Here is a 124,426-nt window from a genome sequence, read left to right on the forward strand (position 1 = left end):
ATAATGTACAAATAATTAACTTTTAATATCAATACTTTTCACACATTACAAATAAAAAATATCATAGGTTTTATGTGTTTTAGGGATTGAATTCAAATAAAATATTAACATTACTGCACAAACTTCTTCTGAATACGATGTCTACTTCATAAATATTTTTGAAAAGTATGGAAAAAATATGGTTCAGATCACTCAAACCATATATGAAAATCTAAGAGTCCTTGTATGGTCACCGGTATAGTCTGGATTTCTTCTACTGAAAAAGTTTGGTACCCTCACAAAAAAATCTTACTGAAGTCTTAAGTTTGTTTTTGAGATAATCAAAATTAAAATTTGGCACAGAACTTGTTCAGATATTTAGCTTTTATTTTTAGAGGTTTTAGAGTTGAACATGTTTTGTAAAATCATATATATATATATATATATATGTATATATATATATATATATATATATATATGTATATATATATATATATGTATATATGTATATATATATATATATATATATATATATATATATATATATATATATATAAATCATTATATATATATAAATCATTATATATATATATAAATCATTATATATATATATAAATCATTATATATATATATATATATATATATATGTATATATATATTAAATGTTCATAAACTTCTATACATTTTTTAAACTTTACTTTAACAACTTTTTTTTTTTTATGTCTACAATAATATGTGAAGTGTTTCCTTTAAACTTAAATCTGTGCTCTGAAGTATTCAAGATTTTTAACAATTTAAGTTGGAAAACTTTTTCACAAACTTTGAAAATAAAAAGTTGATAAACTCAGCAAGACACTGGCACTTCAGTACTAGAGTTGAAGAGCTCTGACACACAACACAGATGTGTTTTGTATTTTGGGTCTGTACAGTAGTCTGAATTGCTGCCTATCTGGGTCAAATTGACCCACAAACAATAAGATTGTATAAAATTTCTGTATGCACATTTCACAACAAATCAATGTGTTGACACTGCTTTCTTTTACCTAAGAAAATACTGGGTAATATAAGGTATCTACATGGGTTTACGTTAGGTTTATAGGTAGGGTTCACATTTTTACTCTGAGCTATACATATATAATAATTACTGTAATAAAATATTTTAAATGAAGTATAGTGTCACAACACAAAACGTCAACTACCCACGTACAGAGACACAATCAAGCATGTTTTAATTATTTTATTAATCTGAGACTAATCACAGGGGAAGGTTAAGAATACCTGAACGCATACACAATGTTTGCAACACATCATACCATAGTTCAAGACATTGTGTCAAATCCAGTATGAGGCATCAGCCTCCATTACAACTGAACCTGCACAGTGCTCTGCTGTCCTCTAATCCTCAGCATCCGGCACAGACGGTATAATTGGTTTTTGTAACAAAATGCATGTCTGCAGACACAGGCGAGACAGCTCTACTGTGCTTTGTGCAGTATATCCATCTTCCTGTGGGGAGGGGCTTAAATCTAAATCAATGTGCCATCCTCCATAACAAAAACCAAAAATAAAAGGCATACTTTCCCACCCCCCTTTTAGAGAGAAGATTTCAGAACCTCAAAGACCTTCAGGGCAGACTCGATGCAGCCGTCGAAATTGGAGTGTGTGAAGCCATCCCCCCCACACACCAGCAAAGGCTGAGAGAGCAGTGTCATCTGCCCTGGGCAATCAGCCACCGATCTGGTCACCTAATTAGAGAACAACAAAATTGAGTGATTGGACGTCCAATAACTGATGCAACCTCATTTTTAGTCTGATATTGAGCTCTTAACCTTTAGTGTCCTAAAAAAAATGTGAGTGTGTGCGTGTGTGTTTGTGTGTGTGTGTATGCAAATGAATGCACACTGAAAGTATTGTGCTCATAAGCCTATGTGGAACATTTCTGTGGGTGATGCATACATAACACTCGATATGTATATTGGACTGTTTATTTCATGTTATTGATACTCAGGGAGGCAAAACACAAGAACCAAGCACCAAAGCAGCTTTATGTAGGCTATATACTTACAAACATACAGTACAGTCCAAAAGTTTGGAACCACTAAGATTTTTAATGTTTTTAAAAGAAGTTTCGTCTGCTCACCAAGGCTACATTTATTTAATTAAAAATACAGTAAAAAAAAGTAATATTGTGAAATATTATTACAATTTAAAATAACTGTGTACTATTTAAATATATTTGACAAAGTAATTTATTCCTGTGATGCAAAGCTGAATTTTCAGCATCGTTACTCCAGTCTTCAGTGTCACATGATCCTTCAGAAATCATTCTAATATGCTGATTTGCTGCTCAATAAACATTTAAGATTATTTTCAATGTTGAAAACAGTTGTGTACTTTTTTCCCATTATTCCTTGATGAATAGAAAGTTCAAAAGAACAGCATTTATCTGAAATACAAAGCTTCTGTAGCATTATACATTACCATTCAAAAGTTTGGGGTCAGTAAGAATTTTTATTTTTATTTTTTTTAAAAGAAATTAAAGAAATGAATACTTTTATTCAGCAAGGATGCATTAAATCAATCAAAAGTGGCAGTAAAGACATTTATAATGTTACAAAAGATTAGATTTCAGATAAACACTGTTCTTTTGAACTTTCTATTCATCAAATAATCCTGAAAAAAATACTGTACACAAATATTTTGTACAATTGTACACATTAAATGTTTCATGAGCAGCAGATCAGCATATTAGAATGATTTCTGAAGGATCATGTGACACTGAAGACTGGAGTAATGATGCTGAAAATTCAGCTTTGCATCACAGGAATAAATTACTTTGTGAAATATATTCAAATAGAAATAGTTATTTTAAATTGTAATAATATTTCACAATATTACGGTTTTTACTGTATTTTTTATTAAATGTAGCGTGTAAATGTGGTGAGCAGACAAAACTTCTTTTTAAAACATTAAAAATCTTAGTGGTTCCAAACTTTTGGACTGTACTGTACATAACATGTAAATATATTCCTTAAGACTTAAGATAATTTAAATTAATGCTAAACTAACCATCTTACAGTCTCTGTAAACAACTGTAATTAAATGAATGTACTGAAGCAAGTGATTATTGGAAGTATGTACATTCATTTCTTGAGAACTCAATCAGCAAAGTGTTTACACAAAGGCTTCTCTCTCTTATCTTTTTCTCATTTACAACAGAAATATTACTATATATCTGGATGGTGACTATGAGGGTGGAGTCAATTGTAATGTTTTGAATAACCTCAACAGATCACAGATATCAACGGTTGGATTGCGAGCGTGGAGTCTGTCTGAGTGTATGACAGTACTAAAATACAGCATGTTTCTGAATGCTGCCTAACAGACCTGTTTGACAACTGAATGTGGCACATGGAAAATGTAAAACTGCTTATAGCAAAAAGTGTTTAGTTGGACAAAGTCTTCATTTATAAGTTGCTTATTCAATATCAGGAAAACCACATTGTGGTTTATGGTGTCCAGGCTTCAAAGACAGTGGAAAGTATTGCCTCTGGCTTGCTTACTAGTTGGGGACACTTAATATTCAGCAATATTACGGATTTGACTGTACTGACACTATTGGATGAGAACTCAACTTAGCTGGATGATGAAATCACTTTTCTGCAGAGCTGCTTTATAGCTGAATTTAACTCATTTCATTATTGATGTGCTTTACACAGTTTTTGAACCAAAATGAATCAACACTGAAATGATTTCAACTGAATAATGACTGTTTACTATTGTCTTTTTAGAGCTGCTTTACAGCAGAATTGGATTCTGTTTGCATCATTGAATCATTATTTTACTGTTTAACACTGTAAAGCTGCTTTGAAACAATCTGTTTTGTATAAAGCACTATATAAATAAAGGTGACTTGACTTGAATTATTGTGGAGATACTTTTTTGCCTGAAGTGGAAAGTTTCACTTACTTATTCATAAGACACAATACGAGAGGATGGTGGACAGACTGTACATCCATATTTGATGCAGACAGTAAATGCATCTAAAGAAGGTTGCGCCTCAGGTTTTTTGAGCCAAATTATATTTTTTACATTTTATAATTAGTTTCAACAATTATTGTACTGTGCAAAATTAACAGTCATCACCTTTTGGTAAATTTTGCGTTTTGAAGTTCAAATATGTCATTTAGCTCATGTGATTTAGTTAGAACCAAGGAGTTTTTGCATGTGGCTGATAGGGTGAATCTTTCAAAATGTTACAAAATATTAATTTGTCAACATAACACAATCAAGTTTTAGAAACTAATTACAACCCAAATTCAGGAAATGTTGGGACGTTTTTTTAGATTTGAATAAAATGAAAACTAAAAGACTGTCAAATCACATGAGCCAATATTTTATTCACAATAGAACACAGATAACATAGCAAATGTTTAAACTGAGAAATTTTACACTTTTATCCACTAAGTGAGCTCATTTTAAATTTGATGCCTCCTACCGGTCTCAAAAAAGTTGGCATGGGGGCAACAAATGGGTGAAAAAGCAAGAAATTTTTTAATGTTTCAGCTGGGAGAACATCTAGCAACTAATTAAGTTAATTGATTTCAGGTCTGTAACATGATTAGCTTTAAAAGGGATGTCTTAGAAAGGCAGAGTCTCTCAGAATTACAGATGGGCAGAGCTGTGAAAGTGTGCAAAAAGATTGTGGAATACTTTAAAAACAATGTTCCTCAACGTCAAATTGCAAAGGTTTTGCAAATCTCATCATCCAGTGCATAACATCATCAAAAGATTCAGAGAAACTGGAGAAATCTCTGTGCATAAGGGACAAGGCCGAAGACCTTTATTTGGATGGCCGTGGTCTTCGGTCCCTCCGACGACACTGCATCACTCATTGGCATGATTGTGTCAATGACATTACTAAATGGGCCCAGGAATACTTCCAGAAACCACTGTCGGTAAACACAAACCGCCGTGGCATCTGCAGATGCCAACTAAAGTGCTATCATGCAAAAAGGAAGCCATATGTGAACATGGTCTAGAAGAGGCCTCATGTCCTGTGGGCCAAGGCTCATTTAAAATGGACTGTTTCAAAGTGGAAAAGTGTTCTATGGTTAGACGAGTCCAAATTTGACATTCTTGTTTGAAATCACAGACGCCGTTTCCTCCGGGCTAAAGAGGAGGGAGACCTTCCAGCGTGTTATCAACATTCAGTTCAAAAGCCAGCATCCCTGATGGTATGGGGGTGCATAAATACATATGGTATGGGCAGCTTTCATGTTTTGGAAGGCACTATGAATGCTAAAAGGTATATAAAGATTTTAGAGCAACATACGCTCCCCTCTAGACGATGTCTATTTCAGGCAAGGCCTTGTGTATTTCAGCAGGACAATGCAAAACCACATACTGCAGCTATCACAACAACATGGCTTTGTCGTAGAAGAGTCCGGGTGCTGAATTGGCCTGCCTGCAGTCCAGATCTTTCACCTATAGAGAAAATTATGTCAAAGACGACCATGAACTCTTCAGCAGCTGGAAACCTGTATCAGGGAAGAATGGGACCAAATTCCAAAACTCCATAAACTCATAACCTCGATGTTTTGAAAAGAAGAGGAGATGCTACACCATGGTAAACATGCCCCCATCTCAACTATGAGCTCATTTTGTGCATAAAATTGTAAAATTTCACAGTTTAAACATTAATGTAATCTATGTTCTATTGTGAATAAAATATTGGCACATGTGATTTGAAAGTCTTTTAGTTTTCATTTTATTCAAATTTAAAAAACGTCCCAACATTTTCGGAATTCGGGCTGTAGATATGTATTACATATCCATTTAAATATCAGGTTTTAGTGAACATGGCTTTTGCCGATTGGCCAAACTCAGCATTTGTTAAGGTATCTGTGACACAAAGGCTGCACGTTTCTTTGAAGGACTACAGAGAAAGCAGTTTGATCACTGGCAGTTGAGTACAGTTGCAATTTTCATTTCACTTCAGTTGCCTGGTTCATTATAAAAATGATTATTCTATATTACAAAACTAGTTATTAGGGATTTTGAATGGTGTGGTACTCACTATCGAATGAGAGGACCGGAGTAGAGGACTGAATAAAACTCATTCACACAGTAACTGGAATTTAAAACTCTGATGAAATAGGATCTGTAAACTGTTGGACAGATGCAACACTCTCAGTGTTGTGCACCATAATATAGTATACATATTCTCTTTGTTCTCTGACTGTTATGCACTTTTAATTGTGGAGCAAGGCTTGCCTGTGACTCCATGTTGCTTTTCATTAGAGGTCTTATTTATTTATTTATTTTTGAATTTTAAAAAATTGCAGTATTGGTTTTGGACATAAAAAAGTGGTATCAAGCCATCCCTACTGGTTGTGCTGCAGATTTGTTTCCTCATAATGAAGATTCTTATAAGAGATGGGGGAGGGAAAACGCTGTTAATATATTTGGTTAAATATAGAGCTTTTAATAGCAGTGGAGGCGCCTTCATTGGGTCAACCAGAGTCAAGAATAGACTTAATGGTAAAATGAGGAGAATTTGGATGATACTCACTGTCTCTGTGGCTTGTGGGTTCTAAAGAGCAAATGGTATGTGTGACCTGCGCATAACCCAGGTTATAACTAGAAAAACAAAGTTTTTCAAAGCCCTACTTTAAAATAATAATTAAAAAAACTTTAAAAAGCTTTACTATGGAGTCAAATTAATGCCTTAAAGTTTTGCACAAAAATAAAGTTTTGCAAAACAAACAAACAAACAAAAAAAGAATTGAGCAATAAAAAAATGTTTTGCAAACAAAAATAAAGAATTGCAAAGGAAAAATAAAGTATTGAGCGGAAAAAAATAAGTTTTGCAAACAAAAATAATAAATTGCAAAATAAAATAAAGTAGCCTAGTGCAAAAATAAAAATATAATCAATTACAAAAATCAATGACAGCTGTAATCCTATTTTATCTTTGCCACATATTTTTCATGCTCAAACCTACTAAATCATTTGCAATGCTCATTTTATTCTGCGATTCAGTCAAGCGTGCGCTCACGATACAGGTTTTCCTTTGCGCTGCACTTTTCTGTGCGGTTCTCTTTATGGCACTGGTTTGACGTGGGGGTGGAGTCAAGAAACGGGGGCACGCCTCCGCGAAATGCATTGTAGGGGAACGTAATCGGTGATTCTTTGACATGGTTAAAAATAATGAATGGTTTGTTTTTGTTGGTTTGTTTAGCATATGTTGTCGCCGATTACGACCCCCTCCAATGCATTTCTTATAGTAATATGACCCGTTGCGTTCTGTCTCACTGCCTGTATGCATTTTTGTGTCCTTCAACATTAGTTTTTTGGGGTCGACAGCTTATAAAAACTTATTTCTGGGTTTTTTGCTTGTTAGCTGTACACCTGGTCACACAGCAGCTTTTAGGCATTGTTCTGTTTTTTGTAATGAGTCAGAAAAGACAAGAAGGCAGCCTGGAGAGGGTTGGATTGTTTTTCCCCCGGTGGGCGTGGTTTTCAGATTATAATAAATGCGCTCTGCTTCTATGCTTGATCTGTTCTGTTCCGATCTGCGTCTCCTGCCGATGACGTGTTTCGCGGGGGCGTGCTACCATGTCTTGACTCCACCCCCACGTCAAAACAGTGCCATAAAGAGAACCGCACAGAAAAGTGCAGCGCAAAGGAAAGCCGGTATCGTGAGCGCACGCTTGACTGAAACGCAGAATAAAATGAGCGTTGCAAATTATTTAGTATGGTTTGAGCATGAAAAATATGTGGCAAAGATAAAATAGGATTACAGCTGTCATTGATTTTTGTAATTAATTGTATCTTTATTTTATCTTGCAATTTATTATTTTTGTTTGCAATACTTATTTTTTTCTGCTCAATACTTTATTTTTCCTTTGCAATTCTTTATTTTTGTTTGCAAAACATTTTTTTATTGCTCAATTCTTTTTTTTGTTTTGCAAAACTTTATTTTTGTGCAAAACTTTAAGGCATTAATTTGACTCCATGCTTTACAAAGTTTTTGAAAGTTAAGCCTTTGAAATTTAGTTTTAGAAAGTTAACGATAGACAGATGGATAGATGGATGGATAGATAGATTAGATTATTGTCTCAGGACAATATTCAAAACTCTAAACTGACTACAGAGAAATGTTTTGTGGCTGCTCTGTATACGTTGGGTGTGCTGTAACTGTATAGTTTTTACATATTAATATTTACAGAGGATAGACAAGTTACACTGCAAACTAAATATCTGGGTTGAACTTCTTTATAAACTGCCTCTGTGGTTCATTAAAATGATGTATGTATTCTACAGTCAGCAGTAAATGATACAGGTCCTCACTGTAAATCTGACCCACGTTTGCAGATAAGTCCAAAAGAGCCACAGCGAGAATGGCGTCTCTGCACAATGTTTAAATGTAGAAATGCAGCATGTAAATGACTACTGAGAGTAAACACATTCCCTGTACGGCCCATTACAAAGGCTTCAGCCGGCCCCAACCCTCCGCCAGATAAACATCAAGGTGCAATGCACTAGAGCCAAGGAAATAGTGTCCATTTCCTGGGGCTTTCACTAGGCATCTTACATAGCGAGCGCTATCATCATTCTGTCCAAACTCCCCCTCCCCTCTTGAATCTTTAAATGGTAATCTGTGTGTAAATCAATTGATAAACGTTTGGCCTGAAACATGGCCAAGAACAAATTGTTTGGTTTATTTCAGAGGTAAGCTGATGTAAGTAGGGCTGAACTCCTTAACCTCCTTAATTCTGCTGCACCCCACGTTCCTGTACATTCAGACATTGCAGTTCCAGTACGCTGGAACTTTGGTACATAACACTGCAGGGCCTATTGCAACAATCTCCTTTAGTGATAGTTTACCTAAAAATATACAGGTTTGGAACACCATGAAGGACAGAAAATGGTGACAGAAATGTAATTTTTTCACCCAAAAATGAAAATTCTGTCATTAATTACTCACCCTCATGTCGTTCCAAACCACTAACACATTCGTTTATCTTCGGAACACCTTCTGTGTAGGCTGGTAATGGAGGGACAGAAAGCTCTCAGATTTCATTAAAAAGATCTTTATTTGTGTTCCAAAGATGAATGAATGTCTGACGGATTTGGAACGACATGAGGGTAAGTAATTAATGACAGACTTTTCATTTTTGTGTGAACTAACCCTTTAAGAAAACCACTATTAGTTACTATTACAGCAGAATATTATAATTATAAGAGAATTACAAGTATTTTCTCAAGTGAAGGGGTTTGTTGCAACAAGTTGCAGAACTTTAACCAGCATTTGTCACATACTGTATACCATTAAGTTTTGAAATAGTCATGCCAACTTTTTTATAGCAGTGACCTAAAAATGGGTTGTACGACTGTTCTGAATGCTAAATGCAAACATATGCTAAATGTGTAATCATCCATTTATGATAGGAAAATAAATAAGCTCAACAAATTTAAAAGGGAGAAGAAAAGGTTTGACAGCCCTAAATCCTACACATGTAATTTTATTATTTTAAATGGAATATAATGGTACAGCTAGACCCAAACAGATGGTTTAATGACTGAGGTGGTGTGCGCATTATCCACCATGCCTTTTAATTATGAATTTAAGTTATGCATTATTAAGCACAACAAAAGAAATGCACAAATGTTCTATGCAAAAAACAACGTACCGCCTGTTGCAAAAAGCAGTCTACATTTACAGTAGATTGAAAGTCATGACTCTTGAAGAGTCTTTCCAGCCATTAGAGTCTGGAGGAGTCAATGACTTTGACATGTGGTGAGTGCGAATGTGTGCTGCTGGTTTATGCTCAGCAAACTGTGATGTGGCAAATGACTGTAAGACCGACTCCTGCTCCATGCCCTCTGTGTGTTTGACTGGGAACTGGCACGTGCACAGGTGTGTGCATGTGTGTGCGTACGTGTGTGAGTAAGCGTTGTGTTCCCGGCCGTACAGTCTAAACGGGCCTTGGCCCACTCTCTGGCACTCAGCGAGCTCAGCGCTCCCACACAGATGTTCTATGTCCTCTGACCTCAAACTGAGGCCCAATGCTGCGTGTCACAGAGGAGCTGAGAGTGTGGGGGCTTCGACAGAGAATGTCTGTGTGTGTGTGTGAGAGAGAATGCAACTGTGCGAGAAAGGGCGCAGTCCCACACAGTGTGTGAATGCATAAAGTACTACTGTAAGATTGTGTGTGTGTGTGTGTGTGTGTGTGTGTGCCAAGTGAGTGGGGGGAAAGTATGGATTTCTATGTGTGTGAATCTACCAAGACTCTTCTGAAAAAGTTACACTAGTTTTTTCTTAAACTTTATTTTGTCTGTTTTCCAGTAAAAATATAAATTTTTTTATTCATCATCCATTTCTAATTTTTTAGAGAAGCAAAATTGCAAAAGATAATCAAACTGAGAATGTGTCTTAAATTTGTTTCTCTGATCAAAATTTAGTGAGGTTCATGCGTAAAGAACTATATGTCAAAGGTATAAGAAAAATAAGTCTTAATATCTGAAAAGAAGTCTTAATATCTTATGCATTTTTGCTTCTCAAGTTAATCTTGTTTTAAGGATATTAAGATATTTTTACTGGAAAAAAGACAAAAATAACTATAAAGAAGATTTTCTTCATTCAATAGTGTGGTTTGAAGAAGCCATCAGCCTGGCTTTATTAAAAATGATTGTCTTTTGCTGTATAGCAGGGAGGCTTTTATTAGTAGCACTTGCCTGGATAAGTCGAAATATCTCCGTTTCACTCTTGCTATATATGATTACACAGATTACAGTGGATCCTTACTAAAGAAAAACTATTTTTCTCCAGAAAATTCAAAATGTAGGGAATCATAAAATAACTAAAAGAAATGAAATAAAATAAAAATGAAATCTAAAAATAATGAACTATATATGAATTATAAAGGACTGACCCATGATGGGATGGAACGATATAAATTACTACATAATGTTTTGTTATGGCACTGCCTTCAGTGCCCTAGTTTAAGATACTATCAAACTCTCTGATGTCAAAGTTTACAGTGAATTCTGTTTCAGACCAAATAATTGTCAAGTATGAAAACAGTCTAACACTCATAACAATCCACATTATTACTTGCACTACCATTCAAAAGTTTTTAAAAGAACAGTTGTGAAATATTATTAGAATTTTTTTTTAATAGATTTTAAATATATATTAATATATTTGGTGCTCAAGAAACACTTCTTATGAATTATTATCAAAGCTAAAAACACATTCTTAATATTTTTGTGAAAACCATGATATATATTTTTTCAGGATTCTTTGATGAAAAGAAAGTTCAAAACAACAGCATTTATTTGTATCATTAAAAATGCCTGTCACTGCCTGCTGAATAAACGTAATTATATGGTCATTGGAAGATAAGTTTTTTAAAAGTGAAAAAAACAAACAAAACAAAAACATAAATGGAGATATAATTAATTTTGAAGTTTTATTAAGTGTTAACAATAAAATTATGTGATTTTTATAATCAATTAACACTACTAAGATTTCGGTTTTACCAAATGACACTTCTGGTTATACCGAATGACAATATTTTCAAACGATGCTAACAAGCTGATATCTAGCTAGCTAGACATGCATAGGAGCAAGTAAAAACATTATTTTTTCAAATTGTTAAAAGAGTTACTTTGCTTCACGACCATGTGGTCCTTTGCAGGTGTCTGAATAATGTCACATCGTGTCACATGATATTGACTGCATGACTTGATCCAAAACGGTCCCTTCATATTGGTTACTCTGAATGACATCAGTGCAATTCATTTCTCTGGACATTCTCTCTCATAACAAAGCAACAACTTCTACAAAAAAATTGTAATACCATTTTGCACTATGTTGATATATGATGTTATAAAATCATGCCAGAATAAAAAATAAATACACTGATTACATTTTAAGATATTTTAATCACGAATGAATGGTTGTACTGGCCTTTGGATGGTAAAACTGAATGACCTTTTGACACTTCAAAATCTTTAAAATACCTTTATATGTAGCAAAATATATTTAAAACCTTTTGGATTCACTAAAAGAGATCTAGTTGTACTACCTTACATACTTTGGATGTCATATATTTGTTTTTATTATTATTAAGGCTTTTGGACAAGTTTTCACACACAGACTAATGTCGTCTCACCTGTGAGTACCTCCACTTCTGACACTTGATGCTGTCTGATTCAGGAAGCTCTGGCATCAACTTTTTCAACTCTTCAAGGATGATGGGCTGTACCACATTGTTTTCCTCCTCTAGGTGCTGGATGCCAAAGGGCACACTGGTGTGGACCACCACAGAAGGTCCGCAGTTCTTCAATGCTGCCAATGATACACAGGTAATCAGGCTTACATGTGGCTGCTTATGAAGTCATGAAGTACCTAATTCACAGATCCTACATGTGCTACAGAGAGAGGAGGACTGAGAAAAGTTAAATAATGAATTTTTAAACAGGAAGAAATGATGGTGAGATAAACAAGAAAGACAGCAGAAGAAAAGCGACGATACAGGCTGAAAATGCCACAAATGAGGGAAAAAAAAAAATTTAAAATTCAAAACATATCAACTGGAATGTGTGTGATGCAAGTGATTTAAAGAGACAGTGCACCAAAAACAGAGCATTCAGTCACCCTAAAGTGTTAGTTCACACAAAAATAATAATTCTGTCATTAATTAATTAGTCACATGATTTCAGTAAATGTTATGCCATAAATGTTTTGAAATTTCAATGGTTCACGTGACTTTGGCAGTGTGATACACGCTCCGAACCAATGATTCAAAACAAAAGATTTGTAAAGCTTTGAAGCTTCATGAAGCAGTGTTTTGAAATCACCCATCACTAGATATTGTTGAATAAAGTAATTATTTTATTTTTTTGCCGCACAAAAAGTATTCTCGTCGCTTCATAACATTACGGTTGAACCACTGTAGTCACATGAACAATTTTAAATATGTCTTTAGTACCTTTCTGGGCATTTGAAAGTGTAAATGAACTTGCTGTCAATGGAGGCCTTCACTGAGCCATCAGATTTGATCAAAAATCTGTTCTGAAGATGAACGAAGGTCTTAAGGGTGTGGAACGACATGAGGATTAATAACATGAGGTTATTAATGACAGAATTTTCATTTTTGGGTGAACTAACCCTTTTAACTCACCCTCATGTCATTTCAATCATCTATGGCTTTCGTTCTTCTGCGTAAAACAAAAGAATGAAAGTCAGTGGGGAATAAACATCACTGGATGACATGAACAAGAAACACTGACACACTTTTCACTATATCTTTTTGTGTTCATACAGGTTTGGAGTAACATGAGGGTAGGTAAATGATGGCAAAAGTTTAATTTTTGGGTGAATTATCTCTTTAACAAGCCAAGCTAGCTGTTGCATATTCGCTGTGAATATAACATGACTAACTTTATTTGTCAGTCATAACAGGTTAGCGTGAGTAGTGTTAAGTAAGAGTATCCAGCCTTCTCTTTTCCAGATGATGGTTTCCCAGTGATATCATCTATGGGCACACCAAACCCCATGATCTAATGCTTTACAGGCCAAACTCATCGGCAGAGACGCGACCCATGACTGAGAACAGGCCTGATTTATCAGCCTTGCACATAGTGTAGTCATTTCTCTAATGACGCTGTTTTAAAACACATATTTAATATGATTGGAGGAAATCATGCTTTATTGGGCTCCATAAACATGGGGCTGTGTTTGAGCAGCTGGAGTGATTTGGCCCAATGATGGAGATGCTGAAAGCCACTGTTGATCAATGCTTGAGGAACGAGGGCTGGGTCTGAATAAGACCGCAGAGACTAGCTAAAGCTTAATATTAAAGCCTCTGGCAGATTCACACGGTAACAGATAGATTTTATGATCACCTGTGAGGAGGGGCTTTATACTTCAGTAAGATCTATTCTGTTCAGTGAAGTTTTATGGACCAGCAGAGAATGATGAGCCATTTAAATTATGACCATTGGCATAGTATGTTGGCATAAATGAGGACAAGGTCAAGCAAATCACATCCACATGCTATACCCATGCTCGATCCTTAAATAATATTGTGCTAATAAATAAATCAAGTATGCCTAAAAATATAGTTGTGGGTAAAATGCCTTGAGGAATAACAAATGATTAGTTTATGACTAATAGCATCCAAACAAAGTACAGGGCTTTTTACACTACACTTAAAGGGATAGTTCACCCAAAAATGAAAATTCTGTCATCATTTACTCGCCCTCAAGTTGTTCCAAACCTGTATGAATTTCTTTGTTCTGTTGAACACTGTTGAAGAATGCTTGTAACCAGGCTGCTTTGGGGCACCATTGACTTCCATAGTAGGGAAAATAAAAGACCCACATTCTTCAAAATAATCTTCCTTTGTTTTCAACAGAATTTTCTTTTTTGGGTGAAGTATCCCTTTAAGTGTAGTGTAAAAAGCCCTGTACTTTGTTTGGATGCTATTAGTCATAAACTAATCTTCATTTGTTATTCCTTATGATGCATCTTATGATGCATCTTACTCATGGTGATCACTTTTCATAATCAAGTATATTAATTTAAAACATAACATATGACTATTTAAACATAAATATGAAACTACATTTTCTTTAATGGTTACCAACACGTAGAGTACAGAGAAATTTCATGTTGTGAGGAAGAGCAGATCATGAGTCACGAGTCGGATCAAGAATAATTTATTCTTAGACTTATATTTAATATTGGGGGCATTCAAGTTATTTGACATATTTAAATGTTTTTTTAAAGTAACGCAATAGTTACTTTCCCTGGTAATTAGTTACTTTTATAATGATTTAACTCAGTTACTAACTCTGTTACTATTTGTGAGAAGTAACAAGTAACTATAACTAATTACTTTTTTAAAGTAACGTGCCCAACACTGGATCTTCGGGACCTTAGAAGGCACTGCATCACATACAGGAATGCTACTGTAATGGAAATCACAACATGGGCTCAGGAATACTTCCAGAAAACGGTGAACGGTGAACACAATCCACCGTGCCATTCGTCGTTGCCGGCTAAAACTCTATAGGTCAAAAAAGAAGCCATATCTAAACATGATCCAGAGGTGCAGGCGTTTTCTCTTGGCCAAGGCTCATTTAAAATGGACTCTGGCAAAGTGGAAAACTGTTCTGTGATCAGACGAATCAAAATTTGAAGTTCTTTTTGGAAAACTGGGACGCCATGTCATCCAGACTAAAGAGGACAAGGACAACCCAAGTTGTTATCAGTGCTCAGTTCAGAAGCCTGCATCTCTGATGGTATGGGGTTGCATGAGTGCATGTGGCATGGGCAGCTTACACATCTGGAAAGGCACCATCAATGCTGAAAGGTATATCCAAGGTCTAGAACAACATATGCTCCCATCCAGTCGTCTCCTCTTTCAGGGAAGACCTTGCATTTTCCAACATGACAATGCCAGACCACATACTGCATCAATTACAACATCATGGCTGCGTAGAAGAAGGATTCGGGTACTGAAATGGCCAGCCTGCAGTCCAGAAATTTCACCCATAGAAAACATTTGGCGCATCATAAAGAGGAAGATGCGACAAAGAAGACCTAAGACAGTTGAGCAACTAGAAGGCTGTATTAGACAAGAATGGGACAACATTCCTATTCCTAAACTTGAGCAACTTGTCTCCTCAGTCCCCAGACGTTTGCAGACTGCAATAAAAAGAAGAGGGGATGCCACACAGTGGTAAACATGGCCTTGTCCCAACTTTTTTGAGATGTGTTGATACCATGAAATTTAAAATCAACTTATTTTCTCTTAAAATGCTAAATTTTCTCAGTTTAAACATTTTATATGTCATCTATGTTGTATTCTGAATAAAATATTAAAATTCACATCATTGTATTCTGTTTTTATTCACAATTTGCACAGTGTCCCAACTTTTTTGGAATCGGGTTTGTACATTCTTGTCCAAAATTCCAAGTCATAAAATACCAGATTGTGCCCTTACTGTATATACCTGCATGTTTGCACTACCATTCAAAAATTCAGGCTCGGTAAAAAAAAATTCTCTGTTTTTGAAAAGTTTCTTATGCTCACAGAAGCTCCATTTACTTGATCAAAAATACAGTAAACATTGTGAATACTGACAGTAATATTGTGAAACATTATTATTACAATATAAAATAAATGTTTTCTATTTTAATAGATTTTAAAATTACATTTATTCCTGTGATGGTAAAGCAGAATTTTCAACCGCCTTTAGTCTTCAGTGTCACATGATCCTTTAGAAATCATTGATCAGCAAATCAGCATATTATAATGATTTCTGAAATATGCTGATTTGCTGATCAAGAAACATTTATTATTATTAATGTTGAAAGCAGTTGTGCTGCTTAATATTTTTGTGGAAACTGAAAAATATAAAGTTAAAAGAAACAGCTTTTATTTTAATAGAATTGTTTTGTTAACAATGTAGAAGTGTTTACTGTCACTTTTGATCAATTTAGTGCATTTTTCTCAGTAAGTTTTTTTTTGCAGAAAAAAAACCTTACAGACCTCAAATTTTTAAACAGTTTTACAGACTAATTATTTAAAATAAATTTAATTTAATTTATGCATTAAATTTTTATCATTTTATTACTGCTCAGCGTAAATGAGTAAACCCCCTTTGAAAAGTAACATTTTAAACAATATCTCAATGAACACAAAAACAATTTCCAAAATGTTGACAAGACTAAGTTTAATAACATGAAAGTAAGGTTAACAATATAACTTAGATTACACATTTTTCAGTCTTCCTCAAATTAGGGTGATGCAAAAATGAGTACATCCCACAACAAGAACGTCACGGTTATGTATATAACCTTAGTTCCCTGAATAAGGAACGAGATGCTGCGTAAATCGTTATGGGAATGACTCTGCGTGATGTCGTCGTGAAGCACGTATGCAATCTGTCCAATCAGGAGACGGAACGTCATAGGCGGGTGATGTCACTGACCAGGAACCATAAAGCCAGCCTGGACATGCTGTCATTCAGCTTCTCAAAGTCTGAAGCAAGTTGCTTTCGGGCATGCAGGGAGTATGGCAAGGATACGCAGCATCTTGTTCCCTATTCAGGGAACTAAGGTTATATACATAACCGAGACAATCCCTTTCAACGGAACTCGCGCTGCGTAAATCACTATGGGAACGCCATACCAACGCGTGTGAGGCCGAGGCACACAGTTCATAGTAGCACTTGAGCTCCTGGAGTGGAGCCGAGGTCTAGTTCATAGAACTTAACAAAAATGTGCAGTGAGGACCAGCCTACCGCATCACAAATGTCATTAAGGGAATCCCCTGAAATAAAAGCCTTGGAGGCAGCCATACTCCTAGTTGAGTGAGCCCGGACAGCCAATGGTGAAGGCTGTCCAACCGACTCATAAGCAAGTGAGATAGCCTCAACCACCCACTTGCTCATTCTCTGCTTAGATGCTGGTAGACCTTTCCTAGGTGCACCAAAGCATACAAATAGCTGTTCAGCTTTTCTCCACATGGCAGCTCTGTGGACATACGCATCCAATGCCCGTACTGGACATAGCAGATTAAGCTTTTCCTGGTCCGATGACGTAAATGGAGGAGGACAGAAGGCCTGCAGTACTATAGCTCTCGCAGTATTAGTGAGAACCTTAGGAACATATCCAGGCTTAGGATGTAAAAACGCCTTCACATTGCCCGGCGCAAATTCCAAGCACGATGGAGCAACCGACAGGGCTTGAATGTCCCCAATTCTTTTGAGAGACGAGATGATAAGGAGAAACACTGTCTTTAGTGTTAGAAATTTCTCTGCCACCTCTTCAATGGGCTCGAAGTGGGCCATAGATAGGCCCTGTAAAACAATGGCCAAATCCCATGTCGGAACTCTCGTGCGTACTGCAGGTCTAAGCCTCAAAGTGCCACAAAGGAAAAGTGTAATGAGCGGGTGTCTCCCCAAAGATACCCTACTTAAAGGAGCGTGGTAAGCAGCTAAGGCCGCCACGTACACCTTCAGCATGGAGGGGGATAACCCTGCAGAAAATCTATCCTGTAGGAACTCCAGCACCGCGCTAACCGGGCAGTTAACTGGATCCCACTGATGATTTTCACACCAAGAAGTGAATAATTTCCACTTCAGGGTGTAAAGTTTCCTCGTGGACGGAGCTCTGGACTGGAGTATGGTCTCAACAACCTCAGTTGAGAGACTGAAATCTATGAGACGTGCCCTATGAGAGGCCACGCCCACAGGTTCCATAACTCCAGGCGGGGATGCAGTATTAGACCGCCCGCCTGAGAGAGAAGGTCCTCCCTGATCGGAATCTCCATCGGAGACCCGTCGAGGAGAGAGACCAGGTCCGAGAACTATACTCGGCCGGCCAGTACGGGGCTACTAATAAGAGACGGGCCCCGTCCCGGCGAACTCTCTCCAGAACTCCTGGGAGAAGAGTGATCGGGGGAAATGCGTACAGCGGTAGCCTCGGCCACGGCTGTACCGTAGCATCCAGCCTAAGAGGTGCTGGGTTTGTCATTGAGAACCACAGTGAACAGTGAGTCGTCTCTCGAGACGCAAACAGATCCACTTGGGCTTCGCCGTAGTTCTCCCATAGGAGCTTCACCACATCCGGATGAAGTCTCCATTCCCCGGGCCTCGGCCCCTGCCTCGACAGGATGTCTGTTCCCACATTCAGGTACCCTGGGATATATACTGCTCTGAGGGACAGCAGTTTCCCTTGGGACCACAGGAGAATCTGATTCGCCAGCTTGTAGAGCGGGCGTGATCTCAGACCCCCCTGGTGATTTATATATGAGACTACCGATGTGTTGTCTGATCGAACTAACACATGAGATCTGGGAGGAATTATCTCAGTGCTAGAAATACCGCCATCATTTCTAGACAATTTATGTGCCATGCGAGATGATGGTCCTGCCACAGACCCCATGTTGAGCGACCACTCATGATCGCCCCCCAGCCCGTGAGGGATGCATCTGTCGTTAGCGTGACGCGATGACTGAGAGCCCCCAGCACAGGTCCCTGGGATAGAAACCAAGGTTGCTTCCATATGTTCAGAGCATGTAATCAGCGCTGTGTGACTTTGATCATACGAAATAAATTCCCCCTCTGTGAGAACCCCTTGGTTTTGAGCCACCACTGCAGTGGTCTCATGTTCAGCAGGCCAAAAGGTATCACGTTGGACGCTGCTGCCATCAGACCTAACAGTCTCTGAAACTGTTTCACAGTGAGTGACTGGCCTAGCTTTATGTCCGAGACGGTATTGAGGATTGATGTTATTCGAGCCGGAGATAAACGGGCTCTCATAATCACTGAGTCCCATACCACGCCTAGATAAGTGGTTCTCTGAGCTGGAGAAAGGACACTTTTCTTCGCGTTTAGTCTCAACCCCAACTTTCTCATGTGAGCGAGAACAACATCTCGATGTTGAACCGCCATCTGCTCTGATTGAGCGAGAATCAACCAATCGTCTATGTAGTTCAGAATGCGGATGCCCTGCATACGCAAAGGCGTCAGAGCCACGTCTACACATTTGGTGAAAGTGGGGGGTGACAGCGCTAGGCCAAAGGGGAGAACTCGATATTGGTATGCTTCGCCCCCGAAAGCAAACCTCAGGAATTCTCTGTGATGCGGGAGGATTGATACATGGAAGTATGCGTCCTTTAGATCTATCGTCACAAACCAGTCCTCGGATCTGATTTGTGACACAACATGCTTTATTTTAAGCATTTTGAACTTGAGCCTTGCTACAGTTCGATTTAATTGTCGCAGATCTAAAATTGGATGCAATCCCCCATCTTTCTTTGGCACAATGAAGTAACGGCTGTAATAGCCTGATTCCCTGCTGGGAGGAGGGACCCTTTCTATAGCCTCCTTTCGCAAGAGTATCTGCACTTCCTGTGCCAGCAGCAGAGCCTGCTCGGGGTTTACCACCGTGGTTAAAACCCCGTTGAATCGGGGTGGGCGTGTTCTGAACTGAATCGCATACCCCTCTTTTATAGTTTGCAGGACCCACTGAGATACTTTTGACAGATTTTTCCACTCCGACAAAAAATCTACTAAGGGAACCAGCCTCTCAAGGCTGGCCTCTGGTGGAACATGAGCAGCCAGCACAGTGCCCTGAAGCGGCGGACCGGCAGGGAACAACTGGCGTGGCTGCAGAGAGAGCGCGCCACCCTCGGGTGACATGCAGGGAACTACTGCGCCCCGGCATTGCGGCGGGGTTAGCAGAGTGTCCTCCTGAGGGCACCGAAGACACACAGGCACCGTATAATGAGGTGGACACTGTCTGCCTCCGGAGGGGATCGCCCTCAGAATCCTGACTGACCTGGCGTCAGGATTTCTTAGACGAAGCCCTCTTAGCAGTAATGACAGCCCTCAGATCCGTCTTACCCTTCGAGGACTTCGCCTGCGAGCGCTGTCCCTTCTCCCAGCTCCTCGGAGGGGGAGTACGGGTAGCAACACTCTGCTTCTGGTGTTGTCTGTGCTCCCTGAGGTCCGAAAACGCGCCGATGCGTTTTGCAGGATTTTTTTTCACATTGCAGCAAAACAGACTTAAAATACTCTGTCATTTCTTGTCATAGAGACATAAGTAACATATCAATTGAAACTATAGAACGTATTCTTTTATTTGTGTACACTCAGAGTAAAAACACAATGTTGTGCTTTTTGTAAAACAAAGAAAACTAACATGATGCGTGATCTCTCCTCTCCCTCTGAACGAAGTCCAATCTGATAGTTCTCAGAAAATGAACTGTAACTTATGAATACTAATGACAAAAAAAATGACACTTATGTCTAAAGAAACATTGAAATGTCAGGTTTTAAATCGTGCAAGTCAAATCGAAAACAAACATTCTGTGTTTATGTAATCTGTATGAAAAGAGAGCAATGTCAGAAGTCCGAGATTCAGCTTATTACCCGCTAATGCGGCCATGCCCATGGAGCCAGCGCTATTCAGAGGCAATACTTGTATGCATTGTCTCAATCATGTATTTATTGTCTTGAAAAGTGTTTATTTGGATGTTAAAGCCATGGTTAGCGATCTCTAGAAGACATGCTGTTAGTTCCTAGTTCCTTTTCTTCTTTATATGAATTTGTGGCCTAAAGGTGTACAGAGCACCCTCCGACTGCAAGTATGAATTGAAAACACAGTATCCAGCACTCATACTGATGACAATAAATATTACTTCTCAGTATAGAAAATTGACATATATACATATATACATATATATATATGAATCCATCAATATTTCTCCAAATGTGCATGCTTTTAAGCTAAAAGCCTATATGAAATGCCATAGAGGTAACATAATTGTTCAGACACTTTGCATCACAGAAATACATTATATTTTAAAGAATATAATAGAATACCATTATTTTAAATTGTAATAATATTTCACAGTATTGCTGTTTATGATGAGCTGAGACATTATTACAGAGGGTTGTTTTTTCACAGCCTACCTGACTGAAATGCCTCATTAATATGCAAGTCATTGCAGGTCATTATTATGTGATTCTTTTGTCTTCTCAGGTGTAAATGGCCCATTATTCATGATGATTCACGCCTCCACACATATGGTGTTTCTTGACAAAAAGTCTTACAAAAACTAAATCAATATATTGTTTTATATGAAGGAGTAGGCAGCATAATTTTTACATAACTCTGAAGCAAAAACTCTAGTCTACAACCTCCAATACCCAGAAGTCTTGTGAACACAGATTTAATATACTTTTTTTTTTGCCTTATTTCAGTGACTTAAGTTTTTTGTTTTTTTAATAACCACGCATAAACATTATTCCTTCAAAAATACAAACATGTACATACATGTTCCTCACATATTGTAGCCTAGTTTGTGCTGAATACAGTGTAATGACACTTTTGTCATTTATACGTTTATGAACAACTGAAAAAAGCACAAATGTCAGGGCATGTCAAAGCTTCTCTAAGCCCCAAATCAGCCTCAGACTCCAGAGGGTTAATCTCCGTGAGATTAAGCCATAAGTGCCGCTTCGTGGCCACAAGGGCTGCCATAGAACAGCCCACTGACTTGGCCGTCTCCTTAGTAGCACGGAGAGCGAGATCGGCAGTGAGACGCAACTCTTGGATGACATCCGCCCCCACTTCGTCACTTTCCCTCAAATCTTTCAGCAGGTCAGCTTGGTATGCTTGCATGATGGACATGGTGTGCAAGCATGCAGCATCCTGACTTGCTGCCGAGTACTCTTTGCCCACTAGTGCTGAAGTGGTCTTGAGTGGCTTAGTGGGCAATGTCGGGGCTTTAATGGACGATGCCCCCTGCGGAGAGAGATGGCTCGCAAGCGTCTCCTCCGCTCTAGGCAATGCACCATACCCATGTCTCCTCATCACTGCCACATGCTGTACACCGAGGTTTGAGGTGTGTAGACACGGGTAGATACCGTTCTCTTCTACGACCTCAAAACCTCAGTGTGGAGGTCGGGAAAAAACGGTAATGCCCGATGTGGAGGCTGAGCAGACCTGGATGGCAAGAAGCGTTCATCGAGCTTGCTTCTCACAGTCTGCTCTTGCTTTCCGGCTGGCCAATCGATGTTCAACTTGGCAACAGCACGAGAAAGCACCTCCATGAGCTCCTCGCTCGCGGAAGACTGAAGTGGCGAATCTTCAGATTCTCCCGTTGCCACACTAACAACATCTAGCTCCTCAGAACTAGACGCCATTAACATGACTGTATCCACCGGAGCGGAAGAAACCGCAATTCATGCTTCCTGCCTCCGAATGGATACACTACCGGACGCAGCAGGTGAGGGCAGAGATAAGGCATGGCCCATCTCTAACCCCTCTGCTACATCCATCTGCGAACCCCAGGACATAAGGCGGCGTCCTGCCTCAGCAGAAGCAGGACCCGAGCCCTGGGGAGCCCGAGCCCTCTCCTCGAAGAGAGGCCAGCGAGAGCGCAGCGTTCTCAGTGGTAGCTGCTCACAATGCACGCAGGCAGCCCCCTCGAGAGGTGCCTGGGCATGCTGCACTCCCATACAAACAACACACATTTCATGCGAGTCCCTGCGAACAAGGGTGCACACACTTCCTGAAATGTTGTTCGCTCGCCATAGTAACACAACTCGTGTAAGACAGACAACAGTAAATAGGACAGACAGATCACACGTAGCGCTTGCTGAAGACACAGAAGCTGAATGACAGCGTGTCGGGGCTGGCTTTATGGTTCCTGGTCAGTGACGTCACCCGCCTATGATGTTCCGTCTCCTGATTGGACAGATTGCATACGTGCTTCACGACGACATCACGCAGAGGCGTTTCCATAGCGATTTAAGCAGCGCGAGCTCCCTTGAAAAGGAACTACTACATCTTGTAATTGGTGCTGTCATTAAAAATCATTGAGGCCATACAAAGTCTTCTAGGCATGGAAAGTTGGCGACGTTTTGCAACATCTATCTTTTTCCATTCTTTAAGAATGACCTCTTTTAGAGACTGGATGCTGGATGGAGAGTGATGCTCAACTTTCCTTCTTCAGAATTTCCCATAGGTGTTCGACTGGGTTCAGATCAGGAGCCACTGAATCACTTTTACCCTGTTCTTCTTCAGAAATCCAAGAGTGGCCTTCGATGTGTGTTTAGGATCATTGTCATGTTGAAAAGTGCACGACGACCAAGGGCACGGAGTGATGGTAGCATCTTCTCTTTCAGTATAGAGCAGTACATCTGTGAATTCATGATGCCACCAATGAAATGCAGCTTTTTGTACCACTTTTGCTACAGTATTCTGACTGATAAGTAAAGCTTTGCTGATCTTCTTGTAGTCTTCAACTTTCTGGTGTAAAGAAATTATTTTCTTTCTCAGGTCTTGTGACATTTCTCTGCCATTGCTGACAGCATGAAATGGGAAGGGGTTTTAACACCCTTTTATAGTCAACTGTCTGCTGGAGACCTGTGTAATGAATAATTAGACTCACCTGTGGTTGAATTCTTGTTAAATTAGACATTTGTAGTCTAAAATTTAGATTTGCTCCAGAGATTTTCAGTGGGGTGTACTCATTTTTGCATCACCCTAATTTGAGTAAAACTGAAAATTATATTATATAATAGTTATATTATTAACCTTACTTTCATGTTATAAGTTAAACAAATGTTACATAAAACTTAGTCTTGTCAACATTTTGGAAACTGTTTTTGTGTTCATTGAGATATTGTTTATAATTGTTACTTTTCAAAGGGTGTGTACTCATTTATGCTGAGCACTGTATGTCAATACCAATTTATTCATAACTCATTTATTTTTGTTTGACTTACAGCATGTTTACTTAATTAGGCTTTTGATTGTGATTAAATGGCTAAATAGTTTAATTTTGTTAATTTATTTCTTAAACTATTTAAATACAAATATGAAAAAAGCAATAAATTAGAGAACAAAAAACCATGAGAAAAAGCTGTTTGAGGATGTAGGAAAAGGTTTCAGATATTAGCTGCAATGCTGGCATGGTTCAAGCAAGGGAAAGAGGAAGTCGTTTTTTTTAGTGGTATTCACTTGCTTATGTAAGAGTTTACAAGCATTTTAGCTAAACCTAAAAGAGATCACCACATAACTTTCTCGTTTCACTTCAAATCAGCCAAATTTATGGATGGAAGGATTAATTTCACAATTATGGAAAATTGTTTTTGTAAAAAGAACTTAGTATCTGAAGTGATAATAGCTGAAATTATTGTTCTAACCAGTCAAGGTTGACTTTGGCTGACCAGCATGAATATCAGAACAGGACTGAAACACAGAGACATGGTCATTTTCCGTTTGCAGAGCAGTCAGACTATATACGTGTTTGGCGCAGTGCCAGGCAGAGAGGAGGGGAAAAGGAGAAGCAGAGGGTAAGAGAGAGAGACCTTCCTTTACAAAAAATAGTTTGAGTGTTTATTTGTAAGTGTGCATGTGCCAGAATGTGACTGTGCACGAGAGAGAGAGGTCATGAAGCGTGGGTAGAGGGCTGGCATTGTGCCCGCTGGTTGAGTCACTTATTTCTTGGTGGGGGCAGAGCTTGTCACAAAGTTCACAGGGTGAATAGGAAACTAACTAGAGAAAATAACTTACATATGAATTACATGTACAGTAATTTTTTCCCCTCATAAAAAAAAAAAAAAAAAAAAAAAAATTATATATATATATTTCTACATACTTTTGATAAATACAGTATGTTTACAGTCCATGAGATGAACATTCCTCAGCCATTTCAGTAGACTAATTGTCACGATTCCTGTCACTTCCCGGACTTCAATTCCCATAATCCAGTCACATGCACACATTCCACACCAATTATCAATCGCCACATACAGCTGAAGCACATTATCTGGACTATTTAAGACTCACTCACACACACCACAAAGTCATGTTAACCTGTGTTGCAATTCTGAGCGTTACTATATTGTCTAAGGCTGGACGAATAATCGAAAAGTAACCGAAACCGAAATTCAGAACCTCTAACCGATGTAATTTTCCCATATCGGTTATTTCATTTTTTTAATCCTGTTAATACTTCCCTCTTAAAATCATACTACCAAAAAAAAAAAAAAAAAAAAACATTACCGCGTGTGTAGCCACATGACTCTGCCAGTCAGTGGCATAATAACACGGAGGTGAACGCGAGCAGTGAGCCTTGCGTCTTCACTAAACTTTGTCAGTTGTATTTGTTTTAAGGTTTGCCAGTTTGGAAATTCAAGCGATTTTAGACGATTGGATGTATATTATTACCGTGCTCGTGCAGCTGCATTGTGGCACAAACACTCATACAAACAGTGGCTGCGCAAAACGTGAAGATTGCACACACAGAGAGGAACACATAAACTAGTTGTCAGCGCTGTGCTGTGATTTATCACTAAAGTAGCTTAGATACTCAAATTATAGCAAATATTTTTCTACTTTTGAAAGTCACAATTAATAGACGGTATGACTAATTCACACACGTAATCGCTCGTACTGGTAAGTCACTGTGCTAATTTATCTGTATCTGATTTACAACGAGCAGAAACCTGTAAGAAATGTTACGAACCATTGATAAAATAACTGCTGATATATGATGTCAGATCGCTCTTTCAATAGTTAAAAATATCCCACCTTTAATAGTCAATCATATTTACAGTACAAACCTTGTCAGTGAACTATGAGGACAAAAAAACAAACAAAAAAACAACAACCCAGAAACAAGAACAAAATAATTGTTCATTAATCGTAATCGAGGTAAAATGTTCAATTAATCAAGGTTTTGATTTTAGGCCATAATCGTCCAGCCCTAATATTGTCTGCCTGTCTGCCTGTTACCGATCCTGTCTGTTTACCCATTTACGATTCTCTGCCACCTGCCTTTGGACTGTTTATTGTTACCTGGACCTGTGAATGATATCTGCCTGCCCTGATCTACTGCCTGTATACTGACCACGATTCTGCCTGTCCCTTGTTATACCTGTCTGCTCTTGTTTGACCCTGCCTGTACGACCACGCTCTTTTATGATAAAAGCTTGCAATTGGATCCCTGCCTGAGTCCCGCTTCGTTACACTAATAAAAGCATATTTTACACAGAGTGGGTCACCTCATGAGGGGGCGCCATGTTGAGAGCATCAGCTGAACACAACTAACTAATCTTGGTAAACCCTTCGCTTGTGGAATGAATGAATCATGTCTGACTGCGATTATTTCTACAATTACTGAAGTGTGTCATTTTTCATGATAAATATTTCCTGACACAACAACACTGGCTTAATTCACTAAGTAATTCAATCATCTTCATGGCATTCGTAACCTGTATGACATTTTTCTTATACTGAATGTTGTAGGATAAAAACTCTTTTCCCTCAGTATTATGGATTTGGGACTTTCATGCTTCAAAAAAGAACGGAAAAGAAATGTATCTTAAAAGTAGGTCATATGATTAGCCCTAGTTGTTCTTGAGAGTTCATGTGAAGTAGTGATATTTGATTCATGAACAAATCTGATGGGTCAAATCTTTTCAATGAATACAATTCACAAAACCAACAAATCTGACTGATCTGGTTCTCGAGTTCAACTCAATGACTTGCAGCAGCTCACTAGAAGTAAATATGCATTTGGACTGTTCTTCACAACACAATTTTGATTATTTGACTATTTGATTTCAAAAGACTCTGAATAGCATGTTGTATGGACCACATTTATGATACCTTTATGGTGCTTTAGCATCCTTTTCGAAGCTTGAAAGCCTCAGTTCCCATGGGTACTAAATCACAATGAAAAGAGAAACAGGCAAAATCCTCCTTTTGTCTGCCACAGATGAACATGAGGGTGAGTAAAAATAACACAATTTTCATTATTGATTGGACTATTCCTACAATTTCCTCCCTTAATTACATGCATAATGTTTTAATTAGATAATTAATCACATCCAAAGAGCATTAACGTCCATAATGCCCACATCCAGACACATTAGTATTAACTACAGTGATCCCAGTCCCATCTGAATCAGTACATGAAATGACAGACATCCCATAATTCTAACTTAAATGTCCTTTAGAAAATGAATCCTGTCTGAACAGTCCTTTTCCATTGGCATTCTGGTAGCAAGTTTCATACTTCATATGTAATCAAATTCATATCAATTATGAACCAGTTCTGTTTTTGGGAAACCATCATCCAGCCCTGATTTACCTCATTCCACATTTACTGAACGGCATAAATGGGTTTCTCGCCAGACGCTCAGGAACACAGTAATAGCTTATCATTAGCGGCCTGCCAAAAAGTTTTCAAAGAGAGCTTGGGGTGCTCTGTGAGATCAGACTCAGACCTACTTTACTGGAACTACAAGCAAAACACATTACAGAAATGAAAATGAAGATTAAAGCATGGCCGCGTGAAGGCTGAGGAGGCTGGAAGGAGTGCGCCGGCCTAAAAGAACAGCGCAGCAGAATGCAAAATTTAACAGCTCCCCTAATTATGATGTTGCCCTCGGAAACACTGGAGTGGATGAAAGGTGACAGGTGTAGAGGCTGTTTTCACAAGACTATTTCCACTGGGCTACTGCAGATACGCGGTCATGAACTTACAGGCTTTGTGAGGAAAAACTCACAAACACAATCACATGCAAATTCTTCATAAACAAAAGCTTTTTTAGTCATGCACACTCAAAAAACATATAGAAGACACACACACACAAGACATCTAAAATATGAGCTCTGTGCCAAAACCTAGTGAGATGCCTCGCTGTCTGTGGTCCACATAGACAAAACAAAAAACAAAACCAACTATTAAAATTCACTGCTCTAAAACAGTCTTACACAAATACACAGGCAGTGACAAAAATGAGTTTTTCATTCCATTTCGCCTCGGGCTTATCATCTGTTGACTTTTTCAGCAGCTCCATGTTTTAATTACTTAAAGGGTTAGCTCACCAAAAAATTAAAATTACGTCATTAATTACACACCCTCATGTCGTTCCACACCCGCAAGACCTTCATTCATCTTCGGAACACAAATTAAGATATTTTTGGTAAAATCCGATGGCTCAGTGAGGCCTGCATTGACAGCAAAATAATTAACACTTTGAAGTGCCCAGAAAGCTACTAAAGACATATTTAAAACAGTTCATGTGACTTCAGTGGTTCAACCTTAATGTTACGAAGCAATGAGAATACTTTTTGTGCGTCAAAACAACAAAATAACGACTTTATTCAACAATAACAATAACAATATCTGATGGGCGATTTCAAAACACTGCTTCATGAAGCTTCGAAGCTTTACGTATTTTTTGTTTTGAATCAGTCACGTGAGTCACGTGAACCACTGAAATTTTGAAACGTTTTGAATCACTTCGAAGCCTCGTTTACTGAAATCACATGACTTTGGCAGTTATTTTGGTTTTTATTTGGCGCACAAAAAGTATTTTCGGCACTTCATAACATTAAGGTTGAACCAATGTAGTCACATGAACTGTTTAAAATTCTGGGCATTTGATTGTGTTAATTATCTTGCTGTCAATGGAGGATGCACTGAGCAATTGGATTTTATCAAAAATATCTTAATTTGTGTTCAGAAGATGAATGAAGATCTTACGGGTGTGGAACAACATGAGGGTGAGTAATAAATGACAGAATTTTCATTTTTGGGTGAACTAACCCTTTAAAACAGTGGTCTCAAACTCAATTACTGGAGGGCCACAGCTCTGCACAGTTTTGCTCCAACCCTAATCAAACACACCTGATCCAGCTAATCAAGGTCTTCAGGATTACTAGAAACTTCCAAGCAGGTGTGAACTGGAGCTTGTTGGAACTAAACTGTGCAGAGCTGTGGCCCTCCAGGAATTGAGTTTGAGACAACTGCTTTAAAAGGTGTGATATGACCAAATCCTTAACATGACAATTTTCAATTTTAACCAAAAACCACGATATAAGTAATTTTCAGTAATTTAAAGTTTTTTTTCAATCCAAGGATCAACATTCTTTGACATCCGGCTATCATTTAAAGGGATAGTTCATGCAAAAATGAAAATTTTGTCATCACTTACTCACCCTAAAGTTATTCCAAAACTGTATGAGTTTTTTTTTTCTTCTGCTGAACACAAAAGAAGATTTTTTAAAGAATGTTGATAATCAAACAGTTGACTGTAGCCATCGACTTCTATAGGAGAATAAAATACTATGGAAGTCAATGGCTACCGTCAACTGTCTAGTTACCAACATTCTTCAAAATATCTTCTTTTGTGTTCAGCAGAAGAAAGAAACTCATACAGGTTTAGAACAACATGAGGGTGAGTAAATAATGACAAAATTTTCATTTTTGGGCAAACTATGCCTTTAAGACAACCGAATTGCATTTTCATTGATGCTTTCTGATAACTCTTACTTACAACAAAACCAACCATTGTGTAAATCCCCTAATTACTTTATCCTGACGAATGCCAGATAATCAGACCTTACAGACTTTATCAGACATTTCACCTGTGACATCAAATCATATTTTCATCAACACTTTTTGACAATCGCTTACTCTTGCTTTGAACAAAACCAACCAACCGACCATTTAAATATCTTAATAGAACAATATCAACCAAAATTTGCCTTTGAACATGTGCCCAAGTCATAACATTACAAATACAATATAGCTAGATCTAAAAAATGTATCATCATTTTATATTGTAATATATAGTAAAGCACTAAGGCCTAATAGACATAACAGTAGATTCAGTAAAGCTGCTTTGAAACAATGTCTATGGTGAAAAGTGCTATTAAATTTGACTTGCTAATAAATTTGAAAAGTTGTCAAGGCAGACAAACTCAGTGATGTAATTTGAAGAAAACAGAAAAGGATTTGAAGAAAACACAGAAAAGGACAGACACTGACAGGAACAGGGTGGAAAGGAAGGGAAGGGTATTAGAAATATCTTTAGGGCTGTCAACCAAAATATGAAAATAAAAAACAAAAATGTGTCACCATCGAAACAGTGTTGTTTTTGTTACTGTCTGAAACTGATTATGACCATGACCATGTGTGAAAGTCAATGGGCATCAGTTTGGATTTCGAAAAATAAATCGCATTTAAAAACCAAATCAGATTTGTGTGCAGTGTGAACAAAGATTTTGTGTGAAACACAGTGAGAGAAAGAAACAGAAAATGCAGAGAAACAGAACGAAACGTCAGAGCGGGAGTTTGAGATGAGAGGAGGAAAATATGAAGGCACTGACCTAAATTGCGCTTTTTATCATCTATGGCGATGAAGCGAATGCAGGGATTATTGGAGACGTACTTGGCCGCCCAAGGGACGTCGATTCGTGCGTCGGCTTTGTAGAAGAGTCCAAGTGCGTAGCGGGAAGAGTAGCTGACAGCCTCCAGCTTCTTCCTCTGATTCTCCCCCATCACTGCACAGACACACACAAACACAACAGCACAGGATGAAGCCTCTGGGCTAAGTTATTTTGTTCACTTCAGACAGACGCCAGAGTTGGTGCCTGTGAAGAACGGGCCTGTAGCATTCATAAAGTACAGATCAAATGGGAGAAACACTGTGCCGTCAACTCACAGAGCTTCTATAGCACCAAGTCTGATAACACACCTGGGTTAGTGTGACAAGAGCTTGGAGATAGATGTGTGGTTGATGCATAGGGCCTATAAAACACAACCAACAAACCCCTTTTTGCAGATGAGATGAGCCGTGTGGAGGTTGAAATGGACGGTGAGTGACACTTTAATGAGAATGCGGTGCATGGACTGATTCGCTTGTGCATGTGGGGCTCTTTTTTAGAAAAATGCTGTACTTGTTTCCTGTCTGGAACATCTGTTATTTATTGGAAACAAGCAGTCACACTAAGGCCTGCTTTAGTTATTTAGGGCCCACAGGTACTGAGTGTAGTGGAGGTCAAAGGTTAGCCCTTGTGGAATCAAATGCATATTTCTACTCAAAGACACCCCTGTTTCCAGTAAGGAAGAAAGCATTTCACGGATATCCGACATAAAGACCTGATCAACATTAGTCTATCTGAGCAGTATCTTTCCCTCCTGAAGCAACAAACAGATGTTTAGTGAAAAGTGATGAACAGAATGCTAACACATCATTTTCACTTTACAAATGTGTGATTCAATTCCAAAGGGCAGTGTCAGTGTCAACAAGCTCGGACACCCCTCAGTGGCCCTAGTAAATCCGTATGCTGTTTAAAGACCTCATGAAATCAGTTTCCTTTCCTGTGTTGATGTAATTCCTATTGAAACAGGAAGTTTAGGTGGGTCATATCAAGTGGGCTGGCCTTTTTTTTAAAAAAAGAAAAGAAAAAAGACATAAGTCAGATGTTTTGATTTTTCTTTTAAATGATTCCAGTTCCCTAACGGTTCAATTAACAAATTTATATTCATTAAAAAGCATATTATTTGACATATATTTAATCATGAAATATATTTAATTAATGTTACATCAAGATTAATTAATTGATTAGTTATTTTATTGCACAGCTGTAAGCTGTATGTTTTTGATTGTGTCTGTATCACTGAAAGAATACAGATGCGAGAACCGATTTGAACGTCGCTTGATTCCAGTATTTTTTCCACTATTTAAATGGTTCTTAATTCAGACAAAAATCTGTGCACAACAGGATGAGTCAGCAATTTTTTGCGCTCTGTTTTCCAAGAAGAGAAAGGAAATATAGCAGACCTCAAAATTTTTAAAGTTGACCAATTATACCCAATATCAAAGTCTTGATTTTGTTTTTGGGGTCTACTAGAATAGGTTTTCATGCTTGATTTTTCAAAGAAAAAAAACAAACATTACTTTTCACATATTTTACATTGTTGCAGCACCTCTCTTCCCAGTCTGCTAGTAACGCTCTGTTTACCCTCACGAAAAACTAGTATACTTCAAGTTCATTTGATCAAGTATACTAAGGTAATGTTCAAGTAAATGTTTTAAGTATACTTTATGTAGTAAGTATACTAGTATCAATGTACTAGGAGTAAACTTGTAAGCGTACTATTTTAATACCGCTTGGGACTAAATTGGCCCAAATGAAGTATACGTTTAAGTGTACAGTAGTAAACTAAGTACACAACTAGTTCACAGCTACGTTTCTCATTTGTACTGCATCTGTACTACAAGTGAACTTATAAGTACACTAGTAGTTTACTATTTTGATACTAGTAGTACCTACATTTTTAGTATATGAAAGTACACTTCGAAATATACTCTCAGTAAACTACTAGTTTAATAAGTATACTTGTAAGTTTTGTTTAAGTGAACATGACATCACACTTATAGTTTACATTTTTTTTTTTCATTTTAATTATAGTTCTATATTCCTATTTAGGTATTTTAACTCTTTTCTTTTTAACTCTTTCCATTTTAAAAATATTTTATTCTAGCTTCATAAATCCTTTTTATCAACACTTAAAAGTGGGTAGGTTTCATTTCTTTAAAAAAGGAAACATTTTAAACAAAAATCTGAGAAAGTTGCATTTTTGTCAAAGACTATGTCTGGATGGGATTCAGAATGATGATCAAAAACAGGTGGAGTAGATCCATAAACAACCCCCAAAGCTTCATAGTCCTCATTCATGGTGGGCAGTTTTGATTTATATGCTGTTTGATGATTTATTTTACATTTGCGTGAGTAATGTTCTATCACTTGTTTCAGCTTCTTCTTCCCCTGCATTTTGATCTGAAGATTCTGTACTCTTTCAGAAGATGCGTAACAGCGCCCCCTATCGTATATTCAGATACTCAGAATTAGGAATATATCTGTTTTCTTCATAAATCAATATTTTCAAACAATGTACTTTTATACTATACTTTTATAAATATACTTTCAAATATATAGGCCAAATATACTTAGAATTTTCTGTCAGTATAAGCCAACTATTTCTTATGGATTAGTTCACTTTCAAAAAAAAAATTACTGATAATTTACTCACCTCCATGTCATCCAAGATGTCCATGTCCTTCTTTCTTCAGTCGAAAAGAAATTAAGATTTTTGATGAAAACATTCCACACAGTAAAAAATAAAAAGTTGAGAAAACTTAAAAGTTTAAGTCAACAAACTTCAGCAGATTTTTGTTTTCTCAACTTGTTTTTGTAGGAGATTTTTGAGTTCTCAACTTTTTGTTGTATAAACTGAATAAAACTAGTTGAGAAAACACAAAAACCTGCAGAATTTTGTTGCCCTAAACTTTTAAGTTTTCTCAACTTTTTATTTTTTACAGTGAGATTATTCTCCTTATAGTGGACTTCAACTGACCAGACCGCCTTCTGTATTCTTCAAAAAGCTTACGCTGTATGTCCTACACATTCCCTATTCAACTTATGGAACAAACACAGTTCCGAACGCAGTTTCTCAACCAGTTCCGTTTTTATAGGGAATAGGGAAGGTGTAGGATGGAAGTCGGTCTGGCGGAAGCCCTTGCGAGGCAATGATTGCTTGTTTATAAAGCATATACATTTAATTTTGTTTTTTTTTAGAAAATGACCGATCATGTCGCTAGATAAGACCCTTATTCCTCGTCTTGTATCGTTTAAAACCCTTTGAAGCTGCACTGAAACTGTAATTTTGACCTTCAACCGATTGAGGCCAATTGAAGTCCACTATAAGGAGAATAATCCTGGAATGTTTTCATGAAAACACTTAATTTCTTTTTGACTAAAGAAAGAAGGACATGGACATGGATGACATGGGGGTGAGTAAATTATCAGGAAATTTTTATATGAAAGTGAACTAATCCTTTTTAAGTGCAATTTTAAGTATATTTCTCAGAAGTACATAAAGTATATTTCTGAGAAGTCTATAAAAAGTAGACTGAAAGTATACTTATTTTTAGTTAAAAAGAAGTATACTAATAGCACACCTGAATAAACTTCTTTTTCGTAAAGGTACTTCTGGTCTCTATGAAGCACCTCCTTTTACAAAAAAGTACAATGTGCTCTGATTGGTCACCTGGAACAGTATCGTGATTAATCAACCACTGCGAGCTTGCTTGGGAAATGTCAAACCCCTTACCACAACCACGATTTTCTGCACACTACAACCGCAATTCAACCAGGCCTCACCCCCTTTTTTTCCGTATACTTTGGGTGGGAATTTTTTAAATAAGGAATATTGTGACATGTACATTCCTGGAAGAAAACACAAGGCTACAATTGAGGTGATTCAATTGCCTTTGAAATGGCCTTTTTCAAGCTCAAACAGCAACATTGCACTCAAGAAAGATAAAAATGTAAAAAAGCATAATAGGACCCCTTTAAAAGATTTAAAAGAACATTCATTCCAAAAGTTAAAATGGAACTGGCACTGGTGTCATCCCAAAATTCAAGCTGCTCTTGTTTTCGCGATGGGGTCAACAGATGAAAATTGCTTTCTTTCTGGTTTCACGTCTCGCCGAAAGACAGTGATGCCAAACAAACCCCTCCAAACACCGTTAACCACTGTTGTAATTTTGTTGTCACAAGAAACGCTTCACCAACTGTTAGTTTTATTAGGAAGCAACCAACTGACGATGATGGAATATGACAATAGAGGTGAAGCAGTCACATGACTGTCCCCGGACATGTCCCTTTTATCATTGTCTATGTCATTGCGGAACATCTGGGTAAGATTAGGAGCATGTAAATGTGCCCCTTGGTACAGAGACAATCTTCTGCAGCATCTGAGCGTGTAAAGCACAGGGATAATGCAAACCTTGTCAGCTGAATCCATAAAGAGGCTTTCTTTTTCTCATGGTAATGGAATCTGGTTACAGAACACACCATTGTTAATCGGCATAAAAGATCTCGACGCGGGGTTATCTAATACAGATATGAGAACGCTTTTTACCGCATTAACCCATTTAAGTTGTCAGAAAACACTTTCCCTAGAGCTGGACAATGAGTGCAGATGCACATTAATGAATCATCTCCTTTCAAAAGGCTATGACTTCCATTTCAAGTAAAACGAGACCACCTATTTGGTGGTCTGAATGACTTCAGCTTAGCCACAACTATAGAGATGTTTTTAGAGCTGGGCATTGAAAAAAGAAAAGCACAGGCTAAGTTTTTTCTGGCTGCTATGCTAAGTAAAGCTCTGAGTCATGGTGTAAAGTGTATACTGCCCTACATTACCCCCAATCCCTTCCTGCCCGCTCAGGTTGGCAGCGCAATTACCTCTGACAGGTTTGGACTGTGACTTCTAGATTTCAGCTTAATCACTTGCACAAAGTTCATAAACCAGCTGAACTAAGAAAAAGATCAAAGCAAAGAATCTACATACTGCTTTCTACTTAGGTTAAACTGATGATATTTAATAGACATAGTATTTATTTTTATATAATTATTTTTTCAAATGATATTATCAACATAACAATAACAATAAAAAGATCGGGCAACCAGGGTGTGACTGAGAGCCATGGGAACGGAGCGAGGCCGGTGGCGTGGGTGTTAATGAGAGTCACCTGCACGCCACACTGGTCTCGAGTCCCACAGAGGAGCTCCCGAAGGATAAAAGGAGTGACGACAGTGAAGGATAAGACAGGACCAGGCCTGGGCTTTATGTTGCTGTTTTATTACGTTTATATAAGGCAGTCGTCCATGAGGGCCTGCCGGTTTACTTTTGTTTTGTATTGTTTGATTATTTTGTGATTAAAGATACATTCTAATGTTTGCCAGTTCTTGCCTTCTTCTTCCCATATCTTCGAACCTTGTTACAAAAGATAAATTGAAAAATTTGACCCCCCATTGCTTTAATGACTGACATTCAATGGAAGCAAGAAAATATGGCCTTTATTCACAAGATCTATGTCAAAAATTGCTTAAATTTGATTAATGACCAAAAATAGCTTCTTTTTTTTTAATACAGGCGCATGCCTATTTCCTCTCTAGCTAAAGTCTAGCTTTAGCTAGACTTAAGATTAATTATATATCCACCTGCACAAATGTTCACCTGCTGGAATATTCTCTCTTTTTCCTCTCCCAGTTGTCCTCAACCTATTGAGAGACAATGTATGCTTTTTTTTACTTAAGTAATAAATTATTCACTAAAATGTGCAGTTTTAGGGTTTCCACTTCTTTATTAAAGATGAATATCCTTTGTCCGCTCACTCTGATGGTTTGCTTTCTTAATGATAAATAATGGCACTAATGTGCAACGAGAGTACTAGTGAGCAGTTCAGTAAAAATTTCCTCTTAGTTTAGACCAGAGGGATTTGATTTCATTACACACATCTGTGATCTTTAGCCTCCTTCCCTGACACATCCTCCGGTCGAAAGACTAACAAATCCACATGAGCACAAATCTACGCGAACAGTCAAGCTCTTTCAATATCCTGAAGGAAAAAAAACAGTTGCTCTGTAAGTGAGCCCTGCATAGCCTCAATGTGAGACATACCTTACACGAAACCACACTCACTTACTGGGCCAAATAAACACACGCACCTGATGTCCTCTTCCTCTTCAGACACTTGTCACCACTTTAGAGTCTGCTTTACGTCTGTCTGGACCTTATAAATCTCCAATCTGTGTGAGTAGGGCAGAGCGGAGGGGCTTCTGACAGCTGTGCTGTATGTGCAGGACCAGCCTCACACAGGCTACATTCACAAAGTCAGTGTTTGGCAACTGTATTTACAGAAACTGAATCTGAAACTGTCCTGTTCATACAACAGCTTACAGGAGCAGCTCAAATACTGTCTAAATGGATGAATAACCAAGTCAAGCTGCATTTATACTCCTGTGCAACTTTACTGACATATGAAGAGATGTACTTACATTAAAATTCTTGTTGATACAATAATTTTTTTCATGCTATGAGCTGATAAATGGTTGATTATTTTAAAGGTGTCGTGGAATGTCTTTTTAAAAGATGTAATATAAGTCTAAGGTGTCCCCTAAATGTGTCTGTGAAGTTTCAGCTCAAAATACCCCATAGATTTTTTTTATTAATTTTTATAACTGCCTATTTTGGGGCATCATTAAATATGAGCTGATTTAGGCTGCGGCCCCTTTAAATGCTCACGCTCCCCGCCCACAGAGCTCGCACTTGCCTTAAACAGTGCATAAACAAAGTCCACACAGCTAATATAACCCTCAAAATGGATCTTTACAAAGTGTTCGTCATGCAACATGTCTAATCGTGCAAGTATGGTATTTATTTGGATGTTTACATTTGATTCTGAATGAGTTTGATGGTGCTCCGCGGCTAAAGCTAACATTATTGGAGAGATTTATAAAGAATGAAGTTGTGTTTATGAATTATACAGACTGCAAGTGTTTAAAAAATTAAAATAACGACAGTCTTGTCTCCGTGAATACAGTAAGAAACGATGGTAACTTTAACCACATTTGACAGTACATTAGCAACATGCTAACGAAACATTTAGAAAGACAATTTACAAATATCATAAAAATATCATGATATCATGGATCATGTCAGTTATTATTGCTCCATCTGCCATTTTTTGCTGTTGTCCTTGCTTGCTTACCTAATCTGATGATTCAGCTGTGCACATCCAGACATCCTGCCCTTGTCTAATGCTTGAACATGAGCTGGCATATGCAAATATTGGTGGCGTACATATTAATGATCCGGACTGTTATGTAACAGTTGGTGTTATGTTGAGATTCGTCTGTTTGTCGAAGGTCTTTTAAACAAATGAGATTTATATAAGAAGGAGGAAACAATGGAGTTTGAGACTCACTGTATGTCACTCTTGTTATTTAAGTATGCCAAGATAAATTCAATTTTTAATTCTAGGGCACCTTTAATAAAAATGGATGAAAAACCATATTTATATGTCACTTTAGCTATAGAAAATAGAAAATGGTTGTCATGTTCATTAACCAAATTTGTGTACGAACAAATACATTTGGCACTCCAAATGCCGAAGTGACGAATTCTGAAACTAGACTTTGGGGTGGTAAGATTCCTTTTAATGTTTTTGAAAGACCAGCAAGGCTGCATGTATTCGATCATATACAAAATTAATCATATATATTGAAATATATTACAAATTAAAATAATGACTTTGAATTTTAATATATTATAAAATGTAATTTATTTCTGTAATGACTAAGCTGAATTTTCAGCAGCCAGTCTTCAGGGTCACATGATCCTTCAGAATCTTTCTAATATGCTGATTTATTGCTCAAGAAAACATCTGAAAACAGTTGTGCTTTTTTCAAGATTCTTTGTTGAACAGTAAGTTCAAAAGAACAGCATTTTTTGAATTATATCAATTTAATGCATCCTTGCAGAATGAAAATAGCATTTTTTAAAGAAAGTCCAAATGACCCCAAAATTTTTAAAAGTATTGTATACAAAATTAAGAAAGAAAAATAGGTCATTGCTAACCGCCACCTTTCCGTCACACATATGCAGCACTTTTGACTGCACACTTAAGAGACAAAAGCCTGGATTTCAAGCTACTACCAGCACATACCAAAGCATCATAAGCTGACTGCAAATTAGCAGTCACCTGATTGTGAGCGTTTCCCTCCTCTAACCTGAAAAAGCAAACTGTATGCAGCTCTATGGCAGGAACCCGAGGCTAGTCATTGACACGTGTTTGGCTGTGAGAGTGACTACATTAGTATCTGTGAGCGTGTGTGCATGCAGCTCTGGGACGAGAAGGTTAACATTTTCCAGTTGGCCGCTTGGAGGCATGTGTTGAACCCTGCACTTGTGGCCCCTGGATCTTTGATGTGGGAGTGGGTGAAACGTTCATGAAACACAGCATGTTGACAGAGCGATCCTTAATCAATACAGTGAGTCCTACTATATGTGTCTGCAAAGTGACTGCACTTACATATAGTCACTAACAAACTTTTAACTAAAAAATGACAACATATCATGTCAGGAGCAGGTTAAGACATCTAACATTTCCTTTAATCTAGAACTTAAATGCAGAAGTTGTGTAGTACCAAAGATCTGGTGGTCTCATGCTAAAGCATGAGATATGAGGCTTCCTTCTAAAGCTTCCTCTCATAAGCACGTGAATGTGTGTGTGTGTAACTGTGTGTTCGGATAAGGGGGTGGAGAATTACTGAGCTACGGGGTGATTAGAAAAGTAAGGACCCAAGGGAACCTGTAGGAGTGAATCTGGCTCAAGCCCAGGTAGTTATTCACATCTGCATTACATCTATACACACACACACACACACACACACACACACACACACACACACACACACACACACACACACACACACACACACACACACACACACACACACACACACACACACACACACACACACACACACACACACACACACACACACACACACACACACACACACACACACACACACACATATCCAGAGAGGAAGATCTCAACTTGAATAGGTGTTTAGCCTTATCATTTAGCCTTAAATACAGAATGTTTACAGTTATGAGAATATTCAGAAACATATTTTAAATAAATACATGAATTCATTCCTACTGACACACAAACAGGCTATGACTTAAAACCTAGTGTGCTTTCCAAAGATGCAGTATTTTATAGTGTTTACGGTGCACTACCAATTCGTGGACTGTTCCAAAAGCTAGGCAGCATGACAATACGACCTTCTAAGATACCTTATTTTTGCCAAATCCTAAAGCAGCGCTAAATGTATTTTACATAGAGAAGACAATCCAAAAATTCTCAGTAAAAAAGCAATCCAAGATGGTGGACAATGCAAGACAAATATAATTACAAAATATAAATTAAATATACATTTTCATCATTAATATTCAGTTAGCAATGATTAATAAATTCTTTAGAATTATTCAATCATAGTTAATGTTAATTTCAACATGTACTAATACATTATTAAAATCTAAAATTCTGTTAGTATTATTTAATAGATCTGAGCTAACACAAACTAACAATAAACATAACAATAAATATATTTTTATTAAATCCGTACCTCACTGCTGGAAAAATTGGCTTTCAATAAAACTTGTCTGCATATACAGTAGAAAGGGAATAAATAAATAAATAATTCAGTGCTACCTGACTAGTGAAAACTTCATCTTCCCTTTTGCCAAATACCACCTTGCTTTGGTAGGAAATACTTCTTAGCAAACTTTTAGTCATAATGGTGTCGAATTGTATTGTTCCCAGGTGCAAGAATTCAAAGATTAAATATTTAGAGGGAGTGAGTTGCTTTTGGTTTACAGTGAAGGATCCAGAGGTTGTAGACAGTAGCTAGACAGGCTGCAATAAATTGTAAATAAGGAGAGAATGCGCAAACGAAAATCTGAAAAAACTCCATGTTTGTAGTTAACATTTCAAAGTGGATGACCATGAACATCGTGTTTTAGGCCAAACAGAGGGGAAAAATTTAAAGGATTGGCCGTTCTGTCAGTTCCACCCAACCCCCCGAAGCAGAACGCTGTTGTGTACTGGTAAGAAAGCTGTTGCCATTGTGTTCCATTTTTACCATAATGCTGTTTGAGAAGACATATACAATATACAAGACATATACATATACAATACAATTTTCAGTGATAAACCTACCCTTAAACTGTTCTGTTAAAGGATTAGTTCACCCCAAAAAAAATTGAAATAAAATTATGTCATTAATGTCTCACCCTCATGTCGTTCCAAACCCGTAAGACCTCCGTTCATCTTCGGAACACAGTTTAAGATATTTTAGATTTAGTCCGAGAGCTTTCTGTCCCTCCATTGAAAATGTATGTACGGTAGACTGTCCATGTCCAGAAAGGTAATAAAAACATCATCAAAGTAGTCCATGTGACATCAGTGGGTTAGTTAGAAGTTTTTGAAGCATCGAAAATATATTTTGGTCCAAAAATAACAAAAACTACGACTTTATTCAGCTTTGTATTCTCTTCCGGGTCTGTTGTCAATCCGGGTTCACGACTCCGCAGTGACGCTGCTGACGTAAGACGCTGCTGACGTGTTATCTGGTGCGCCCGAGCTTCGTCTACAGTCTGAGGGAGATGCATGCTGTATTTAAGCTATTCTACATTGTTTGTATTTTGGTATTGCTATATTTTTTAAAATGGTGCGTAAGTGTGCAAGTGTGCGGATGTCCTAATCGCCAAAAACAACGACGTAAAAGTGCATTACCAACGCCAACAGATGAAAGGATTCAATGGAATCAATTCAATGGAAAGGATTCCGGAAGAGAATACAATGCTGAATAAAGCCGTAGTTTTTGTTATTTTTGGACCAAAATGTATTTTTGATGCTTCAAAAACTTCTAACTAACCCACTGATGTCACATGGACTACTTTGATGATGTTTTTATTACCTTTCTGGACATGGACAGTCTACCGTACATACATTTTCAATGGAGGAACAGAAAGCTCTCGGACTAAATCTAAAATATCTTAAACTTTGTCCCGAAGATGAACGGAGGTCTTACGGGTTTGGAACGACATTAGGGTGAGTCATTAATGACATAATTTTCATTTTTGGGTGAACTAACCCTTTAATAACCCTCTGTCGATCTGATTGTGTGTGGGCGGGGATACAAAAATGCAAAAGCACATGAAAGCCCTGGAGCTGTCATAAATCTTTTGCTGACAAATAAATATGAATTTCTCAGTCCAGGTAACACGGAGAATGAATAAACTTTGTGCATTTACATATACTACTGACACTGTAACAACACAAATAAACAATAATGTTACAATTTAACTAAAAAGAAAGATTAATACATATTGTAACACATTCATTGCAGATGAGAATGACAGATTTTTTATGACACAAAGTTGCTACCTATGTAGAAAGTTTCAAATCAGTCACTCATGAGATTCCATTTCACAATGCTCTCTTAGATGGCTGCCTCTGTAGGCTGTAGACAGCAAGACCGCTCACTGAGTTCTGAGCAATTCTTTTTTTTTAATCCTTCTTATATCAAGAAGCTTCTATTTTAGAACAAGGAAATGTGCCATTTTCAAATCAGTTTGTGTTGATATAATTAGCAATAGTTAACATAACAATGAGGCTCATGAAAAGTGCTATTTGCATGTAAGCATTTGGGATGTGATTTCATGCGGCGCTGTGTGTCATTTGCTGGGCTGGTTACACATCATAAATGCTGCTTAACTTGAAAATATAAATCCAGTGTTATTTTGCGACAAGCTCTCTGGTTCACAGGCAATCAATGAGGGGTAAAAGGCAGAAGGTGATGAATTATTATACAAGGGCATTTTCTAACAAAACAAAGTGCATATTTTGGCTACTAATGTGTCATTTCCAAGCACACAAAGTCAGCTGGGACAGTTCCAGCAGTGGTCATGAAATACGTGTGAATATTCCCTAAAGGAATGGGTCTTGGGGATCAAGTTTTTCTTCTCAATGATTGACCTAATTGGAGACATCAGTGCAGGGTGTCAGGGGATGTGATATAAACCTCTTTTAGGAGGTGTGACTGTCCCATGGTCAAGTAGACTTATAAGGACATGGCATTCAGTGCAGGGGAAGTGTTTCCAAAAGGGACCTTTGTGAAAAATAAGGGGTCTACTCTGCAACGGTTTTAAAGGTGCAGTTCGCACCAAAATTCATACTGTGCATGGGACCTTCAAAGTTAACGCTTCAAAAACCACACAAAGAGAGCATGATGGTAAGCCATACAAACACAGTTGTTTAACATTACCGTTGTGTACGCTTTGTGTGGTTTCTGAAGCATCGACTTTGGAGGTCCTTTACACTTGCATTATATGGACTCACACAAATTGATTATTTTTCTAAAAAATCTTTTGTTTGTGTTTGTATGAAGAAAGAAAGTCATATGCATCTGGAACGGCATGAGGGTGAGTAAATGATGAGAGAATTTCCATTTTGGGGAGGAGTATACCTTTAATTCACCCTCAGGTTGTTCCAAACCTGTATGTCTTTTTTTCCTATGTAGAGCAGTAAAAGAGAAAAATTTGGAAGAATTAAATATCTCATGCACATAATAATAATAATGATAATAATAAAAAAACAGTATACAGGTAAGTAAACCATGAAAAATGTTGCATTATTGTGTGAACTGTTGTTTTTTTAGCAGAATAAAACAAAAAGCCCAAAATAAAAAAACAAACATTAAACTTAAATTCTTTATTTAGTATCAAAATAGCCATCTTCGACAACGCAACAATGTGGACTGTGTACAGATTTGGCCAAATGACATACTGGATTTATTCAAACTTAAATACTGAATGAAATAAAACGCCACATTCAGCATACAAAGAAATTCAAAACAAGTTTATTTTTGAATTTGGGTGGTCATTTTTTCACGTTGGCATTGTTTGATTGTTTGAGGCAACATTGTTGCAAGCGCACCAACTCCCAAGCATTCATCATTGTTCCCTAGAAGGGCTGGCCTTTGCTGCTTCCCTCTGGGACGCCACACAGCAGCACAGCATACTGGAAGGCTACACAACGTGCACAAGAGACCTGAACCATTTCCCAATTTATGATCTCTCAGCCTTTTAAAGGTTGATTTAATATTTGCCTGAGAGGTTCTGGAAAGCTTCCCAAAAATAAAAAGGACGAGAGAGAAAAAAAACAAAACAAAGCAAAACAAAAAAGGGAGTCGAGTGTTGTTTATCTAACATTTAATGCACTTGTTGGTGAACTGTGTCCAAAAATAAGAAGTATTTATTAGTCTGGATGAAGCAGAGGGGGCCTGACACTGTTCAGCTTTAAAGGGGTTTTGAACAGGAGCAAGAGGTCCATCATTAGCCGTAGCGCCTAATGGACCACGTTTCAACATGCATTTGCTCAAATGTCATGTGATTGGGATGATGTACAGCACGTTGGGAGGGAAGAGACCCGAATTGCTTTTCCAATTGCTCACCGAGAGCCAGGTTACATAGCCAGGTTATATTTGAGTCACTTGAAAAAACAAGGCCAATGAGATGTGCGCCTTGTGCCAAGGCAGGCTGAAGCTAGCGCTGCCAAACCACCTGAATGTGAAAGCACTTTATCTCATGTACGCAATTAAAGCAGTGAAGGCCAGCGGCATTATAGATGCCTCCAAGTTGTCTGAAAACATTTAGTATCCAAACACTGATAAATCACCACTCTTATTTGCCATGTGATTTCATTAAAGGTGACTCATAAATAGGCCTCCATGTAGGCTGGATTCACTTAAATGCTGATTCTATGAATGCCCTTCAAGTCTTAGCCTGAAAAGAACTTCAAATGATGGCATTTTTGGTTTTGAATGCGGCAAAGTCTTTAACACATGCTCAATCTTTTCATATGTCTGCCAAATGTGATTAAATGTGCAAAGAACTGTAGTGTGCGCTGTAATTCATCCACAACAAGATGTTCTTGAGAATGTTCTCCATGTATTAAAGAAGCTTAGATACACATTAGAGATAATGGCCCTCACTATAAAACATATCCAGGTTTTCTTCTACAGCACTGGCCCAGAACTCTGAGGAATCTGTGGGCCAACTACAGATCATCCATAAACCGCAGGCTTTGGCCGATGCTATAAATGAAAACTTCTCAGCTCTTTATATCCGGAGTTTGAGCCCTGGCCGCAAGAGAGACGGATGTGCCTCCACAGCTGCAGGCCACTTTAAAGCGGCACAGGTTTTCAGGGATGTTTATTAATGTTTTTTGCTGGAGGGACTGGAGGGAATAATGGACACTTTTGTGTAGCCAGGTAAATGAAGACGAAACCTCTCTGATGTCAGCTGAAATATCTGCTAGATAAACAAGGCGACTGCCAACACGACTGAGCGGTTTGTTTCATAGATAGCTCGAGTGTAATTTGGGACCAAACAGAGACATTTAGGGCAGCTACCTGAGGGCTTCGGCACTGACGTCAAGCCACATGTTATTTTAAGCAGTGGGTCAAAGGTGAACCATTTCTTTTTACAGAATATTTTGCCCCAACATGGCGAGCCGAAATCCATGTTATAGCGTAAAAGTCTGTTTTTAACTAATGGACAATGCTAAAAGCCTTCATCATAAATGTGTATAGAGTGTCTGGCGCTGCAGTGGACTTTCAGTGATGTGGTATAGGAAATCAATATGTCCCATTTCTAACTCCAGACTCATTCAGGGAGCAAATAAAAGCTGCTTTAGTGTGGCAACGCAATCAATTTGGTTATCTAAATTATAGTAAATTACTTCAAGAGTGCTACAACGCTTTACGGATGTCTAAAATCTAAAATCCATCCAGGCTCATTGGAAAAACATGCCTGTGGCGACCTGTCGGCAAAATTATATTACGTTGCTTCTTGCATGTTTTGCAAGACTTTCAATGTGAAATGTAAAGTGAGTGGATCTGCAACATTTTATTAAAGGGTTAGTTCACCCAAAAATGAAATTTCTGCCATTAAGTACTCATGCTCATGTCGTTCCAAACCTGTAAGACCTTCGTTCATCTTCAGAACACAAATTAAGATATTTTTGATTGAATACAAGATTTTTTTTTAATCTCCCATAGAAAGCAACGAAATTACCACATTCAAGGTTCAGAAAAGTAGTAAAGACATAGTTAAAATAGTCATCATGACTACAGTGGTTTAACCTTAATGTTATGAAGCAACAAGTATACATTTTGTGCGCAAAAAAACAAAAATAATGACTTTATTCAACAATTTCTTCTCTACCCTGTCATTCTCCAATGCAGTTTACGTTGAAGACACAATGTAGAGCTTCTGTGTTCCATGTCAGAACTCAGTATTAGCCAGCTCCTGGGTCAGTATCACATGCATACATCGTGGTGCTCACGTAAACAGCGTAGGCCAATAATGAGCCGGCGTTCTGATGTAGAACATGGAAGCTCAGCAAATTTTGTCGCTTTATAACATCAAGGTTGTAGTCATGTTTACTATTTTAACAATGTCTTTACTACTTTTCTGGATCGTGAATGTGGTAATTTCATTGCTTTCTATGGGAGATAAAAAAACACTCGGATTCCATCAAAAATATCTTAATTTGTTTTCCGAAGATGAACAAAGGTCTTGCAGGTTTGGGATGACATGAGGGTGAGTAATTAATTACAGAAATTTCATAAAGTCCTTCTGAAACGAAGCAATGTGTTTGTGTAAAAAAAATATCCATATTTAACAAGTTATGAAGTAAAGTATCTAGCTTCCGCCAGACCGCTTTCCGTATTCAACTTACGAAGAAAGTGTTAACTGGCTTCGCATCAGTTAAGATTATTGGGAAGGTGTAGGGTGTAGCATAAGCTTTTTGAACTGCAAGAGTTTTACACTTTCTTCTTACTTTTCTTCTAGATATTTTACTTCTTTACTTGTTAAATATGGATTTATTTATTTTTTACACAAACGCCCATCAGGGTGGATGGATGTGGATGGAAGCACTTTCTTCAGCTCATACTCGTGACCCCTGTTCACTGTCATTACAAAGCTTGGATGCAAGTTTTGAAGAAATGACCCTCCCCCTTTTCATAGAATGAAAAGAAACAAAAAAGTAACACTTGCATAAGTGTCCTTGCAACACCATATTTTTGGTTAATTTATGTAAAATAGTGTTAAACTATCCAAACACATAGATCCAACATAGACTTACATTACAACAGAACAAAAGCTGACAAACAAAAGTTGGTCAGCAAGTAACCTTTTAAGGTGGGTCTTGGAGAAGGGTGTACAAAGAGCTTTACAAAAACATCATAACAATGTGGTACTATGAGCTTCCTCAAATGTATGACTAACCAGTGTAAAACACACATTCTTCCTGTATTTAAAAAAACCAAAAAAAAAAAACATTTCGTATCGCACAGAACAAGCTCTATTTTAAAAGGGCAGACAGTTCTTTTTTTGTGCAGTATAGCTGAAGTTAAATTGGGAGCGCATGATGAAACAGACGAAGCAGAGAACTGACATGCAAATGTGCAAGAGCCGCCATTACTCATAAAAGATCATTTCAGTTTTAAGATGGCTTGGCAAGAGAACTGCTATTAGAAGCACGACTTAGCCAGAGCTGTTCCCGGCCTTGTCAAAAGAAGCTCTTTCTCTGCATCACAAATTCCTCTTAATTTAGAGGGCAATTCACTGCTCATTCATCTTCTGTTCTAATCCAAATACAGATCATGGCACTACCCAAAAATGGCATTTGCTCTTGGCACACCAGGGGTGAGATTATCTCAAGCCTCTGAAGTCACAATGAGGCTCTTCAGGCAGCAGAGGATTTTACACTCACAACTCTGAGGTTTGGCCTCAATTTCTCACATGCTTGACTATGGTATCTTCTTTTCTGGGTGTGCCTCTAATTTTAGTTTTGTGCACCTTACATCTTCCTCTTTTTATGCACAGTTTCCTGAATGAGGTTATGAAGAGACGTTGAAATGTATGCAAAGAATGTGTTTCTGCAACAAACAAGTATGAGGCATGTTATGGTTGATATCCTTAAACAAGACCCGTTCTCTGTTGGATATTCACTTAAAAAAGAAATATCAGTGTATTAATTAAAAAGGTATTTAAATATAACAAATAGCAGTAAATTATAATACAATTAATAACTCATTCTTTAAATTGTTGCATTGGCCTGTTGTTTTTCTTAATTTATTAGCTTTTTTTTTAATCTCTCTTTTTTAAAATCAATTTTTAAACAATGAAGACATGTCCCTTTGATGCATGATGACCCACAACATTAGCATAAATGTAAATGGATGAACAAATTCAATTTGTAAATACTTTATAAAAATGCAATTAATTTTTTTAAATGCAAATTTATAGATACATTATTTATCATCACAATTAATAATTTAACAAATACTTTTAAATATGAATTAAACAAGCTGTTTTAAATGTCAATTTATGACATTTATTTCTTTTGTCGATTTCTATTTCTTTTTAATACAATGATTTCTTCATTTTATTTTGAAGTGGCACTCCTATTCTGAATTTTGAATAAAAGACATATTCATCTAAATTAACTACAAAGGTGAATACTTTAATACAGCACTTGAATTTATTCAAAATTGACATGATCTGTCAAATCAATTTAATTTCAATGTCAAAAGGTGACTCACAGAACAGAGGTACCACACCAAGTGTCAACAACAAACCGCAAGATCCTTTGACAGGGTTAAGCGACCCAATTATAAAGAGAGAGAGTGATGAGAAAAAAAAAACCCTATGCCTCCATTGTTTGGTCTCCTGAGTGCCTTTGAGAGAACTGTGGAGAGAGGAGGACTAAGTATCCATTTAGCGCACAACACCCAGACAGTGCAGGGGAAATAAGCATGCCTTTCTGTCAGGAGTCAGAACAAGAGATTACATCATACCAGACTTGAAAGCAGCAGACCCAGACAGCCACTCGATGAGAGACAAAAAGAGAATCTCTAACCAAGAGGAGGATGATGTAACTTGACACATTTATTGTATTCCGAGCACGGGACGGAGCTCGAGGTAATTGCTAGCCAAACAAAAAAGCTCAGATATTTATGTTTGGTGGAGGGGAACAAAAGAAGCACCGTTTTAAGTTTAATGATGCATCCTGTCATGCCTTTTATCATATCTGCTGATTAACAACCGCCCTTTAAATTCAGCTCTAAAACAAGGAAATAATCAGCATGCTACCTATCTCGCACAGCCAGGCCCCAAATCAAATAATGCAGCCAGGAAGACTGATTACCACATGAGAGAGCGAGCCTGCCAAAAATAGAGCTTTAATTTCATTAGAAATGAAGAATCATGTTTCTCAACATCAGCAGAGTTTCAAGGCCGTCAGGGGATCCAGGCCGTGTGTTACTGCCGGCCACATAGAGGTTAGCTGCAAAAATGCCCTATTTCAGCACAATGACGTAATCACTTATAGCACAAAGGCTTGCTAAGTTTGGGGCACCCTGACAGACCTGTACGCGGGCCGGACAGGAAGTAAAAGCACATAATAGGAAAGGGTGTGGGCACGCCATCACTCATTGAGAGTAATGGAACGAGCAATTGAGTCAATGGCTTCTATATGCAGACATCAATATTGCTTTTGTCATCCTTAAATATCAAGCCGCAGTTTGCATAAATGCATCTGTAAGTGGTCCATAAACTGCCATTGAGTGAATCAGGAGTTATGATTCACAGCTTTAGTCTAATATAAAGAGGTTAGAAGTGGTCATTCAGCACTTGGAAGGGGGATGTAAATTTAGCACTTCCTAGATTAGAGGAAGTGTGACTTTAAAATTAAACTGCTGCTTGGAATCACAAAGAAAATCCTGAAGTTTGTGCATATGGCGTAAAAAATAAATAAAAATAAAATAATATTTAAAACAAATACTTTCACAGAAATGTGCACAGGGAATACATCACCGTTCAAAAGTTTTCAGCATGTGAGATTTGTTTTTGAAAGAAACAATGTGTTCAATGTGTTGACGTAATTTCCGCTGAAACAGGAAACAGGGTGGGAAATATTGAACAGCTCCTCCCCTTTTTTAAAATAGCCAATAGCCAATTGAGCTCAGTAAAACCGCAGTTTCCTCCTAATCTCTAACCATTTCTCCTCCTATCCTCCTTCATATCGCTTTAAAATATAGCATTCAAAAATAGTACTCATTTGACCCCTAAAGCCCGGTTCGTTTGACTAGTGTGTGATCGCTCTGTACTAGTGGTTCAACGGATCACAAAACTCACGGTTCGGATCATATCACGGTTATTAAGTCACGGATCGGATCGTTTTTCGGATCAGCACAAAAAAAGAAAAACTGGAGGATGGGGTGTAACTTTGCATTTATTACTTAGCCCACTTTAACTACACTGATACCACAGCAGAAACTACTAGCCTAACTAATACATTATTAAAGGCAAGTGAACAGACTGTAAAACGAACAAATACTGTACACCAATTACAAACATAAATAAATACAACATAAAGTTACAAATAAGTATAAGGTCTAACTGTAGTATTAATTTTCGTGTACAGAAATGTAATAACTAAATGTAAAATGACACTGTTCACTGTATAAATTTAATATGGATTAATCTTTGTTAAAGCTGTGTTTTGTTGTTTGATTTGTATGACAGACAACAGCAGGTATTATATTATATTTAAAGGTTGCTGTCACTTTAAGAGTAAGACCCCATACATGTACACATCCGATAGATAAACATCCAAATTCTCACCTCATTCACTTAAGACATAACTGAATGTGTTTACGACAATACTTGCCGAGAGGGGTATTTTGACTGACATAATGCGTGTATGTGTCCATCCAAGTGCATTGAGGACGCGAAAGAGAAATCAATTTGGAATTCACAAGCTATCTGAAACACACTTCTCTCTCTCTCTCTCCCTGTGTGTGTGTGTGCACAAGCCTTGTATGTATGTGCATCTGGGTGTGCGATACCGAATTAAATCCTCTTTTGCCTCTTCTAGCGCTGGAATGGTTTTATATCTATTTAATGTGTGAACTAGCAAGACTAAACACGTGCAAATAATAACCTTTCACTCTATTGTGGTTAAACTTGCAATTGATCCGCGAATCGCATGCGTTCCGAACCATGGGCCTTGGTCTGTACGGATCACGGATCAACAACGATCCGTTTACAGTGGCAAGAACAAGTATGTGAACCCCTTGCAGAATCTGTGAAAATGAGAATTATTTTAATAAAATAAGAGGGATAATACAAAATGCATGTTATTTTTTATTTAGTACTGTCCTGAATAAGATATTTTACATAAAAGATGTTTGCATTTAGTTCACAAGACAAAACAAATAGCTGAATTTATTAAAATAACGCCATTCATAAGTATGTGAACCATTGATTCTTAATACTGTGTGGTTACCTGGATGATCCACGACTGTTTTTTTGTTTTGTGATGGTTGTTCATGAGTTTCTTGTTTGTTCTGAGCAGTAAAACTGAGCTCTGTTCTTCAGAAAATCCTCCAGGTCCTGCAGATTCATCAGTTTTAAAGCAGTTTTGCATATTTGAACCCTTTCCAGCAGTGGCTGTATGATTTTGAGATCTTTTCACACTGAGGACAATTGAGGGACTCAAACACAACCATTAAAAAAGGTTCAAACATTCACTGATGCTCCAGAAGGAAACACGATGCATTAAGAGCTGGGGGGTGAAAACATTTGAATTCAAAAATCAAGGTAAATTGTACTTAATTTTTCTGCCGGGAAACATGCAAGTATCTTCTGTTGCTTCCAAAGGGCAGTACTAAATGGAAAAACAATGATATTTAAACAAAATAAGAAAAATTGTGACATCCTCATCCTGTTCAAAAGTTTTCACACCCCGACTCTTAATGCATTGTGTTTCGTTTTGGAGCATCAGTGAATGTTTGAACCTTTTTTAATACTTGAGTTTGAGTCCCTCCGTTGTCCTCAGTATGAAAAGATGGATCTCAAAATCACACAGTCGCTGCTGTAAAGGGTTCAAATATGCAAAAATGCTTGAAAACTGATGAATCTGCAGGACCAGGAGGATTTTCTGAAGAACAGAGCTCAGTTTAACTGCTCAGGACAAACAAGAGACTCATGAACAACCATCACAAAACAAAAAACAGTCATAGATCATCCAGGTAACCACACAGTATTGAGAATCAATGGTTCACATACTTATGAATGGGGTTATTTTAATAAATTCAGCTATTGAATTGTTTTGTGAACTAAATTTAAAAATCTTTTACGTAAAATGTCTTACTCAGGACAGTACTAAACAAAAAATAACATGCATTTTGTATTATCTCTCTTATTTCATTAAAATTATTCACATTTTCACAGATTCTGAAAATGGTTCACATACTTTTTTTGCCACTGTAACCACTACTCTGTACCGTGCCCAGGTGCAGTTTGCTTAACCGCCCCTGGCCCGCTTGGAAGAGGTAGGCCAGAGCAAAAATATGTATCAATGAAGTATGTACTTTCATGAAGTAAACTTTCATTAAAAGCCTTCCTTCTACCGGAAAAAATAGTCCCTGACCGTGAACAGCAACAGAAGTTACATTATTACGGCATTAGATGGCGGCAAAGACTGTTTTATGAGTGTGTCAGTCAGTAGCGAAGACTTTTACATTGAAAATACTGAATTGTTGTGAACACGGAACAAGACGCAACCGACAAATGCTTTGACTAGCGCTGTTAGTCATGGGAAAACCTCTTAACTGTTAAAAGGACAAGTTAAATACATCAGACATTTAAACTGAATGCAGGTAATAAACTCGCTCAACTGATCTCACAATACTCTTCTGGTTTTACATAATACAGTAAGCTTCGATGAACAACATCAACTGAGAACAAACAGTTTACTTTGCTAAGAGTGGTTGCTAAGGGTGTTGTGTAGTGATACACAGAACCGTTGATTGAAGCGGTCATAGCAGTGTTTTATCGTGACTAAAACAGCTATTGACCAATCAGAATCAAGGACAGGAACTAACCATTTTAAAATAAAATATATCTCATATTCAAACTAAAGGCCAAAAAACTTTTGATTTCATGGCGACATTAAGGCTGCATTTATTTGATCAAAAATACAGTAAAATCATAAATATTGTCAAATATAATTTAAATTTAAAGTTATTCCTGTGAATAAAGAAAAGTTGAATTTTCAGCAGCCATTTCTCCAGTCTTCAGTGTCACATTACAGAAATCATTCTAATATGCTGATTTATTGTCAATGTTGAAAACAGTTGTGCTGCTAGTAAAACATTTTTTCAGGATTTTTGATGAATAGAAAGAACAGCATTAACTTGAAATAGAAATCTTTTATAACATTATAAATGTCTTTATTGTCAATTTCGATCAATTTAATGCATCCTTGATGAATAGAAGTATTAATTTCTTTCAAAAAAAAAAAAAAAAAAAAAAAATCTTACTGACGTCAGACTTTTGAACAGTAGTGTATATAATAAAAAAAAAAAAACAATACGGTTCGGGAAGCATTTACTTGATGTTTTAGACCGGTAAAAGAGCAGAACATCTCAACCGTTTTTGTATGGCACTGGGTCAACTTCCTCTTTAGGGTCTTCTCTGTCTTTAACCACAAAAGCAGAAATGGTTCTGCATAGGCTTAAGCAAGCTTGCCAAAGTGGAAGTGATTTCTGATTCTAATTTTGAAATGTACTTATTCAGCCTCTTACTGTGTCGCTGTAGAACAGGCCCAACCACCTGTTATAGATTACATCCTCTGATGCACAGGAAGAGCCAGACCCAGTGTTTTATGTTCAAAAATGCACTCTCCACAGTTTGCGTCAGGGTGTGTGTATGTGTGTGGCATGTGTCCTAGGCTAAAAAACTTCCCTGAAGTGACTGTGGTGTTACTATTGAGGAAATCAGAAGTCTGAGAGCACTCAAACATGTTATGTCACTCTAATTCAGCGCTTGCAAAAGCTGCATTCCACTCTCTCATGTTAATTTCTGACAGCTGGTGGAGCATGTCAGTGACAGCGGAATGCTAGAATGAAAGAATTAAGGAAGAAAGTGTTGCAGAACACAATGAAAAACATCCAAAATTTAAGGAGGGGAATTTCTGGCCAAGAAGCAAGCAGAAACTGTAAGGAAGTCGGGTGCAACGGAACGCACTAGAGTTGGCAAAGCACCTCTGGCCCAAACGTATGTTCCATAACCCCAGTCAAACCACTAACCCGAAATCTTCAGTAATATATTAGAGGAAACAAATCAGAGTCAAGTCCAGAGAGGGCTCTGATCCACATCAGGCACGCCACAGACCAGCAGCACGCATAGGGTTCATTCATCTTTTGCAAATGATACACGCTTATATTTCCTCCTCATTTCCCCAGCACATGGAAAGCCACTGGGAAAGCTAAAGTCCACTGAATGGAAGGGCAGGGCTGTAAGGACGTGACTGTCACTGCATTCAGGTTAAAAGAAATATGGCTGCTCTGGATTTCATTGGTTTCTATGGCTATTCTGTTTTAATATAACCGCACACAAACTACAAGCGGATGTGATGAACTTCAAGATGTAGGTCATCTTAAATTGTGCTCATTTTGCACTTTACAAACATGAAAGAATCAACTTCTGCAAATCCTATATGTAAAAAATGATTTGGGTCTGCATTATACCGCAAAACATATAAAAACCTTGCTGAAACCCGAGAGTACACAACATTAATGTGGAATATGAACCATGTGAATCATTATACATGTTGCAAATTTAATTTTTACTTTATAATCAGACCTTGATATAAAACAAAATGAAACTTACAATGATAACTTGCAATAAATATCAGTAAGTCAATGATAAAAAAAAAAAAAAAAAACAGTATGTCTAAAAGTAAAGCCTATTTTTTTTTTTCTGAATGTCAGTTTATTTTATCAACTGCAGATCCTTTTTTAGGCATTTTGGCTTTTCTTTTTGGATTTTTTTTTATTTTTTTATGAGATTTGTGATACATATAATCTGACAAAGTAGGGTAGAAATTTACAAATTTTGGAGTAATGAAAGTATGAAAGTAAAATAAAAAACATATTCTTAGAGTTATGGTTGCTTACAACAACCTTTAAGCGTCAAAAAAAAAAAAAAAAGGCATTAAAACAATTCCAATCATTTTGCTTTTGCATTGATAATTATTTTCACACAAATTAGACCTAAAAAATTGAGGTCAGACACTTCTGTGGAATCATGCTGTGATAAAGCAGGAAGTGCGAGGCATTCATTTTTTTTTCTTTTTTTCAGCATGCAGCTCAAATCTGTGAAAATTATTTCCAGACTGCATCTCTGCAAGTGCCAGTGGCTCATACCTGCCTGCTGCCCCCAACTGTCCAGCAGACGCCACTACAAATAGAACCACTAACACGGTGACATCATGGCACAGGACAATGAAGACAAAAAACATATTTTATCTGTGTTAGTACCATCATTTTTGAGCATATCGAGACTTGTCCCAAACCATTCTAGTTGTACATACACTACCGTTTAAAAGTTTGGGGTTGGTACGATTTATTTTTTATGTTTTTAAAAGTCTTTTATGCTCAGCAAGGCTCAAAGGATTAAGAATACAGTAAAATAATAATATTACAATATTATTACATTTTTTCTGGTTTAACATATTTAAAATGTACTTTATTCCAGTGATGGCAAAGCTGAATTTTCAGCAGCAATTACTCTTCACACAAACCTTCAGAAATCATTCTTATATGTTGATTTGGTGCACAAGAAACATTTCTTATTATCAAAATCGTTGAAAACCGTTGTGCTACTTAATATTTTCATGGAAACTGTGATACATTTTTCAGGATTATTTGATGAATAGAAAGTTAAATAGAAGTAGAACAGCATCTATTTGAAACAGAATTATTTTGTAACATTATAAATGTCTTTATTGTCAGTTTAAATCAATTTAAAATGATAGTTCACCCAAAAATGAAAATTCTGTAATTATTTACACACCCTCAAGTTGTTCCAAACAGTATCAATTTCTTTCTTCTGCTGAACACAAAAGAAGATATTGTGAAATACACTTGAAATGGAATGACTTGAGGTCAAGTAAGTGATAACTGACTTTTCATTTTTGGGTCAACTATCCCTTTAACATTCCTTGCTGAATAAAAGGATTAATTTCTTTCAAAAAAAAAAAAAAAAAAAAAAGATTTTAATGATAGCGTAGGCCTATATGATGTGGCATATGTTTAAACATAAGCACCACAATTATGTGGACAATTTAAACAAATTGCCCTGGACAATCAGCTCAGTCATAATTCAGTCCCAAAGGCACCATAACTACATCTAAAATTATGAAGAAACCAAATATAAGAACTGCACCTATGCTAGATGATTCATTTACTTTAAAATTATGAATACAAACCAAAGAATACAGATTCAGCTGGGTCACAAAACGTTACAAAATCTCCAACTGAATATGATAATATGTTCTAGGAAAACAAAGATATATGCAGAAGAGGAAAAAAAAATTACAAATGAAAAACATAGCCTACTAAAAATGAAAGATCAGAAGGGTTTCAGGAATTTCAAGAAATGGCAGTAATGTGTCTCCCAGGAGCAGTGTTTTTCTGAACACATGGGTTTTCTCACAGTAAAACCAGTCCTGACACAAAACAGAATAACACTTAAAAGAGCACAAAAAGCCATGTCTTGTTGAAGTGGCTTTAAAATAACTATGATTTGACAGAGAAGCAGTTAAATGAGAGCCTACATTGACTGGAGCCTGCCAGAGAATAAATCAACTCAATCTCTGTGGAAAAAAATCTCACCTCCAAATCTAAATGGGTATTTAAGAAAAAAACTGGCCAATTATTTGTGCATGATTTTTTTTGCTTTTTGCACGATCTTAATGGCCTCTTACAGTTTCAACCCTCTTCTAAATTGCATTCGGTTATGGAGTCCTGCGCAACTGCACTGTGACATTGATCACATGGCCTCCATCTCCATCCAGACCACTTCAGATTAATTTTTTCAGCTGCTCCAGTGCAGCCGTTTCATAGCGTATCAACAGCGTAGAGACCCATCCGCCTCTGCCCTACTTCTGCCGCTCAGTGCGTGACACCCCAACCATTTAAAGCGCTGTTTTTCGCTAGCGACTCCTCCACCATTTTCAGCTGTCTCATTCCATTTTTCATTCATCCCTTAATTTGCGATGCAGCTCTTTTTCTGAGCCTGTGACTTTCTCCTCGCACTCTGCATTATTCACAGTTTCTCAGAAGCTCCAACACCCAGAAGACCTAGACCTGACTCTTCCATTTCCATATTTTTACTTAAGGACTTATGTTTTACCATTTCAAACACGTCATACTGAGAATACCAATTTGGACATTGATGCAAGACCTGCAGTCATGAGGCAGCTGGAAAACAGTTTAAGATGGAGATATGGGGTCTCTGAAGCCCACCAGCCCAGGGCAAGACTGAATGGATGTAACGGAGAGGTGGACCTGTGACTTTGAAAGCAGATCTGAGAATACTGAACATACAATCTGGCTATTGTTTATTTAAACCCTCTGACTACAGTGGAAAGATGTTTAAAGTGCTCCTATTATGCTATTTTAAAGGTTCCTAATTTTGTTTTAGCGGTCTCCTACAATAGGTTTACATGCATCCAAGGTAAAAAAAAATACAAATAAATAAATAAAAAAACTCATAATATAAAATTTTCTCATAATATACATTGCACATCATCTCATTTCTCAAAGAGTCTGAAAACGGTTTGTTCTAAGATTCAGTCTCTCTAAACCCCTCCTTTCTGAGAGCCTGCTCTGCTCTGATTGGTCAGATGGCCCAGTCTGTTGTGATTGGTATACTGTTTACAGCGCATGTCGGAAATGAAACTTCTATTACCATGTCCGAATTTCAGCTCCAGAGGATTCCTCAGCACTTGAGGCACAGTTATACGAAACGATATGTAACAGAAAGTAACAGAAATTGCTGACGACTCATTTCGGCAGTTCAGAATCGATTCTTTCTTTTAGGAGACAATAACTTTATTTCTTGTGCACTTTGATCTCTAAAACTTTGCATACATTTCACAAACAGCTATATTATACACTGCATAAAAAGTTAACATTAAGAAAAAGCAAAATAGGGGCACTTTTTAAAAAACATTTTTGATGGGACAGTCTACCAAAAATTAAAATTCATTTACATTTAAAATTCTGTCATTTACTCACCATCATGTCATTCCAAACCTGTGACATACTTTTTTTCTGCAAAACACAGAGATACACAGAAATATTTTGAAGAATCAATTTGAATCACAACTGTTTGGTCACCAACATTCTTCAAAATATCTTCTTCCACAGAAGAAATAAAAGTCATACAGGTTTGGAACAACATGAGGGCGCAATATTGCGGAATAAGTCCCGCCTTCTAAATAAGAGCCAGTCACCGATTGGAAAGTCATCGCGTCACTGCAGCTGCTGTTAAAAGCTTTGGTTCCTATAGAAACAGTCAGACGTGCACTTCCTATAGAAACGCGTGCTTAGGACTGCGCATGCTCATTAGCTTGATCCAGCCTGAAAAATGCTGTTCTTTGTCATGATTCGAAAATTTAGAAACAAAATTTATGAGACAATTATTGTCAGATTTCACTAGTGATTTCAAATATGAAATTTAATCGAAAGCTTGGTGAACAGCTTCGGAGAATTTGATGTTTCCCCATTCTGAGATATAGGACCTAAACTTGCATGCCCGAGAAGTGTTTCAAAGATGGCTGCCGAGTGAAATGACTTGTCTTAAAGGGACTTTGATGTAAACCACCATATGAGATAACCTTTGACCCTAACATAGTTGTTTGTTTGTGTGTGTATGTGTTTTTTATTATTATCATAATTTGTGACAAGACATGAAAAAATGTCAAGTCTTTTGGGGTACCTCTACCTTTATATTTTATTCCAGATTTATGCAATAAAACAAAACAAAACAAAACAAATTCCTTAGAATACAATATGAGAAATAGTTTTATTATTATTGCTTTTTTTTGTGGTAATTTAGTTTCTATAACTAAAAATACATCTGTCCACTGCAGTTCACAGCATGCATTAAAGGGAATATTTGTTTATTAGGAATTTCCATTCAGCTCTACTGTCACTATTTCTAAAATGAAATAAAATAATAAAATGATGCAACTTCACTGGGATAATTTTGAACAAAAAAGATGGCAGACAGCAAAACCAAAAGTCATATTTCAATTTTAAGGCCAAAGTGTGTCTGTGTTTGCGGTGGTGTTGTAATGTACTCACAAGATCCCACGTCTCCTTGAAGCTGAAGTATTTGAGGTACTGGCATGGTTAAAACCACAACGTCAAACTGCTGTGATGCTCCCCCTTTGCGACACACTTCCCAGCCAGCGTCCTTCCGGTGAATGTGAGTGACGTGTCGGTCATAGAGCACCTCTGCTCCTGCTTGAGTGCAGAGGGGCACAGTTGGCAATGTTGCACATAGCAAAAGAAGAAAAAAGGAGAGAGAAACATGGAAATAAAGAATTCCAAAGAAAGTCAAGCAGAAGATTATGTATCATAGAGTGGTCAAGATTTGGTTTATAGCACATGCAAATAGTTCTAGAAACAAGAGCAATGGTGGAAAGAAACTGGGGTGTAATGATATACAATGTCACAATTTGATACAATTCACGATACTGAACTCACAATACAATATTATTGCAATACTGTAAGCCAAAAGAAAGATTTTTTATTGTTCCTTCTAAGACATATGGTAAAAATGTACTGTTGATTAAAATGCTACATTTGGCATTACATCAGGGGTGGACTTGGTCCTGGTCCCGAATGCACAGGGCAATGGTGACACCAGAATAAAATAATTACTGATTCTGAAGCTTAAAATACAGAATTATGGTAGACACATATGCATGCACTCTGTAACTGACTACAAATAATTAAAATAATGTAGGCCCCTTTTTACTGGTAAAAGCAGACATTTGGCATTATCAGGACCCACAAATAGTCCCCCATTGCATTATTATATTATTACTGTCACTGAAACTCTGTACACTATAATTTTTTGTCATGCAGTACACGCATGCTTTGATTGCATGCAGCCATTTGATCAATAAGGATATACTGTTATACCCCTAAAAGAAACCCAACTCCAGCATGGAAAATACATCTTATGTGAATTAGCACACCATTTTCCCCAAAGGGCTTAAGGTCACAGAAAAAGTGGACAACAGTATATAAAATCAACATCAGGAAAATGTTGATAAATAGTGTGCACATACGCACAATTCACTTTTGATGTAAATCCCTTACTGTTTTGCTGATCTTTGAATAACTGTGTTGTTTCTCAGTGTTGCTACACAAAAGCAGTTCCATCTGACTGCTGCTTTTTGTTCACATGCAAAATAACAAAACATCCTGAACTGTTTCTAAAGACTCAGTCATATTATTGACTAAGAGCCGTGATCTTTGAGTTCATAAATCAGCTTTCATGGTCTGGCCAAATTCTTCGGCGCTCTCTCTCTAGGAAATCAGACATTTTCTCTAGAAAGGTAACGTTTAGATGGAACAACAGCTGGATGACTCGGGTCTTGCTGACCCAAAAATAAATTTCTGGCAGCACATTTCTGTCATTAAACAGCTGATGAAAAACAGCTGCTTTATGAACAGCGATAAAATCGGTTATTAAATCTGTCTTGCTTCTCTGACTGTGTAAATACATAAAAAGCATTTCTGTGTGAAATTGCCCTGATGGAAAAAAACTTTTACGCTACAGCGAATGTTGTTTTTTGCTATTTTAATACATGTTTTAAATGAAATGTAGATATTTACATTATAATCACTCAAACATTTTTGACGAAAAAAAGTTTGCAGGCTTAGTTTGCAAAAGTCTCTTATGCTTGCCATGGCTGCATTAATTTTATTAAAAGCAGAGTAAAAACAGTAATACTGTGACTTATTGTTTCAATTTAAAATAATTGTTTTCTATTTTAATATATTTTAAAATCTTGAATAAAAAAGCTGAATTTTCAGCAGCCATTACTTCAGTCTTCAGTGTCACATGGTCCTTCAGAAATCATTCTGACATGCTGATTTACTTCTTAAGAAACATTTCTTATTATTATTAGTGTTGAAAACAGTTGTGATGCTTAATATCTTTGTGGAAACTGATATATTTTTACCAGGATTCTTTGATGAATAAAGTTCAAAAGAACAGCATTTTATTTAAAACAGAAATATGTTGTAACATTATAATTATCTTTACAGTCACTTTTGATTAATTTAATGAATCCTTGCTGAATAAATGTATAATAAAAAAAAAAAAAGACCCTAAAACAAATGGTAGTGAATATCAGCAAGAAAAAGAAATCAGAAAATAAATTATAGAAAATAAGTTGAACCTGAATTCAAATGACCTACCTGACTCTTTGAGGTAGTGTTTGACAATGGATGAGACCCCATGGGGCGTTACATAGTTCACAATTCCTTCTTCCTTAGACATCATGCCTTCAACAGGAGCAACAAGAGGTTTTAAAATGTCTTGTGCTAAGAGTTCTTCATAAAAACTAAAAATACAAGAAAATGCATTAGTCACAAGTGGCAAATACACCATACAGATCAGATTTAGTACTGAGATGTAGCCCACCTGCTGTGAATACGAGCGTAGTATTTTGTGGCACTTATGTATTGAGCACCAAGATCAACCGTGCATGAAGGATTGTTTGGACTCCTGCTTGTGGACATTCTCCCCCCTATAAAATTAAATAGCATCAGGTCCAATGTGAAACACGAAATGCTGTTTTTAAGCTTTAGAGTTAAAAAATAGCAACAACAAAACAAAACATTTCAATGCAACCAGTGATGATTCGGCATTAATAATAAGAAATAAGAAATAAGACATCAAACTTTTACAATTATTGTAATTACTGTAATGTGAAAGTATAATATTATCACTTTTTAATAAACCCTTTGAATTTCTAAGGCCTCTAAATTATCAACATGATCAAAACTGCTGAAAAGCCTGTTATACACAATCTTCTACAAGCCTACTACAAAGCCCCTAAAGGGACACGGAGATGGAAAATATATTAGATGGGAGGGAAAAAATACAGTATATTTGAGTATTTTACTTTGTCATCGGTTATTCAATTGTTTAAATAATTGTCACAAATTTTTTTTAAATAAAATAGTTGAATTAGTATTTCACATTATACATTTAAAAACATAAAAAAAAATTAATAAGAATAATATCAAAAGTCATTTACACATTCTGTTAACGTTTACCCAGAGGATGCATCTTTCCCTAGTAGTGGGGAAAGATTGCCTTTTTGAATAATTTCACATTTTGCGCAATGACAACAAAGTTAGAAACTGGCAGATGCATCGTCATTATGTACATGCTAAACTTAGGTCTATAGCTAAATTTAAAAGTAAATGCACATTGTTACTTCTTTTATTGTTTAATTGTTTTATACAACTGTTGCATTTTAACTATTCTGTTCCATTAACATCTTAATTAATCACATTCTAATCATTGTTATTTGACGATATTTGAAGTGGAAGTGTCCTGTCAATCAAATTACAAAGTTCAAGAGGGACCTCCTGGTGGTCATCGACGAGCACTGAAGTACATTATTGAGCACTTGCTCATTCTGTCCTGTCAGGCGAAGAGTCAGTAGGAATCTGACGTCTAAAACTTTCGTATAATAAAGTTTAAGTTACTTTATATCTGCTCATTTTCTGCTCACCTTCCTCCCTTATAGAGCAGCAGGTCACCTAGAGCACCTTTTTGACTTATGTTTAACCCATAATGAGTGACATTTGCTGCACATACCACCAATCCAATGATTTATACACGAGACATTCACCGCTCGATCAAGTGTTTCATATTAGTATATAAAACAAGCATTCTCTATGTAAAAACAGATAAGAAGATGCTAACCTGCACCCCGAGATTTGTCCCACACTACAATATTAACCTTGTTTGGCAGCTCCTTCCGCAGCAGAAAGGCACATATACTGCCTGTAAGTCCAGCACCAACTATTAGAACTCGAGACATATTATAGAAAATGTAAATTAAGCAGCTGCTCAAGGTAAAATAGCAAAGCGATCTTGCTAGTTTCAAGAGCTCACACGATCTGGCATACTGTCCCTTTAAGAATTATGAAAGGCTGAAGTGTTTTTTGTTGGCCAACTAAAACATTTCCTTTGTTTGTTTAATGTTTGACTGATAAGCACAACATATCCAAACTTATTAAATTATAATAAAACGTTATATGCCTTTTTTGCAGGTACATTTAAGAGTACGCACTCAAATGTAGTTTTGATGTCTTAATTGGATTTAGAGTATTTTTTTAAAACAATTATCGTAGTCGAGAACACGGCTTAACTGACCACTGTAAAGCACAATTTATACATTTTTTTGTCTTATTATCTAAAAAGACAGTTTTTAAAGTGTGTAATGACGACGTCAATTTGACACATTTACACAATAATGGAGGAGTACTTAATCAAGGAGAAAGCAGCTAATGCGTGTATGTATGAAGCTTCTTTCTTCAGGAAGGGGGCTGATTGATTAAAGGCGTTCAAGAACAGTGATCAGGTCATGATGTCATTGTCAGCTGATGTTAAAGCGTTTTTTTTTCATCGCTATCAGTTCTGACGCTCCACGCGTTTGTTTTCAGTGTGCTGCTATGGAGAGCTCAACCGAAGTTGGGTGAGTTTCTTTTCGTTATTCAATGCTTAGGACCATTTTATAAACACTGCTCATGAGATCATTGGTCATGATCAGCTTAAAATAAACATTTATTTATGTTCTGCAAAGAATTAATTGGAAGAGTGCAGGTTACACAATGAGTTAGCATTGAACGAAAATACTGTACGATGAAGTGTGTGAAGCTACTATGTAATTACAACGATGTAAACGTTTTGTTTGCACTGACTGACTTCTCATATATTTGTAACACAATAAGGTCCGGTTTCACAGACAAGACTTAAATTAAGCCACGATTTAGTTCAATTAGGACATGTAAGGACCTTTTATAAACGTTATTGATGTGCATCTTGAGACAAAAAAAGTTGCTTTCAATTCAGACAGCTCAAACATGCATTTTAGTCTGGGATTGCTTAAGCCTTGTCTGTGAAACCGTGCAAAGTTTTGTTATTTAAGAAGCACTGGCTTGGCTACTTGTCATTAAAACCACTCAGATGTGCAAACTGAACTGCTTTCACTTTGTGAAAATGCAGAATTGTAAAACTAAATTTTAAACTCTAATATGCGTAATTAAAATGGGTAATTAAATTATATATTTTTTTTGTGGCAGAAATGTGTAAATAATAATAAAAAAAAACATAATTTTCCAAACACTTTTTTGTATTTGTTTTTAAATCAAACTGTTCTTATATAATAAAGTAAAGTGATGTTCAGCAATGTTTGCTTTGGCAGCTTGTATTGTCTGAACAAACCCTATGGAACAAACTAGAATTTAGCTACATTGACTTTTTTTATGTATTGCTTACCTTTCAGTCACGTGACACATGTTGTGTAACACTAATGTATTGATGGCTGCTGAAGCTTAGCTTTTTAACATTGGTTTACATTAGTGTGTCTTGTGAGACCCTGTATGTTAATTCACTGTTTGTAAATGTTCAACAGAAAGAAGATGTCATGGCTGGTCTTGTCACTGGTATTGCTTACACTTGGGCTGGTTCAGTGCAGGCCGCCTTTTCAGGACGAGGCAGGACTGGATCCTGAAGTCAATATGAACATTGTAAGTGACCAATATAACATACTTGCAATTTGTGAAAAATTCATTCTTGTGAATTAGTAAAACATGCTTATTGCTTATGCGAATTAGTAAGCCATGGTAACAAATTGTAAATTTGTTGGCCAGAATATACTTTTTTTCCCCCATATGTCATGTGTGGGGCTTCGTAATATAGTGAGAATATGAAGCTCACACTCAAGGAGGAAAAAAAGTTTAGATGTTATTTATATGGCCAAAAATTTTTTGCAATATTGATAGCATGTAATATAACTCAATGAGATATTTATAACAGTATAACAGACTTACAAAAAATGCATAGAAATATCCGTTGTCACTCTGTATCTCCCAATAATACTACCAATAGTCTTAGTAAGATGGTATTTAAATGATTTTTTTTTTAAAAATAGGAATGGATAAAGAAGTAAACCTACACTACATAAGGATTATGGTGGCAAACTGGTCTTGTATGACAGAGTTTATGGTGCTTCTCAGCACACATCTGTTTTCCTAACTCAGCTGACCTTTTGAATGTCATGTCATATACGCCTGTTGTGAACTTTGCACTAGATTTGGAATATTATTTCCAGTTCTCTGTTTTGACACATGCTCTAAAGAGAAGTGGATTCATTAGTTGACCATTTCTATAACAAACTACATTTTCCACATTTCTTTGTGGCTCGCCCATACGCAAATGTAATATATGTACATATATGAAATATATGCTCATATAGAGTAAAAACATACACTGCCCTCCAAAAGTTTGGAGACACCCTAGAAAAGTGGGGTTTTGGACAATATTGGCATGAATCTTTTTTAATTTGTGATAATTTTACACTGATAAGGGACAACACAAACTACGAAAACATATTATTACATAAACAGTTTATACATAGAAAAAAGCTTACATTTTCGATTCATCAAAATATCCACCATTAGCAGCTATCTGACCTAAACTGGTTTCTAATTGGTTCATTGTATTCTAAAATTAATTGGCTATCAATTGTTGAAGCTATTAAGGTGTGCTGACCCAAACATCTTTTACAAACCTGGGCCAAGTTTAAACCAGTAACCAGGCATCACAGCTGGCAAAGGGGCATATCTGACTTTGACATGTATATATTGCAATTATTATGTAATCAAAATGAAAATTATTATTGGTGGTCTTCAATGATAATGTCAAGTTACTGTAATGTATTTGCACCAAAAAATGATAAGGATTTATGCTGATATTGTCCAAAACCACACTTTGCCAGGGGTGTTTCCAAACTTTTGGAGGGCAGTGTATATGTACATATATGCACAGCTATATATAAAAACTTGTTAGAAATTGGAACACTTTCATATATTGACATATAAATGTATCAAATATAAATATATAGGTTACGTATGTTTAATACATATTTTGACATGTATGTCTCATGAATCTCGTAACCCCAAAACTGAACACTGAACCGAAACCGTACTAGACCAGGATCCGCACACCATGCTCCGTTTACAAAGCAAGTCACTATGATGGAAGAACACACAGTCCGAGCAAACTCCTAACTGCACACTCGCACAAAGACAAGACAATAGGGCCTTGTTTCATAGACAGGGCTTAGATTGAGCCTGGATTAGGCCTTAGTTCAATCAGGACATTTAAGTAGCTTTTTTATGTGGCTTAGAAAGTCACTCTCACTCTTAACTAGTTGCTTATTAGCATGCATATTACTAGGATATTGGCTAGTTATTAGTACTTAAAAAGCACATATTAATGCTTTATTCTGCATGACCATATCCCTTAGTTCAACCCAATACCTGAACTTAACAGCTACCTTACTAACTATTAATAAGCAGTAACGAAGAGTTTATTGAGACATAAGTCATAGATAATAGTTAGTAAAGAGTGAGAACTTGACCCTGATCTAAAGTGTGACCAAAAACATTACTGGTGTGCATCTGGACACAAAACAATGGCATTGACATATTTTAAGATATGTCAGTGCAAGTTGCTTTCAGCTCAAACATGCATTTTAGTCTGGGACTAGGCTTAAGCTTTGTGAAATTGGGGGTAGGAGTGTCAGAGATCTGTCACCAAACCAAGAATAAAACCCGACCGAAGTGACGGAACCCTGACAACTTACAGTATATGTAAAATACTTGTTCATATGTCTGTCTCATAAATGTTCTTTTATATTATGTATTTGTATATCGCATATTATGTAAAATTATACAAATATCTTAAACATATGGTTTTATATATTTGTTACATATCTTTTAATACAAGTTATGTATACCTACAGTGTTGCAGTGCAATGCACATGGCCAGGGACTGGACGGGGGCTAAAATTCTGCCCTGGACAAATCCGGCCCATGAGTTCCCCCATGCTGGGCCTTAAATTGAAATAAATAAATAGATTAATTAAATAGGACAGAAACAAATAATGATAGATGTTATTTAATTTACCGCAAATGCAGTTAACAAACTTAATATTGCGTTTTATCACTAAGAAATGTAGTAAAGCACTGATTTTGAGCTGTCCACCTTATTCCTGACGAGCCTACTGCGTTTTGAATTATGGGTGTCAGTTCCGGTTTGGGGAACTTCCATTCAAAAAGACTGAAACGAATCATTTCAAATCATAAGGTTGCCCTACAAATAAAGCTTATCTCTCAGTTACTGAATGAGTTGTCAATTTTCCTTCATGCTTTATTTTCAGACATCATGAGAATATTGTAATGCTTGGTATTTTAATGCTACATGACATTTTACAACAAGAATATCTATGGCAAGAGCTCTTTTCAGTTGCTGCATTCTTTTCCTCATAATTATTTTCTTTTTTTTTTTGCATTCCGCTGTAATAGTATGAAACAGGACAACAAATACTGCACATTTGTGGTCTTTTCTCGCAATTTAATTTACGATCAATCCCATTAATAGTTCGCTGGAATGCACAAAGAATTTGTCTTTTTTCTCCTCAAATCCTCACATCTCAAATCCTCATGTGGGGTTTGTTTACTCAGGTAAATACAATTTACTATCTGTCAAAATGACGGAAAACACTTTGAAATGGTATCACGCAACACTGAAGTTAATGTGCTTTTGGGGTTATTCATGGTCTGCTGAAAGTACCTTATTGATGCTTTTGCACTTTTAAATGTCCTTTGAATGTTAGGTGGTTGAAGGGTGAATAGAATAATGTACATAAAATCTCATTGTACCCAGTTTAAAAAAAAAATGTATTAATGTGTTCATAGAGCGACCCTTTCACGGGTTACACTCATAATTTGTGCAAAGCGTCATGGGGCGTAGGAATAAGGTGGATAGGATGCCATAAAGTAAATTTACTGCTATAAAATTGTCATCATTTACTTACTTCGAAAACAACATCCATAAAAGTTATATTCCCTAATATTTAATGTAAGTAATATTAGCCACAATTTTAATAAATATATTTCTGCCAAAACACCATATTTCTACCGTGTAAGTAGCTGCAAGGTAATCCTTTTACAGAAAAATGTGATAGTTTTGAAAAAGAATACAAGTTAAAATGAAATGTGGACAGTGTAGACTTCAGTGTGAATTCAAGATGTAATATGAGTCTCTAGCGTGCCCAGAATGTGTCTGTGAAGTCTCAGCTCGAAATACCTCACAGATTATTTATTATAGCTTGTCAAATTTGCCCCTATTTGAGTGTGAGCAAAAACATGCCATTTTTGTGTGTGTCCCTTTAAATGCAATGCTCCTCCCAGCCCCCTTTCCAGAAGAGGGCGGAGCTTTAACAGCTCATGCTTCGGAATCTCACACGCAGTCAGTAATGGTGTTCAGCCTTACATTGTTCAAACCGGAATTGGACACTGATGGAAAGACTCAGGAAGAAGTTATAATTTATAGAATGCATCTGGACATTTCTGAAATTTATGTAGTTGCTGTGGAGTTGATTCAACTCATCGACTACATGCCGTCATGTTAATCCTTTGTGCAAATCCAGCATTGAATTGAACCCCCATTTGTGCCACGGCATGGCAACAACACTCTACTACAACAACTCTTCCTCTTCTCTAAAGCAGCCCAACATGGCCTCACCCCCTTTGTTGCGTGTTCTCCTGGGCAGGGTTTATGTAAATTTTAGAGCTAGTGATGTCACTAACATGGGAAGAAGCTCATTGTAATCCCTACCATCCATTTGTTGTAGTCCTTAAACAGAGAATTCTTTAAAAAAAAAAAATCTCCCTTAGCATTGAACTTCGACTGTTGTAACTTTGCAGACATTGTTTATGCTCTAACAGCAACATTACATACTAACTAAAGTTAAAAAAAACTAAATCATAATCAACCACCCCTTTAAATAAACTTGTTGTTCACATATATGGCCCTAACATCCAGTACCATAAAATTAATGTAGGATGTATATATGTGGTAATAATACATTGCCTTATATGACAACATGACAACAGCATTCGTGATATAGGGTCATATACATTATATCAGATATATTACATTTCTGTATGGGTCTTGAAGGCAGAGCACAATGTCATTTTATCACATTTGTAAAAGTGTATATCTTGGTTCATAAGTGTTTCATAAGTGTGTGAAAATGGGAAGTAAAACTTTATTCACCAGTTAAACAAATTATTATTATTTTTTTTTTCACATTTGAGATTAGACAGCTTTATGTAATATCTTTTCCCACAGACTCTGAAGGGAAATTGTACTCTCAGTGACATGTATGCACTTTCATGTGTGGTTAGATATGAAACAAGACTTCTTGGTTTAAATAATGATATCTCATAATCATTGTTAGTTAATTTGCACAGGTCAGAAATCCATTTGCTGATAAGTCATTTGTTGGTTTTAATACAATAACTGGGTTTTATACTCTGTGTTTCACATACTTGCTTTCACAAGGAGATAATTGAGCCTTAAAAATGTGTCACTTGGGCTACTTAAAGGAATAGTTTAAAAAATCAAAATTCTGGCAATTATTTTTAATTCGAACATGATAGTAGAATTTAAATACTCTTAATGCAGTTCTTTTCAGTTTGTAGTGACCATGTCTGTCAAGATCCATAAAGGACAAAAAGACAATTCATAATTTGTACACCATATGTCATCTAAAGCCATACAATAGCCATACAAATATAATTTTGTGTTCCAAGGAAAACATAAAAGCATTAGGATAACATTGGGTAACATTCTATCCATTGACTGTTGATAATAATAATAATAATAAAAAAAAAAAAGATGTTAGTGTGTAATCAAACAAAATAACACACTAATATCAGTGGTGTAAAGTATTTGAGTAAATGTAATTTGTTAAGTAAAGGTGCAATGTGTAAAATTTGTGAGGATCTATTGACAGAAATGCAGTTTAATATACATAACTATGTTTTCAGTGGTGTATAAAGACCTTACATATTGAACCGTTATGTTTTTGTTACCTTAGCCATTTCTATCTACATACAGCACGGGTCCCCTTACATGTTTAGACACCATTATGAGCCGGCATGTTTCTACAGCAGCCCTAAACGGACAAACACTCTACAGAGCGCGTTTAGTCACTATGTTGTCCTTCTTCTAAATTGTTTGTGTTTTTAGAGGTAGCTTACATCATCACTACGTTGAATACGCACAAAGAAGTAGTAGTAGTAGTAGTAGTCGTCTGGTTTATTAGAAGCAGAGACTGTTTGTTTGAAGTAAGAAGAAACCTCATTGCTTGACTGGCTAACGTTCTCTCTGCTGTCTCAGATGACGACATCTTTGTCTTGTGTTGGCCAGATGGCCACCGTAGCTTCTCTGTTTTGCTTCAAAAAGGAGGGGTGAGTTGCCGTTGGTTGCAGTCTGCAACCTCACTGCTAGATGCCGCTAAAAACTACACACTGCACCTTTAAGTAACTTTTTGGCTACTTTGTAGTTTTACTTAGTTTCAAAGATATGAGCAACTTTTAGTCTCTACTTTACTACATTTTTGTATATATATTTGTATATATAATTTGTATATATGTACTCTTTACTCCAATACATTTTTGATGATTAATGCAGTTACTCAGATACAATGGCTGCGTCCGAAAACCTAGGTAGCTGTCTTGCTGCCTCGCTGTCTTCTAAGAGAATGATTTGTACGGCAGCGTTTGTACATAAAGGTACCTCACGAAACTGATTTCGGACAGACTTCTGAGGCAGCGTAACAGTTTAATGATCTACAGAAATATAGCGCGAGCTTTGGTGAGAACTAAACAAATATTTAATTACTACAATAGTAATTTCTCGATAGAAATGATATCAAAATTGAATATGTTGGTCAAAATCGTACATTTATACACAAACTGAGCAGCAAATGCAACTTTTGGACGCCATCTTTATTTTTCGAGCTCAACAGTCACAGAATGGAAAGCACAGGATTGTGGGATATCAAAGGCAGCTAAGGATAAATCTATGCTTCCTTCAAAAATCGATCAGATGAAGGTATCTCAGGAAACAGGAAGTAAGGCTAACATTGGATTCGGACGTGCCTTGATGCCTTCCTACCTTGAAATGTGTCCTCAGAAGGCAGCATTTTACAGTTTTCGGACGCAGCCAATTTTTCATGGCACCTAACTTTTTCTGCAGCAGTTTATTTCTGCTACAAAAGAAGTTATATCGCCATCTACAGGACATTGAAGGTATAATATCTTGTTTGTTGTGCTCTTGCTCACCCAAGCTTGTCAACATGGCTACTCTACTCGAATTCAACTGTATTAGCAGGTAGTTGCTAAATCACATGTGTTTAATATTTGAGATGAGGACATGGCTGCAGCTGAAACCATTACGTCCAGTGCTAGTAGGCTTAAACTATTTAATTTTATTTAACTCTATTTATCTATTATATTGAAGACACCTTTTTAAGGATATTGGTTTACTTATGCCCTTTTTGAGCACTTGAGCATAACTGAGACTTGAGCATTTGTAGATGTTTAATAGGCTGTTTTGTCGACTTTGATTTATTGCAGTTTTTTTCTAGGTGTTCAGTTTAATTTTGATTTTAGAAAATAAACATGTCACTCTTCTCACATATTAACTGTTTCTTGTTTTTCACTGGCATGTCTCTTAGGTGTTGAGGACTAGTGCATTTTTGAGTCTACATTCAGTACGAGTAAAATACTTAATTACTGTTAAAATTGTATACTCTAACACTCTTACTCGAGTCATATTGGAATTGGTGACATGTAACTTGTAATGGAGTCATTTTCGCTGTAAGGTATCTGTACTTTAACTCAAGGCTTCTATGGCTTTTAGGTACTCTTTATACCTTTGACCAATATACTGAAGATACTTCAAACGATTTTGAGCTCAGTTATATTTGCTCTTGATTTCAAGGAAAATTACATTCTTTATAATGACTCTTTCATTCTGCAGAAGTACACTAAATATTTCTTGTTTCCAACACTCATGAAAAGAGGACGAACACCCCATCACAGACACAGAGTGAGAGAAAGAAGCACAACCTCCAGCGCTTACCCTCCCCTTAATGTGTGTTGAGCCAGCAGTGGGTTTATCCTTAAGTGGCCTAAAGTAGAATGAGCAGACAGAAGACCCAGGGGGAGTGGGAAATTGCAGAGCCTTTAATTATGCATGGGGAGATTGCATGGCAGGCCTGGAACCAACAAGCTCACACAGTTTCTTTTGAAGTCTCTGATTATAATTTATCTCATATCTGGAGGAGGAGGAGGAGCAGTTTGACTCCATACAGCTGAAATAATTGTGCTCTTGAAAAGACAAATGGCTAAACTAAGAATTTAAGCTGAACTGGTGTTTTCTTTTTTCATTACATTTAAAAATACTGCCATGCTGATGACATTTATTGTAGATCTTGGCAAAGAAGAAATGTAGCTATTCTTAAAAAATACTTAGGTTTATTTTTCTTCTTCAAATGCATGATATTATATTGCTTTCATCAGAACAGAACAATGCTTGTGCTGTTTTGAAGTGTTGTATTGTCTAAAGAAATAATGACTCACTGAAAATGTTTGCTGTTCTATATAATTGCCTTTATCTTATCGGTGTGTTTCCATTGATTTCTCCATGCTGCCATGCTTCGTATGGACTTTGCCCATGTTCACCACTGTGTTTGTCTCTTGTAGAGTGAGATCATCAGACACTGGGGCTACCCAGCTGAAGAATTTGAAGTGGTCACTGAGGATGGGTACATACTGAGCATCAACCGAATCCCACATGGGGTCAAAAACAAGGATGGACAAGGTAAAGGTTTAAGTTGGGTAGCCAAAATATTTCAATGAGCCCATTCATGCTTTTGTATGGCCTGTGTTAGCATGAATTATTAAAGATGGGAGCTTGCTGTCTTCACTGACATGGCCATCTGAAAGAGGAATCTCTGTAAGATGATATCTAAATTCTCGCCTTTCACAGATTCACTGTGCAGCCATTATTCAATTCAAGTTTATTTGTATAGCACTTTTCACAACGCATATTGTTTCAAAGCAGCTTAACAGCAAATGCTTGTTTTAATGTTACAATTTAGGTGAGTGTATCAAAATAATGTCCACATGGCATTAATATACTACTTTAATACATGATATGTGGTTAGTTAACTTCGTGTATTCAGTTAAGCTAATGCAACAAATGTGTTAGGCAGCAATTACAACTTGTGCTAGTTACAATATAAGGTATTACAATATTAGGATAGTAGTAAATTGTAAAGTAGTAAATTGTCAGTGTCGCTCGAAAACTGGATCCAAAAATACACACTGAAATATATGAAATACACACTGTCACATGAACACACTGGGTGAGATGTTCACATCTGAACCATAACATCTTAACATCCCGTGGTCTGTAATAGTCACATAGCAATTTAAAGAGGGGAAAGAAGTGGTTTTTAGATGAGTCAGTCTCATTTGGAGAAGGACCTCCTCCTGTAACACACTCATATAATGCAACCCACACATGATGTCTTCATAGGGTTTTCTTCTCATGAATATCCAGATCTCATGAACTCTCATGATGCTGTGGGTCCTGTTTCACAAATGTAACACATTTACCAGTGTTATTTAATTATTAGTGTTTTTAAAGATTTACTTTAAGTGAAAAAAAAAATAAAAAATGTAAAAAAATAAATAAATTAACTGATTAGGTTACACAAAACTACACACAAATCTATAATATATAAAAATAGTAACTAAAACTGTTTTAAAAAAAGAAAAAATGAATTAATAAAACTATTAATAAAAAATAAAAACGTTCCATTTTTTTTAAATATAATTTAATATCCATTTTTTTAGGAGTGTGTTTATGGGAATTTTTGACCATTCTTCTAGAAGCGCATTTGTGAGGTCAGGCAGTGAAGTTGGCGAGAAGGCCTGGCTCACAGTCTCCGCTCTAATTCATCCCAAACGTGTTCTATTGGGTTGAGGTCAGGACTCTGCAGGCCAGCCAAGATCCTCCACACCAAACTCGCTCATCCATGTCTTTGTGGACCTTGCTTTGTTCACTGGTGCACAGTTATGTTGGAACAGGAAGGGGCCATCCCCAAACTGTTCCCACAAAGTTGGGAGCATGAAATTTTCCAAAATGTCTTGGTATGCTGAAGCATTAAGAGTTCCTTTCACTGGAACATAGGGCCCAAGCCCAACCCCTGAAAAACAACCCCACACCGTAATCCCCCTCCACCAAACTTTACACTTGGCACAATGCAGTCAGGCAAGTGCCGTTCTCCTGGCAACTGCCAAACCCAGACTCATCCATCGGATTGCCAGACAGATAAGTGTGATTCGTCACTTCAGAGAACACGTCTCCACTGCTCTAGAGTCCAGTGGCGGCGTGCTTTACACCACTGCATCCAACGCTTTGCATTGCACTTAGTGATGTAAGGCTTGGATGCAGCTTCTCGGCCATGGAAACCCATTCCATGAAGCTCTCGACGCATTGTTTTTGAGCTAAACTGAAGGCCACATGAAGTTTGGAGGTCTGTAGCTATTGAGTATTGAAGTTGGCGACTTCTGCGCACTGTGCGCCTCAGCATGCGCTGGCCCTGCCACTTTGTGGTTGAGTTGCGGTTGTTCAAATTGCTTCCTCTTTGTTATGATACCACTAACAGCTGACTGTGGAATATTTAGTAGTGAGGAAATTTCACGAATGGACTTACTGCACAGGTGGCAACCTATCACGGTACCACACTTAAATTCACTGAGCTCCTCAGAGTGACCCATTCTTTCACAAATGTTTGTAGAAGCAGTCTGCATGCCTAGGGTCTTGATTTTATACACCTTTGGCCATGGAAGTGACTGGAACCCCTGAATTCAGTGATTTGGAGGGGTGTTCCAATACTTTTGGCAATATAGTGTGTGTATATATATATATATATATAATATATATATATATATATATATATATATATATATATATATATATATATATATATATATATATATATATAATGTTTAAACATTAGATGTTTTTATTTTTATTAATATTTTTATAATTTAATTGTATTTTTTTTAACATTTACCAGTGTTAATTGTTACTTAAAGATTTACTTTAAGTGGATATATATATATATATATATATATATATATATATATATATATATATATATATATATATATATATATATATATATATATATATAATCATAACATGACAATAATGTTCAGCTTACCTTGATCAGCAAGTATTGTAAGTATTGTAATAGGTGCATCACTAGAATAAATCAATGCCAGGTATGATGTCATCAGCTGTAAAACAAAGGAATCTCTGTGAAGATACAGCAGGCTGAAATCAGTTCAGTTCAGATCAGTGTTACTGTGGTGTTAATGTTCTATTCACTATTCAATAGTTCTTCTGGAATCAGTATTCAGTTTGATATTTAGCGCTCCCCATATTTCATTAATGAGCAGAGAGATCTCTAAAGCTCATGCTCTCACACTAATCTCGCCAGGGACACCACTGGAGCGGAAAACCAATTCAACAGCCATACATCAGCTTCCACTCTCCCTTGCTGTGCTAACACAATGTCTCATGTTATTCTAAATGAGAATACATTTCCCCAACACAAATCCCTCTGATGGAGGATTTGAGGGCCTTTGAGAAACTTTGGCCTTCTGCATCTTTGCTTTTCACTCATTGTATTATTTTAAGTGTGTTGTTGGCTATATTCTCGTGTTTGACCTTCAGAATAAAACTGGCTTATGCAAATGAATGTGTGGAAATGTGTTTGGTACATTTATAACCATACTTAATCAGGAAGCCTGAGAATTATGAAGACCAAGACAAACCCCATGTGCCGTTTTTGTTTTATGGTGACCTTAAGGCTGTGTGTGTTTGTGTGCACTGGAAGCTAGTAAATGTTAATAATGAATTCTGATATGTGATAAATAAGTAAAGCGCCATCAAGCTGTTTGTTTCAGTGGATGGCTGGTGCTGAGTGCTGTGACGTTGGGTGTGATAAGCACAGAAGCTCTGAGGTGGCATACGGGAGATGCAACTCATTTCCTGCTGTCCCAATTCTCCATGTCACATGGGACACTAGCGGCTCGAAAGAAGAACACCAGGGAATGACAATATTTTTTAGCCCCAAATGAAGTTTCATAAAGACAGTCTCACCTGAGAAACTAATAATTACACACTCTTTTTTTCTTCGGATCTATTAATCAGTTCAATAATACATTAAAAATGAATTCATGCACACAATGACTTCTGTGATAGGAGTATTTTTAATTTCTGAATAATTTTTTTATTTTTTATTTTTTTTTACAGTCAATGATAAAATTGTCCTAATATAATAATGGGGTAAAAAATGACCTTTTTGTGAACTTTGTGAAATGAAAATCTTAAAGGGTTAGTTAACCCAAAAATTAAATCCCTGTCATTATTTACAAACTCTCATGTTGTTCCAAACCCGTAAGACCTTCTTTCATCTTCAGAACACAAATTAAGATATTTTTGATGAAATCCAAAAGGTTTTTTCATCCCAGATAGAAAGCAATGCAATTACCATCATTCAAGGTTCAGAAAAGTAGTAAAGACATTGTTATAATAGTCAATGTGACTACAGTGGTTCAAGAATACTTTTTGTAAAACAAAAATAACGACTTTATTCAACAATTTCTTCTCTACCCTGTCAGTCTCCTACACAGTTGAAACAGTGCAGCTCTTCTGTGTCTGTGTCCGAACACCGGCTCAGCATTGGCCGACATTGTTCACGTGAACACTGCGACGCATGCATGTGATGCTGATGCAGGAGCTGGCCAATACTGAGCTGGCGTTCGGACGTAAACACGGAAGCGCTGCACTGATTCAACGTCATAGGAGACTGACAGGTTAGAGAAGAAATTGTTGAATGAAGTCGTTATTTTTGTTTTGTTTTGTTTTGTTTTGTTTTTGTGCACAAAAAAGTATTCTCATTGCTTCATAACATTAAGGTTGAACCACTTTAGTCACATGGACTATTTTAACAATGTCTCTAATACTTTTCTGGACCTTGAATGACAGTAATTACGTTGCATTCGATTGGAGAATAAAAAAAACTCTTGGATTTCATCAAAAATATCTTATTTTGTGTTCCGAAGATGAAAGGTTTTACGGGTTTGGAACGACACAAGGGACCTCATGATTATCAGACAATTTAACTTTTTTTTATGACAAGGCAAGGTTAGTTGTAAAATGTTATGCATTAATAATGAATGATATTTGTAAAACATAATTAAAAATAGAATAATGATATGTGTACACTCACGTATTGAAATTGTAAGGAAAATATGTAATTATTTTTTACTTGAGTCATTGAAATTAAACTTTTCTTTAAAATTGTATTAAAACTATGTGAAACAACATTAAAAGATTAATATGTGAGGTTTAAAGCACTGATTTCCTTCCTTTGAACTTCATTTCCCATAAACCCTATCGTGACTCAGTATGCAATAGCTCATCTGGGATTATTCTGCAGTTATGTAAAATGTAAAGTCTCCGCACTATTGCTAAAGTCTTGCACTGTGAGTTGCAGGGTTTAAGGGGGTAGAAGGAATGACTGGTATGAAGTCAAACAATGCTATCAGCCCAAGGTCTGTTTGTGCTAATAAGAGGACCAGCTCACTTCCTGTTTCTGACAGATATTCATGATAAAGGTCCCAAAAAAAAAAAAAAAAGAAAAAAGAAAAAAGGATGGCATTATCAGTACACAGCTAATGCACATACTCCCTCTGCTGGCTAAATGTGTAATCTCTAAATAATATGCGTATGTGTATATTTGATTATATTAACATCCACTTAAAGGTTTTGTGACTTATTTTGGACTCCCAATTCATGTTTATGACAGAAGCCAAGCCTGTAGTGTTCCTCCAACACGGTCTCCTCGCTGCTGGAAGTAACTGGGTGACAAACCTGCCCAACAATAGCCTGGGTTTCGTCCTAGCCGACGCTGGATTTGACGTGTGGATAGGCAACAGTCGTGGGAACACCTGGTCCAGAAAGCATGTCAGCCTTGACCCTAAACAGAAAGAATACTGGCAGTTCAGGTACATTTTTATGAAAGTGGTGTGTAATATTCTACATGTTTACACACTTCCCCAACGAATTACACTTTTTAAGACATTTAAATATACATTTGAAAATTCACTTTCATTGTTCAAATGTTCAGAAGTCAAACTGTCACTATGTCATGATAATAATATTTCTATATTGTAATTGGTCATATTTCACACATACACTACTATTGAAACGTTTGAGGTCAGTAAGATTTTTAATGTTTTTGAAAGAAGTCTCCTATCATCAAAGCTTTGTTTGATCAAAATACAATCAAAACATTCATATTCTGAAATATTATTACAATTTGAATTTTTTAATATATTTTTTAATATATTTTAAATTCAATTTAATCCTATAATGGCAAAGCTGAATTTTCTGCAGCCATTAATCCAGTCTTCGTAAATCCTTCCAATATTCTGAGTTCAAGAATCAAGATTCATTTCTTATTATCATCATTGTTGAAAACCGTTGTGCTGCTTAATATTTTTGTGGAAAGCACCATAATACTTTTCTTTAGGATTCTTTGATGAATATAAAGTTCAAAAGAACTGCATTTATTTGAAATCTTTTGTAACATTATACGGTCTTTATTGTCGCTTTTGAACAGAAGTGAATATTTGCATATTTTTGCAAATTCTTATTTAAGCGTTTATTACCTCGTTTAAACTCACAATTCTTGTGTGCAAAGCATGAAATCTGGTCTTACCTCAAATTGGAACATTATTCTTTTTCTTGCCTTGCAACCTTTGGTATTCCCTTCAGGAAATGCAAATCTAGTTTTTATTTTGGGAATTGTATCATTCAGAATCCCAAACTCAAAATCTGTTTTTCTCTCTGTGTTGTTTATTTGTGTGTGTATGTGTGTGGAGCAGTCATGATGAATTGGCTAAGAAGGATCTTCCTGCAGTGATAAACTTCATTACAAAAGCCACTGGCCAGGAGCAAATGTTTTATGTGGGCCATTCCCAGGGAACCACTATAGGTATCACCTACTCTATAAGCATTCCAGAATGATTAATTATTTTGAAATGTGGAAATGTGAACCAGGGTTGCTATTCATCCAATCACTGGTCTAAAAAATAAGATGTGCTGTGCAATTATGCATCCTCTTGCAATGACAGTAGGCAAATGCTGAATGTGTTATCATGTGGAAACATCTCACAGGTCACAGCTGCTTACAGTACCTCACACTTTTGCTATGCATGACATGTGATTCCATGCCTTTTATATTTTATTTATTTCTTCTTTCGCTGTTGCTGAATAATTTCTTCACTCTCTTGCTTCACAGGATTCATGGCTTTCTCTACAATGCCAGAGCTGGCCAGCAAAATCAAGATGTTCTTTGCCCTGGCTCCTGTCGCCACAGTGGGGTTGACTAAAAGCCCCATGACCAAATTGTCTGTTATTCCAGAGTTTCTCATTTGGGTGAGGAGTTTATTTAAAACGCTATATTGTAGCTCTGTAGCAAACAGCCCTATTGCCAACTGAGGTGGCTGCCTTCTAAAGCAGCCTTATAACTGCCATGAAGCCTCATAAGTCACTGATTTGGAACACTCTACATAGGTAGCAATATCCTCAAATGAAATCAATAAAATGATGTTAGAATTTTGCTAAGCTCACAGCATGATACAATACAGAAATAAATTAAAAATGCATGGCACGCACAAATATTAGATAAAATGGTGAATTTTTTTGAATTATTGATCATTTTCAGTATTAAATGAATTATAAGTTTGTTTATAATCAACATTTCTTCTTTTTTCCCCTTTTTTGTGTATTTTGTGTAGGTTTGGAGAGCATATAACTTACATTTTTAGTATTTTTTATAGATTCAGGGAAATTTAATTGTACTTAAAATAAATATTAAGTATTTGTTTCAGATTTTTCTTGAAATAAATGTAAAATTGCAGAAATCAGTAGTCATTCAAAGTGTTTTCCTTACAATTAAGGACCTTAAGTATATGAGGGTTAAAGTGAGTATACCTATTTTTGTTTATCAATAGTATTTGTACAGACAAAAAAAAAAAAAAAGTAATTTAGAACCTTTTTACTTGATCTCCTTTATAGTTAAACATATACAAAGGAAATGCTGGAATTAACTCATAAGGCATATACAGGCATGGTGATATTTTAACAGCTCATATCAGCATATTCATTTTGTGTATGTTTTTTTTTTTTTTACATTTGCAGGATCTCTTCGGAAGAAAAGACTTCCTGCCTCAGAATGACTTGATTAAGTTTTTTGCCACTGAATTCTGCAGCAAAAAGCCTTTGAGTGTGCTGTGTGGAAACATCTTTTTTCTACTCTGTGGTTTTGATGAGAAGAACCTGAACATGGTATAACGCTCTTAAGCGTTAATTAAATTATGATCTTTTATCTCTGTGGATTTTGGAATGTTCCTTAATGTGTTTGTCTCTATCTTTCAGACCAGAACACCTGTGTACACGACACACTGCCCAGCAGGAACCTCAGTCCAGAACATGGTTCATTGGGCTCAGGTAAAAAAAACAACAACAACTCTGTGACATGTTCATGTGACTTACTAAATATCCCTTTCCATCTGCAATACATTTTAATACATCCCCACATTATTTCCTCAAAATGAGTGAAAATACAAACACCAGAGGTTGTGACGGTTCATTCATCAGTCTCATTGTACAATATTAGTGTGTAATAGAGTAAAGAGGCACTGAGGTGTCACAATAGTTGCTTTTGGATAAGTCGCATTTGACATTTTTCAGGACCTGCTGGATCACATTGCCCTGAATGTGTTCTCAGATGCAATCATATATTTGTTTTTTTTTTGCTTTTTATTTCCTCTAAGTTTTTACTATTTTTATTTAACTCTGGAAATTCCCCCAAAAATTGTTTCTGTGCAATAAAATATATCCAATAATCTATTTTGAATAATAGGCATAGAATAATAATAGAATAAAGATATTTATGTCCCGTTTGGGTTGATTCATTACTACTGTTTGGGAAGCTTTAAGTGGATAGCTAGGACTCCAGCATGAACACACATCAATGCCTTTCTAAATATTGCAAAAGTCTGAGTGATAAAAACTGGATAAAAGTGTCTGCTATATGCTTAAATGTAATGTAAATGATTCCAATGAGATAGTAGTTATCTATCTATCTATCCACCTCTTGGTGATTCTATGGCTATCTCTTGCCATCAACGCCATATGCAGTTTTCTTGGCAATGATTTTTCCGGGGTAGTTTGCCAGGTTTTTCCCAACCCTCACATCCTCACACACACATTCACACCTACGGACAATTTAGCATCTCCAGTTCACCTATACTGCATGTTTTTGGATTGTGGGAGAAACCACAACCCACACAGACACAGGGAGAACATGCAAACTCTGATTCATAGTAGCAAATACTTAAGATAATAAAGATGCACACACACCTTTCTCTGTATGTTTTAGGGCTGGTTCACACTGCCCCACTAAACACCCACATCTTAAAAAATGTAAAGATTTCTTAACCTGAAGAAAAAAAAAACATGAAGATGAAGACACTCTCAAACATATAAGTACCCTCTACTTCCTTTGTAGTTTAACCTGATTTGTAATACGTTTCTTGTGTTCTTTGTACAGGCTGTGAAATCCAGTAAGCTTATGGCATATGATTATGGAAAAGCAGGAAATATGGTGCATTATAATCAGGTAATGGTAAAGAGTGAAGACTAAAGTATTTCCCAAAAATGAAAATTATGAATTACCCTCATGTTTTTACATTTCTTTCTTCTGTTGAACACCCACACAAAAAAAGACTTTTTGAAGAATGTTGGTAGCTAAACAGTTCAGGATTTGTAACCAAAACTGTTTTGGGTAATACATTTAGCACACCTATTCTGGGCATTTTGAAAATACTTTAGACTCTTATGTGACTCAAATGTGTCTCGTTTTCTCTGTCACTCGGACAGAGTACTAAGTCAGTAGTAAAACCGACCCGTGTCTGAAGTGTAAATGTTTCTTCTTGCTTCTCCCCCCCAGTCAACCCCTCCTCTGTACAATGTGAAGGACATGACTGTACCTACAGCTTTGTGGTCTGGTGGACAGGACACTCTGGCAGATCCTCAGGATGTGGCTCTACTGCTCACACAGATACCTAATTTGAAATACCACCGCAACATTGAGCACTGGGAACACCTGGATTTCATCTGGGGCTTGGACGCCCCACAAGAGATGTACAGCAAAATGATTGAAATTATGAGGGAGTATGTGTGAAGAGATATTTTGATTGAGCAGCAGGTTTTATCAGCAATTTGTTTTTACCATGCTTTGAGCTTAAAGCGATAGTTCACATCAGTAACCAAACAATTGATGCGACCCCATTGACTTCCATGGTATTTTTTCCATACTATGGAAGTCAATGTGGTCCACCAACTGTTTGCTTACCAAAGTTCTTCAAGATATCATCTTTTGTGTTCAGCAGAAGAAAGAAATTCATACAGGTATCAAACAACTTGAGGATGAGTAAATGATGGCAGAATTTATTTTTGGGTGAACTATCCCTTTAAGCTTATGCTTTTCTACCTCTGTTTATTCATGCTTTAAGCAGATGAACCATTTGTTTGAGGTGCTGGCAACCCAATCTGCAATCACCAATGCATATTTGAAATTACAAACTGATTAATGCCTTTAGCATCACCTAAAGATTGAGTTTTACACTCATAATCAGGTGTTGCCTTTTAATGAATTTTAAAGGACATGCACTTGTTTAATGTTTTTCACTTTTTCATTTTTCTTTTACTAACCACTACAACTTACTATACTGTAACATTTCATGACATGTCTTATGTAATGGATTTTGTAAATCAAAATAAAAACCCAATAAACATACATTGATGCAGAAGATGTGTGTATACAGAAAAAATAAAACAAAAAAAACCTTCTTACTAAAGGAAGTTTTATTTTTTAAACCAACAAATATGGCACAAACCAAATCCATATTATGACTCACAGTGATAAAAACAAAACACATTAAAACAACCTGAATATACAGTACATTACATTATCAATATACAATATATAAGAAACTTTTACTCATTACTTAACAAAACAGGAAATCCAATATGTTTAAATAGAAATTAGTATGGCAACATCTTTCTGAGAAATGTTTATAACAAAGTGTAACAACTGTGATGCAAAAAGTATACAAATTGTGATAATTGGTGCAAACCCAATCTAAACTCAGCTGGTGAATTGTAAAGGACCACACTGCTGCTGCACATGAAACAAGTCTCTGTTCTCTAATGTCCTCCATTAATACTCAATTTGATTTCATTAACATTGTAACAATTTTGTGGAATTTTAGTCTCTTTGCAATATCAAGGGGAGTTTCATGATTCTGCGAGGGAGACAGAAACAAAATGTTAATCTATTAATATAGAGTCAAACAATGTGTATATACAAGTATATAATCAACACATCATTTTAACCACTTCAGACTAAAGCCAGTGAGAGTGAAAAAAGTACAATGCTGGTTTCACATCACAGAACAAGTTTCAGATCCTGTCAGTCTCAGCAAATTTAATTTCGAGAACACAGTTTGATCTGGTAACATTTAACACTCACCAAGTTCTTGACATTAAACTATTTAAGAGAATGTTTTTGCTGCTAAACACAGTACAAAACCACTATGGCACCCGTCACTATATTATTTATCTAGATAAGAGTTCCAGCATATTAAAAAAAAAAAATTACTGTAATATCAAGACAATATACATTTGTGGCCAGAATTATTTGCCCCTTTCATAAATATGATCAAAGATGACTCTAAAAATAAATCTGCATTGTTTATCCTTTTGATCTTTAATTTATAAAATTAGCAAAAATCTAACCTTTCATTGAAGGAAAAGAATTGAAAGTGGGAGAAAAATAACAACATTGAGAAATATATGTTTTTCTCCAAAACACATTGCCCATAATTATTAGCACCCTTTAATTCAATACTTTTTGCAACCTCCTTTTGCCAAGAGAACAGCTCTGAGTCTTCATCTGTAACGCCTGATGATTTTGGAGAACACCTGACAAGAGATCAGAGACCATTTCTTCAAACAGAATCTCTCCAGATCCTTCAGATTCCCAGTTCCATGTTGGTGCTTCTTCTCTTCAGTTCACTTCACTCATTTTCTTTAGGGTTCAGGTCAGAGAACTGGGATGGCCATGTCAGAAGCTTCATTTTGTGCTCAGTGACACATTTTTGTGCTGGTTTTGGTGTTTGTTTTGTATCATTGTCCCGACGGATGATCCAACCATAGCCCATTATAAGATTTCTAGCAGAAGTGGTCAGGTTTTGATTTTTTATCTGTTGGTATTTGATAGAATCCATGATACGATATATCTGAACAAAATGTCCAGGACTTCCAGCAGAAAAATAGGCCCACAGCATTAAAGATCCAGCAGTATATTTAACCGTGGGCATGGGGCACTTTTTATCCATGTGTGCACCAAAACCATCTGGTGGGTTTGCTGCCAAGAAGCTCTTGTTTTAGTTTCATCTGACCATAGAAGCCGGTCCCGTTTTAAGTTCCAGTCGTGTCTGACAACTGAATATACTGGAGATTGTTTCTGGATGAGAGCAGAGGATTTTTCTTGAAACCCTCCCGAACAACTTATGGGGATGTAGGTGCTTTTGATAAAATTTTTTTTTAGGCTTTCTGAGATTCAAGACTCAACTAATCTCTGCAATTCTCCAGCTGTGATCCTTGGAGAGTCTTTGGCCACTTAAACATTCCTCCTCACTGCGCATTAGGATGATTTAGACACATGTCCTCTTCCAGGCAGATTTGTAACATCTTTAGTTAATTGAAACTTCTCAATTATTGCCCTGATAGTGGAAATGGGGATTTTCAATGCTTCAGCTATTTTCTTACAGCCACTTTCTATTTTGTGAAGCCCAACAATCTTTTGCTGCACATCAGAACTATATTCTTTGGTTTTACTCGTGATGAATGATTACGGGAATTTGGCCTTTGTGTTTCCTCATGTTTATACTCCCGCAGAACAGGAAGTCATGGCTGGACAATTTCATGTTCATGATCACCCCGGTGAGCTAAAAAAAATTAAATATGAATGGGAATAGACTTCTGAGATATTTTACTCATAAAAAATTCTAGGGGTGCTAATAATTGTGGGCAACGTGTTTTGGAGAAAAACATTTATTTCTTAATGTTATTTTCCCCCCACTTTCAATTCTTTTCCTTCAATGAAAGGTTAGATTTTTGCTAATTTTATGAATTAAAGATCAAAAGGATAAACAATGCAGATTTATTTTTAGAGTCATCTTTGATCATATTTATGAAGGGGGCTAATAATTCTGGCCACAACTGTAATTACTAATTCCTCTATTACAGTCCATGTTCAAATAACTGCCAAAAACTAAATAACTTACTTTGTTCTGTATAGAAACATCTGCATTTTTCTGCAATAACAATGGAACAATCCTTTGACTTTTTCTTTGGCATGCATAGTGAAGTCCAGTGTTCCCCTTCTAAAAAGATGCAAAGATACACAGATTATACAGTGAACATCCTTTTTTCATGGGTTATGTCTACACAAATTGCCCAATTTCTCACTTAACATTCTTGCCTGAAAAATAAAAAATAAAAGTGTTATACTTACATAGTCTACAGCATTTACATCCACCTTAGTGGCCAAAAGAAACTCCATCAATTTCACATTTTTTCTTTGCTTTTCTTCCTTTTGAGAGAGAACAGGTGCAATGCTTTAATATGGTACAATTACACACATTTAGGTCAGTGACAATTAAAGTCAGATCGCATGTGTGATGGGCAAGAACGCCATAAAACACCACAAAACACTTTCTAACCCCATACATGAATTTCAAGGAAATACTCACTCACTCAGCATGCTAAGATTAATTTTCAATTACAAATTTAGCTACTACAGCCATTTTCTTCTTTTTCCAGACAGTAACTTAATAATAGCTTACCATTATAAGATAACCAATTAACAAGATAGGCATTAAGATGGCAATCATCAGGTAGTCCAGGAAGGAGAATGTTCTTCTCGTAGCATAGTGCAAACAAGTTCTTTCTTTCTAAAGGATGAACACACACATACATATGTTTAAACAAAACAAGCAAGCTGACTACACAAACAATCAATAAAATATACCACAAGGAGATTCTGCGAAACATGCATTAAAGTGAATCAAGTGCACAAGGGACTCATTCATAACAATACAGTGGGAGCATTATGATAGTCAGGGTACAAACAACTCTTTTCAGTCTCCTTGCTAATGTAATACCTTATTCCTAATGGACACATTTGCTTTGTAATCTAGAAGGTATTTGACACTCCTGAGGTTTCCCTGTCTACAGGCGGCTATAATCGGTGTGTCTCCCGTTCCTTCATCTTGAACATTTACATTTCTGGCATCGGCTGAGATCAGTTCTTTCAACTTGTGGACGTCATCATCATAAGCTGCCTGACACATGGGCTGTGGAAAGAAAGCAGCACAAAATATGATTACAAATGTACATTAATCAGTTAATTATCTTATATCTTGTGAATTTAATGAGTGTAAGATGACTTGATAGAGATATGGAAGACCAAAACAGGTCTGGTGACATCCCAATCATGACAGATAACTTAACACATAAACACACACCCTTTCCAAACACAAAATGACAGATAAATTAACAAAGGTTAGGTTTTTATTTACATAAACACTGCACACAAAGGTCTTAGACCAGTAATGAATTTTCCTTTTCATGCTTAAGTAAACTGTTTTATTTTATGTCTTTTAAGGTGTAAAGGAGAAGTAGAAGTTTAAGCAACACTAATGAAAATGCCAACTGAAGTGCCAAAGCACGACATTGATTTCAACATAGACATCTCTTAAAAACAAAACCGTTAAGTCAAAAAAAAAAAAAAACGTTAAGAAAAGATAATAAGTATGACTCAATTTTCACTCAGTAGAAAAACATTAGGTTGACACGGAATTGAGGTATGAAGAACAAAACTCATTAAGTTGTTAGACATTAAATCGCCTTAATTTAGAATAACACGACCAGACGCTTACCATAATGACCAGTTAAGTTACATGAGCCAAGCCAGTTAATTTCTAAAGACATGAAGATCAAGACAATTTTCAAAGAGGCGTAAAACTGCCCACGTTACTCACCTCTGAGTACAAGATCCCCATTTGGTTTCCTCTTGTCACTAAAAGGAAACGAAACTTGTGAATCCTTAATCCGAACTCTGAAGTTATAAAACTAACAGCCCTTTGCTAACTTGTTTGCTTAATACCTGTGGGAACAGTGTAAAACAGCGCTTCAGATAAGGGTGTGGTCATTTAATGATGACGCATACGTAATGACGCAATCAGTGTCGTCAGGTATTGAGGTGTGTAGCCCTTCATCCCGTTCATTGCGATACACTCATTTCCTCTCAAAATCATCCTATGGTCTGGCCACTTTAATAAAACCGCTTCCTACGTAAGTGGTTTAAATAAATGTAAAAAGCAAAAAATTAAACAAATACATTTTATATAAAATATTAAAAAAAATTATATATATATATATATATATATATATATATATATATATATATATATGAAGAGTTTGGTTCCAAAACTCTATAAACCCATTTTGATTAATTTGAGTAAAAATGTGTTTTCTTTACCAAGAAAGTGGCAAAATCTAGATTTAGATTTTCAAAGGATTATTATAAAAACGTATTATTTTTTCCCCAAAATTCAATAAATCCATGACACTTTTTTTTTTTTTTTTTTTTCAAAATGCAATTAATCCATCAATATAAAAGTTATTTTTCATATTGAAAATACACAACAAAGTAAGTTGATTCACATAAATGACAGCCTCTGAACTTTGTCAGTACTAATCTTATATGCAGGCATTTGACTAAAAATACATTCAGTCGGCGCTCCCAAAATGAATTCAACGAGTCATCTTGTTAATGTTATAAATGAATTATGTCTCCGTTTGTCATTACCGATTAAAGAGTATCTAGCGCCACCGCACGGTTAAAATAAACACATTTGCAGAGTACATTGGAATTGATTGCAACTACCCAGGGGTGTCGCTATACTGGCGTGACATATCGGCCCTGTCCCAAATGGCACACTCCGGACTTGTGGACTTCCTCAGAGTCCACACTTTGGTGACGTCATGTAGTGCAGACCTATAGGGCCCTTGGCGCGAGTCCACGAGGGCGCATTGAGAGGTATTTTTGGGACAGACTCGATCGTCACGCCGTAAATAACGGTCTGGTTGTTTTTTGACAGGAACTGCAGGTTCGGGGAATATGCTGCCTATTGTTGTTGTTGTTTTTACCATTTTACCTCTCCATACAGAGCCAAATAAACTGAAAGATCATCTCATCAGTCCCTTTATTAGATAAATATCACAAATATCTTATATATAATATTTAGCATTGACAACAGGTTTCTTTTGTTTTGCAACATATCTCCATGTCAACTACACAGCCTGCTTTTGCTTAATATATACATGCTTATTTAAATAATGTATACAGTTGTAAAAATACATAATGTTCCATTTGAACTAAGATTACAATTTTAACACATAATAAACATGTGCGTGAGTTTCAGATGATTTTACAGGTTTAAATATAAATACTAGGTTTACATATAACTCAGTAAAGCCCTGCAATTCGGTTCTATTTATTTAATGAATCGTAATGCGATCGTATTATTAAACGTGCTATTATTATGTTTGAGATATCAACCACTGGTGACCATAATGTTTGTATAAACTGTAGGTAACAACTGGTAAAATGTACACCTAGGTCATAAAAACCGTAATAATACCTACACTTAAATATTTTCTTCTCATCCATGTCATCAATCTCCTCCAATCCGTTGTCTGATTGGCATTTTGCAAGGATTCCTCGGTAGTTAAAGTGCGCGGAGCCTGCATCTAAGAAGACCGCTTCAAGGGTACAAAGGAGGCGCTGCTGAGCACACTTCAAAGCGTTAAAATGCTGAATGGGACGGCCTACGGACTCGTAGACTCGGCGAGCACGCGCAATTTAAGTCCACATGAAGTACGACATTTGGGACAGGGCCTTCCTTGTCTGACAGTGCAGATTTTGACAATCATGTTGTTGTTGCTTTCAGATGTTTATGCCAGAGCAATGCCAGATTCGAGAATTAATCATTCTTGGTCAAACGGCTTTTAAAAACTGTTCATGATTCAGTTTTGGGGACCGTGACAGAAGTTTGATGTTGTCGTGGAACAAGCAACAGCAGGTGCTCCATATTTCCTCCTCCCGAGTGCCTCATCTTCTTAATCTCCTCACGTAACGTTAAATGCTTACATTTCGATGGCTTACGTTTCTTCCCCACCGCAAAAACCACCACAGATTCATCAATGTCGTCAAAATTATTAATTTTTCTGTTTTTGTTGATCACAAAGTACAAAGTAGATAAGGAAAACTAGGAAGCCGTGTGTATTCAGACAAAGACTATAGAATAACTCGGACTTTGATTCAGAGCGCCGCCATTACTGTTTACAGTGCGTGGAATGGTGCGCTGTGATTGGTTGAGCGGATATATCGCATTCTGCAGAGAAGGGAGACTGGCGTTTGTCGCGTTTTGGAAAGAGGAAAAAAACATGACAGAATAAACACGAGTCACGACGGATATCGCATTTTGCGCAAAATTATTAAATGACTTGTCAATACCGACCAGATACAATACTGATATTGGTGGAAAAAATGTTTATCGCGTTTTGGAACCTAACTCTTCATTTATAATGGCCTTGTCATTTCACTCAAAATAAATAAATAAATTAATTAATTTTAACAAATTAAAATGCAGTTTACAGTTTCTCTCCTGTTTTTAGCCTACTCGTCATATTGCATCTAGGCCTATATAGTTTCCAATCTCTTTGCGAGAACCACAATTTATCAAAGGAATCTGATTAGTACATTTTAAGGTCAGATAGATAGATAGATAGATAGATAGATAGATAGATAGATAGATAGATAGATAGATAGATAGATAGATAGATAGATAGATGATTTTCAAACAATATTGCTTTCAGCCCGTCAACACCAGCAGAAATAACTGATAGAGCAGTGCTTAACCAACTGTTATTACACTTTTTTTATCAAAATGGGCCCTGATAGTTTAGAGGTGTAATGTTTATTATTTTAACAGATATTTACTTTGTCTAATGCATTTCAGATCCTGAGAAGAATTTGGTGATTTAAAGGAGTTGTGCCCCATCTGGTGGATAAAAACACAATACATGTCACAATTTATTTTTGTGGCGTAACATTTGACAAAATAAAATTGTCCCATCATTGATCACACTCTCTGTATAATGTAAATAAATGATCATGAACTTCAATGGGTCAATGCTTGAAAATAATAATAATAATTTAATGTCTAATGCATCTGTCACTCTGTTTACATAAGCTTGTACATGTCGTGATATGCATAGATTACCTTTACATTCGTCCAGTCATTCCCACCCCCTAGATGTCACATTGGTTGCTGCTCAAAGTGAACTGTACATCCTTTGGGCATCATAGAAGAATCTCGAGAATCCGGATGTTGTCTAGATAGGCGGCTCGTGAGGTTTTGAAACACAGCCAGTGAAGCACAGCTGCTACAGCGGCATTCATCTGACTCGCAGAGCTCCGGGCGAACCATCTGACATCGCAGGGTTATTCGCTTTGAAAGACAGCAATCAGCCATTTTAGCCCTGGGCGTATATCCATGCCAAAAGAACAAAGCTTCCATGAGGCACAAAGGCAAAAGACCTAGAGTTTTAGACAATAATAAAAACCTGCTCTTTATAAACGCGAGTTGCCTGTTTTCGCGCTGAATTCTAGCATGTGCCACATGTGACGATTATAGGAATGTGGAGCATGGGATCACAACAGCCATTCACCTACAGGTGAGGATTTTATTGTATTTATACATTAATTTTTGGTGCTACTAAATTAGACCTATGATTGTTACTGTTTTTTGTTTAAATGAAATTGCTACAATCTTGTCAGGTGGGAAATATATCACTGACAAAATCAATGTCATTGGTATATTTGATATATGTGATTATAATGATTATATATAGGCTATGCTGTGGTTTATCATCTTAACATTATTGATTTTGTCTTGGAGGAGCTCCAGGTTTGAGCACATTAGAGTTTGATCATATAAAATGCATTTGTATCTTAACTTTTTAGTGATGGAGAACAGCGGAAGTTACTTGAAGACATGTTGTGATTTAGAGAATATTAGAAAGTAGAATTACAGTTACGTTAGTGTAATATTACTTATACCTACAGTTCTCACTGTTTAAATGATGCATTTAATAACAAATAAGACTTATTCAAGTGCTAGTCAGGGATGAGTTCTTCTTGAACTTTGACATCATACATTTCAGACATTATAGCAACTGATAGCTAAACAAACCTAGAACATAGTCATCATGTTTATAATCGAATTGGTAGGTATTTTGTGTGTTTAGGTGAGATAAAGTCATAGGGATTGTATTTTAATACCTAATACAAACACGTTTGCAGATGTAGACTGTGGTTTGATTTACCTGGCTCTTAAAATATGTTGAAAAACTGCTCATCCCTCCTTGAACATGTTTGTGTTTTAACTGTATAATCTCTGTTTAGACTTCAACAGAAGACAATAATAAACTAGCATTTTGAAGGTTTATTATTTGAAGGGCTATTATTTCAAACATATATATGAAGACTTCAGATGCAAAAGCCTCTAAGAGGCATCTGAAATTTTCTTATAAAATTTGCATTTTTATCAAGCTTGTATGTATATGTTCAGTTATTTCACTTTAATGGCAATGAAAAGGACCTATTATTTGCCATTAAAGTGAAATTACTGAACCTAAACATTCAAGCTTGATAAAAATGCTAATTTTAAAAAAAAATTTCAGACAGCACTTAGAGGCATCTGAAGTCTTCATATATATATATATATATATTGTTTTGTGACACTTAAAATCCCTTTGCTAGGATTGTTAAAGAAGTAAGTAACCAGACAGGTGCTGATTCATTACATAATACTGAATCATCATTAGCTTTCTTTGATGAGTAAATGTGAAATTGCTCTTTAAGAAGTTAAAAAAAAAATGTTGAACATTAATAAACACCCCATATATTATTTTTCATATTATCTTGCTAATCAAATGCAATTTTACATTATGCAAGGCCCTGATTATCAGAGATTGCTCAGTGTTAAATCTGTCACATCTCCTGCGCTCTTATTTTAACAGTGCATCTAGTTTAAGTTGCCATGGTAGCATTAATCCTAATATTTTCTTCTGTGGTGGTGATACTTTTTCCATTTGTTAATTCGCAAAAGGATGGCACTGTGACTGCACTCTCAGCTTTCAAAGAGTATAGGAGAGAGAAGCAGTCCAATATCTACCTATCTTTGTGCTAAGTGAAAAAGCACACTGAGGATTTTTTTCACAGCTGAAGATATCCATGAGTCACCATATTTTGCTGCATGGTAACAAGCTGTCATAGCAACTGTAGCACAGATTCTGGAACGAATAACCGTGTTATTTGGACAGAGATGCTGAAGTATATTCGATAATCTCCATGGAAATGCACAGGGCACAGTAACCGTGTTAATAGATTAGGAAGAATACGTTAGGGATTCTAAGGCAAGGAGTTGTAGCCAAAGCCAGTGTTGAGTAACTGAAAACAAAAAGACTCCGTCTGTATTGACCCAGTGTCCCTTCAATCTGATGCCAGATATGATGTTTCTTGCTCCTCAGCTTGGAATCATCTTGGGAGATGACAGATGGATGCATAGGAAGGATCGAAGTCTGCAAAGCAACGTCGTAAACTCACCATGGACCAGGGCTTCAGTTTCAGCACACTGGTGAGTGGCGTTGAGGGAGGAGGAGGGTGGTGGGGGACAGCTGATATTACTCGGAGGTGGGTCGCAGGGACAGAATGGCTTCCTCTGACTCACTCCCATTAGTATTCCCATTGCAGCTGCTCCGTCATTCAGATCCCTCCATCCTGGAGTGGGCGAGATGGAAGAACGGATGTAGCCCCCTTCACACTTTGCTTCCCCTCTTCATGAATGCATTATCAAAATAGTCTTCTTATTCTGGCCACCTAGAATCCTCTTCTCCAACAATAGTGCAGAGACTTTTAATTTGGCTCTCCACCAGCATTCGCAGATTTTTGTGTGCGTATTGCATACTGTTCAAAAGTCAAGCAAGCTGTCATGTCCAACAAGTCTAACAGCTCGGCAGGCCCTTATTGGTGTCCATCGGTGTCCTGCTGCATGTTGATTAGACGCCCACTCTTTTCAGTCACCCTAAAACAGAGGCTCTGTTTAGTCATTAGCATGGGAGCTGGAAGCGAACTCAGCGTGGGTGTTGCCGTGTGTTCCGGTTTGCGCAAGCTGGGTGATGAACAGAGCTTATGTTGTGTGTATCGGAGGCCTGTGATGTCTTTGGGACTAAATTCCCTGTGCCGCTGGCGTACTGGGACCGATGCTACTGTAGTTCAGTTTGTCTATCTAGAGCAATGTTACTTGGCAGAGCTATAAAGTGGCTCACCAGACACTTTCTAAATGTCAGAAATCTAGAAAGATGAGCAGGGGGGGAAATTCGGCATACAAAATAAGCTAAAAAAGTATTAAATGGAGGGCATTGTCCAAAATGACATCACTATATGTGTCTGTAATAGTAGTTCGTAGCTGATAAACAGCTTGTCTGTTACGTCACCATGTACTCATGATTCGCATGTCCTCTCCGTTTACAGAAGAAGTTAGCAGCCGAGCCGGATCACACTGACGTCACTCTGCCGGCGGTGGAACGTGTACGGGCCCTCAGCAAAATGGGCTATAACATAGAAATAAATGAAGACATCGCCCCGAGACGCTACTTCCGCTCTGGTGTGGAGATGGAACGTATGGCAGCTGTTTATCTAGAGGAGGGCAGTCTGGAGAATGCCTTTGTCCTCTACAATAAGTTCATCACGTATGTTTACATTTAAATTATTATTATTTTTTATTTATTTTTCTTATTTCTATCAATGCATTCTCCAAACCGATTGTCCTATGTCAATAGAACAGGGATGCTGGAACCTAACCCACCGTCTCTGGCCTTTCTGTTTTGTTGTTTTTTTGTTTTGTTTTCTCAGCTGTATCTGTAATTTCATTCTTCTGTCATAATATGCATTATGTAATTCACGGCCATCAATCCTCAGCTCTATTTTCCTATTTCACTCCTGCGCAGTTTATTTGTTGAGAAACTCCCCAGTCACAGGGATTATCAGCAGTGCAACGTCCCTGAGAAGCAAGTGATAATGAAGGTAAGCCCCTGGCATGTTACTCACAGGAACTGATGGAGCCCTGTGGCGCTCAGCCCACTGTAAATCTGATTAGCATCATGCTCAATTACCTTGGCCTAGTCAGGCTCCCAACTGCTCACATGGTGGGTTTGCCTTGTGTTGGCACATGCTCTGCTTTCATTTCAACATGGTGACATGAAAATGACCTCCGTCAAAAGGTTGCTCCTAGTCACCTGTTTTAAATATTGTTTAAAGGTGCCCTAGATTCAAAAATGGAATTGACCTTGACATAGTTAAATAACAAGAGTTCAGTACATGGAAAAGACATACAGTGAGTCTCAAACTCCATTGTTTCCTCCTTCTTATATAAATCTAATTTGTTTAAAAGACCTCTGAAGAACAGGCGAATCTCAATATAACACCGACTGTTGCGTAACAGTCGGGTGTACGCCCCCAATATTTGCATATGCCAGCCCATGTTCCCAACATTATGAAAGGCATTAGACAAGGGCAGCCAGTATTAACGTCTGGATGAAAGGCATTAGACAAGGGCAGAACGTCTGGATGTGCACAGCTGAATCAACAGACTAGGTAAGCAAGCAAGGACAATAGCAAAAAATGGCAGATGGAGCAATAATAACTGACATGATAACATGATATTTTTAGTGATATTTGTAAATAGTCTTTCTAAATGTTTCGTTAGCATGTTACTAATGTACTGTTAAATGTGGTTAAAGTTACCATTGTTTCTTACTGTATTCACGGAGACAAGAGCCATCGCTATTTTCATTTTTAAACACTTGCAGTCTGTATAATGCATTAACACAACTTCATTCTTTATAAATCTCTCCAACAGTGTAGCATTAGCCGTTAGCCACAGAGCATAGCCTCAAACTCATGCAGAATCAATGTAAACATCAAAATAAACACTGTACTTACGCAATTAGACATGCTGCATGACGAACACTTTGTAAAGATCCATTTTGAGGGTTATATTAGCTGTTTGAACTTTTTTTTAATGTTTTTTATGGCAAGTGGGAGCTCTTGGGGCATGGAGCATGGGATTTAAAGGGCCACACACCCTAAATTGGCTCATTCCTAATTATGCCCCAAAATAGGCAGTTAAAAAAATTAATTAAAAAAAATCTATGGGGTATTTTGAGCTGAAACTTCACAGACACATTCAGGGGACAACTTAGACTTATATTACATCTTTTTAAAAAAAGTTCTAGGGCACCTTAAAAGACAAATTTCTATTTAAAGTTTTTTTTTTATTATTATTATTTTTATGGATGGGATGTTCAAATGCATTTTCTCTCTTTTGTTTGGTGCCTGATGGGCCCCTTATGTTCACTTGTCAGTTCACTAGAATATTTAAAAACTTCATAAAATGGCTTGATGAATAGTTTTCTTGTTTGACAATGTATTTCCTATTGAAAAAGGATGTTAAGATGGGCCATATCTAAGAACTTGTTTCAAACCAATACCCTGAAGTTTGTCAAAACCATTAACCATGATTTGCTACTTTCAGTTGTCTCTTGCAAGTGGTATTGCTAAAGAGGCATTCATGCTCTAGAGGTCTTTATTAAACCAAAATGTTTAGTGCAGCATGAGTCATCAATGTATTTGATTTGTTTTTGTAGCAAAATTGTCTAACTTTTGCTAAATATCTGCAAAAAAGGTGTTTGTGTCCACTAGCATATAAATAGCTTATTGTAGCAGACAGTCGAGCCACAAAAATGTTCATTTCTTTAACCTAATGATCTTAGTGTTTCGTAATGGTCCTTAAATCCAAAAAAAGATGAGTAATTAAAGCGTCTCTATTCCCAGCTTTAGAAAAATCATTATGTCCCTGAAAGCTTTAGCTAGCACATATTGATCTGGTACTTGCTGTCTGTAACATAACCCTTAATGTTTGTTCCATTATCTGTTCATTATGTTCAGAAATTACAGGAGGTTGCTTTTCCACGAAAGGACCAATTGAAGAGACTTCTCCATGAGAAATACAGCAAAGAACACAGTGAATATCTGAAGAGTCAGGTACATTAGACTGAGCACTTTTAGCACTGCTTATTAAATGCCTGTTAATCAAATTTCAGATTCACTTGATTATCGTGGATAATGATTAAGATTCACTTCATTATTGTGCAGTCTCAAGCCATGGCTGTTGACATGTGTGGTGAACGGCTGCAGAAGATGTCTTTGTTGGAGGAAGAACGGCAACGTGTGGCACAGCTCAGGAAGATGCAAATCGAGTCCGAACAGTTTCGCTACTTCGAGGACCAACTGCGTAGACAGGAGCTGGCCAGTCGCAGGGATGAGGCTGTCCCCAAAGTGCCTGAACAAACTGATGGGTCCTGCTTATCCCAGACCCCGAGAAACCATGTACGCCTTGACCCCAATCGTAACAAACCAGCGACCCCCATCCCCAAACCGGCAGCCACTTTAGCAGCTGTACAGAGTGAGTGACCTCATTTAGCTCGTATTTGCTTGATATTCATTTTAGTGATTTATTACTCTGCTCTCTCATTAGTCAGCTGTGGTATTTTTATTTTGTATTGACTGTTAAACTGCATATTAGACCACTGCTCCATTTATGTTCTTATATAATCAAAGAATTCATGTTCATTTATTTACACTACTATTTGGTGTCAGTATGATTGTTTTAATGTTTTTGAAAGAACTCTCACAACTCTGCATTTATTTGATCGAAAATGCAGCGCAAACTAATATTATGAAATACTATTGCAATTAAAAAAAAATTTCTGTTTGAATATGATTAATTTATTCTTATGATGCAAAACTGAATTTTCAGAAGCAAATACACTACTCTTCAGTGTCACATGATCCTTCAAAAAATGTTCTGATTCGGTGCTGAATATTTTTGGGAATATCGTGATCTCCAAGACCGCAACCTTTTTAAATCTATAAATAATGTTTAAATGTATAAATAGAACGTTTAAAGAACAGAATTTATTTGAAATAGAAATATTTTGTATAAATATCTTTGTCACTTTTGATCCATTTCATGCATCCTTGCTTAAACCATTAAATTCTTAAAAAAAAAAAAAAAAATAGTGTGTATTCATTCATCAATAAACTGGATATTGTACAGTTAGACAGTCATTAATGCAAAATAAACCACTTCAGGATGATACAAAGTTTATTTTGCAATAATGGCTCTCACTGAACATGAATAATTACTTGTGTTATAAGCAGTACTACAGTTTGTTTCTATGTGTTTCTAGATCAGCGTGTGGAAGGCCTGAGGCGGGTTTTAATCCCACGAGACCTGACTTACAGGTTCCTTATGCTGGCTGACAGTAACACGGCGAGAGGAATTGAGACATGTGGCGTTCTCTGTGGAAAACTGGTAAGGCCTTAGCTGGATCAAACCTCCTCTCTGTAGGTGTGAGATTCTTTTGTTCCAGCCCTTTTTTCCAGCTGTGACTAAAGCTGAATTTCCTGAATTATGATGATCCTTTGAAGTGAGCGTGAATATAGTTTGGGGAGTGAATGATGACAGAATTTTCATTTTGAACTATAACTTTAATTGTCAATTGTAATTTTTTTCTTTGGCTTTGGAAATAGGAGCTTAGGTGTTGCACAATCTGAGTAAATACTAGGTGTGGATGTGGACTTCCTCATACTTTCACCACACATGCAATAGTGTCACTATTTATGGCCATTACAGTATTTCAGTGTATTATTTACGAACCACCTGCAATCCATCTTCAGTGGTGTGAAAAAGTGTTTGCCCCCTTCCTGATTTTTTAAATTTTTTTTGCATGTTTATCTCACTTTAATGTTTCATATCATCAAACAAATTTTTATATATTAATCAAAAATAACACAAGTAAACACAACATGCAGTTTTTAAAGTTTTATTATGAAGGGGGAAAAAATCCAAACACACATGGACCTGTGTGAAAAAGTGCTTGCCCCCCCATTAAAACATAACTTAACTGTGGTTTATCACACCTGAATTCAGTTTCTCTAGCCACACCCAGGCCTGATTACTGCCACACCTGTTCGCAATCAAGAAATCACTTAAATAGGACTTGCCTGACAAAGTGAAGCAGACCAAAAGATCCTCAAAAGCTACACATCATGTTGAGATCCAAAGTAATTCAGGAACAAGAGAAAGAAAGTAATTGAGATCTATCAGTCTGGAAAAGGTTATAAAGCCATTTCTAAGGCTTTGGGACTCCAGCGAACCACAGTGAAAGCCAGTATCCACAAATGGCGAAAACATGGAACAGTGGTGAACCTTCCCAGGAGTGGCCGGCCGACCAAAATTACCCCAAGAGTGCAGCGACGACTCATCCAAGAGGTCACAAAAGACCCCACAACAACATCCAAAGAACTGCAGGCCTCACTTGCCTCAGTTAAGGTCAGTGTTCATGACTCCACCATAAGAAAGAGACTCGGCAAAAATGGCCTGCATGGCAGAGTTCTAAGACGAAAACCACTGCTGAGCAAAAATAACATAAAGGCTCGTCTCAGCTTTGCCAGAAAACATCTTGATAATCCCCAAGACTTTTGGGAAAATACTCTGTGGACTGATGAGACAAGAGTTGAACTTTTTGGAAGGTGTGTGTCCCAATACATCTGACTTAAAAGTAACACAGCATTTCAGAAAAAGAACATCATACCACCAGTAAAATATGGTGGTGGTAGTGCGATGGTCCGGAGCTGTTTTTCTGCTTCAGGACCTGGAAGATTTGCTGTGGTAAATGGAACCATGAATTCTGCTGTCTACCAAAAAAGGACAATGTCCAGCCATCTGTTCGTGACCTCAAGCTGAAGCAAACTTGGTTTCTGCTGCAGGACAATGATCCAAAACACACCAGCAAGTCCACCTCTAAATGGCTGAAGAAAAACAAAATGAAGAATTTGGAGTGGCCTAGTCAAAGTCCTGACCTCAATCCTATTGAGATGCTGTGGCTTGACCTTTAAAAAGGCATTTCATGCTCAAACGCGCCAATGTGGCTGAATTACAACAATTCTGCAGATGAGTGGGCCAAAATTCCTCCACAGCGCCGTAACAGACTCATTGGAAGTTATCGCAAACGCTTGATTGCAGTTGTTGCTGCTAAGGGTGGCCCAACCAGTTATTAGGTTTAGGGGGCAAGCACTTTTTCACACAGGGCCATGTGGGTTTGGATTTTGTTTTCCCTTCATAAAAAAAAAAAAAAACTTGAATGTTGTGTTTACTTGTTATCTTTGATTAATATTTAAATTTGTTTGATGATCTGAAACATTAAAGTGTGAGAAACTTTAAAAAAAAAAATCAGGAAGGGGGCAAAGAGTTTTTCACACCACTGTATATATTGCAGTGACTGGCTTCGGCCTAGCATTTTTTTTTAATCCCTGATTTGTCTAAATGTGAGCGTTTCTCCCCTTTTTACACTCTTATCACTTGCTTCACCTCTCTGTCAATCCAAATATCCTCTATGGGAACCTGCTGCACAGCTCCCATAGAGAATGAATGGGTCATTTAACTTGTGTCAAAGGACACATACCATAATTGTGGGATGCTGTGTCAGCCTGATATGCAGTGTGTTAATAGACAAACTGGAATCTGTCTTTTTTTTTTTTGTTGTTGTTGTTTGTCCTGTAGACGCACAATGAGTTTGTGCTGACCCATGTGATCGTCCCCAAGCAGTCCGCCGGTCCTGACTACTGTGACATGGAGAATGTGGAAGAGCTGTTCAGTTACCAGGACCATCATAACCTCCTGACCTTGGGCTGGATCCATGTGAGTGTCTCTTTTTCTGGCTCTCGCATATTGTCATGCAGGTGAAAAGCTTGCTGTCAGACCCACACAGAATCTGAGCCTGCAGAAAGCGCCACAGATTTCCATAGAATTTGAGTAGTCATCGTTCACATGCCTTGCCTTTTGTGTGTTCATTTAGTTAATATTTTGGCTAATTTTATTATAGCAATAAGAGCATACACTCCATTTAACTAATTATTTTTTAACAATTATTTTTTGTTTGTTTAAACAAACTACAGATTTCTTCAACAGGAAAAATGGGAAAATAATCTGCAGATTTTGTATGGGCCTGGTCATTTCTAATAAAACATTACAGGGTTATATGCTTTTTAGGCTGTTTAGCACCAAGTCTTTGGTAGTACGGAGTTTGAAACTTGACTGTGTTATGTACGTGTTTTTTTTACGTACGTCACAGTGCGCGCTTCACCAGAGTCAAAGAGGCATGTGCACTCTGATGTAAACCACTCCAACACGCATGAGCGGCATGGTGGCAGCATGAACAAGTGAAGGAGATACGCTGAATGAAAATGCACATTCACTCTCTAACAGTAGATGGCGCTTATGGAACAGCAGAAATGCAGCTGTTACCCTGGTAACCTCGTAAATATAGCAGGCTGTGCTACTTTCTGTTTCTGAGTAGTATTTAAATGTTTCAAACAGCCATTCAGTCATTTGACATGTAATTTGATCAGTCACATTACATCCAGTTAGGCATGTTGGATTCAAACTTTTACTAAGCACTGTTACATGTTTTAAGATGTTACATGTTGTCCTATGTTTACTATTTGTATATTTTTAGTATGGAGAACTGAGTTGAGTTGAGTACTGTTTACGTATAATACATATAATATAGTGTATTTTGAATGGGCAAGTTTGTTCTTTATGTGTGCACTGTATTAATTTTCATTTATTCTGGTCTTAAAAAGGTCTTAATGTCTTAAATTTGTGCAGCAACCCTTAACTAATCCTTAATTAATACTTTTTTTCATCGAGAATGCATTAAATTGATCAAACATGACAGTAAAGACATTTTTAATGTTACAAAACATTTCTATTTCAAATAAATGCTGTTCTTTTGAAATGAAAAAAATAATTAGAAATGTTTACAGAGCACAAAATTAGCACATTAGAATGTTTGATGAAGGATCATGTGACACTGAAGACTGGAGCAAGAGCTGCTAAGAAATTAAGTTTTGCCATTATGGGAATAAATTGATTTTAAAATACTGTATATTCAAATAGAAAACATTTAACTCAAATAGATAACATTTAACACTTTAAATTGTAATGATATATCACAATTTTACTGTTTTTACTGCATTTGTGGTTAAATAAATGTAGCCTTGGTGAGCATAAGAGACTTCTTTCAAAAACATTTTAAAAAATCTTTACTGAGCCCACATTTTTGAACACTAGGCTACTTAGTGGTAGGCCACATACTTAACTGATTCTGCAACCCAGTTGTATTCATTCATTATTTGCATAATCAAATATGATTGAGCATCAATTTTAAGGATCACCATGGAAACTCTGTTTAACAATATACTGAGCTTTTATTCTTAGGGCCAGATTTACTAACAGCTTGCACCAGTGCAAACCCTCTTGGCCTTAAAAAAAAAACTACTGTCAGGAAGGATTTACTAAAGACACGCACTGAAAAATTAGTGATGAAAAGGCATGGACACAGTTGTTTTCGCGGCTGATGTTATTGCATATGCATTTGTAGGAGATTCCCTTTCAGATGCAGAATTTATGGGAGGAACGTATTTAAATAAATCATGCAAGGTGATTTACTAAGGTTTGTGGTAGTCAATTTACTGGTATTTGTTTCACTATTTAACGCCGAAAAAAAGCATGTCTTAATTTTGTGCTTGACATGTCTGCATTTGTTCTTTAAAGGTACACTATGTACCTCTAGCGGTTAAAAAAATAAAATTGCATGCATTTTGTGTACGAATATTGTTTTGGTTGTGCTTCGGCTCTGCATGACTGTGCAGATGAATATGGTTATTCTACTACTCATAAAAAATTCACTGCTAGGTTTAAGAGCTATAACCAGTTAAGATGGAGAGGATCTCAAGCCAACTAGCCCATTGATGATAAATTCCAGCACAGTCCAACATGAAATGACCTTTTAGAATAGATAATGCTTTACAATTAACTCTTTTAAAGAGCTACATCTGACAATTTATCTGTTCAATAAAATATCTTACTCGCCTGTTGAGTAATAAAAACACAATCTCCGCATCGCTTTTCCATTTCAACTTTTTGAAACATTTCAAATCCCTCAATGTTCGCCATCTCCAAAAAGCCAAGCCAATGTTGATTCTCATTTTAATACGAGCTCTGTCGCGTTTAGTTTTTGTTAGCAGGAGCTCCTCTGTTCAGCGTTTTATTTTAAAACAGGTGATTCCCCGGAGGTTGGAGATTTAGCGTGCTCCATGTCAACATTTCTTGCTCGTTGTGACAAATAACTTATGCCACTCCCACAACGTACATGCGTGATAAGAAGCAGGAGCAACTTTTCTCTATTTAAAGATGACAAGGCATACACGGGCGAGTGTATGGATGCAATTTCCAGAGAAAACAATCCCGCCCGGTCTAAAATTAGTGTTACATAGTGTACATTTAATTTGTGCATTATCAGTAGATAATGTAGGGAACTTTGCAGTCCCATTGGTGCTTTTATGGGATTACAGTCTCACGCTTATTTGCCCTGTTTAGTAAATCTTCCCATAGTCTCTAGTCACCTGCTGTTTATTTTGCATGGATAATTATTTCATGGTTGCATGAGAATAAGGGGCTACTAAATGATGATAATATGAATATTTGCATGTTTGACTCACAGACACACCCGACACAGACGGCCTTCCTCTCCAGCGTGGATCTACACACACACAGCTCTTATCAGCTCATGCTACCTGAGGCCATTGCTATTGTTTGCGCACCTAAACATAATGAGTGAGTATGACACTCACAAAACTCCCACACCCTTCATTGTTTTCACACAACCTCAAGGCTTTTTCCATCCAAAGCCTATAAAGGATTTGCTCTACTGCAAATCAATGCAGATTATTGTCTTTTTTAACAATAGATTTTTGGTTGTTTAAAAAGTGATGCATTTGAACATCCATGAATTATTTCAGTACTCTTGTCATTAAAGACCAACATTTATTCAAGGCAAATAAATTCAATGAATATCTTCCATTAGACAATGATTAAACTACACCATGCAAATATATTCTATATTTTATTTTTCATTTTCTACAGTAACATAGGATGTTTTTCAATGTTCAGATTGCTGCAATATAAAGAAGAAATGTTAGATAGATGGATTGATTGATTATAAAAAGTTTATATATATAAATTATATATATAAATATTAAAATAAATATACAATATATAAAAATATTAAAGGGATAGTTCACCCAAAAATGAAAATCTAGCCATTGACTTCCATTAAAATAAAGTAAACTGTGACATATTATACCCAAAAATTAAAATTCAGTAATATTGATATAAATTTGGAACCAAAAATTTAAACACTTTGACCTGACTATGTTTTGCTTAAGTGTTATCTGACATAATTAAGATTATTTTTTTTCTGACAGTTAAATTCTGTGATCTTGTCATATTTTACCATTCAAGGTATCTGAATAAATTTTGGTTTGACTGTGTATGTATGTGTGTGTGTGTGTGTATAATAAATAAATAAACACACATATATATATATATATATATATATGTATATATATATATATATATATGTATTTATATATATATATATATATATATATATATATATATGTATATATATATGTATATATATATATATATATGTATGTGTGTGTGTGTGTATATATACTATTCATAATGTGTATATTTATATATATATACACACACACATACACACATGTATGTATATGTATATGTGTGTGTGTGTATATATATATATATATATATATATATATATATATATATATATATATATATATATATATATATATATATATATATATATATGTGTGTGTATATATATTCTATTATATATATGTATATGTAGTGTGTATATATATATATTCTATTATATAACAGATCATTGAGATATCTCATTTTGCTGCTACAGCACGGGAGTGTTCCGACTCACCAGCGCTGGAATGGGAGAAGTGGCTGGATGCAGATTGAAAGGTTTTCACCCCCACTCTAAAGACCCCCCTCTGTTCACTGTAAGAACCGTTTGTTTCCAATCAGTTTCTGTACTGTATATGCCTTCTGTTGTGAATGTTGACATCAAAAGTGAAACACCATCAGAGAAGTGAAAAATTACTTTTTCTATTTGCAGATTTGCAAGCACATTGTGGTGAAGGACTCGAAAACGACAGTTCTGGACCTCAGGTGACAGAGGAAGAGGGGAAATACTTCAGTATCAGCAAACCATTGAGAATATCTATTTATATCTTTCTTTACTTGAAGGCTTTTTTGTATTTATTTATTTTACAAAAAGGTACTGTGAAACTGAATCCCTCAGCTGCACAGTTTGCTGTGAGCAGGTTTACTGAAGCTACTGAGATGTTCCAATGGTGTTTTTTAGATCATTGTGCGCTTTTTGTTTGTGGCCAGGTGTTATTCAAAAATGTTGTGGTCAGATTGTACTGTCTAGTATGATCTGAACTGCTGTTTGGTTTTTTGTCCTCAAGGTGGCGTCATTTATCAAGGCATACTATGAGGCTGCTACAATGTGAATTGTTTTCAGGAATTTTTAAAAGGAAGTTGTGTGTGTGATTTGCATCGATATCCATTGATATCACTTGCAGTTCTCACTGTAACACAATCTACACAGAATAAGTGATATTTCTTTTTAAAACTAACTGAATTTTCTAGTACAAAAATATAATAAATTGCTATGAGAGTCATTTCTAGGCCTTACTATGTATTGTATCATTTTTAGTGATTGAATAGTTAATAATTATGCTTTGTAAGGCAGTAAATCTACCTTAAAATAATGCAACACATACTTCACTTTAGGCTTTCAGTTCAGAGACAATTTCAGGAAAACCGAAAAAAGTCTTTCAACTTAAGCCCAGTGACGCAATATGAAGTTGGCCAGTGGGCTGACTGTTTTATTTTCCAAGTTCAGTGTTGTTTCCAGTATGGATCAGATTACAAGGAAAGGATTTTTGAAAAGCATAAACAAGATTGGGATCTCTTAGCCCACACCAAAGCTCCCATTACAGAATAAGCAAAGATTCTTAAGGGCCTTGACTGCACTAATCTCAGGGTACCATTCCCTCATTTTAACAACCTGATTTTTGTCTCCACTACTTTTATGGAAATTTTTTATCAGCAGAAGATGAAACTTCATGTATGATGACAAATTATGAACTTATCCATGCAGTTCAGAGAGTATATCATGTATTTGTGGTACAGTGTGGCATTGGATTGTTTCTCCAGTATGTGGCTGTGTGCCAGTGGCTTTGTGCACAGGGCAGTACAAGGAGGCTTATGTGTCTGTACATGCACCATTTCTTTCCGCAGCTCATTTGTTAATAAAAAGGAAAAAAAGACCTCTGCTTTGAATTGCCATGACTTTTTTTTTTGTTAATCTGTAAATGATTTTGGACTGAAGTGTAACACTTCTGCAGTTTCCCAATTCAATTGACGCATGAAGAATGATGAAATGAGGAGCAATCAATTAGCAGGATTCATCACAGGTAAAAGATTGCTCACACATGCTTCAACATATCCGGTGTTCTTTGAATCCAGTGTTTTTTAGGTTTGAAAGCCACCGCTTTAAAGGTTCTAGGTTTTACATGATGGTAGGAGCCCTGTATATACAGTAATTATAACAAATTCACACAAATGACAGTATAGAGCAGAGGTATTCAAACTCAGTCCTGGAGGGCCACTGTCTTGTAGAGTTTAGCTCCAAATTGCCTTAACGCACCTGCCTAGAATACCTTGATTAGCTGGTTCAGGTGTGTTTAATTAGGGTTGGAGCTAAACTCTGAAGGACAGTGGCCCTCCAGGAGCAGGACTGGACTCCCCTGGTATAGAGAAACATTTACGCTTATTAAAATGATTAAATGATTTAAAGATATATTTTTAATATTACTATTATTTGTGCAAATATTAAGCCTGAGCCATGTTATTTGTTGTAGAAACAAAACGGTTGAACCATACTGAATACTACAGCTCAGGTGGGGCGATTATCTGCATAAATACAAGGTAGAAACAGTGTTATATTAATGTATTTTAGTTAAAGCTGAACTATTTTACTTTTTTGTTCACAATTAACAAAATTTACATGATGAGCGAGTAGGCTACATGTTATGAAGCGACGAGAATACTTTTTGTGTGCCAAAAAAACAAAATAACAACTTTATATAACAGTATCTAGTGATTAGCGATTTCAAAACACTGCTTCATGAAGCTTCGAAGCTTTACGAATCAAATCGCCAAAGTCACGTGATTTCAGTAAACGAGGCTTCGTTATGGCATAAGTTTCGAAATTTCAATAGTTCACCACTGGGGGGCATGACTTTGGCATTTTGATACACACTCCGACCCACTGATTCGAAACAAAAGATTTGTAAAGCTTCTAAGCTTCATGAAGCAGTGTTTTGAAATCGCACATCAATAAATTGTTGAATAAAGTCGTTATTTTGTTTTTTGGTGCACAAAAAGTATTTTCTTTGCTTCTCAACATTAAGGTTGAACCACTTTAGTCACATGAACTGTTTTATATATGTCTTTAGTAGCTTTCTGGGTATCTGAAAGTGTTAATTACCTTGCTGCAATGGAGGCTTCACTGACACATTGGATTTTATCAAAAATATTTTAATTTGTGTTCCGAAGATGAACAAAGATCTTACTGGTGTGGAACGACATGAGGGTGAGTAATTAATGACAGAATTTTCATTTTTGGGTGAACTAACCCTTTAAAATAAATGTAAAGTTTCATATAGTTTACAGTAACAACCTGATTTTTGTCTCCACTACTTTTATGGATTTTTTTTTTATCAGCAGAAAATGAAACTTCATGTATGATGGCAAGTTATGAACTTATCCATGCAGTTCAGAGAGTATATCATGTATTTGTGGTACAGTGTGGCATTGGATTGTTTCTCCAGTGTGTGGCTGTGTGCCAGTGGCTTTGTGCACAGGGCAGTACAAGGAGGCTTGTGTGTCTGTACATGCACCATTTCTTTCCGCAGAAAAGGAAAATAAGACCTCTGCTATGAAATGCCATGACTTTTTTTTTTTTTTTTAATTTGTAAATGATTTGGAATGAAGTGAAACACTTCTTCAGTTTCCTAGCCAATTGACGCATGAAGAATGATGAAATGAGGAGCAATCAATTAGCAGAATTCATCACAGGTAAAAGATTGCTCACACATGCTTCAACATATCCAGTGTTCTTTGAAAGCCACCACTTCAAAGGTTCCAGGTTTTACATGATGGTAGGAGCCCTGTGTGCACAGTAATTAAAAACAAATTCACATGACAGTATAGAGCAGGGGTGTCGAAACTCAGTCCTTGATTAGCTGGTTCAGGTGTGTTTAATTAGGGTTGGAGCTAAACTCTGAAGGACAGTGGCCCTCCAGGAGCAGGACTGGACTCCCCTGGTATAGAGAAACATTTACACTTATTAAAATGATTAAATGATTTTAAAGAATATATATTTTTTATTATTACTATTATTTGTGCAAATATTAAGCCTGAGCCATGTTATTTGTTGTAGAAACAAAAGAGGTGAAATACAGTTTATTATTGCAGAGCTTTATTCCTTCATGTAGATATGATATCCATACAGACTGCCTGAAAGCCGACATGCAGTTGTGTTACCTCGTAGCGTTTTAACACAAAAGGGAGAATGAGCCCTGTTCATCGATGCCCTCTCCTCATCCCTGGAGTCTCGCCACCCCAAAGAATCTCCCAAATCTTTCATATTGGCAGCACATTCAAGCTTTTTAACCCATTGAAAACAACACTATATCGTCATGACATAATTAAATCAAAACATTCAAACAGATGTGGGCAGTGCAAAGACAAAACAGAGGGAAGTAAAGGGTACGTTCACAGTTTACAGGCTATGAAGCAATAGCAGAATTAGGGGACCAGGAGGGGGTTGAAGGTGCCATTTAGAAGCACTTGCGATGCACAATGGATGGTCCGGCCTCGTCGTACTCCTGCTTGCTTATCCACATCTGCTGGAAGGTGGAGAGAGAGGCCAGGATGGAGCCGCCAATCCATACTGAATACTTGCGCTCAGGTGGGGCGATGATCTGCATAAATACAAGGTAGAAACAGTGTTAGTGTATTTAGTTAAAGCTGAACTATTTCACTTTTTTGTTCACAATTAACAATTTACATGATGAGCGAGTAGGCTACATCATTAAACTATCTTCCAAACCGCGTTTTTGCCTTAAAGCACTATGGTAAGCCTATAATAATTATATAATATATGGGGATGGATTTCCCAGTAAACTGCATACTTTCTTCATTTGTTACATAGTGTAGCTTTAAACTTTTAGTAAACTTTTAGTAGTGTGTTTTTACCATTTTAATTTTTTTTTATTATTATTTTTTGATAAAATCCGATGGCTTAGTGAGTGAGGCCTCCATTTTCAGATGCCCAGAAAGCTACTAAAGGCATATATAAAACAGTTCATGTGACTACAGTGGTTCAACCTTGATGTTATGAAGTGACGAGAATACTTTTTGTGCGGCAAAAAAAAAATAAAAATCGACTTTATTCAACAATATCTAGTGATGAGCGATTTCAAAACACTGCTTCATGATGCTTCGAAGCTTTACGAATCAAACCGCCAAAGTCACGTGATTTCCGTAAACGTAGCTTCGTTATGGCATAAGTTTTGAAATTTCAGTAGTTCTCCACTGGGGGGCATGACTGGCATTTTGATACACACTCCGAACCACTGATTCGAAACTAAAGATTTGTAAAGCTTCGAAGCTTCATGAAGCAGCGTTTTGAAATTGTACATCACTATATTGTTGAAGTCGTTATTTTGTTTTTTGGCACACAAACCGTATTCTTGTCGTTTCATAACATCAAGGTTGAACCACTTTAGTCACATGAACTGTTTTAAATATGTCTTTAGTAGCTTTCTGGGTATCTGAAAGTGTTAGTTATCTTGCTGGCAATGGAGGCTTCACTGACACATCGGATTTTATCAAAAATATTTTAATTTGTGTTCTGAAGATAAACGAAGTTCTTACTGGTGTGGAATGAAATGAGGGTGTGTATTTAATGACAGAATTTTCATTTTTTGATGAACAAACCCTTTAAAATAGTAACTTAACATTTATTTTAAAGTAACATATTTTATATATATATATATATTATAAATTTCAGTTTTTGTTTTAGTTTTACGATAATAAACCTGGCTAGAAGAGAAACTACTTTATTAATAATTTAAATCATATTCATGATCATATTAATAACCAGCCTGTGCTGACCTTAATCTTCATGGTGCTGGGGGCCAAAGCCGTGATCTCCTTCTGCATCCTGTCTGCTATACCAGGGTACATGGTGGTACCACCAGACAGCACATTGTTAGCGTACAGGTCCTTACGGATGTCAATGTCGCATTTCATGATGCTGTTGTAAGTGGTTTCATGGATGCCAGCCGATTCCATTCCTAACAAAAAGCGCAATGCATTTAAAGCATTTATATCAAAGTGCTGTGAATTCATAATTTGAAAGGAGATGAGAAGAAAGAGAAACAAGAGTTCACCGATGAATGATGGCTGGAAGAGCGTCTCAGGGCAGCGGAACCTCTCATTGCCAATGGTGATGACCTGTCCATCAGGAAGCTCATAGCTCTTCTCCAGGGAGGAGGAAGAGGCTGCTGTGGCCATCTCATTCTCAAAGTCCAGCGCGACATAGCACAACTTCTCCTTGATGTCACGGACAATTTCTCTTTCAGCTATAGATGGCAGATGAGAGAGACTCCTTTAGCATATCAGTGGAACTTTTTTTTTTAAAATCATATTGTAAGTTACATTTTCTTATGCCACTGGAAATTTTCTTGATTTAGACACACACACACACACACACACACACACACACACACACACACACACACACACACACACACACACACACACACACACACACACACACACACACACACACATAAACATTATGCTGGTACTTTAAGTGTCCAGACCCACCAGTTGTGACAAATGAGTAGCCTCTTTCAGTTAGGATCTTCATGAGGTAGTCAGTGAGATCACGGCCGGCCAAATCCAAACGCATAATGGCATGTGGAAGAGCGTAGCCCTCGTAAATGGGCACATTATGGGTGACACCATCACCAGAGTCAAGGACAATGCCTGGTCAATAAGAAGTAAGTACTTGTTAATGCACACTTAACAGCATTTAAGTCAAATATGGGCTGTGACCTGTTTGACAGATGAACTGACCTGTTGTACGCCCCGAAGCATAGAGGGACAGCACAGCTTGGATAGCTACATACATGGCTGGAACATTGAAGGTCTCAAACATGATCTGCAAAGTTAAAACCAACAATCAACCAAGTGCTTTCAGTTTTACTAAAAGGCTGAGTAAAAATACAGATTTTCTGATTACCCATAATTGATCTACTGGGATTCTTTTTGACAATCCCAATAGATCAATTCTTAAAATCTGAAGATCAATCATTCTGTGTACGCTGCATCAATGCACAATTCTATCAAACTGTCATCTCTGGCTGAAGAAACATGCAGTGTGATCAGTCTAATCTGATAAGCCCGACCAGTATTGCCTGATTCCCTAAACAAATGACTCTTATGAGTCAATTCTTATAATGAATAGTTGAAAAAGACACGTTGCCATAATCCGAAACGCATAACTGCTGCTTTCTGCTAATTCATTATAATTTACAGAATTTCTTTCATATTTACATTACTGACTAAAAGTTTTGGGTCTGTATGTTTTTTTTTTTTTTTTTTAAAGAAATTAATATTACAAGAATAAGAAAATCAATACAACAAGAAAAAAAACTTAATAGAAGAATGTATTAAATTGATCAAAAATGAAAGACATTTATCATGTTAAAAAAGATTTCTGCTGAGAACTGCTGTTCTTTTTAACTTTATAATAATCAAAGAATCCTGAAAAAAAAAAAACATCTATTTTCACAATTGATAATAATAAGAAATGTTTCTTGAGCATTAAATCAGCATTTTAAAATGATCTCTGAAGGATCACGTGACTGCTGAAAATTCAGCTTTGCAGTCACAGGAATTAATTTACTTTTTAAAAGATCTTCAAATTTATTGTATTCGGTATTTTTGACTGAATAATGCAGCCTTGGTGAGTAAAAGAGACTTCCTTGAAAAACATTAATAATTCTTACAGAGCCCAGACTTTTATAGGGTTATATAAGCAAAATGGAAATTATAACTGAAATGTATTTGGAACCAAATTGAGAGGTTGATGGAACTGGAAGAGAATTAGCATTTTTGAGTCATTGGGGATTTCCTAACAGATTTATAATAGCGATTTTTAATTTAATATGAAATGACTTTCATATTTTGTTCTACAACATAAATTAAACATAGGCATACCTCAAACATTGTACTACTGAAACCACTGTGTGTTTTTTACTACTGACAATCATAGCTGAAAAAATTTTAAAAAATTTAAAAAATTTAGCCATACATATGAAGCTTATTTTACTTACAAACTCGTGTAATGACTAAATAACTACAGTTTATTTTACAGTTATGATAAAAGCTTTTGTTGAAATACTGCACATTAAAGTGCTGCAGGTGTTAAGTGAAATCACCCGTGGTCTGGTGAAACTAATGTAGGTGTATCTGATAAACACCTTGATACCCTAAGGGCTTAAAGGACGTGTACTGGAGTTAGAGCAAATGCTTGTCTGTTTTATATACTACAGATCTTATATCATTTGTTTTCTCGTTCAGTTCAGCTCTAACCTGGGTCATCTTCTCCCTGTTGGCTTTGGGATTGAGGGGGGCTTCTGTCAGCAGAGTGGGATGCTCCTCTGGAGCCACACGGAGCTCATTGTAGAAAGAGTGATGCCATATCTGGTAAATATAAACAATAGACATTAAAAAAACAAACTGCAAATGCGCTATTAGGATAATAGATGGGCATATGAATCACTTTTATGCACAAGTGTGGAGAGTGAAAGCTGATTCTCATAATTATAGTTTAACAAACAGATTGCGTAGACCGAGATTAGAATCTGTTGTGTACATGTGTTGGATGATAACACCATGTGGCTTGAAACATGAGGGACATTGTGAGTGAGTCACTAGCAGGAATAGTTTTTCGTAAAAGTGCTTTTGATTGATGTAGGTGTAGACAATGTATGTGCTGAGACTAGATGATGTACTAGGTGTTTCTGATGAAATTGCAGACCTTGAGTGCCATTACAGCAAATATGTAAATGTAGTAGAGAGTTATGGAAAGGTCACAGTAAATAAATTCAAGCCTAAATTATGATAAGCCATCACCAAAAGAGAGATATTTTTAGTAGACTGTTTAGGTTTAGACTGTAGACTGTTTAGACTGTTTGGGTTTTTTATCTGTTGGCTCGTTTGATAGGATCTGCTTACTTTTTCCATGTCGTCCCAGTTTGTGATGATGCCGTGCTCGATGGGGTACTTGAGGGTCAGGATTCCTCTTTTGCTTTGCGCCTCATCACCGACGTAACTATCTTTCTGCCCCATTCCCACCATCACACCCTGAGAAAAAAATGAAACCAGTCAGCACAGTCATAGATCCAGAAAAGTAAGAGTGAGTTCTAGTTAATTCTATCTACATCTCTTCTATACTTCAGTGCTGACACTCTGGGATGTAGTCCAAGTTTCCACAAAGCATTTGGAATCGGATCAAGATAAATGCATAAAAAGTGCAGAAGACAACATGAACTTGTGAAAGGTTATGTAAGCAAAATGCAAAAAATATAACTGAAATATACTAGAACCCAAATTGAGATATGAAATTTGTTGTCACCATTTTTAATTGCAAGTGCACTTTTAACTATTGCTAACCTCAAATACAAGCTAAAACAAAGCATCTTATGCTTATTGATGTCAGCTTCAGTGCTTATCGCCCCGTAGTGGTGTGCTGGGGGATCCTCACCTGATGTCTGGGACGACCCACTATGGAGGGGAACACTGCTCTAGGAGCATCATCCCCGGCGAAGCCTGCCTTACACAGTCCTGATCCATTGTCGCACACAAGGGCAGTACTTTCTTCGTCGTCACACATTTTCAGCTCGGATTTCCTTCCTTACTCCAACAGGAGACAATCACTGCAAGAAAGTTCATCAATAATGTTATACATACTTTTGAGCAGGGTTGTAAGAGCCCGTGTCAAGCATGTGTATTTAGCTATAGTTTGGGGGACAAACTTGCTCCTAGAAGTAAGGTAAATCCTCTTTTGGACTTGTAAATCTCATTTTGGGCTTATTTCCTAAATTGTAAAAATTATTCATATATGAAACAATAATAATTATAATACATCTAAAATTGCATAGGTTTTTAGCTTTAATAATTAGCTTATAAAACATTAAAAGTCAATAGTATGCACTCATTCGGATGGGAAATAACCGTGTACGTGTGTATATTCACCACACCCATTGAACAATGAACAAGAATACTACGAAGAATGTAAGGTGTACCTGGTAAGTCCATTCATAAACTAATTCACTAATTCATCTGTTTTTTTCTTGGTAAGCATAAAGGCAACAGAATTGGTTTAAAATATTGTTTTAAACTTTGCTTTGGCAACATTTTCTATAGCTAACTCTAACTTTGATATAATGCAATTTATAATTTGGAGAATATTTGCATGTGTGTGTGTGTATATATATATATATATATATATATATATATATATATATATATATATATATATATTATATAACACACACACACACACACACATTTTCTAAATGTCCGTCCTGCAAGCCCTTACTGAGTGCACTATGGGAAAACTTCCTAATTTGGAAATGATGGTGAAGCATGTCTGTCTTTGGACTCTCCCTCCCTTTATATCTGCCTGTCTACAATATTTCAAGAAAAAAGAGAGTGGTTGAGCAAAAAAGGGGATGGGTCAGTGGTCCAGAAGTACCATATTTAGTCATAAACCTCACAAATCAAATGGGTATCCACAGCGTCCAGATTTTGAAACCTTCTCCTTAATTTTAAAACACACACGCACCTTCAGAGCTCTTAACATTCAGCATCACCATGAAAATCACATTACAGACACTAAAAGATGCAGCCTCATGCAAGTACATATGCAATAGTTCTAAATAAATGCTATTACAAACATAAATGCTTTTAGAAATATAATTTCATTGCTCAATCTGCAAAAGGACAATGTATCTACTGTACTTTCAGAAGGCTAATCTCTAGAAACACTTGATTTCTTATCAGTGTAAAAACATTGCACAATAATGAAGATTAATCTTTTCTCACAAAACACCAACCAAAGCATCTTGAAACCAGCTTATACCTGTAGAGAAACCATTTATCTATACAAATAGTATCATCAGATAAAGCTTGCAAATTACAAAGCCAGGTGGACAGAAGGAGAGGGAGATCGAGAGGGAGAGGATGTGAGGTGAGCTAAATTACACTTACCCTGACAGTGCTGGGCCGGGGAGGGGGATTTAGCCACTTGGTGATGGTGTGCTACTCACTGGTTTGTGGTGTACTTATGTAGTTCTCATCCCTGCTCAACGCACCCTCCCACATCCCAAACAAGGAGCCTGGGCTGCACTCACTACTCGCCTCACTCCACTAAAGCCTTATAGGGATGACTGGGAGAAAACACTCCAATCCGGGCGGCAGCCCTCCTGCTTCATCACTCAAGGCATTCCAATGGCCCTTTTTGTTTTTTCTCCTCGGACATTCTGGGGACCTCACAATGCAGGAGCATAAACAAAGAGTTGGGCCCTGCTCTACTACAAGGACACAAGTCAAGGTCCGCACAGAAAGAAAAACAGCTCAATGAATTTGGATCACATCATTACAGAGTTAGGTCACACACTAAAAGCACCTGGGAGTGTAAAAGTTTAAACTATGTCTTTTATGTATATATCAACTGAGAGAAACTGTAAAAGTGGTAACTTATATAATGAGTGTGCTGAAAATAATCATAATGAGTGAATTATATAATGAAGGTGTGCTGTGGTATCTGGCACCAAGATGTCAGCAGCAGTTCCTTTAAATCCTGTAAGTTGCGAGGTGGGGCCTTCATGGATCAGACTTATTTGTTCAGCACATCCCACAGATGCTCGACTGGATTGAGATCTGGGGAATTTGGAGGCCAAGTCAACACCTCAAACTCATTGTTGTGCTCCTCAAACCATTCCTGAACCATTTTTGCTTTGTAGCAGGCTGCATTATCCTGCTGAAAGAGGCCACAGCCACCAGGGAATACTGTTTCCATGAAAGGGTGTACATGATCTGCAACAATGCTTAGATACTGTAGGTGGTACATGTCAAAGTAACATCCACATGGATGGCAGGACCCAAGGTTTCTGAGCAGACCATTGACCAAAGCATCACACTGCCTCTGCCGGCATGCCTTCTTCCTGTAGTGCATCCTGGTGCCATGCGTTCTCCAGGTAAGTGCAGCCGGCCATCCATATGATGTAAGATTATCAGACCAGACCACCTTCATCTATTGCTCCATGGTCCAGATATGATGCCCACGTGCCCACTGTTGGCGCTTTTGGCGGTGGACAGGGGTCAGCATGGGCACCCTGACTGGTCTGGGGCTATGCAGCCCCATACGCAACAAACTGTGATGCTCTGTGTATTCTGACACCTTTCTGTCAGAACCAACATGAAATTCTTGAGCAATTTGAGCTAGAGTAGCTTGTCTGTTGGATCGGACAACAAAGGCCAAGCCTTCGCTCCCCACGTGCATCAATGAGCCTTTGGCCGCTCATGACCCTGTCACTGGTTCACCACTGTTCCTTCCTTGGACCACTTTTGATAGGTACTGACCACTGCATGACACAGTGAAACTATCGGTTGCTTGTGTTTGGGTGATCTATAGTTATGTTTCAATGGTATTTCACAGTAAATTTGTGTTTTGAACCAATGATTGTGCAAGTGCAAGATTTCTTTAAAGATGTGAATGCACAATGCAATGTTTTGAATACTAGACAGCCTGTGTTACAACTTGTGTTACAACTTCACATCAAATTACTACTATTTCAAAAGGCAATTCACACATTACATTTCAAATGAGTGTCTATTCATTTCCTTACAATGATCTAACTATCAACTGATACAAATTCTCAAAATGATAAGTAACTGTTGCATTACTCTTAATGCATAGTTGTATGGAAACAGAAAAACAATCTTCCATGTTTACTGTAAATCATGAAAGTTTCAGGTTAACGAGATTCATTGTCACCAATTAGCGTGGAACATGAACCAATTAGACTACAATATCCATGGATGTAGCCTAATATTTTATCATAATGCTTCATCAGACACTGTGTCTATGGCCCTAAATACTGTTCCACCTTCTCACACTGCAAAAATGCTGTTCTTACTTAGAGTTTTTGTCTTGTTCCTAGTCAAAATATCTTAAAGTTCTTAAATCAAGAAGTAAAAATTATTTTCTTGTTTTCAGAAAAAACTTACTTAATTTTGACTTATTTTTCCTGAAAACAAGAAAATAATTTGTACTTTTCAAGAAAATGCTTCATGAATATAAGATATTTTGACTAGAAACAAGACAAAAAGTAAGAACAGCATTTTTTGCAGTGCACTCCTGTTTTGTTTCTTACAGTACAAGCAAGTTGAGGAACACTGCATTTGATGTTTTACAGTACTGTCTTTTCTTTTCTATTTCATAGCTAATTATTTTCGCTTTGATTCAAATAAAGCTATGTTGTGATTGTACTGTAGTGTTTTTCATCAATATATTACAAACTTTGTTCAATGATTCTGTGTCTGTAGTATTCTCTCTACTACTGCAGTACTTTTACAGAGTACATGTAGTTCCATAATGAAACCTGTATCACCTATTTTGTTCTACAATATTTAATGAATGTACAAACAATGACACAGTGAAACTATCGGTTGCTTGTGTTTGGGTGATCTATAGTTATGTTTCAATGGTATTTCACAGTAAATTTGTGTTTTGAACCAATGATTGTGCAAGTGCAAGATTTCTTTAAAGATGTGAATGCACAATGCAATGTTTTGAATACTAGACAGCCTGTGTTACAAGTGATAACCGTTTTGAGTTTTGTGTCTAGAGTTTTGAAAAATGACATCAAGGTTCTGAAAATAGTAGCAAAGTGATTGTAAAAAACTGTATTTTCTTGTTTTCAGGAAAAACTTACTTAATTTTGACTTATTTTTCCTAAAAACAAGAAAATAATTTTTACTTGTCAAGAAAATGCTTCTTTATTTAAGAACTTTAAGATATTTTGACTAGAAACAAGACACAAACTCTAAGTAAGAACAGCATTTGCAGTGCACTTCTGTTTTGTTTCTTACAGTACAAGCAAGTTGAGGATCACTGCATTGATGTGAAATCTTGTGCAAGTGCAAGATTTCTTTAAAAATGTGAATGCACAATGCAATGTTTTGAACAGTAGACAGCCTGTGTTACAAGTGATAACCGTTTTGAGTTTTGTGTCTAGAGTTTTGAAAAATGACATCAAGGTTCTGAAAATAGTAGCAAAGTGATTGTAAAAAACTGTAAATGCAATCTTAAATGCAATTATATAGCCTATTGTCATGATCTCAGTCACCATGCCTGTCACCTTCTGCATTACATCTCCCAGAATCCTTCCTGGTCAACCACCTGCTCACATTCTACAATCATCACCAGCTGTCTTCAATCACCTCATCAACCCAGCACCATATACAAGAACACTCCACACCCACACATAGACTGTCTGACCTTGTTGTATGCTGCGACTGCTATTGCTTGGATCGTGACTTACCTGAAGTATACATCTGTCCTGCTCCTTGTTCCTGGCTAAGATGTTTTTTGTCCTGTCTGTTCAATCTCTTATGACTGTGTTTGCATTCATTTTTGCATCAGAAAAGCATTTTGAGATGCAAGTAGGCTACATTTAACCACTTAAACATAGTCACACAAGGTCATATGCGCAAGCACTCTTCACCAAGCGCACATGGGCATTTGAAATTGAAAGCAGGCTTCTGTCAGTGAGTTTCATATTTTGAATATATTTGGAATCCTGTGGGCTAATATATTAAAAATATGAAACTCATATTTTTAATATATAAGCCCACAGCATTCCAAACGACTGTTGCCTTTGCAGAGCATTTGTAAGGAAAATAGGCCTTTAGAAATAGACCGCAAACTGCAAGCTTCTATCTATCCATCCATCCATGGGTTATTTCCATTGTAGGCTTGAGCCAGAATATCATGTGATCCAAAGTAAGATACTAGAAACTCTGAAAGAATTAAAACACATGAAACTGTGGTTGTAATTAGTGTCTTTGGACTGAAACTCCTTTGAATCCCTAATGAAGTTAATAAATGTAATTTCGGAAGGTGTACGCCCATCTAATCTTCCAATTAATACCAAGGTATAAAATCAGCATCTTACCTCTTCCTGCTGTTAGTTCTTTTGGCGTCCCTCCTCCTCCATTTTGTACAATTTTGCCTGTTATAGGGGGGCAATCGGAGCTTGAGTAGAATATCCTCTCTGATTATATGGGCACATGAACTTGTGAAATGATATATTACTTCATGGGTATATTTTTAGCATTTCAGAAGTAATCTGTTGGTTGATTATGCAAGATTTCATTCTCAATACATCAGCTTAGACTTATAATGTCTTTGTTAATCTCTAATGTCTTTGTTAATCTACTTCCTTCTATGACTATATATAAATATAGTCATAGAAGGTTGATGGTTAGAGAGTCGTAACCCAAAAGTCATGGGTTCTAGTCTCAGAAACGGCAGGAAATGTAGGTGAGGGGAGTGAATGAACAGCACTCTATTCCACTCTCAGTACCCACAATTGAGGTGCCCTTGAGCACCTAACCCCCAATTGCTCCCGGTCGCTGTGTGTTTGTGTGCACTTGGATGGGTGAAATGCAGAGCACAAAGAATAGGACACCATACTTGGCTACACACATCACGTCACTTTTATTCACTTCTTGTCATTCTTTCTGTGCTTCTATCACTAAGACAAATTCTTTGTAAATTTGCTTTACCCACCAGAGCCGTGTGATGAACGTTTATTATGGATGGATGTGGATGGAAGCACTTTCTTCAGCTCATACTTGTTGGTATGGCTCACTGCCATTATAAAGCTCGGATGCGTCAGGATTTTTATTAATAGATCTCTTTGTGTTCATCAGAAGGAAGAAAGTCATATACACCTAGGATGGATTGAGGGTGAGTAAAGCTTGGGCTAATTTTCATTTAAAAGTGAACTAATGCTTTAAATTGTTCCATTCAGTACCACAAATTTCTACAGTAGTATGTAGTGGAAATCTGAATTTTTGCTTAACAAAAATCTTAGTCTAATGCCAGAAGACATTACATGAAATAATTTAATGAAGCTGCACAATTTTCTGCCTTTTCTGCCTCTGTTTGGACCTACAGTATCTGCTTAACCAGTACTGAAGCCAATTTTAAGGTGGTAAGAAAAGAAAAAAATACAAAATAAGATCTAGTCATAGAAGGAAGTAGATCAACAAAGATATTATAAATCTGCTGATTTATGGAGATTGAAATCTTGCATAATCAACCAACGGTTGCCTTGCCTGTTTACTTCTGAATCTTAAAAATACACCCACAATATATCATTAGGGATTCAAAGGAGTTTCAGTCCAAAGACACTAATTACAACCACAGTTTCATGTGTTTCCTTTCTATTTGAGTTTCTAGTATCTGCCCTTGGATCACGTGCTATTCTGGCTCAAGCCTACAATGGAAAAAACCCATGGAATGCTTCTGATTAACCAACAGTCAGCAAACGTGCCATAGATAAATGGAAAATTCACACATATGCATGGAATATAATCATAACAATAGCTTAGAGAAAGGGAAGCATGCAGCCTGTGATGCAACACACACCCAACTAGTCACACCAGTTCACCTTAGGCAACAGGGTTAGCCCCTGTTTTTTTCTTTTCGGATACATTCCATTTTGTTCGGGATTATTCTCAAGTAAACAAACTTGCAGAATGTGTCTGTCTCATTTTAGGCCATTTTCTGCTCAGCTGCCCTCATTCAAGGCAAGAGCTCGCATTTCCTTTCCCCTTTAGCAGTGAGCGCAGCCTTGTCGCACCAAAAAAGGAACTGTTCTGTAAATAAGAAGAGTCTTGGCAGTCCGCTACGCTCAGAGGCATGTAAGGGAAGAAATGACCCCTCTGAAGGTGTGGTCTGGGAAATCACACAAACACAGTCTGCTGCAGAGAAATACAGCGTTGTATACAAATGTCTCTGTCCCTGTGCGTGTGGTGGAAGACCCCTCGATTGGGGGAAAGGCCAGAGAAAGAAAATTGTTCTCTCAACCTAAAATGAGATCTGTAGATATCACTAATACGCCTATGCAGCTTCATTGCCATGTTTAGATGTACTTCCATCTCCCATTCCACCGCCTTGTATTCTGGAAGTACTCAGACTCATAGTATAAGGGATAGTATGTGAATGTAGTAACATTGGCCGGCACATAATCTTTTAAGACACATATTTCTTCCTGCGATACATTTGCATCATACAATTTTAGCAACATTTTCTGACTAATATTAGTTTATTACATTTTATCTCAATGTACACTGGGCCAAGTTTCCTAACTGCTTTTGCTATTTCTTTTTCCCCTTTATCAGTGAACCAACCACACCTTGTCAGTACAAAATAAACCAGTATTTCATGTCAATAACTCAGGGCATTAAAGGGACAGTTCACCCCAAAACGAAATTCACTCTTAAATTCCAAACCTGTATAACGTTCTTTATTCTGTGGAACATAAAATCAGATAAAAAATATCTCTATTCTTTTGCCAGTACAGTGAAAGTCAATGGAGTCCAGTGTTGTTTTGGAGCTTTTTTACTTTGATTGTATGGATAAAACAGTAGAAACTTTCTTTTAAATAAGTTATTTTATTGTTCCACAGAATAACAAATATGACACAGATTTGGAACAACATGAGTATGAGTAAATAATGACCAAATTTTTGATTTTGGGTGAGCTGAACTTGACATTGATGGAGCCTATCAGTAGCAGCATGTAGAAGAGTTTGCTACTGGGTGGTGGACAAAACCTCTGCTCGTTTGGAATGTGCTTTGACCGAAAATGGCAAAGCAGCTGTGCTCTTAATGGAGTCCAGCCTGCGTCTTATTGGACACCTAGCATCAACAAGCATCTACTCACAAGCAGCTCTGGAATGTCTTATGACAGTAGCATGCAATGCTGTGCATTATCACTGTTTCTCCATCTCACAGTCCTCGATGCGCTATTTTTTGCTTAGAAAATCCCCATTTATGATTCAACTCTTTAAAATTTGAAAGTGCATGAGAGGTGAAAATAGAGACAAAAAGGGAAGGATGCAAAGACAAAGGGGAGATTTTTTTTTTTTTTCTTTTGCGTGTCTGTATGTTTCGCAAGCAATACATTTCATTTAGCTTACCAAATGGCAAAATGCTTGCCTCTCTGTTTTCTGTCTCCTAATACATTTTGTTTTAACCAAAGTTGTTACTCACAAGCTGCCAAATACTCATGTCCACTCACAGGATTCATTCTTGTTTTGCCCCCTTGTGGCTATTATTTTCAGGAGAAATCAATGGGATAGTGAGGATACTCAAACGTCTTACTGATGGAATCTATAAAGAAATATAGAAAAATCACACACACACACACACACTTTAAATATATAATTTTTATATTATATATTTAAGGTGATTTTAAAAGCTCAAGTGTGTTTTCAGTGAAAACCATCTTTTTTTGTGGATATTTTGCAGTAGAAACTACACATATAGTGTCACACTTATACCAGATTTATTTTTGAATATTTCTGTGTCACGTACCTTAAAACACTGGCTACAAAAAGCTATTTCATGTGTTACTGTCTAAAAAAAAAAAAAGAAGATAAAGTTCATTGTACATAAATGGGCCTTTTTTTTATCAGTGTAAGCTGCTTACCGCTTACATTTTATGGGGTAAGTTCATGAATTTATAACATAAATTTAAATTTAAAAAGTTAAAACTTTTAAAATGCAACAATATTCCCTGGCCAGACATTGAAATAAACACATATTCTAATGTTAACAACATTTGTTAAAATAATGACAAACATACAAATATATTTAAGTTTAAGTTTGAAAAATAACATTTTCACTATTGATTCAAAGCCTGAATTGCCGGGTTACTCATAGTAACTAGCCCCGGTCTCCCCAAAGCAATTATTCAAACTATTCATAAATCAATTAACAGTAGCTAATGTTTTTAGTGCAGATGTTGGACTTGTTTGACTCGACATCACATGTTGTTTCCGCGTATTTCATCACGATGTAAAAAGGAAAACATGAATAGAAAGCGGACACGTCATGGACTTTCCCCTCGAGGTTATGATGAAAGGCGACTTGCTTATACAGATAAAGAACAGTTTCACTTTATCACGTTTTTCACATGCTGCAGCTAAACCAAAGATCCTCAAGGGGCGCCTCATTCATTATTCAGTGTAACAGGGATTGTGAGAATTTCCAGATTTTCGTAAATCTGAGCGATTTTCTGTACACAGTTTTATTTAAATTATTTAAAAACATTTATTCTGATTTAATTTCATACAGTGCAAATCTGATAATCATAATGATAGGCTATGTGGTTAATCCACCAGTCTACTTTGCAGTCATAGCCTACTTTTTCATTCCAAATCATAATTTTTAATGTTTAAAACATTTGTAAATATTACAAATTTGTCATTTGTAATAATCCTTTGACCTAGATGATCTGTGGTCTAAACAAGCAGGAAACTCATGAATGTGGTCGTGACACGTTTAAAAAAACCACAAACTACCCATGAAAAATATGCCAGAGCACGTCATTGCAAGAAATCCGACATAACGCACTCATTGAATACACATAAACAGTCCCTAAAAAGTAATTTATTATGCTTCAGGGCATATGTTAGCTGACATCTTATTCTCTTTAAAGATTGCATACAAAATTAACTGAGCACCTCACACAGGAAAAAATTAGAGACAGGACGGAAGACATTAGTGTATTCACCCACCTATTCTGTTGTCACATGCTTGATTTCCACTCTGTTTCTGCCTTACATTGCGGTTCCCTTCATGTGGAAAAAAGTCTTAATGGGTATTTCAAATGTATTGAAATTTTAGACCATTACGATAATGCCAAATTATTTGATTATGTTTAAGCAAACCACATGCCACAGTTTCAACTGTAAAGGTCCTTAACTGGTCCAAATATGCCTACTGCGCCAGATTCAAACAAATAGAAAAATGTTACATCTCCTCCGTTTAAAAAAAAAAAAAAAAAAAAAAATATATATATATATATATATATATATATATATATATATATATATATATATATATATATATATATATATATATATATATACATTTTTTATTTTATTTAATAATATAAGATTTCGTTTTATTAATGGTTTACTACTATTAGTTTTTCTGCATATTGAGCTGAGATATTGTCAGCCATTTTAAATTCAACAAGGCATCACATTATAATTTACAGTATGAGAAATGAATATACATTATTAATTATATTTAACAGATTAAATTATTTGTGTTTTAAAGATTAACTGTAAGTGAGTATTATGGCAAACGTAATTTATTAAAAAAGAAATGTGCACTGTTGACAGATAAAAATGATCTAATGTCCACCAATATCGGTATAGATTTATTGTGCATCCCTAATCAACAATAAATGCACACTTGACCTTTAAAAAGAAGCAAAAAATGAATTAAACAACATTTCATCCATAAATTAGACTAGATGCAGGGTATCAGGCTTTTGTGATAAACCTTGGATCTGTTGCAAACCTTAGAAATGAATGCTGTTTACACAGCACTTTAAACATTTTAGCTGGAACTCTCTATTTTAGCTGGAACTCATCACCACTGTGAAACAGGCCTCAACATCACATGACTGCTAATTCTTCAACTTACCAGAAGGCATATTGAGCCAGTAAATCAGAGGGCCTTGATCTGATGCAAGCAAGCAGTGTGAATCATTAAATGTGTGATAAGCTTTATGTCTTTTATCAGGATGCAAGTCTTAAGAAGAAC

At 36.6% G+C, this 124,426-nt stretch overlaps 5 protein-coding genes across 13 annotated transcripts; 2 read left to right on the forward strand and 3 right to left on the reverse strand.

The window, feature by feature from the left end:
- Nucleotides 1-792: 792 nt before the first annotated feature.
- rnls (renalase, FAD-dependent amine oxidase) lies at nt 793-62,917 on the reverse strand. 3 transcript variants are annotated; one of them, XM_067369740.1, is made up of 7 exons: nt 62,743-62,917; nt 61,410-61,515; nt 61,184-61,329; nt 59,051-59,212; nt 30,713-30,886; nt 12,165-12,340; nt 793-1,724 (listed from the first exon to the last, which is right to left on the reverse strand). In XM_067369740.1, the coding sequence occupies exons 1-7, from the start codon at nt 62,777-62,779 to the stop codon at nt 1,572-1,574; spliced, it is 954 nt and encodes a 317-aa protein (XP_067225841.1). In that variant the 5' UTR covers nt 62,780-62,917; the 3' UTR covers nt 793-1,571. The 3 variants fall into 3 exon arrangements, with proteins under 3 accessions (XP_067225841.1, XP_067225839.1, XP_067225840.1); XM_067369738.1 differs by having other exon boundaries at nt 797-1,724; nt 62,706-62,917; XM_067369739.1 differs by having other exon boundaries at nt 803-1,724; nt 59,051-59,209; nt 62,706-62,917.
- Nucleotides 62,918-63,339: 422 nt separating this feature from the next.
- On the forward strand, nt 63,340-82,872 carry lipf (lipase, gastric). Its single transcript, XM_067369559.1, has 10 exons — nt 63,340-63,480; nt 64,420-64,534; nt 72,632-72,749; nt 77,821-78,019; nt 78,902-79,011; nt 79,318-79,454; nt 80,220-80,366; nt 80,457-80,528; nt 81,634-81,702; nt 82,033-82,872. The coding sequence occupies exons 1-10, from the start codon at nt 63,389-63,391 to the stop codon at nt 82,264-82,266; spliced, it is 1,293 nt and encodes a 430-aa protein (XP_067225660.1). The 5' UTR covers nt 63,340-63,388; the 3' UTR covers nt 82,267-82,872.
- Nucleotides 82,873-82,931: 59 nt separating this feature from the next.
- On the reverse strand, nt 82,932-87,351 carry ankrd22 (ankyrin repeat domain 22). Of its 3 annotated transcripts, none has more exons than XM_067369562.1 (6): nt 87,194-87,351; nt 86,435-86,506; nt 85,997-86,104; nt 85,666-85,743; nt 85,436-85,534; nt 82,932-83,389 (listed from the first exon to the last, which is right to left on the reverse strand). In XM_067369562.1, the coding sequence occupies exons 1-6, from the start codon at nt 87,212-87,214 to the stop codon at nt 83,312-83,314; spliced, it is 456 nt and encodes a 151-aa protein (XP_067225663.1). In that variant the 5' UTR covers nt 87,215-87,351; the 3' UTR covers nt 82,932-83,311. The 3 variants fall into 3 exon arrangements, with proteins under 3 accessions (XP_067225663.1, XP_067225661.1, XP_067225662.1); XM_067369560.1 differs by having other exon boundaries at nt 86,315-86,506; XM_067369561.1 differs by lacking the exon at nt 87,194-87,351 and adding an exon at nt 87,092-87,169 and having other exon boundaries at nt 86,315-86,506.
- Nucleotides 87,352-90,510: 3,159 nt separating this feature from the next.
- Nucleotides 90,511-105,769, forward strand: stambpl1 (STAM binding protein-like 1). Of its 4 annotated transcripts, XM_067368990.1 has the most exons (11): nt 90,512-90,956; nt 92,814-92,920; nt 93,817-94,034; nt 94,293-94,368; nt 96,292-96,387; nt 96,499-96,808; nt 97,596-97,720; nt 99,971-100,108; nt 102,975-103,087; nt 104,253-104,352; nt 104,469-105,769. In XM_067368990.1, exons 2-11 carry the CDS (start codon nt 92,891-92,893, stop codon nt 104,523-104,525), a joined length of 1,263 nt encoding a protein of 420 aa, XP_067225091.1. In that variant the 5' UTR covers nt 90,512-90,956; nt 92,814-92,890; the 3' UTR covers nt 104,526-105,769. The 4 variants fall into 4 exon arrangements, 2 of the variants coding, with proteins under 2 accessions (XP_067225091.1, XP_067225092.1); XR_010892633.1 differs by lacking the exon at nt 104,469-105,769 and having other exon boundaries at nt 90,511-90,956; nt 100,542-103,087; nt 104,253-104,288; XR_010892634.1 differs by lacking the exons at nt 104,253-104,352; nt 104,469-105,769 and adding an exon at nt 100,542-100,718 and having other exon boundaries at nt 90,511-90,956.
- A 2,107-nt stretch (nt 105,770-107,876) lies between these two features.
- On the reverse strand, nt 107,877-114,846 carry acta2 (actin alpha 2, smooth muscle). 2 transcript variants are annotated; one of them, XM_067369431.1, is made up of 9 exons: nt 114,779-114,846; nt 113,271-113,442; nt 112,742-112,870; nt 112,097-112,207; nt 110,576-110,660; nt 110,324-110,485; nt 109,885-110,076; nt 109,607-109,788; nt 107,882-108,411 (listed from the first exon to the last, which is right to left on the reverse strand). In XM_067369431.1, the coding sequence occupies exons 2-9, from the start codon at nt 113,397-113,399 to the stop codon at nt 108,268-108,270; spliced, it is 1,134 nt and encodes a 377-aa protein (XP_067225532.1). In that variant the 5' UTR covers nt 113,400-113,442; nt 114,779-114,846; the 3' UTR covers nt 107,882-108,267. The 2 variants fall into 2 exon arrangements, with proteins under 2 accessions (XP_067225531.1, XP_067225532.1); XM_067369430.1 differs by having other exon boundaries at nt 107,877-108,411; nt 109,607-110,076.
- Between the last annotated feature and the right edge of the window lie 9,580 nt (nt 114,847-124,426).

The sequence above is a fragment of the Chanodichthys erythropterus genome, chromosome 19 (assembly GCF_024489055.1).
Source record: "Chanodichthys erythropterus isolate Z2021 chromosome 19, ASM2448905v1, whole genome shotgun sequence".
Taxonomy (NCBI): Eukaryota; Metazoa; Chordata; class Actinopteri; order Cypriniformes; family Xenocyprididae; genus Chanodichthys; species Chanodichthys erythropterus.

Excerpts from the sequence above, each read along its gene's own strand:
- rnls (XM_067369738.1), bottom strand. The coding sequence starts at position 62,823 with ATGTCTCGAGTTCTAATAGTTGGTGCTGGACTTACAGGCAGTATATGT. Across the intron at positions 61,516-62,705 it reads GGACAAATCTCGGGGTGCAG|GGGGGAGAATGTCCACAAGC; the intron begins GTTAGCATCTTC and ends TTAATTTTATAG. Across the intron at positions 61,330-61,409 it reads TACGCTCGTATTCACAGCAG|TTTTTATGAAGAACTCTTAG; the intron begins GTGGGCTACATC and ends TTGTATTTTTAG.
- lipf (XM_067369559.1), top strand. The coding sequence starts at position 63,389 with ATGTTAAAGCGTTTTTTTTTCATCGCTATCAGTTCTGACGCTCCACGC. Across the intron at positions 72,750-77,820 it reads CAAAAACAAGGATGGACAAG|AAGCCAAGCCTGTAGTGTTC; the intron begins GTAAAGGTTTAA and ends TGTTTATGACAG. Across the intron at positions 79,012-79,317 it reads TTCCCAGGGAACCACTATAG|GATTCATGGCTTTCTCTACA; the intron begins GTATCACCTACT and ends CTTGCTTCACAG.
- ankrd22 (XM_067369560.1), bottom strand. The coding sequence starts at position 87,214 with ATGGGGATCTTGTACTCAGAG. Across the intron at positions 85,535-85,665 it reads ATGTAAATGCTGTAGACTAT|AAGGGGAACACTGGACTTCA; the intron begins GTAAGTATAACA and ends GCATCTTTTTAG. Across the intron at positions 83,390-85,435 it reads ATGTTTCTATACAGAACAAA|AATCATGAAACTCCCCTTGA; the intron begins GTAAGTTATTTA and ends TCTCCCTCGCAG.
- stambpl1 (XM_067368990.1), top strand. The coding sequence starts at position 92,891 with ATGGACCAGGGCTTCAGTTTCAGCACACTG. Across the intron at positions 97,721-99,970 it reads GCGTTCTCTGTGGAAAACTG|ACGCACAATGAGTTTGTGCT; the intron begins GTAAGGCCTTAG and ends TTTGTCCTGTAG. Across the intron at positions 104,353-104,468 it reads AAGACCCCCCTCTGTTCACT|ATTTGCAAGCACATTGTGGT; the intron begins GTAAGAACCGTT and ends TTCTATTTGCAG.
- acta2 (XM_067369430.1), bottom strand. The coding sequence starts at position 113,399 with ATGTGTGACGACGAAGAAAGTACTGCCCTTGTGTGCGACAATGGATCA. Across the intron at positions 112,208-112,741 it reads ACTGGGACGACATGGAAAAA|ATATGGCATCACTCTTTCTA; the intron begins GTAAGCAGATCC and ends TATATTTACCAG. Across the intron at positions 110,077-110,323 it reads CTACTCATTTGTCACAACTG|CTGAAAGAGAAATTGTCCGT; the intron begins GTGGGTCTGGAC and ends TGCCATCTATAG.